At 45.5% G+C, this 144179-nt stretch overlaps 1 protein-coding gene, 1 long non-coding RNA gene and 1 pseudogene across 3 annotated transcripts; all 3 read right to left on the reverse strand.

Annotated features, from left to right (window-relative positions):
* Positions 1 to 51423: 51423 nt before the first annotated feature.
* LOC136508837 (uncharacterized protein ycf45-like) lies at positions 51424 to 58739 on the reverse strand. 2 transcript variants are annotated; one of them, XM_066503620.1, is made up of 10 exons: positions 58480 to 58739; positions 57995 to 58057; positions 57797 to 57874; positions 57219 to 57439; positions 56902 to 56974; positions 56520 to 56804; positions 56040 to 56183; positions 52372 to 52422; positions 51734 to 51978; positions 51424 to 51553 (listed from the first exon to the last, which is right to left on the reverse strand). In XM_066503620.1, the coding sequence occupies exons 1-9, from the start codon at positions 58663 to 58665 to the stop codon at positions 51907 to 51909; spliced, it is 1173 nt and encodes a 390-aa protein (XP_066359717.1). In that variant the 5' UTR covers positions 58666 to 58739; the 3' UTR covers positions 51424 to 51553; positions 51734 to 51906. The 2 variants fall into 2 exon arrangements, with proteins under 2 accessions (XP_066359717.1, XP_066359716.1); XM_066503619.1 differs by having other exon boundaries at positions 51424 to 51591.
* A 13450-nt stretch (positions 58740 to 72189) lies between these two features.
* LOC136506595 (uncharacterized) lies at positions 72190 to 73340 on the reverse strand. Its single transcript, XR_010771669.1, has 4 exons — positions 73080 to 73340; positions 72797 to 72868; positions 72519 to 72674; positions 72190 to 72374 (listed from the first exon to the last, which is right to left on the reverse strand). It is a non-coding gene; the product is annotated as an uncharacterized lncRNA (long non-coding RNA).
* A 13-nt stretch (positions 73341 to 73353) lies between these two features.
* LOC136507387 (putative F-box protein At2g02030) lies at positions 73354 to 115391 on the reverse strand (annotated as a pseudogene).
* Between the last annotated feature and the right edge of the window lie 28788 nt (positions 115392 to 144179).

Raw genomic sequence — 144179 nt, forward strand, 5'->3', positions numbered from 1 at the left:
TTATTAGGATTATTGCACATGGGCTTTGAGCATTGATGGGAAAACATGATATTTTCTTATTTTCAGAATTGATTAATTTTGTGGATAAAATAATTCTAGAAAAGTCCAGAATTGATATTTAAGCCACGAAAAATACTCCGAGACCTCCAAAAATTTGGGGGAAATTCTCAGAGACACTTTGGAACATGATGAACCCAAATAAAGTATTTGGAGCTCATAAAAAGATTGTTGGGAACTTGGAACATAAAGATTAAGGTGGAGGTAGGAATTAAATCCAGAAAGAAGCTGGAAAATTCCTAGAGATGGATATTCGTCAACTAAACCTAAAAAGCACACATTTTGCACATAGAAACACAAGATGCGACCGATATGAATGCAACAAACACGTTTCTACCTTATGATAAATTTTAAATTAATGAAAAATTTTATTTTCCTATGTTTTCGTGTGCACAAAAATTCACAAATAAATCATTTTAACTCTATTTTCAAAAGTGGTAAATTTTAGGGTGTTACAATTCTACCCCCCCCCTTAAGATGAATCTCGTCCCCGAGATTCGGAAGACGTCGACTAGGAGATAGGGGTACTCTATCTTTATACTCTTCTTTACTTTCTCGTGTAGTTCCATTGTCTTAAAATATCCACCTTCCAACAAAGCCTGCTGAACCACTTGGTCAGAAGGAAAATCTACCATCAATCTTCAAAACATTAATGTTTCTGGCTAGGTTGCTCGATCTGGGAATACAATTCTTAGTCCTTGGTGTCACCTGAACCTTCTTAGCACAATTCTCCATTGCTAAGGGCATCGGCTGCGACTTCTACTTCTCTAGGTGATAGCACTATTCTAAGTCATAACCAATTTCGTTCCAACGAGGATAACACAAGCTCAAGACCAACTTAGTGAAGATGTCCTATAGAGTCTTGTGACCCTTCGAGATGTCACCCTTACTTCAAAAAGATAGTACTTCCATGCTTCACAATGAATAACTCTAGATAACATGTAGGTAGTTCATCTCATGCTTCTTTAGTCAACTTAATGAACAAAGTACTACCTTTCCTTCTCACACATCTTTGGGTACCACCACGCTTTCGCTGCGCAAACTAGAACGTAGGACACTTCATCTTGTAAATTCCTCAACTTGGCTTCCCCCTTAAGAAGAGATAAACTAGGGGACACCAAAGTATAGCTTGCACATTCTTTTAGATGAGCTAACTAATATCAAGATGTTCTGACATCCCAACGATACTCTTGTGTATGAGCAAGAACAAGAAATCTGGAATGCCTCGTGAGCACAAAAACAGCAGCGTCGTAAAACGGCTGTAACTCTCATTCTGTTCATCCAATGAAGTTTTAGCTTATACCGTTGGAAATCTTATGAAATTCTCTACAACTTTCTTATAGAACACTTTTCCAAATTCTGCAGTTAACTTGATAAAAAACAGTGCACAACAGAAACTGTTCTAGGTTCCAAACAGTACAGATGCATCGCCTTGTGATTTTCGTATCTCCGTTACCAAAATAGCTATCAAGGTGATTCTTGCGCTCAGAGAAAGATATTGATGTCTACTATTGTCCATAATTCTCTCATGATTTTTGGGTTATCCAAAATTAGAGATATAAACCGAAGAGTACAGGCTGCTCTGGAAAGACAGGATAGAGAGAACACAAGAAAACCATACCCCCACTATTTGTTTCACTAATCCTTATACCTTAGGCCTATAAACTAAATGAAATTGTGGGAACACCCAACAAGATCATTGTAATCATTACAAAGATTCAAAACAATCATAAGCATTATGACAATTCAATAAGCAATAAAGGTGCACAACTCAATCATTGACTCAACTTACGATACTATCATCCTCATTATGCTAGGGGTAATAATCCTAAGACTTATCTTCAGATTACACAAGAAGGGGATGAGGAACAGTTCTAAAAGCATATCAAATCAAGGAGTGGAGTTGAGAACAAAGACTTTAAAATAAGCACCAAGGTAGAGATGAATAGCAAGGGTAGAGATATAGTAGAGAAGAAAATATCAAGGTTCATAGAGCAAGGGTTTTTGTAGCAACTTATAAACCTTAAAATGACCAGTTTCAACTAGGCTTGCGTACTACAGTCAATATTGCTCTGATACCACTTTGTAGCACCCGGTTTTAAGAACAAAACTAGATACACACCATATGTGAGGCCAGGAAGTCAAATCTCACATATAGCTACAAATAAGGGTAATATCAATAGACAATGCTCAATATATAATGTACTTAGTACAAAGAATATAACCTCAGAGTATAGACAGCGGAAAGACAACTTCGATCTTCAGTGAAAACTCCAAATCCACAGGGACAACTGACTGGTTGATCACAAGGCTAATTTCTCCAAACTCTAGCAATCTGGTACCTGTCGCAGAATCGACCAATTTATAAGAGTACAAGTACAATGGCAGCCCGCAAGCGGTCGCACTGTCATACTTGAACCCATATAAACCCGGTAGTCCGTCGAGTACCACGACGGGTCTCGATAAACGATTTACAACAACCAAGATCATATAGGAATCAACATACATGCCACATATTACATAAAGTTCACAGATACATTTCGTCATCAGAGTACGAATAAAAGTTATTACAAACCGAGTTTGATAAATAAAGCGGAAGCAATTAAGTTTGAAAATAAAGTTTCCAACATAGTTTAATACAGTGTCAAGTCAGATCATGGTCCACAAAAGCAAAGATAGGAATTAATAAAGAAGCCTGCCCAAGGCTTACTCCTCATCCACAGCGGGATAGAAGCAACTCTTGCAATAACCATGATACACAGTGCCATCTGCAACAATGGGAAAATAAACCCTGAGTACGAGAAAGTACTCAGCTAGACTTACCCGTCATGAACCAGAAATAAAATGACTCCAAGGATTATGCAAGGCTATATAAGTGGATGTAACTTAACAACATTTTTGCGTAAAAGCAATTGAATCATGGTACAGTTACAAATTCTTTACCAGGTTAATTATGACTATCCATTTCTAGATTAGCAACTATCCTGTGCCAAACATGTGGTATATCATTTAGAAGCATACAATAGTAACCATAGCAGGTATTGTAATTCCATATTCATCCGAACCATCATGTTTCATAACACAGTTGCTATGATGTCGGGACTAGCCAAGTTTCTCACTATCCGGGAGAGACGGCGATTCGAATCGATTTCAACCAGCTGGGAATTTATTCCTAACACAAACCTAGGTCTACCAGCCACGATAGCCTTAGGTCACCTTTGGTACAACTCAGGTACACATTTCGCGGGTCCATACTGCGCCACACAATCTGAAACACCAGATGCCAGGATGCTCAGGCCAAGCCTGCCCTTGGGCTTAGTCTGATCGTTCCCTGGAAGGAGCGCATAGCAGAACGGGTCCCGGCCTGAGTTGAATTACTCAGCTTCGCGGTTGGAACGAGTTATCCGGCCAGCTAAGTGAGAGGCATGCATTCAATCTTGTCAGAAGCGCCAACAATGGTACGGTCCTTAATCGACACAGATGGGGATAGATCCACACCCAAGACCTCCATGTCTTGTTGCTTCTCTATCGACTTCCCGTCTGGTCTCGATTTACTTTTACCCCATGGTTCTATTCCACGATAGCAAATATAGCCAACCATGCTCCGGTATCCACCTACATCTCGCAGGTGATAGGACATCACCCAACTTCTACCTGTCTAAGCATGGCTAAGCATATATTCGATCCTAGACCTATTCCGATTAAAGGTGTAATATCTGGACAAGGAATTTATATGCATCAAGTGGTTCCATTCAACTCTTATAACCTAATGCATCAATCATAAGTACTTAAGTAAACATTTGTAAATTACGGGGAGACTTATAATGCTCCGGGGCTTGCCTCGTAGAAAGGAAGTAGGGCGGTGGTCAGGATACTCCAGAAGCTCTTCAGGGATCTGTTCCATGCCTTCGGGAGCTGCGACTTGCGGATCCTCCTACTGATTCCCTTCCTCTGCTTCTTCGAAGTCCAGCAACATTATCTCTTCCACCGATCCTAGATGCATGAATATGGCATAAGTATTATGAATGCATAGATGTTAATAAGTGCATCATGTTTATTGAGTAGGTGCATATCTCTTCTCGATTATTTAATTATCTACTTCCATAATGCATCGATTATACCATAAAATAGCAGCTACTTGTTTCACTCATAACTGGAGTTCTACTAATCCAAATATAGTGATCCTAGACTTTCTGGAAAGCTTATCAAATTTTCTACAACTTTGTTATTAACCATTTTTATAGTACACATCATTTTCAACATGCAACTCATCAAACTCCAGAATCTGTTCAGAAACTATTCAATATGCGATACAAAGTAACAATACTTCTACTTCATGTAATCATTCAAAATTTGACAACATAAAATCTACCAACAGTTTAAGCATGCCAAATACATTTAAAATAATACAATGGTGAAGCTCAAACTATTTATTTAAATGCCTTTATTATTTTACTGAGATATTTAGGTTAAATAATAAACATATATCATAGGTACTTCATAAATTCTCAAAAATTTACAGTGCCTTACTAATGCTATCAAAGGATTACTATAAAAATTTCATGTCATTTTACCCAGTAGAACATCCTATACAAAAATGATAAGGCAGCAAGGCTTGAAATAGCATAAATGGAAAACCCTATTGAAAAGTGTCAAGCAATAGATTTCCTATTTTTCTTAGCATCCATATACTACTAGGATTACCTCCAAAAATTTTCATGAATTTTGGATTCATAAATAATTTATAAACATTTACACAATGATTAACTATTCATAAAAGAAATATCTATAACTATAAATCTACATATGCACTGGTCCTCAAATTTTTACCAGAGTTCATATATGCTAAGACTAGCTTACCACAAAAATTTCATAATTTTTGGAGCATAGGAACTCTAGATCTAAAATAAACAAATTTGAATGCATTCAAAAGCACATTTCAAATCCCTATTTAAATCTCCAAAATTTCTACTGTAAATGTCAAGAACATATTTTTCCTAAATACTACACTTCCTAAGGGACACTAACAAATTTATTTCATAATTTTTGAAGCTAACAAACTGAAGATACAAAAATTACAAAACATATGAAATCTGCATTCAAAATGAACTGGCTTTAAAACATGGAGTCGCTGACGCGCGGGACCCACTGGTCAGTTGACCCCACCAGTCAGCGAGACAAAATAGAGCCGGCGGCGCTACTCTACGGGCGCGGCTAGAACTCAATGGCGGTGAGTTCGCCGGCGGTGACATCTTCACCAGACGTTCTACTCGACGAGGCGCATCGTTTGCACTACATGCCCGGCCCTAACATCGACTCTAGTGACGACGGCACTGACCATGGCGGATCGGTGGCGCTGGACGACGACGCTACGCCGGTGATGACCTCGGCGGCTCGACCTAAAGCTCAGACGAGCACCAGTGTCCTACGGCAAACCTAGCGCATCTGCTATCGCGTGGAATGGTAGGCTATAACGGCGTGGCCACGACGACGGAACATGGCGGTGAAGCTCCGGCGAGAGCGTGTGCGCTGCTGTGGCTTACCAAGCACTCTCAACGAGCTAGTGCGGGCGCGGTGAGTCACTGAGATGAGGGTGGAGAGGTTGCAATGGTGGAGAAGCGATGAGGGCAGGCTGGTGTTGGCTATGGCGACGGCGGAGCTGCTCGGTGCTGCGGGAGCTCGGCGGCTGCGCGCGAGGATGAAGGAGCAGAGGAAATGCAAAAGGGAGTGCGTAAGGGGTCAGGCGGGTGCTGGCGGTGTTAAGGCCACGCTCTGGCACGTCACTGCCGCGCTGGGCAGAATGCCGGTGACGCGCAGCCATTTCCCGCACCACACGGTGGCCACGACCTAAACCGGTCGGCCACTAAAGATTTCGATTCAGTTGATCAGTCATCCACGAAGCCGAGCCTGACAGCAGGTTTTCGAGTCGATCAAACTCCTAATCCGTGGACTTCTAGCCAAAACTTCCTAAACCAAAGTTGAAGCCCAAAGTACTAGCTACAATTCTTGTTCAACGAACTTGTTCTAATTCGCAACAGAAATGGAGTAAAATCATGATCAAGGTCGGCTTGTCAGGCTGTCAGTGATCCAGGACTTAGCAAAATTTCCTAAGTCATGAGATGTTGATTTTACTGATTTTTGTGATCCAATTTCACACATGCTAGGAGCTGAATCAGTTAGTGACCCAAAAATAAAAGTTGTTCCTTAAGTCAAATACTACAACTTTGCTTTAGTGATCTCCTCCATGCAAGGTCTCTAACACCTAGTTCAAACTTGGTCAAACATGTCACATTTACATGATGATACATACTCAACTATGACTTAATGACCTAATTAGCCCTAGCCATGAATATCAAAGTTGTTCATAATGATACTCTAAACATGTTTAGACAATTTGCAAGGTTATCCAATCATTTCATGTAGTAGTCACTCATTGAGCTAGTTAGTGTAATCAGAAGAAAGCTTAAGTGTTGGTTCATGAAATGTAACCCTGAACAAGGTTCTATTTGCTACCCTAGGTGTGGCTACATGTTTGTGTGACTCACATCCACCAAGTACATGTATCCACTCATGATCATATGCATAGACACATGGAGACATGAAATAACGAGAAAAGTTGCATATGTTTAAGAAACATGCGATAATAAGCAAACGTTGCAGATGTTGCAATCCAATGTTTCAAGTGTCAAAGCTTATATATGAATGCTTTATGATCATGCTCATGCTATGCAAGTCAAGTTATGCAAGGCTAACACCCGAGGTGTTACAGCCCCTCCCCCTTATAAAAATCTCATCCCAAGATTTGCAAGACCTACCATTCTTGGAAAAAGGCGGGATAAACTTCTTGTAGATAATCTTCTCTTTCCCACGTAGCATCTTGCTCACTATGATTGTTCCACACCACCTTATAGAATTTAATAATCTTACTCCGTGTTACTCTCTCCATCTCCACTAATACTCGAATTGGCTTTTCTTCATAGGTCAAATCCAATTGAAGCTGCACGTTGGTGGGTGCAATAGCTTCTTTAGGTACTCGAAGACATTTCTTTAACTGAGAAACATGGAACACATCAAAGATTGCACTCATCTCTGGTGGAAGTTGTAACTTATACGCAACATTCCCTTTTTGTTCCAAAATTTTGTATGGCCCTACATATCTTGGTGAAAGCTTCTTTTTCATCCCAAATCTTTTTACACCTTTCATGGGTGATACTCTCAAGTATACATAGTCACCCACTTCAAAAGTTAGTGGTCTTCTTCTTTTGTCAGCATAACTCTTTTGTCTTAATTGAGCTGCCTTCATATGTTGTTGGATGATATGTACTTGCTCTTCGGCTTCATTGACAAAGTCAATACCAAAGTATCTCCTTTCACCGGGCTTAATCCAGTTCAAGGGAGTTCTACATTTTCTGCCATACAAGGCTTCAAATGGAGCCATTTTGATACTCGCTTGATAACTGTTGTTATAGGAGAATTCAGCTAAAGGTAACCATTTCTCCCATGAACCTTTTGAAGATATAACACAAGCTCTAATTAAATCTTCTAGGATTTGGTTCACTCGCTCTATCTGTCCTAAAGTTTGCAGATGATATGTCGAGCTTCTGATTAGCTTGGTTCCCAAAGCCTGGTGTAAGTGCTCCCAGAAATGAGCTATGAACTGTGGTCCTCGATCTGAGATTATAGTCCTAGGTACTCCATGTAGTCTCATGATTTGGGAAACATATATCTCAGCGTATTTTCCAACTATATACCGTGTGTTCATAGGTATAAAGTGTGCTGACTTAGTGAGACGATCAACAATTATCCATATTGAATCGTGGCCTTGTGGCATCATTGGAAGGCCCGTGATAAAGTCCATGCTGATTTCCTCCCATTTCCATCCTAGAATAGGCAATGGCTGAAGTAATCCAACAGTTTTCATATGGACAACTTTTACTCTACTGCAGTTATCACACCTAGCAACATAGGCTACGATCTCTTTCTTCATCTTAGTCCACCAAAAACGGGTTTTCAAATCTTGATACATCTTACTACTACCTGGATGGATAGACAATTTGGATGAGTGAGCTTCATCTAAAATTTGATTCCTTAGCTCATGGTCTTTTGGTACCACTAGCCGGTCCTCAAACCATAATACACCTCTTTCGTCCAATCTAAAATGTTTGGTTTCCTGCTCTTGCATTTTTCTCTTGATGTGACTTATTCCTACATCTGTCTGCTGTAGCTCTATGATTTTGCCCTCAAGTGAATAACTGATTGTGATATTGTGTAGTACAGCAGGATGTAACAAGTTGAATCCATCTTCCAACAATGCTTCCACAGTGTTGCAATGAGACTTTCGACTAAGTGCATTGGCTACTACATTAGCTTTACCCGGATGGTAATGCACTTCTAAATTGTAGTCCTTAATCAATTCTAACCATCTTCATTGTCTCATGTTCAACTCTGGCTGGGTAAAGATATACTTGAGACTTTTGTGGTCAGTATAGATATGACATACATTGCCCAACAAGTAATGTCTCCATATCTTTAATGCATGAACAACGGCTGCAAGTTCCAAATCATGTGTAGGGTAGTTAACTTCATGTTTTCTCAATTGCCGAGAAGCATATGCAATAACTCTCTCTTCTTGCATAAGCACACATCCCAAACCTATTCCCGATGCATCACAAAATACATCAAAAGGCTTTTTAATGTCTGGTTGTGCTAGCACAGGTGCTGTAGTCAACAAAGTTCTGAGGGTGTGAAAAGCTGTTTCACATTCTGGTGTCCATTTGTACTTCTCATCTTTCTAAAGTAGTCTGGTCATAGGCTTAGCTATCTTTGAGAAATCTGGAATGAAACGGCGATAATATCCCGCTAACCCTAGAAAACTCCGAACTTCATGAACCGAAGTTGGGGCTTTCCAATCCATTACCTCTTGTACTTTTGATGGGTCTACAGAGATTCCGTCTCTTGATAAGATGTGACCTAAGAAAGGTACTTTGCTCAACCAAAATTCACATTTGCTAAACTTGGCATATAGCTTATGCTCCCTCAATCTGGATAGGACAATCCTCAGATGCTCTTCATGATCTGACTCATTTTCTGAATAAATCAATATATCATCGATAAACACGACCACAAACTTGTCAAGTCCAGGCATGAATACCGAGTTCATCAGGTACATGAAGTAGGCGGGAGCATTTGTTAGTCCGAAAGACATAACCAAATACTCGTATAAGTCGTACCTAGTAGAGAAAGCAGTTTTAGGTATATCCTCCGGTCTGATCTTTATTTGATGGTAGCCTGATCTCAAGTCAATTTTGAAGAATACCTTTACCTTCGCTAGCTGATCGAACAAGATGTCAATGCGGGGCAACAGATATTTGTTCTTGATGGTCACAGCATTGAGTGGTCTGTAATCTACACACATTCTCAGTGACTTATCCTTCTTTTTCACAAACAAGGCTGGACATCCCCATGGAGATGAGCTAGGTTGGATAAGACCCTTGCCCAATAGATCTTGCAATTGAACCTTAAGTTTCGCTAACTCATTGGGTGGCATTCTATAGGGCCTTCTAGATATGGGTACCGTACCTGGCACTAATTCAATCTTAAATTCCACGTCCCTATCCGGTGGTAGACCGGGTAATTCTTCTGGAAATACATCCGGAAACTCACAAACCACGGGGATATCACATATTGTGGTGGTTTGGATAGCACAGGCTAAATGTTGGGGTTCGAAATCATGGGAGAGTGGTACTAGAAAAGCATTTCCTCCCGTGGGTTCTCTCAACATAATAGTACGGGTGCTAGTGTTAATAAGAACACCATGATCCTTCATCCAATTCATGCCTAAGATTACACTTATTGATAACCCCAGCAATATTATCAAATCTGTTGTGTACTCCCTCCCTTGTATAGAGATGAGTACATTTTTAACTATCTTTTTGGTAGTAACAGTTCCCCCTGCTGAACTTATGTTAAAACCCCCTTTGCTTACTTCAATTATTTCTTGATCATGTCTAGATGCAAATGCATGACTCATAAATGAATAAGAAGCTCCCGAATCAAATAAAACAACAGCGGGATGCTTGTTGACGAGAAACATACCAGCCATGACAACTTCTCCGGCGGGCACTTCCTCCATAGCGGTATAATGCACTTGTCCCTGACGTGCCCTGGCATTCGCCTGTCTCTGATTATTCTGATTCTGGTTGCTATTCTTCTTGGGGTGGGGGCATTCCTTGGACCAATGACCCAGTTGGTTGTAGTTGAAACATGGTTGATTACTTCTGAATCGGTGGAGCTGTCCTGACTGCCATTTCCTTTTGGTAAGGCAATAGTAAACGCCTTATGGAATGGTTTCTGTGGCCTATTATTCTGAGCTTTCGGTGGTGGAGGCCTAAACTTGGGTGCAGGTGGACGGAATTGTGGCCTAGCTGTGATAGGTGCTTTTGACTGGAAGGATCCGGATGCACCGGCCTCATATGCCCTCTTGCGACCCTTGGCAACTGCATGCATGTTGTTGTGGTTTTCTTGGGTCAAGGCATCACTAATAAACTCATTGTACGTGGCACACCTAGAATTGGCCATGGTCTTCATCAGTTTAGTACCCAAACCTCGCTTGAAACTCTCTATCTTTTTCTCTTCCATATCCACGAAACTTGGAGCATATCTTGACAAGTTGTTGAATGCGTGCATATATTCTGTGAGTGACTTTGTTCCTTGAGTAAGCCTCATAAATTCGACTGCTTTCATGCGCATCAGGCCCGGGGGAATATGGTGTCCCTTAAAAGCTAGCTTGAACTGTTCCCAGGTCACTCGTGCGTTAGCAGGCAAAGACAACAGGAAATGTGTCCACCAGATCTCTACTGGTCCTTGCAATTGATGAGACGCATACTTAGCTTTCAGATGTTCTGTGACCCTCAGCAGATGAAATTTCTGCTCAATGGTATTTAGCCACTTGTCAGTCTATAGTGGTTCCTCAGCCACCTTGAAGATTGGAGGCTTCGTATCTAGAAACTCCTTGAATGTACTGTGCTGATTTGGCTCAGCCCCTGGTTGATGTGGGTGGCCACGAGCGGTGTTTTGCGCGATGAGGCGCAAAGCTTCCTCCATTGTCCTTTGGCTCCCTAGGAACTGGGTAAAGAACTCCTGAGCAGACAGCGGCAGTGGGGGTGGCAAGTCATCATGGTTGCCATCCTGGCTGCCACCAGCTCCAGCACGGGTGCGCGTCATCTACGATGTTGCAACAATAAGTGATTATTGGTTGATGTCAAGAGATTGCAGATGAATTAGGTACTCATGCCAAACTGAAATTACTGGAGAAAATTCTCAAAATCACAATAAACACAGAGGCATAACAATTCATTCTTGCAACATGACATCCCCAATTCGACCACTCATCAAGCTCATAACGCATGCAAATTTAAATCGTGATCACCGACAAAGGACTGGAATTGCATTGATGTTCAACCAAACGTGCGATTAATCAACATTACATGATAGTCGGGTTACTAATGCCAAATTCGAACTACAGGTACATTACATGAATATAGGTGATACATTAGACCTTCCACTAAGTACTAAGCAATCTAATCCTCATCATGATCACTATCGAGGTCAGACGTAGGATCATCTCCTTCCTCAGGCTCCACTTCTTCTTTAGGCTCTACTTCTTCTTCTTCCTCGTCCCCTTCTAGATCCATCTCTACGGCTCCAGGTGGGACATAAGGGTGGAGCTGGTTGTTAAGTAGATGAACCTCTTCATGTAGGTGATCGTTGTATTCTTCTGCATTGGCCAGCTACTGCCCCAGCTCGAATTGTCGAGCTCTTAGAACATCTTCCCTAGACCAGGCCACATTCCTTTGGTGAGTTAACCGAGTCATCTCTTCAGTGAGCCTCTCAATCTTAGCGTCATGCTCCCTCTAAAGCTAACGTCGGTCCTCACGAGCATGACCAAGAGCACCAGACACTCGTCTGAGGCTACCTTCTACTCCATCTAACACTCTCATCACTGCGAACATGGCACTCATGGAAGGGTTATCGCTGTTCTACCCTTCTGCTGCACCAATCTCCAAAGATCTTCCTCTTGCCTGCTGCCATGAGTCAGTGGAGGGGTTACCCCTCGGAAAGACTCCAACCAAAGTGGCTGCCAGCTCCTGAGGAAAACGATCCATGATATACCTCAGGATCCCAAAGGCTACTCTGCCAGCTACCTCTTTGGCAGTCCTGCCAGTTGACTTATAACACCAGCCTGTCCACTCAGAATCATCACCTTAGGGACGAACAACGGCCTCCATAGTAACTAAGAGACCTTCTCCCAACTGCTCATTCACCCAGAAGTAGCGGGGTTCCATTCCGTCAGGATAGCCTACATAGCTGAGCACTCTCCATAAGAGTGTAGGCATCCCAAACTCTCCAAGAAACATATGACGTTGATGGGTACGTGGAGCAAGCTGACGGCTGGGAGCTCTGCCTCCGGTGGACTTGCGAGCAGTTTGCTTGGTGCGTGCCATCTGCACCATTAACATGTACCACTTAGTGAGACAATGCCATAATGGATAAGAGTTACATAACCAAGTAAGAATTTTATAAGGGGAGGAATAATGTAATTATGTGAATGGTAATTATCATGATGCATGCTCATTCTGTACGTCCTCACAAACTTAGAAAAAAATTTGTTTCTAACGGTAGACACGGTGGCATACATATGTTCTCTCATAAATAGCGTAACTAGTCGAGCTACACGTTTCGTTGTTAGTGTACCTGCATAAAATTTCATCTCAGCCCTAAACCCATAATGAAATATGCATAATGTAATTGTAAATACTTCCATATATGTATATCCATACATATACCTCCGTATCAATCTACCCAACAATAATTTAAACCCACAATTAAATACGTACCATATACGCATGCAGGCATGCATACATAGCCGTACCAAAGCTAACTCTCCCCGACCACATGCTCACATCTTGCGGTCATACACTCATCATCTTACCTTGGTGTAGAGGCATTTGATCCATACATTACCACTCAACTGAATGGTATCCATACAATAGCACGCTGTATGGACGACGAAGTAAAAACCCCCATATTAGTACTTAAATAGCCACCTAAAAGTCCTTAATTTGGGCATAAGGAAAGTGATCATTGGCACACTTTAGATTTCAAATACCTATTATATAACTATTAGTTGCTAGTGAAGGGTTTTTGGAAAACAAAAACTTTTGTTTTAAATACACTTATGACAATTAACGTTAAATCTTGCTCTGATACCAGCTGTCGCAGAACCGACCAATTTAAAAGAGTACAAGTACAATGGCAGCCCACAAGCCGTCGCACTATCATACTTGAACCCATATAAACCTGGTAGTCCGTCGAGTACCACGATGGGTCTCGATAAACGATTTACAACAACCAAGATCGTATAGGATTCAACATACATGCCACATATTACATAAAGTTCACAGATACATTTTGTCATTAGAGTACGAATAAAAGTTATTACAAACCGAGTTTGATAAATAAAGCAGAAGCAATTAAGTTTGAAAATAAAGTTTCCAACATAGTTTAATACAGTGTCAAGTCAGATCACAGTCCACAAAAGCAAAGATAGGAATTAATAAAGAAGCCTGCCCAAGGCTTACTCCTCATCTACAGCGGGATAGAAGCAACTCTTGCAATAACCATGATACACAGTGCCATCTGCAACAATGGAAAAATAAACCCTAAGTACGAGAAAGTACTCAGCTAGACTTACCCGTCATGAACTAGAAATAAAATGACTCCAAGGATTATGCAAGGCTGTATAAGTGGACATAACTTGATAACATTTTTGCGTAAAAGCAATTGAATCATGGTACAGTTACAAATTCTTTACCAGGTTAATTATGACTATCCATTTCTAGATTAGCAACTATCCTGTGCCAAACATGTGGTATATCATTTAGAAGCATATAATAGTAACCATAGCAGGTATTGTAATTCCATATTCATCCGAACCATCATGTTTCATAACACAGTTGCTACGATATTGGGACTAGCCAAGTTTCTTACTATCCAGGAGAGATGGTAATTCGAATCGATTTCAACTAGCTGGGAATTTATTCCTAACACAAACCCAGGTCTACCAGCCATGATAGCCTTAGGTCACCTTTGGTACAACTCAGGTACATATTTCGCGGGTCCGTACCGCGCCACACAATCTAGAACACCAGATGCTAGGATGCTCAGGCCAAGCCTACCCATGGGCTCAGTCTGATCATTCCCCAGAAGGAGCGCACAACAGAACGGGTCCCGACCTTAGTTGAATTACTCGGCTTCGCGGTCGGAACGAGTTATCCGGCCAGCTAAGTGAGAGGCATGCGTTCAATCTTGTTAGAAGCACCAACAACGGTACGGTCTTTAATCGACACAGATGGGGATAGATCTACACCCAAGACCTCCATGTCTTGTTGCTTCTCTATCGACTTCCCGTCCGGTCTCAATTTACTTTTACCCCATGGTTCTGTTCCACGATAGCAAATATAGCCAACCGTGCTCCGGTATCCACCTACATCTTGTAGGTGACAGGACATCACCTGACTTCTACCGGTCTAAGCATGGCTAAGCATATATTCGATCCTGGACCTGTACCGGTTAAAGGTGTAATATCTAGACAAGGAATTTATATGCATCAAGTGGTTCTATTCAACTTTTATAACCTAATGCATCAATCATAAGTACTTAAGTAAACATTTGAAAATTACGGGGACACTTATAATGCTCCGAGGCTTTCCTCGTAGAAAGGAAGTAGGGCGGTGGTTAGGACACTCCGGAAGCTCTTCAGGGTTCTGTTCTATGCCTTCGGGAGCTGCGGCTTGTGGATCCTCCTGCTGATTCCCTTCCTCTACTTCTTCGAAGTCCAGCAACGTTATCTCTTCCTCCGATCCTAGATGCATGAATGTGGCATAAGTATTACGAATGCATAGATGTTAATAAGTGCATCATGTTTATTGAGTAGGTGCATATCTCTTCTTGATTATTTAATTATCTACTTCCATAATGCATCGATTATACCACAAAATAGCAGCTACTTGTTTCACTCATAACTGGAGTTCTACTAATCCAAATATAGTGATCCTAGACTTTCTGGAAAGCTTATCAAATTTTCTACAACTTTGTTATTAACCATTTTTACAGTACACATCATTTTCAATATGCAACTCATCAAACTCCAGAATCTGTTCAGAAACTATTCAATATGCGATACAAAGTAACAATACTTCTACTTCATGTAATCATTCAAAATTTGACAACATAAAATCTACCAACAGTTTAAGCATACCAAATACATTTAAAATAATACAATGGTGAAGCTCAAACTATTTATTTAAATGCCTTTATTATTTTACTAAGATATTTAGGTTAAATAATAAACATATATCAGAGTTACTTCATAAATTCTCAAAAATTTACAGTGCCTTACTAATGATATCAAAGGATTACTATAAAAATTTCATATCATTTTACCCAGTAGAACATCCTATACAAAAATGATAAGGCAGCAAGGCTTGAAATAGCATAAATGGAAAACCCTATTGAAAAGTGTCAAGCAACAGATTTCCTATTTTTATTAGCATCCATATACTACTAGGATTACCTCCAAAAATTTTCATGAATTTTGGATTCATAAATAATTTATAAAAATTGACACAAAGATTAACTATTCATAAAAGAAAAATCTATAACTATAAATCTACACATGCTCTGGTCCTTAAATTTTTACCAGAGTTCATATATGCTAAGACTAGCTTACCACAAAAATTTCATAATTTTTGGAGCATAGGAACTCTAGATATAAAATAAACAAATTTGAATGCATTCAAAAGCACATTTCAAATCCCTATTTAAATCTCCAAAAATTTCTACTGTAAATGTCAAGAACATATTTTTCCTAAATACTACACTTCCTAAGGGACACGAACAAATTTATTTCATAATTTTTGAAGCTAACAAACTGAAGATACAAAAATTACAAAACATATGAAATTTGTATTCAAAATGAATTGGCTTTAAAACATGGAGTCGCTGACGCGCGGGACCCACTGGTCAGTTGACCCCACCAGTCAGCGAGACAAAACAGAGCCGGTGGCGCTACTCTATGGGCGCGGCTAGAACTCGACGGCGGCGAGTTCACCGGCGGTGACATCTTCACCAGACATTCTACTCGACGAGGCGCATCGTTTGCACTACATGCTTGGCCCTAACATCGACTCTAGTGACGACGGCGGCGACCATGGTGGATCAGTGGCACTGGACGATGGCGCTACGCCGGTGATGACCTCGGTGGCTCGACCTAAAGCTCGGACGAGCACCATGTCCTATGGCGAACCTAGCGTATCCGCTATCGCGTGGAATGGTAGACTATAACGGCATGGCCACGACAACAGAACACGACGGTGAAGCTCCGGCGAGAGCGTGTGCGCTGCTGTGGCTTACCAAGCGCTCTTAGCGAGCTAGTGTGGGCGCGGTGAGTCGCTGAGACGAGGGTGGAGAGGTTGCGGTGGTGGAGAAGCGATGAGGGCGGGCTGGTGTTGGCTATGGCGATGGCGGAGCTGCTCGATGCTACGAGAGCTCAGCGGCTGCGCACGAGGATGAAGGAGGAGCAGAGGAAATGCAAAAGGGAGCGCATAAGGGGTCGGGCGGGCGCTGGCGGTGCTAAGGCCACGCTCTGGCGCGTCACTGCCGCGCTAGGCAGAACGCCGGTGATGCGCGGCCATTTCCCGTGCCACGCGGCGGCCACGGCCTGAACTGGTCGGCCACTGAAGATTTCGATTCAGTTCGTCAGTCATCCACGAAGCCGAGCCTGACAATGGGTTTTCGAGTCGATCAAACTCCTAATCCATGGACTTCTAGCCAAAACTTCCTAAACCAAAGTTGAAGCCCAAAGTACTAGCTACAATTCTTGTTCAATGAACTTGTTCTAATTCGCAATAGAAATGGAGTAAAATCATGATCAAGGTCGGCTTGTCAGGCTGTCAGTGATCTAGGACTTAGCAAAATTTCCTAAGTCATGAGATGTTGATTTTACTGATTTTTGTGATCCAATTTCACACATGCTAGGAGCTGAATCAGTTAGTGACCCAAAAATAAAAGTTGTTCCTTATGTCAAATACTACAACTTTGCTTTAGTGATCTCCTCCATGCAAGGTCTCTAACACCTAGTTCAAACTTGGTCAAACATGTCACATTTACATGATGATACATACTCAACTATGACTTAATGACCTAATTAGCCCTAGCCATGAATATCAAAGTTGTTCATAATGATACTCTAAACATGTTTAGACAATTTGCAAGGTTATCCAATCATTTCATGTAGTAGTCACTCATTGAGCTAGTTAGTGTAATCACAAGAAAGCTTAAGTGTTGGTTCATGAAATGTAACCCTGAACAAGGTTCTATTTGCTACCCTAGGTGTGGCTACATGTTTGTGTGACTCACATCCACCAAGTACATGTATCCACTCATGATCATATGCATAGACACATGGAGACATGAAATAATGAGAAAAGTTGCATATGTTTAAGAAACATGCGATAATAAGCAAACGTTGTAGATGTTGCAATCCAATGTTTCAAGTGTCAAAGCTTATATATGAATGCTTTATGATCATGCTCATGCTATGCAAGTCAAGTTATGCAAGGCTAACACCCGAGGTGTTACAGTACCCATCCGGGATTTTTATCCAAATAATTGAAAATAAAGCAAGCATAAGTACATGTCGTACTCAATAAATATAATATGGGGTTCATGAGGCTCAAAAGGCTGATACTGGTTTAACTGCGATTAGCTTTTAATTGTCATAATTTTAGCAATTGAGTAGCAACAAGTTTATCCACGAGCCCATATAAACATATGATCAGGTAAATATGAATAATGAATAGCATAAACAGTAAACATTAGTGAGCATCTTTATCATCAGTATCGTCAGTGTTCATCACCTATTCCGTAAGAGTTCCAAGGCCGCTCGTGACCATGAACACGACTGATATATAACAGTTTTACACTCTGCAGAGGTTGTACACTTTCACTATGAGTCGTGATTTACCCTTTCGCCCGAGGTGATCAGCCTCTTGACCCACTACCAAGGAAGGTCGGCAGGGTTCACTATGAAGCCTTTCAAAGGTTCGTCTAACAAGTTACGGCCATTAAATTCACTTGGCAAATAAATGTAGAGCTCCCCTTCCCGATGATACAATGACACACAGCCTATACACAAGGGGATAGAGGCCGCACTATACCCGATTCGTCAAGCCATTCTTACGCCAATAAAGATAACCACTAACAAGCTAGAAAAGGTCCTCATACTGAGCTAAAGCCAGAGCCATACAGCCCTCACAGCTGTACTGTAAGTCCTGGATGATCACTTATAGATAAGTCCTTAGGGAGAGAAATCTAGAGCACCATAAAACAGCCCAATGCTCTAGCCCCCTTGTTCCATGTTGCTAAAAAGCATCTTTTAATGTTTATTGCATATTACATTAGTCAAGTTACAAGATCATGGTTATAGTTGAGCACTAGCAAAGCTACCCAATGCAATACCCCATAGGAATCAAGGTATAGGGTAACAAAATACTAGGAAATCCTTAGTGGTAGTCAAGGTAGACACATGCAATATGAATTATGTGATTAAAGATGAATAGGACAACAAAGATGATCCCATGCTATACTTGCCTTAAAAAACCGATCCTTCGGTAAGCTTTAATCTTTAACGTTCTTCTTTCTCTTCTTGATCATCACGTATATCTCACCGACTGGGCGAAATCATAAAGCACCACACAAGCATCCATACAATCATACATGAAGTAAATAATAGATCTAAATTAGAGCAGTACACCGAACATAAAATCAAGATGAAAACTTTGTAAAACGAATCTACGACTCGCTACGAACACATAGACGCGAAAAGCACTCTAATCGGAGCTACGGTTGAAAAGATACAACTATCGAGAAATCTACTCATGAAAGAAAAATATAAAACCATTAGCTTCATGTGTTTTAATTATATAAAAACATATATAAGATATTTTATAGATAACATAAATTAAGTCAAACTTAGATTTGAATTATAAAACTAAAGTGAAAGAAATCATATTTTATTTATAAAACCCAATTGCATAAGTATTATTCAAATTAGAGTTTAAACCATGAAATTTCAGAAATAGTGACATGGTAACCACTGTTACTAACACGTAGATCTCATCGCTATGAATCTAACGCAACTTGAATGGTGCAAAACAGATCTAAAACGTAGGAGATATGATTTAAACAAGTTTTCCTTTAATAAAATAATAGATTAAATCTAATCATGAATTTTAGAAGTTGAAAACACATCTAACAGTAGTATAAACATGTAGATTATGAAATTACGAACCTAATGCAATTTGAACGGATCAAATCGGAGTTAAAACGGAGAAGTTATGTCTAAAACAAAATTAGTGGCAAATTTGTAAATAACTAAAAACGTACTTTTGAAGTGAACTAACTAAAATAAGCTTTTAAAAGAAGAAGACGAAGTCTGGGAAAACATTTTGGATGGCGGTCATACCTAGGGGTACCTCGGCGGCGTAGGAGGGGCAAGATGGCAACGGCGACGGCGACGGCAAGAGAAGGATGAGAAAAATATGATTTACTACACGAGGGATTTCCCAAACTAGGGGCTCCCTTTATGGTAGTTTTGGTGTGCTTTGCCTAAGGGGTTGGTTGATATATATAGGAAGAAAAAATCCCCACATCCACGACAACTAGCGATATGATACTAATTGATGTTGCACCCTCCACATTTACTAATGGGCCTAAATAATCATTAAAGCCCATTAGTAAATAAATGCATGGGCCTTTAAGATTTATTAGGATTATTGCACATGGGCTTTGAGCGTTGATGGGAAAACATGATATTTTATTATTTTCGGAATTGATTAATTTTGTGGATAAAATAATTCTAGAAAAGTCCAGAATTGATATTTAAGCCATGAAAAATACTCCGAGACCTCCAAAAATTTGGGAGAAATTCTCAGAGACACTTTGGAACATGATGAACCCAAATAAAGTATTTGGAGCTCATAAAAAGATTGTTGGGAACTTGGAACATAAAGATTAAGGTGGAGGTAGGAATTAAATTCCAGAAAGAAGCTGGAAAATTCCTATTCGTCTACTAAACCTAAAAAGCACACATTTTGCACATAGAAACACGAGATGCGACCGACATGAATGCAACAAACACGTTTCTACCTTATGATAAATTTTAAATTAATGAAAAAATTTATTTTCCTATGTTTTCATGTGCACAAAAATTCACAAATAAATCATTTTAACTCTATTTTCAAAAGTGGCAAATTTTAGGGTGTTACATAATCAAGGGGTTTCTTCACGTCTATTTCCAACATATCCCGAGAGCGCAAAACCAAGAAGCTAACTATCTGGCTCAAAGTGCATCGGGGTATCGAATATTTCGGGAAATATTGAGTAGTGAAGCCTCAATTGATGATTGGAGAGTTGAAATAGCCAATTACCTTAGGAATCCGTCTCAGAAAGTTACTAGGAAGCTAAGGTATAAGTCGACTAAATATGTTTTGTTGGATGAGCAGTTATATTATAAAATAGTCGACGGAGTGTTGCTCAAATGCTTAGATCAAGAGGAAGCTATGGTATTGATGGGAGAAGTGCATGAAAGGATATGTGGATCTCATCAATCAGCTTATAAGATAAAATGGATTATCCGTAGAACTGGATATTTTTTGCCAACAATGCTGGAAGATTATTTTGAATATTACAAGGGGTGCCAGGATTGTCAACGCTTTGGCAATATCCAGAGATCGCCTGCATCGGCCATGAATCCAATAGTTAAGCCATGACTGTTTCAAGGTTGGGGAGTTGATCTGATCGGCCAGATTTTTCCACCTTCGAGCAAAGGGCATAAATTTATATTGGTAGCAATAGATTACTTCACTAAATGGGTCAAGGCAATTCCTTTGAAGACGGTGACCTCAAAGGACATGATCAATTTTGTCAGGGAACACATTGTATATCGTTTTGGGATCCCTCAAACTATAACTACCGATCAAGGGACAATGTTCACATCGGAAGAATTTGGGGACTTTACTGCTAGCATGGGTATCAAGCTACTAAATTCCTCTCCTTACTATGCTTAGGCTAATGGCTAGGCAGAGGCATCCAACCAGATTATGATCAAGTTGATCAAGAAGAAGATTGAGGAACAACTAAGGAAGTGGCATTTGACGCTAAGTGAGGCGTTGTGGGCATATAGGATGGCCTGCCATGGGTCAATTAAAGCATCACCCTATGAACTTGTGTATGGCCATAATGTAGTTCTTCCTTAGGAGGTTTGGACAAGATCAAGGCACGTCACACTACAGAATGATTTGTTGACAGAAGTATACAAGAATCTCATGATAGACAACTTGGAGGACTTGAGTTGCCTTCGGATGCACGCTCTCGAAAACATCAAAGCCAATAAGTTGAGGGTTGCAAAATATTACAATAAAAAAGTTAAGGTCAAGCAATTCTCTGAAGGAGACTTGGTCTGGAAAGTGAAATTGCTGATCAAGTCAAAGGATAACAAATTCGGCAAATGGTCGCCCAACTGGGAAGGACCTTATCGAATCAAATGTTGCGCGCTTGGTAATGCTTACATTTTGGAAACACTAAAAGGAAAAGAAGAATTTGGTCGAGCAATCAATGGGAAATATTTGAAGAAATATTATCCTAGCGTTTGGATTAATACTTAACGAGAGATTTGATTCGGTCGATGACTTTTAATAGCCAATATCGAAAAGGTATCGCCTCTAGCACAAAAATGGACCCAAGAGAAACAAAAGCTGGTACATTGCGTATCGCCTATAGGGGGAAAGCTAGCATGGATGAAGTAATATGCATAATACGAAGAGCGAAAACAAAGGAAAATCATTCATGACGAGGAGATTGTTTGCTAAAAGATCACTTATTACAAGCTACGGGTTGGAGAACAATTTGCTCACTACATCATCAGCCAAAGTATTGAAAGTTACAGAATTGGCGGCGCTAGAGAATTCCTTAGTCAACAAACCCCACTGCGTGATCTGCTGCTGATCGAAGGCTTTCCAACTGAGGAGTTGGATCTAAAAATTTAAAGGAAGGGATGATCAGAAAATCTCGAAAGAAAAAGTTGAGAAAAGCTAAGAAGATTGTGGTAGCCTTCTCACCTGTGATTCTGGCTTCAGCCTTGGCCAGCCGTTCCCTTAGGTCAGCCTCGGAGGACGATCGGATTTGAGTCATGGCCAGAGTCAATTCCACGAGGGAAAGGCAGTTGGATAGACTCTGATCAGTCCGATCGATGGAAGCGATTAGATCGACATTATCGATTTGCCTCCTCAGATAACTAGGGAGCTGGCAATGAATCGGTGTTGAGGATGATCCCGATGGCTGAGCCAGGTTGACCCAGTGCTCCGGAATGGTGGGGACGTCCTGAGTGGCACCTTCCCGATGATGAAGGCGCTGGCGTGATGATGCGGGCTCGTTAAGAGCCTCCTCAGCAGGTCTCTTGCTATTCTCCATGATCTCAAACCTACAGAAGAGCAGGAACTATACTAAGGGTACAGAAGTTTGAGATGAGACAGGTAGCATTCTGAGCCTCAGCCGTGGTCCATATATATAGCCCGGGGAGGCAAGGAGATGGATTTCGCCGAAGATGTGAAAGCTAAAAACAGATACGGAAATGGATCGGCATTCCAGGAATTCAGGGGATGGATAATGGAAGGGCAACAAGTTTGAACTTATCGTTTTCCTAAATTACGAAGCATCTTGAGACGGATACAAAGAATCTATATTTACTAGAGATCTACCCACCAAGACTTCTTTGGATTGAAGGGAGTCCAGATCCCCATAAGGCCAAAGGTCATCGTGAACCAAGTGACGTCGGCCCATTGATAAGATTGTGCAAGAGAAAGAGAAGAGCCACCTGCCTAACAGATACCCAGCTAATTCCTCGGTGACTGAGAGACCACTGGAAAGAAGCTTGCGGCTTTCCCCATAGGCATTTGATGGAACGAACAAGGGAACAGTGTCCACACATTCTAGCCCTTGCAAACACTAGAACAGCTCTGCGAGCCTGGTGAGAAGACGCAGGCGACATCACAAGACTTCTTCTAGCCGCAGCAACTGATTCTCTTGCTTGACAAGGTGCTAGAATGTGCGACACAATCACCCTACGCACAAGAATTCTTCTAACCGCTCAAGATCTGCATAGCAAAGGGATAAACCATGGAGGATCCAGCGGGATTAGGGACACCCGAGGGGACAGATAAAAGTGAAACATGGCTGAATTGTTGAGTTTGCTCTAACTAGGGTCGGATAGCCATTTTTATAGCTGGCTTGGAAGGATGAATCCAACCGCCCAAGAAACAATAATGCTCTGAAAAAATTTTGACGCATGGGCTCATGGGTTGATATGGACGGCGATAAATAGTAGGCCCTAGATCAAGATTCCTTACCCGTGACTACAGGCCTATCGGGAGCACAGACATGGTAATTTTGGAACAAAATTCCTTTTGTCCCAAAATTAGGGGGCATGTGTTTACACCAAAATTTGGAAGGAGAGTCATATGGACCCAGAAGCTCCTAGGATCGTATCATCAAGGGATCAGTTATGGGCGGATGTAAGGTCGAGATGGCAGACTAGAGGGGGGGTGAATAGTCATTTCTAAAATTAATCACGTCAGCTAACCAAAACAAGTGCGGAATTATAACTATCGGTCTAGCCAAGACTACACCCTTCTATCTATGTTCTCTAGCACCTTCCAAAGATACTAATTAAGCAACTAAGGTGCAGGGCTAGCTAGAGCTCTCCTAACCAATTCTAGGAGCAAGGTCACACAAACCTATGCCACTAGTACTTTAAGCAACAAGGGAGCTCCTACACATGCTAGTAAGCAAAAGCACAAAGCCACCTAAGCTCACTAGCAATGCTCAATAACAAGGCAACCAATGCCAAATTAGAGAGAGCAATTACTTAGCTACACAAACTAAGCAATGTGACTAACAAGGTTACACAAACCAAATTAGCCATGCAAGAGAGCTACTTCTATGCTACACAAGCAAGAAGGTAACTAGCAAGCTACATAAGCTAATTAATTACAAAAGCAACAACACAAGCTCAATGTATATGAAAGTAATTGCAAGCTTGTGTAATGGGGATGCAAACCAACAGGAAGAACAAGGTTGGCACGATGATTTTTCTCCCAAGGTTCACGTGTTTGCCAACACGCTAGTTCCCATTGTGTCGACCGCTCACTTGGTGGTTCATGGCTAATTGGCATCACCTGCGAAGCCCACATGTCGGGCGCCGCAAGAACCTACCCCGGAAGTGAGGGTAGCTCAATGACACGCTTTACTAAAGTTGCTCTTCGTGGCTCCCGCGGGGCGAGCACAATGCCCCTCACAAAGCACTTCTCTGGAGTGCCGCACAAGCTTCTTGCGGGCTTCGACGGAGACCACCACCAAGCCGTCTAGGAGGTGGCAACCTCTAAGAATAACAAGCACCACCGGCTTGCAACTTGATCACCTAGTGCCACTCGATGCAACCTCACGATGTAATCGCACTAGAATCGCTCTCTCACACAATCAAATGATCACTATCAAGTATATGTGAGATGGAGGGCTCCCAAGCACTACTACACAAGCCACCAAGGCTCTAGTGTGCTCAGCTACTGGCCCAAGGCCGACCATGGCTTTTATTTATAACCCCACGAACAAATAGAGCCGTTATCCCTTCACTGGGCAAAAGTTGGGACCACCGGACGCTCCGGTCCAATCGACCGAACGCTGGACCTCAGCGTCCGGTCATGCGATACACGCCACGTGTCCCCTGCTTCAAACACTGTTCATTCAATCTCAATGGTCATCTAATGACTGGACGCTCAAGCTTGAACTGACCGGATGCAGCAACCCCAGCGTCCGGTCGTTTCTAGTAAGGTACCAGACATGACCGAACGCGTCCGATCGGTCGCGATCGGACGCAGCACCAGCGTCCGGTCACTCTCTGGCCTTTCTGCTCTCTCTGCGTCACCACACGTCACCCTGACCAGACGCATACACCCAGCATCCGATCACTTCCAGCGCCAGCATCCGGTTAATGACCGATGCCTACCCGCTGACTGCCACTACTGACCGAACGCTGGAACCCAGCGTCCGGTCACTACATGACCAGTGTCCGGTCCACTCTGTGAGACCCTGTCTTTTCGGAACAGAGTGTCGATGGCACCGTCGGACTGTCCGCGCTCTACGGGCGGACACTCCGCCAGTGGAGTTTCGAACCCTTCTCACCTCCGTTCCATCGTCAAGTTGATCCACATTAACTCCAACTTCATCTCCTTTGGAAATGTGCCAACACCACCAAGCACACACCACTATGTGTATGTATGTTAGCATTTTCACAATCATTTTTCAAAGGATTAGCCACTCAACTTGCCACGCCACTCAATTCTAGCGACAATGAAAAGTTAGATCACTCGAGTGGCACTAGATGACCGATATGCAAACAAGTTTGCCCCTCTTGATAGTACGGCCATCTATCCTAAACTCGGTCACAAACTTCTCTACACACCTATGACCGGTGAAATGAAATGCCCTAGGTCATACCTTTGCCTTGCGCATTCCATTCCATCTCCTCCAATGTCGATGCAACACATGCACCAACACGATCAACAATGATATGATCCACGTCATATCATCAAGTGATCATATTGGTTCATCGATCTTGACTTCACTTGCTTTTCACCATTGCCTTTGTCCATCGGTGCCAAGTCTTGCTCAAGCTTCACCACCACGCCGTCCATTGCTCCAAAGCCTCCAACTTGCCCTTCACGCTTGCAACCGGTCCATTAAGCCAAGTCTTGTGTTGATCTTCTCTACCTTGATCACATGACTCAATGTCATGTCTCATGTGCAATGAGCTCCTTCATCATCACATGTGTGAGCTTTGCAACATCTCCAAGCCATTTTCACCTTCATGGCATTGTTGCTCACACATATGTACCTGTGGACTAATCACCGGTGTATCTCACATAAACACAATTAGTCCACCTAGGTTGTCACTCAATTACCAAAACCACACAAGGACCTTTCAATCTCCCCCTTTTTGGTAATTGATGACAACTCTACAAAGATATGGAAATTAAGCTCTTTTGGATTCATGTTGCTTGCCCAAGCAATTTTACCATGTGAAAATGATTTTGGACAAGTACCACAAACCCGAAATGGTAGTATTAGCTCCCCCTACATATGTGCTAGAGTGTTTGATTTGAAGGTCGCACATATGCATAGATTAAAATTGTGGGAGAGTAATTACTACAAAATGATGCTAAGGTGTATAGAATAAACCTTTGAAGCGTGTACCGATCGGAGTTGCACCTTTAAGTTCATCCTTAGCACCATGGTTAGCTAGATATCACTTGGAAATAAAAGCACTAGATACCTTGTGAGATCAACATTAAAAGCAAGGTACTAGCATTACTTGAAAAGCATACCAAGTGTCTAGCTATCATCCTATGCATGCTAGTTATCAAATCATCATTCAAGTTTTACAACTAGCATACACCACACAAGCATGCATATTGAATTTGAAAGCTTATGCAATGTAAGCAAGCACATGAATATGCACATATCAAATGCAATTAATCAAAGTTCATGAGCTTGCTCCCCCTACTTGTGTGCTTCTCTTGTCCAAGAATTTTGATCCATCTCTTTTCTTCAATGTTGCTCCCTCTTTGTCCATGTCCATGTCCAACCTCTACTTCTTTGAGCTTTTATATCTTATCTCTCCCCCTTGTACAATCTCAATCTCAAATCTTTCATATCTTTGTACAATCTCTCCCCCTTTGTCATCAATTTCCATAAAAGGTGAGCTTCTCATTGATGCAAAGGTATGGTTGAGGCTTGAATCTTGCATTTTTTATGGACCTCACTTAATTGTTGGAATGACACCACTTGTAGATACCACTTGTAACTCATACCACTTGTATCTTGTGTAAGGCTTCTTAAGATACCACACATAGGATCTTTGATCTTGATACCAATTTGTGTGACACCTCCCCCTATGTGATAGCATGGGTCATCCATTTGATACACTTGAGTTCTTGTAGGTGAGGGATGCATTCTTCATTTGATGATCACTTAAAGTTGAGGATCACTTATAGAACCATTTTCTTGCATGATTGATATTATGTGTAGATGTGATATCACTTGAAAGAATCTTCTAGTATGTAACCACTTGTTGGATTTTTTCAATAAAAATCATTTCTTGAACATTTGCTATCTTTACGAGTACCACTTATAGGATATCACTTGTGAGTTGATCTAGACATCATTTGTAGATTCTTGATAAAATACTTGAGTCTAGATACCATTTGAAATAAACAAACTAGATATCCATTTGCATTGTTGTCTTGTGTTTATACTCTTATCACTATCATGAGCTTCTATGATTTACTTGAGCTAAATTGATTTGCCTAAGCTTCCAAGTCCGGTTTGAACCAATGACAAGCTTCTTCACACCTCTTGCAAGGGTTATCTTGCCAATGTTGTACTTGTCACTTGTTAGCAATCCAAATTGAGTCAAGTACTTGGGTTCAATAGCTCATGAACAAATTCATGTACTAACAACTAGATCAAGTAATCATTCAAACAATAGTGGTAGGCTATGAATTTAAGCATTTTATTTGTTATGCATGATCCTATGAAGCATGTACTATATGCACTAACCGCATACTAGTAAGGGATGAAATGATCATGCATATTACAATGATACCTTTGCTATGTTGGAGTAGAGGATAGTCACATAGATTCCAATTCATTACTCCAATAGCAATGTGAAGTCCAATTATAAGCTTGGTGAAGACCAATAGATACCATTTTGAATTCCACTCTTCACCCATATGAAATGAATACCACTTATGATCAAGTGCACTTTCTTGTTGTGGTTGGCTTACTTCATCTTTTGATCAATGCTTGCATGAGAGCATCAACGTGAGAATACCACTTGAAATATCATGATTAGCTCTCTTTTGGGTGTTGCTTGCTTTTCTTGATCAACCCTTTTGATTTATTCAACTAAGAATCTCAAATGTTCCTCGGATCATCACTTCCATGTTAGCCTTCCAAGTACCACACTTGGTTCACCTACACATAGGCGGCAAGCCCCTAGACTAGGGAGAAGTGACCTCTATCCAAGAATCATTCTTGATACTCACTTGAAATGACTTGATTGATTGATCCAAGTGATGGGCTTAACTTGGTGAGTAACCTTGATTCCTTCTTTAAGTCCTTTTCTTTCTACCAAATGATTTTCAATAGTCACTAGAACTTAAACTTCAACTTCATCTTGAGTTTGATCTTGATCTTCCAATTTGAGTACCAAATATATGCAAAGTGCACTCCATAATCAAATGGCCTTGTACTCTTTGCGTGTCATGCTTTTAGATCATCTCAAAACCAAACTTATATGCATCAATTACTTATAAACATGTTTCCAATTTGAGGACCTTTCAATCAAAGTGACTCTAGATCAATCCAACATTTGTCACTTTTCTGGCAGATTTTGTACCCTTCAAAGAAATAAGCATATTTCCTAAAGTACAAATCCAAATACCACAAAATTTGGTGGAGGTGTGCATTACTAAGTTATCTAGCAGCTATAAAAATTTGAGCTTCATTTGACTTCTAGATTGCTACTAGATTTCAATAATTGAGCTATACATCATCAAATATGAATCAAATTTGAAACTAACTTGTTTGAATACTTCCATAAGACATATATCCATTCAAACCACTTACTAAAAGTCATCTCATGAATTTATCCAACACAAATCAATCCAACCTTGACTACTAATCAATTATCCATTCAATCATCTCATAGCAAGCAACATTGCATATTTATCCAATTCAATCAACTCATATGCACCCAAATGAAATGATCAACAAAAGATATACCTTGGTTAGCTCATGATCATCCAACTTGCAAGCTTCAACTCAATTATTTGTAAACCATCAAATATATCCAATAAATTACCAACAACTTGAATTTGACACTTGTATGTTGTAGCACATTTGGACTTCACTCAATTTGTCATGACATTGGGACAATGATCATCACTTAGCAATACTTGGCTCAACTACATAATCAACAAGATGAATATCATTTGAACCAAGCCTCCAATGCCGATGGTACCTACAAACAATCATCCACTTTTTGATGGTACCCAAATAACTTTGGGTCCTCTTAAGTTAGGAGCAACATACTTAGACAACGCCTTAGTATGAGTAGCGGGATGTTTTGCAATAGCAACCATAGAGATACCATTACCGTCCTTTCTAAGCACATTATTATCAACAATTGAAATAGGCTTAGAAATGTCACCTAGGGGACATGAATGTGCTATGTGTCCCCTTTCCCGGCATGAGTAGCACTTTCTCTTTGCTTGAGCCTTCTCTTCTTTGCTCGTGTAGTGCTTCTCATTATCTTGCCTCTCATGAATTGCTTGAGCCTTCTTCTCAAGCTTGGTAGGACACTTAGAGGCAAAGTGTCCCACACTTCCACACTTGAAGCACTTGATGTGAGCATGATCTTTCTTCTCATCTTCATTCTTGCTCACATCTTGGCATCTTGAGTTTGCATTGGATGCCTTGCCTTTCCACCCCTTGTTTTCTTCTTCTTTATCATCAAATCACCACCATCTTCATGGTTGATCTTGATTTGCTCTTGGGGTGTCTTCTCTTGCTTAACTTGTGGCTTTGGTTGAGGCTTCACTTGTTCCTTCACCAATTGCTTGGTTGGGCACATTGAGGTAAGATGACCCCAAGTGTGGCACTTGAAGCACTTGACATGCTTTAGCCTCTCTTCTTCTTTTATATTCTTGAGCTTCTCAATGTTAGGGCAACCATTTGCAAGGTGTCCCGCTTCATGACACCGGTAGCACATGGTATGAGAGAGCTTTCTTTGTTGTAGCTTTTTCATCTTTCTCTCTCTCTTTCTTTCGCCCTTTGTCATCTTCTTCTTGAAGCCGAGACCACACTTGTCACCATAGTTTCTTTGAGTCTTCAACATATGCTCAAAGGTGACTTTTGAGTTGTAGCACCTCTCTAACTTGTTGCTCAATTTCTTTACTTGTTCATTGAGATCATTGTTCTCCTTCAAAAGGTTAGTCTCACAAGACATAGAAGCAGAACAAGCATCTATATGTGAAGAGCATGGCATATCTAATAAATCATCACAAGAGGTGGATACATGCTTCTTGCCTACATCACAAGGGTTAGCAACAATTTGTGATTTATCATTTGATCCATGTGATGAGCTCTCATTATTCTTAAGTTTCTTTGTAAACATTTTAATGAGAGAAGCATGTTGTTCTAATAATTCATCATGAGATGCAAGTAGTGTCTCATAATTCAATTTTAGCTCATCATGTGAAGATTTATAAGCATTAAGTAATTTCTTATGTTCTTCACAAGAGTTCTTTAGAAATGAGTTTTTATTTTCTAATTTCAATGTTTTAGCTTTCTCATTTTCTAAAGACATGGTCATGCTAGCAAGTCTACAAACAAGCTCATCATATGAATCAACATAATCAACCACATTATCATTTGTTACCTTGGTGTCACCTTGTGACATGAAGCAATGTGGTGATGTAGTTGGAGAGCTTGTAGTAGCATCTTCATCAAGGCTTGAGCATGAACCATCATCACCATCAAGTGTGCATGGGGTAGCATCATCACTTGCAACACTTGTGGCATCATCATCAACCTTGTCAAGTGAACTTGTGGTAGATCGATCAACATCATCATCACTTGACCATGAGGTGGAGCAATCTTCCACAATCACCAAATTGTGGTTATGCTCAACACACTCATGTGCCTCTATCTTGGACTCATCATCACCATCGGAGACCATCCCATATTTCTCACTGAGATAACTCCAAATCTCATGGGTGGTCTTCATGTCAATGATCTCTCTAAATATACAATCATGCAAAGATCTATACATGATGTTAGTAGCTTGGATGTCGGGATCTAGGCATTTCTCTTGTGCTTGAGTTAGATTATCTTCATCCAACACATGAGCAAAGCCTACATCTACCATCTACCACATTTGAGGGCAAATAAACTTAAAATTGCTTATCATCCAATTTTTCCATCGTGTAAAGTGTGTGCCATCAAAAATGTGTGGACAATCAATATCTAGCCCATAAGCCGCCATCCTCTCGGGTTGGTGAAGACCACAAATGAGAGACCTAGCTCTGATACCACTTGTAAGGTCGAGATGGTGGACTAGAGGGGAGGGTGAATAGTCCTTTCTAAAATTAATCGCGTCGGCTAACCGAAACAAGTGCGGAATTATAACTATCGGTCTAGCCAAGACTACACCCTTCTATCTATGTTCTCTAACACCTTCCAAAGATACTAATTAAGCAACTAAGGTGCAGGGCTAGCTAGAGCTCTCCTAACTAATTCTAGGAGCAAGGTCACACAAACCTATGCCACTAGTACTTTAAGCAACAAGGGAGCTCCTACACATGCTAGTAAGCAAAAGCACAAAGCCACCTAAGCTCACTAGCAATGCTCAATAACAAGGCAACCAATGCCAAATTAGAGAGCGCAATTACTTAGCTATACAAACTAAGCAATGTGACTAACAAGGTTACACAAACCAAATTAGCCACGCAAGGGAGCTACTTCTATGCTACACAAGCAAGAAGGTAACTAGCAAGCTACACAAGCTAACTAATTACAAAAGCAACAACACAAGCTCAATGTATATGAAAGTAATTGCAAGCTTGTGTAATGGGGATGCAAACCAACGGGAAGAACAAGGTTGATACGATGATTTTTCTCCCGAGGTTCACGTGTTTGCCAACACGCTAGTTCCCGTTGTGTCGACCGCTCACTTGGTGGTTCGACGGCTAATTGGCATCACCCGCTAAGCCCGCATGTCGGGCGCCGTAAGAACCTACCCCGAAAGTGAGGGTAGCTCAATGACACGCTTTACTAAAGTTGCTCTTCGCGGCTCCCACGGGACGAGCACAATGCCCCTCACAAAGCACTTCTCTGGAGCGCTGCACAAGCTTCTTGCGGGCTTCGACGGAGACCACCACCAAGCCATCTAGGAGGTGGCAACCTCCAAGAGTAACAAGCACCACCGGCTTGCAACTCGACCACCTAGTGCCACTCGATGCAACCTCATGATGTAATCGCACTAGAATCGCTCTCTCACACAATCGAATGATCACTATCAAGTATATGTGAGATGGAGGGCTCCCAAGCACTACTACACAAGCCACCAAGGCTCTAGTGTGCTCAGCTGCTGGCCCAAGGCCGACCATGGCTTCTATTTATAACCCCACGAACAAATAGAGCCGTTATCCCTTCACTGGGCAAAAGTTGGGACCAACGGACGCTGGACCTCAGCGTCCGGTCGTGCGATGCATGCCACGTGTCCCCTGCTTCAAACGCTGTTCATCTGATCTCAACGGTCATCTGACGATCGGACACTTCAACTTGAACTGACCGAACATAGCAACCCCAGCATCCAATCGTTTCCAGTAAGGTACCAGACATGACCGGACGCGTCCGGTCGGTCGCAATCGAACGCAGCACCAGCGTCCGGTCACTCTTTGGCCTTTCTGCTCTCTCTGCGTCACCACATGTCACCCTGACCGGACGCATACACCCAGCGTCCGGTCACTTCCAGCGCCAGCGTCCGGTCAATGACCGATGCCTGCCCACTGACTGCCACTACTGATCGAACGCTGGAACCCAGCGTCCAGTCACTACATGACCAGTGTCCGGTCCACTCTGTGAGACCCTATCTTTTCGGAATAGGGTGTCGGTGGCACCGTCGAACTGTCCGCACTCTATGGGCGGACACTCCGTCGGTGGAGTTTCGAACCCTTCTCACCTCCGCTCCATCGTCGAGTTGATCCACATCAACTCCAACTTCATCTCCTTTGGAAATGTGCCAACACCACCAAGTGCACACCACTATGTGTATGTGTGTTAGCATTTTCACAATTATTTTTCAAAGAATTAGCCACTCAACTTGCCATGCCACTCAATCCTAGCGACGATGCAAAGTTAGATCCCTCGAGTGGCACTAGATGACCGATATGCAAACAAGTTTGCCCCTCTTGATAGTATGGCCATCTATCCTAAACCCGGTCATAAACTTCTCTACACACCTATGACTGGTGAAATGAAATGCCCTAGGTTATACCTTTGCCTTGCGCATTCCATTCCATCTCCTCTAATGTCGATGCAACACATGCACCAACACGATCAACAATGATATGATCCACTTCATATCATCATGTGATCATATTGGTTCATCGATCTTGACTTCACTTGCTTTTCACCGTTGCCTTTGTCCATCGGCGCTAAGTCTTGCTCAAGCTTCACTGCCATGCGGTCCATCGCTCTAAAGCCTTCGACTTGTTCTTCACGCTTGCAACCAGTCCATCAAGCCAAGTCTTGTCTTGATCTTCTCCACCTTGATCATATGACACAATGTCATGTCTCATGTGCAATGAGCTCCTTCATCATCACATGTGTGAGCTTTGCAATATCTCCAAGCCATTTTCACCTTCATGGTATTGTTGCTCACACATATGTACCTGTGGACTAATCACCGATGTATCTCACATAAACACAATTAGTCCACCTAGGTTGTCACTCAATTACCAAAACCACACAAGGACCTTTTAGTGGATCAGAAATAGCTAATTCAGATGCAAAATCTAAGAATCAGCTTTCTTCGGACAGCGCCAGCAGATAACGATGGAGGCTACGCTCGACGCCAGAACAAAAACGTGTTGGACTCTACAAAAAGAGAAAGATTAGAGTCCAAGTTATTTTAAATTAGGAATGTTTTCATTATGCCAAAGATTGTATTAAGTCATACTCGAGTAGGGTTCGTTTTAGGCTCCGGGTATAAATACCAAACCCCGGCTATTGTAGAAGGGACAACCAATCAATCAAATACAAGTCAATTACTTTTTTCGGCTCCGGCCACCCCTTAGGAGTAGGAGTAGAGTAGATCTCGGCGAGTTCTTCGGCAAGTACGGCTGCATCGATCCGGTCGACCTCCACTGCTTATTGTAAGTACCGTCATGGTTTATACCTTTGTTCGTATGGCTGCATCGATCCGGTTGTAAGTACCGTGGAGTGGGGATCGTTGGTTGATAGACCCGTTCCTGAGAAGACACGACCTTAACTGTGCGCTATGCCTGAATCAACTATTTAGCCAATATCGAATGCTTTCACATCACGAGATCGTTGAAGTAGGGATAAGTTGAAATATGTGTTAGCCCCATGATCTTGTTATTATATTACGGCCTGCATGATTCTGCCTCATGCCCCACTAATATTAGTAATGAGTTAGGGTCGTCGAGTCTATTGTTGTTTCTACGGCCTGCATAATTCTGCCTCATGCCCCACTGGTCATGGTAATAGATGAGATCTAACATGTTCATTAGATTTATCTTTATTAAACGATTAAGTGATGTTGAATTGTTTCTTTATAAGAAGGAGTTCGGTTACTCGTAATCATTGGCTCAGTATGGACCGATCATTGTTGATATCTTATTGCCATTGATTAATATTCGTTTAAATGATGTTTATCCTGAATGATAACCAATTCTCTTCACACGACCTCATGAGCTCTAACTGACTTATTCTCATGAATATACTGGAATCGGCTATTTAGCCGATTTCCTTTCATATCGGCTCTCACAGCCGTATATTCGAAAATGTCTGGCAACACCGGCAAGTTCCGTCCTTAATTACTGATGAACTTTTTCTCCTTGTCAATTGCAGGGTCAAATTGACTGGCACGTCTCGGGAGGATTGTGCAGGATCGACCACCCCTGCGCTGAAGCTAGGCGGATCTACTCCATCGAGCGGACCCTTCTGGCTTGCTGCGTGTGTCCTCGGCACGGGACGAAATTCTATGTCGACGCATTAACGTTTATATATCATTAACAACAATAATATAATGTTATTAGCCATATAGATAAGTTCTAAATAGTTTCAATGATGCGTAACATTTGTTATATTAAAATTGATATATTTACATTACTAATTAGTCATAGATATAAGTTTTAGATGGCTTTATAGGGTACTTTGTTGTTCGTGGATACGTTGTGTCGGATATTATTTCACATCTTTTTCCTAATCAAATATAGAAAAATCGTAAAAAAAATAAATACAGATATATCTAGGAGCGGATGTATATTCATTGTAGGGAGTGTGGCCACACCCACACACAAAAAAAACAGCTGACACCATATATGCACCCACATGTCAGAAATCTTTGCACTCACAAGATAAACGCAACTCCTGTAAATTTGTTCTAGCTTTGTTTGTAGATATATTCATTTAGTATTCATATTAAAGTCAAATATGAATACGAATGTTTATATTATATTAACATTAAAACAAACATCGGATCTTTTAACGTCCGGATTCATCCCTGGAACTGGAAGGGAGGTGGAGGGTGAGAGAGAGCCTAGAGCTGGCTGCTGCCGCTGCAACGGAAGCCAGGCGATCGAGGCAGGGCACTAGTTCAGGCACGTCGGGCACATGTGACATGTGTGCGGCCGGAGTGGTTGCTGCCACGGCAAGGCATCAGAATCAGATTCAGTCGGAGTACTTGCTTGCTCTTGCTCACACGTTGATTGATCCATGGCAGGAGAGGAGAAATGCTCCATTGCAGCAGCTTTTTTACTTTACTCTATACCACACTTTACGCGGTCCATTTTCTTCCTATCGTTAGAAATAAATAAAATAAACGAGAAAACTATACTCCCTCTTCCGTCAAAAAAAAAAAACTGAAACTAAACTAAATAAAAAAAACTAGTTTAACTATGTTTATGGAAAATACCGTATCAACATTTATATTTTTAAATAGTTTTAGCACGAACATGTATCTTATATTGTGTATAGATTTGGCTCAACTTAAGATTGTTTTGACTCGTCGAAAAATACGAACTATTCACACTCGTTTTGGGTCCGGTGTTGGACTAGATACTTAAGCCTTGTTTAGTTGGCGAAATGGTACTGTAGCACTTTCGTTGTTATTTGGCAATTAGTGTCCAATCATAGTCTAATTAGGCTTAAAAGATTCGTCTCGTAAATTTCGTCTAAACTGTGTAATTAGTTTTATTTTTTATTTATATTTAATGCTTCATGCATGCGTCCAAAGATTCGATGTGACGGAGAATCTTGAAAAATTTTGCAAAATTTTGGGAACTAAACAGGCACTTAGCCCTTGTTTAGTTCCACCCCAAAATCCAAAAAGTTGCTACAGTACCTGTCACATCGAATGTTTGCGGCCCGTGCATGGAGCATTAAATGTAGACGAAAAGAAAAACTAATTGCACAGTTTGGTGGGAAATTGCGAGACGAACGTTTTAAGCCTAATTAGTCAATGTTTGGATACTATTTACCAAATAAAAACGAAGATGCTACAGTAGCCCCAAAATCCAAATTTCGCGAACTAAACAAGGGCTTAGCAGTACGTAGATGGTGGATTAGTGTGGTGAACTTCTTTTTCTGATGGATGAACGTGCATGTGGTTAGTGCGGGCGCTACCAGGAGGCAGGGGTATGTATACTCCTTCGTTCATCCTCACTTGTCACAGGCGAGGCACTGAACGGAGAAAAGAACAGTGCAGCAAAGTGAGTGATGGAGCGCGTGGGTGCACGGACGGACACGACGGACGGACGGATCGGAGGCGGGGCCGGACCCCGGCCGGATGCCATGCATGCGTGCGGCCTGGCGCACCGCACGTGTGATCACATCAACTACTCGACTCTATGGTGGTACGAGTCCGTGCTCGATCTCTGCATGCAGAGACACAGCACAGCATGCACACGCCCACACTAGCCTACCTGCCCTTTTTCAGAGTGAAACTCGATCACAAGCTCTCGATCGCCACTTCACATTCATGCATGCCATGCAACTCACACGAAACAGGCTCAATCACTTTTAAGGAACACATGAAAACAAGATCAAAGCTAGTATATAGTTGAGGCTTGTGATCAAAGCTAGTATATATAGTTGAGGCTCTGCCACGCCAACCGTAGACATAAACAAGCCTTCTTCCTCCAGACATAATGCCATGTTCTGCAACACTACACTTCAGCAGTACTTTTCCACGAACGAACAGTGTTTTTCTCTCACAACATTTCAGCATAAGCCAAATTTCAGCGAGACGAATGCATTGCATGGTTCTAAGGAAGCATCATGTTACTATAATGGTAGTACTAAACAATCTGAGTCCTTTCCGTTTCCCGCTCGTGATATGATGATGTGTGCGCGCATGCATGTGCATCCACAGTTGACTGAGTCGCATGCATGCAGCATGCGCTCTCAACAATCTCCCTCCAGCTCCGGCTTATTAGGAGTGGACTACAAGGAAGGAACAAAACACCGAGCGAGAGCCCTTCTTCCACTAATCCCCTTTGTGTTGTTGTTGGTATGGAGAGGAGTACAGCTGAAGAATCATACCATGCATGCATCTGCAGCCATGCATGTGAGGCTCTGCCACGCCAAGGACAGATGCAGTTGCCACCCCATCACTACACTGCAGTAACCATCCGATCCGGCAAGGCAACACGCTTGGCTTGGCCATCCAGGAAAGCCTCTTTATCTCTTGCTGCAAAATGTATCAACGGCAGTTACTCCCTGATGTCAACCTCTCAGCTAACCACGCACCCCATGCATGCCCCCACACCCCACCCCAGCCCAGTCCCCCTTCTCTTCTCCCTGCAATAAAAACAGAAAGAAAATTTCAAAAGAAAAAATAAACAATGTCCGTCGATTATATACCCGTCCCCTTCATGTGAGCACCTTCCACACCACATGCTAATGCTGCAGAGTCAGGTGCTCATCAGAGCTGATGACATTCCACCCAGCACTGATGAAGTGCTGATGCACCAAGATCGGGTGTTCAGAGTTCACATTTGCACCTCACCTACCACTGGGATCACCACATTGCTTGCCTGCTGGCATTATGGTAAACAGGATGCAGGGTTCAACAAACGCATCGCAGAAAAAGGATGTCAGATGTCAGAAACATGGTAGTGCTACAACCAAAATGCTTCAGGTGATGCTTGTTGCTAGCTATTCCGTGACTGTCCAGAATTCAGAGGAGCAACCAACGATTGTAGCTAGCTTACGCCTTGTTTAGTTGCACCCTAAATTTCCAAAAAGTACTACAATACCTATTACATCGAATGTTTGCGGCCCATGCATGGAGCATTAAATGTAGACGAAAAAAAAAACTAATTGCACAGTTTGGTGGGAAATTGCGAGACGAACGTTTTGAGTCTAATTAGTCCATGATTGAACACTAATTGCCAAATAAAAACGAAAGTGCTACAGCAGCCCCAAACTCTAACTTTCTGAAACTAAACACGCGCTTACAACACCTGCAATGCCATTTGTTACTCTGAAAACCACCTCTTTTACACCTCTCTTTTTTACTTTCCAAAGTGCCCGAAAGCTCACAAGTCTTCCCTGTTCCTTTTTTGCTTGTGGATCCAGCCCTGAACTGAACCATAATCAGCTTATATTATGGGCCCAAAAGGGTCGTCCATGGATACATTTGGGATCATTTTCTAGGTAACAAAAAAAAATATAAACCAAAAAGATGTTGGGTTACACCATTGTCGGGTAACATAAAAAGGGGTCCCCTAAGCAAGAGCCGAAAAAATCGCTTAGACCTTGTAAAAATCGGAACTAAGAGACAACCACCGGCAAACCCCCACCTTATCCGAGGCTCGACTGGACCGCCCGGCCCACCTCGAACAATATCCGGGCTCACCCGAAGCGGACTCGGTCCAGAACGAAACCACGAGGCCTCGGACGAGGTAACGATTCTCCGCCTCGCCCGAGGCCCCGCGCCATAAGGCCTCGGACGAGGTACCGATTCTCCGACTCGCCCGAAGCCCCGCACGTAAGGCCTCGGACGAGGTACCGATTCTCCGACTCGCCCGAGGCCCCGCACGTAAGGCCTCGGACGAGGTACCGATTCTCCGACTCGCCCGAGGCCCCGCATGTAAGGCCTCGGACGAGGTACCGATTCTCCGACTCGCCCGAGGCCCCGCACGTAAGGCCTCGGACGAGGTACCGATTCTCCGACTCGCCCGAGGCCCCGCACGTAAGGCCTCGGACGAGGTATCAATTCTCCGACTCACCCAAGGCCCCGCCCGTAAGGCCTCGGACGAGGTGCCGATTCTCCAACTCGCCCGAAGCCCCGCACGTAAGGCCTCCGACGAGGTGCCGATTCTCCGACTCGCCCGAAGCCCCGCACGTAAGGCCTCGGACGAGGTACCGATTCTCCGACTCGCCCGAAGCCCCGCACGTAAGGCCTCGGACGAGGTACCGATTCTCCAACTCGCCCGAGGCCCCGCACGTAAGGCCTCGGACGAGGTACCGATTCTCCGCCTCGCTCGAGGCCCCAGACGAGGACATCACATCCAACCAACGCGTCCAACCACACCCGCGACGTCAACCGAACGACGGCTCGATACAGCGGAGTGGCCGATGAGATGGAAGTCACATCGACGCCATGTCGTCCGGGACAGGACGGGGCGGGGGTTACCAGCCGCTGTGCCTGGTGCTGTGCCCACGATTGACACCCGTGCTGCACTGTGCTGCCCAACCCCACCTGCTCCGAGGACAACGCGGCATGGAGAGTCAAGTCCGGGTCCCTGTAGCCTCGGAATCGACGTACAAGACCAACTGCCCCCTCCGAGCCTCGGCTATCCACTTCCAGGCTCCTGTAGCCTCGAGACTCGCGCCCGCCGAGCCCCCCCACAATGGTTTAGCCTCGGCACCGACTGGGCATCGGTTCTCTACGTTGTCATCACTCTGGGACCGGCATGTCGTCTGCAGTCCGCACCATACCCTGCGCCAAGCCGCAGGATCTCCCACGTCGCACAGGATCAGGCGTGACCGGCGCGTCGCTCTAGTGCATCGAGGACATGGCCGCACCACCGACCATGCCGCCACAGTGATGAGCTACAGGGCTCGATCATGCCGCCTCTGCTCACAAAATGCCACGTAGCAAATCCATGTACCGCCCCCGTGCCTCCCTTCGACTATAAAAGGGAGTGATCGGGGCCGCTTCTAGAGAGGGAGATACACACAGAGACAGACACACAGACAAGCAACACACAACGCTTTGTAACACACACTCTTCCTCACTGCAAGAGATCAACATCTCAAGCAACCCCCGCCGCTCCACGCGGAGACCTAGGGCTAGCTCCCTCTCTCGCTCAGCTTGTAAGCCCCTACTACAAGCACCTCGGTGCAAGGAATACAAGATCACTCTCTCAGACTGGACGTAGGGCACCTATTGCCTAAACCAGTATAAACCTTGTGTCTCTTTGCATCACCATCCAAGATTAGGGGCACGCAGTACACTTTCACTAGCCGGTTGAGGGCCCGCCGGTCCAAAACACCGACAGTTGGCGCGCCAGGTAGGGGCGCTACTACGTGTCAGCTTAGTCATCCCAACAAGTTCCGGATGGCAGACCCCGTGCGACCACTGCGTCACGGCACGGTGATCTGGTTCGGGAGCCTAGAGTTCATGTCTCTAGGATCTGAGTACGATACGGTACTCCTCCCACCCAAAAGCCCCATCGACCGATGACGACATCACGCATCAGCAGGCTAGGCGCAGGCGGTGCTCGGGCCACCGCTCTCGTCGTGCTCGCTAGGCACGACATGGGCGGGACCGCCCTGACACCGCGCGAGCTTAGGGCGATGCACCGCGCTCCGCCAGTATCCCTCACCCGGCTGTTGGTACAAAGTCCCTGGCTGGGGACCTGTCCAGCTTAAGCCTGGGCAGGGGAAAGACGCCGGTGGCGCGCAGCGACGCCCCGTCATCAAGCTCTACCCAGCCACCTCCTATGGAGTCGACTCCGGCGGAGCGGAGCCCGGCGACGACACCATCCCCATACCCCTTCGGGTTGGGCAATGCCGCCGCCGCCTACGCTTTCGCTTACGCTTTCGCTTACGCTTCCGCTCACGCAGAACCCCTAGGATGCCACCAACGTTTCGCCCTCGACCTTGTCGCCACAACCTCGACCCACACCCACGCTGACTCCTTAGAGGAGGACAAGGCGTAGGCCAGAGCAGACTTCTCTGGGCTTTGCGACCCTGAAGCCATGCGCCGTTTCATGGCCGCGAGCGACTACTGCTTCGGCTACTCCGACTCTGATGATGAAGACACTTACGATCCCACTCGTGAGTGCTTCAACGTCGAGCTCAGGATGCCGAGAACGAGCGATGAGGACGAAGGGGCAGGCAATCGCTCCCCGCCCCATGAGGGGGCAGGCGATGCCACACCACCATGCGTCGAGCCCCCGGCAGCGTGGAACGAGAACCTTGCCCACGGGGATCTTCGATGCCTTGACTTGGAGCAGCTCCGTGAGCTTCAGGCCAAGGTCGAACAAGACCGACTCCTTCTGTAGCAGCTCCGAGACACTCTCGAGCGAGAGCAGCAGGGTCACGGTGATGGTGGAGCAGCCCGGCGGAGGGCTCGCGATGTCAACCACCGCATCAACCACAACGAAGGGGGCGAGCAACCCCCTATCTTCAATCACGCTAGCCAGAACATCGCGGCAGCAGCGATGCTACTCCGGACAATGCCCGAGCCCTCTACCTCGGAGGGGCGATGGGTCCACGGTGAGCTCCGAGACCTCCTCGAGACCGCCACGATACAGCAGGCCGAAAGTTCCGCCTCTCGATGACGTGGGGGCGCCTCGAAACAACCCGCGGCATCGCCTCGGCAGGATAGAGAGGCCTCGGTTCATCCTGAGCCTGCCCGGGCACCGATAGCCAACAAGGCCTCCTCGGTGCACGACCGACTCGGCGACCGACGCGAGGCGCGAGGCGACCATGATGTGGTCAGTAGGCGATGGCGCCATGACAACGATGGGCCCGCCCGAGGCTACCACCTACACCGAGGCGGTCGCTACGATAGTGGGGAGGACCGTAGTCCTTCTCCTGGGCCACCTGGCCCTCGAGTCTTCAGCAAGGCCATCCGCGGCGCTCACTTCCTGACCTGGTTTCGGCAACCGGCCAACCTCTCAAAGTACAGTGGCGAGACCAACCCCGAGTTGTGGCTGGCCGATTACCGTCTGGCTTGTCAGCTAGGCGGCGCGGATGACGACCTGCTCATCATCCGCAACCTCCCCTTGTTCCTGTCAGACTCATCGCGAGCCTAGCTCGAACACCTCCCTCCCTTGTAGATCCACAACTGGCGCGACTTGGTAAAGGTCTTCATCGGGAATTTCCAGGGCACATACGTGCGCCCCGGGAACTTCTGGGACCTCAAGAGTTGTCGCCAGATGTCGGACGAGTCTCTCCAAGACTTCATCCGACGCTTCTCTAAGCAATGCACCGAGTTACCCCGCGTCGGCAACTTAGAAATTGTCCAGGCATTCCTAGCCGAGACCTGAAGGTGGGCAACCTGGTCCTAAGACTGAGGCAGAGCAATAAGGGCCACCACAAGCTGACCCCGCCATGGGAAGGGCCGTACATCGTCGCCCAAGTGCTAAAGCCTAGGACCTACAAGCTAGCCAACGAGAAGGGCGACATCCTCACCAACGCTTGGAACATAGAACAGCTACGTCGCTTCTACCCTTAAATTTCCAAGCATTGTATACCTTGTTTCCCGAAATACAATAAAGAAGCGTTCTTTAGTTGTTATAATTTTTCGAGAAACCACCCGAGCCCATCGATGGGGGATCGGTGTCACGATAACGCTATAAGGGAGACTCAGCTCTGTCTTTGTAGAGGTGCCCACCGCAGGGCTTGAACAACACTCGACTTTACCTCTGCAGAACCGAGCCTCCCTCGGGGGCTAGAAGGGGGGACCCCCCTAAGTCCCAGTCACCATTTTTAATCATTTTCAAGAAAATTTCTACGCCAAGCTCTCTCGCGTACTCCGACAAATTGATTGTAAAAAACCTAAGGACCGAAAGTCTGTCTCAGGGCCAAAAGGCCGGCTGAGCCGCGAGACGGCCTACGCCTCCGGGCTACGGCAACTCCCTCACCACCTTTCGCCCGAAGGGCAGCTTAGGCTTCGAGGAAGTTTTTTACAAGAGATATGTTTGAAGACAAGACAGAGGGCAGAGGCTCAGAAATACAATAAAAAACGATTAAAAAGCGTATATGCATAAGTACTTTAAAAGGCCTCGACGACCACAAGCGTTATGGTACGATAATATAAGTCCTAATCTATTTACATGGCCCCTTTGGCCTAGGTCAAAACTCAGGGTCGCCAGCGTAGGAGGAACCACCTCCTCTTCGAACAACCTGGCCAGTGACGTGCCAGGGCCTTGGCCGCCTCCACCAGCTTCATGACCTCCTCCTCGGCCTTCTCGTCGTCCTTAGCCATGACGTAACCGTCGCTGACGGCCTTGAGGTCGATGCCGGCGTAGTGCAAGGAGATGACGGCCAGGGCACGCTTGACGCCCGTATACAGCGCCCCTCGGAGCCGCTCGTGGACTTGGCCGCTCAACGCAATTAGGCGGCTCCCGAAGGAGCTGCCCGACTCGAGCCCCCCGACCTCCAAGGCCTTGTAGGCGGTACGGGCGGCGCCCTGCAGCGCATTGTGCTCCCGGATCTTGGCCTCGAGCACCACCTACACTACGATGGAGGCCTTGGCTGCCCAGGTGACCTCCTTCTCCAACCCTGCGCCAAGACAGGTGGGATGGGGTTAAGCACGAAACGAAACAAGCGGAACAGGGGCGCAAGCCTATGGGACTCACCCTCAGCTTTCTCCCTCCAGTTTTGGACCTCAACCCGAGAGGCCTCGGCCGCCCTGGAAGCCTCCCTCTCCAGCTCTGCGTCGCATCAGGGAGTCAGGGGTCGAATGCAAGAAAAACAAATAAAACAAGGGGCGTGGCTCAACGGGACTCACCCTCGGCCTTTTCCTTCCAGGCTAAGGCCTCGACCCGGGAGGCCTCGGCCACCTTGAGAGCCTCCGCCAGGGCACCTTTCGTCAGCAGGTGCGCGCCCTGCTCCGCCCCCAGCTGCCCGGCGACGGCCTTGGTAGAGGCCTCCACTTGTTTGGCCTGGGACCTGAAGGTGTCCCGCTCGCCGGCTACCTGGGTCAACTCCTCCTCCAGCTCCTTGATCCACGCCGCCAAAGGGGTGGCCTGCTCCCGAGCTATGGCCGCCTCGGTCTTCATATCAGCACAGCGAAGGTGGAGGTCCTCCACCTCCATGCTCCGCACCGATAAAAGCTCATTGGCATTGGTGAGCAAGTCCTTCTGCTGCCGAAGCTGGTCCTAGATGTCCCTCTCCCGCCGGAGGAACATCGACTTCTCGAGGGACCGAGCCTCGAGCTCCTGGATAGGCAGAACAAACGCCAAGCACTACGAGGAAAACTCAAGAAAAAAAATGACACAGCACGAGAAAGGAAAGCGCATACCTGGGCAACGCCGGGCAGGTTGTCAGCCACGACGGACAGCGCTGTCCACAGCGACCGCTCCGCCAGCTGGCGGAATTGCTCGAAGGAGCCCTAGTGCCTCCCCTCATCCATGTCCTCGAGGGCGAATAGAGGTTCCCCCTCTAGGTCATCCCGGCTCCGCCACATGACATGCGAGCTATCCCACCCGCGGGGCTCGGGTTGTACCCGAATGAGGGCCGAGCCCCCCTCACCAGAAGACACAGCTGGCTGCTCCACGGTGCTGGCCGCCTCGGCATCCGACACCTCCTTCCCCTAAGAAGTATCGTCGGAGGAGATTGAATGAACCTCCACCTCCCGGGCGCTCTCCTGCGACGGCGGCGGGTCTTGGACCAGGGGCGGTACTGAAGCTTGCCCCACCTCCGCCTCCGCATCCTGAGCCGCCGGCTCCGCCGCGCCCAAGCCAGCCTCCGCCACCTTGGCCTCGATGGTCCTGGGAGCTCCAGCCTCTGCCATCGTGGCCTCGGTGGTCCTCGGAGCCCCGGTGTCCGCCACCTCGGCTTCGGAAGCCCTAGGAGCCCCGGCCTCCGCCACCTTGGCCTCGGAGGTCCTAGGGGCCTCGACCTCGCCCTTGGTAGCCTCAGCGACTGAAGGCGCCTTGACTTCACCTGGCTCCAGGGCCTTGGCCTTGCGGGGCGTAGGCGCTTCCTCCCCTGCTTGCTTCGTGGCCGCCTCGGTAGCCTCTCCTTGGGCGACCGGCTCCTTCGGGTCAGCCCTGGCCGACGCCGCGCCACGCTATATGGCGGCCTGCGCCTCCACCACCCATCAGGCGGTGGAGCTGGTGCTCACCTTGAGCGCCTTACGTGGCGCAAGGGCAGGCGCTTCCGCCTGACACTTTCGGCTGAAGACAAAACACTTGGTCAGCATACGACCAAAGAATGAGTGGAAAATGCTGCAAACTCCACTGACAAAACACTTACCTTGAATGGGGACACAATAGCTTCCGCACTGCGTCCCTCGTCCTCTGCAATGGCGGTGGCGGAGGCTATTGGGTCACCCCCCCCCCCCGCCGCCCGTTCCGTCTTCGGCATCAAGCCCATCGGGCTGACGGCGCGCTTCCCCAACGCCCGTGCCTCGGGCGTGTCAGCCTCGGCCTCAGGGCGGGTGATCGCCAGCCCCGAGGCGTCCTCTCCTCCTCCTCCTCCTAGAAACGCTAGGCCGCTCACCGACGCCCTGGGCGCAGTCCCCCTGACGTTAGGGAGATGGTCCAGAGAGCCCCGCCTTGCCTCGCTGCCGTCGTCATCGCTCGAAGAATCTGTCGACGACGGTGACGGAGACGGCTCCACCGGGAGACCGTCGTGCCTCTGCTGCCGGCGACGTTTCTCCAGCTCATCACGCTCGAGGCTCTTCCTCTTGCGCCTTGCCTCCTCGGCATCCTTCCGCTCCTTGTACGCCTCGACATGCGCCCTGTTCGTCGCCCACCGCTCTACGTCCTCAGGAACGGGCAGCGGGGAGGCTCACACATCCCTCATCCCCTACAGGAATGGCAAACGCAAATAAGGGAACAGATTGAAAATGTAAGGAGCGAGGAGGCCTTAGGGACCGCAGCGGCGTGTGACTTACTAGAGAGATGTACCCCCGTGACGGGCGCATTGGGAATGGGGTCAGCTCACTGCTCCTCTGCCGCCCCTCCACTGTCTCTCTCACCTGACACAGAACCTCCTCGTCGGAAAGGGTGACGGCGGACAACCAGATGTCGTCGATCGGCTCATCCGGTGTCATCTCAAACAGGTGTTGCCGCCGAGCCATTAGCGGTAGCACCCTCTGGTGGTGGAACGCCGCCACGACCACAGCCGCCATGAGGCCACAGCTACGCAGCCTCTCCAACGCCTTCAGGAGCAGCTGCAGCTTGGGTTGATCAACCAATGGGACGCTGTACCTCCATGTCTTTGGCTGGCTCTCCACAACCCGCCTGGTATAGGGGGGAAGCCCACCATTGTCATTGCGGAGGTAGAACCAGCTGTTGTACCAGCGGCGGTTGGACGACGCAAGCTGGGCTAGATGTAGAAGGGCTGCCTATCTTGGTGGACTTGGAGGGTGCAGCCACCGGCCCTCAATGCCTTCTGCGTGCTCGTCGTGCCCACCGGCTTGGTGTTGAGCCCCGCCCAAAAGAAGTGGAGCCACAGCTCCCAGTGGGGGCGATACCTAGGTACCCCTCGTAGATGGCGACGAAGATGGTCGCCTGCGCGATGGAGTTGTGGAGCTTCACACCGTAGTAATGCGGGAGCGCCCGCATGAACCGGTCCGCCGGTAGGCCGAGACCGCGCTCGTGGAAGGCCATGAAGCTCATGATGTAGCCATCGCGTGGCCTCGGCTCTGGCTCGCCCCCCGAAGCAATCCACTCCGGTTGGTTGGGGTCAGTAATCGGGCGGAGGAGACCATCATCGACGAGCGACTGCAGCGTCACCGCAGACATGTCAGAGGGACCCCAAGGATCTGCCTGGACGACAACAGCGCCGCCGGCCATGGGTGCGGTGGAGAATGCGGCTACGGCGGTAAGGTGTTCTCTCTCTCTCTCTCTCTCTCTCTCTCTCCTTTCCTCCCCCTTCTCCTTTCTTCTCCCCGGCGCTCTCTTCCTCTGTTCTTAGCAACCGCTCGAGGGAAGAAAGGGCGAACGCAGGTAGGCAAGGTAAGGAGGGGCGGGGCGAGGCTCGTCACGTATTTATGAGGGAGGGAAGGGGGCGAAATGGACGGGCGACGAAACCGAGGAAGTTTCCCTCAGATCTAGTGCAGTTAATCCGAATCCGACTAAACCGCCCATGCGTCCACCTTTTCCTTATTAACCGTGCGCACATAGTAACGTCCCATCCGTAGACGTCACGTCGCAACCGACCACAGCGACGGCAGGCGCCGTTCCGTCTCCTCAAGGAACCGCCTCAAAAGGCGCACCCGCCATTGTCAGCCGATGGGAGGGGAATATCCCCCACCCGATTCCTTTCGGACTAAGGAACTGGGCATCGAGCCCGTTACAGTCCAGGGGTTCGAAGGTTGGGCCCCCAAGGGTCTCGACAGCCGCCCCAGGACAAACAAAGTCAGGGATGACTATGGGCGAGCCCATACATGGCCAAGGCCCAAGCAAGCAATTGCTTGGGATGCCCTAAGTCGTGTCCGAGACTAGCAAGGAGGTCTCTGAATGGGATCCCACCGTAGGGAGGCACCGAGCCCCTAGGGCCAATCAAACGGCCCTAGGACCCACTAGAGAAGCCCTCTGGTACTTTTGGAGTGTGTCTCTGGACTGCTAGCCGACCCCTATCGAATGGGGCATGGTCCTCCACTTGGACTTACCCGATAATAGCTCACCAGAGGTGTCACCGCTTGCGCCCACCGAGGGTAGCCTGGCATACTCCACCCCTCATTCCGAACAAAAAGGATGCACGAGGGCCGCACAAAAAAGACAGGGAAACTCCCAATCGCCCTCTTGCTCTGCGCAGAGGCTCGAGGGCTCTTCCTGCACACAAAGCCGAGGCCTAGCAACCCGAACTCGCACTCGGGGGCTCGGCAAACGTGATAAAAGGCACCGAGCCCGTTACGGTCCAGGGGTTCGAAGGCTGGGCCCCCGAGGGTCTCGACAGCCGCCTTAGGTCAAACAGAGTCAGGGATGACTATGGGCGAGCTCGTACATGGCCAAGGCCTAAGCAAGCAATTGCTTGGGATGCCCTAAGTCGTGTCCAAGACCGGCAGGGAAGTCTCTGAATGGGATCCCACCATAGGGAGGCACCGAGCCCCCGGGGCCAATCGAACGGCCCTGGGACCCACTAGAGAAGCCCTCTGGTGCTTTTGGAGTGCGTCTCTGGACCGCTAGCCGACCCCTATCGAATGGGGCACGGGCCTCCACTTGGACTTACCCGATAACAGCTCACCAGAGGTGTCACTGCTCGTGCCCACCGAGGGTAGCCTGGCACACTCCACCCCTCCTTTCGAACGAAAAGGATGCGCGAGGGCCACACAAAAAAGACAAGAAAACTCCTGATCGCCCTCTTGCTTCGAGCAAAGGCTCTGGGGCTCTTCCTGCAACCAAGCCGAGGCCCAGCGACCCGAACTCGCACTCGTGGGCTCAGCAAACATGATGAAACCCCTCACTCAACATGAGAAAAGCCCCTGGAGGAATAAATCCACTCCTCCAGGGCCTTGGGGGCTACACCCGGTGGGTGCGCTCGCGCGTACCCACCGAGGCCTCGAGTACGAAATACCATCTCGCCCGGAGCTGCCGCGAGCCAAGTCTCGTCAAAACCTCAGGAAGAGTGCTCACACTCTCCCCGAGGCTCGGGGGCTACTGTCGGGTACCATAAAAAGGGGTCCCCTAAGCAAGAGCTAAAAAACTTGCTTAGACCTTGTAAAAATCGGAACTAAGAGACAACCACCGGCAAACCCCCACCTTATCCGAGGCTCGGCTGGACCGCCCGGCCCACCTCGAACAATATCCGGGCTCACCCAAAATGGACATGGCCCAGAACGAAACCACGAGGCCTCGGATGAGGTAACGATTCTCCGCCTCGCCCGAGGCCCTGCGCCATAAGGCCTCGGACGAGGTACCGATTCTCCGACTCGCCTGAAGCTCCGCACGTAAGGCCTTGGACGAGGTACCGATTCTCTGACTCGCCCGAGGCCCCACACGTAAAGCCTCGGACGAGGTACCGATTCTCCGACTCGCCCGAAGCCCCGCACGTAAGGCCTCGGACGAGGTACCAATTCTCCGACTCGCCCGAGGCCCCGCACGTAAGGCCTCGGACGAGGTACCGATTCTCCGACTCGCTCGAGGCCCCGCCCGTAAGGCCTCGGACGAGGTGCCGATTCTCCGACTCGCCCGAAGCCCCGCACGTAAGGCCTCGGACGAGGTACCGATTCTCCGACTCGCCCAAAGCCCCGCATGTAAGGCCTCGGATGAGGTACTGATTCTCCGACTCGCCCGAAGCCCCGCACGTAAGGCCTCGGATGAGGTACCGATTCTTCGACTCGCCTAAGGCCCCGCACGTAAGGCCTCGGATGAGGTACCGATTCTCCACCTCACCCGAAGCCCCGCACGTAAGGCCTCAGACGAGGTACCGATTCTCTGACTCGCCCGAAGCTCCGCACGTAAGGCCTCGGATGAGGTACCGATTCTCCGACTCGCCTAAGGCCCCGCACGTATGGCCTCGGATGAGGTACCGATTCTCCACCTCGCCCGAGGCCCCGGACGAGGACATCACATCCAACCAACGCGTCCAACCACACCCGCGACGTCAGCCGAACGACGGCTCGATACAACGGAGTGGCTGACGAGATGGAAGTCACATCGACGCCATGCCGTCCGGGACAGGACGCGGCGGGGGTTACCAGCCGCTGTGCTCGACGCTGTGCCCACGACTGACACCCGTGCTGCACTGTGCTGCCTAACCCCACCTGCTCCGAGGACAGCGCGGCGTGGAGAGTCAAGTCCGGGTCCCTGTAGCCTCGGAATCGATGTACAAGACCAACTGCTCCCTCCGAGTCTCGGCTATCCACTTCCAGGCTCCTGTAGCCTCGGGACTCGCGCCCGCCGAGCCCCCCACAATGGTTTAGCCTCGGCACCGACTGGGCCTCGGTTGTCTATGTTGTCATCACTCTAGGACCAGCACGTCGTCTGTAGTATGCACCATACTCTGCGCCAAGCCGCAGGATCTCCCACGTTGCACAGGATCAGGCGTGATCGGCGCGTCGCTCCAGTGCACCGAGGACAAGGCCGCACCACTGACCATGCTGTCACAGTGACGAGCTACAGGGCTCGGACATGCCGCCTCTACTCACAAAACGTCATATAGCAAATCCATGTACCGCCCCTGTGCCTCCCTTCGACTATAAAAGGGAGTGACCGGGGCCGCTTCTAGAGAGAGAGATACACACAGAGACAGACACACAGACAAGCAACGCACAACGCTCTATAACACACACTCTTCCTCACTGCAAGAGATCAACATCTCAAGCAACCCCCGCCGCTCCACGCGGAGACCTAGGGCTAGCTCCCTCTCTCGCTCAGCTTGTAAGCCCCTACTACAAGCACCTCGGTGCAAGGAATACAAGATCGCTCTCCCAGACTGGACGTAGAGCACCTATTGCCTGAACCAGTATAAACCTTGTATCTCTTTGCATCACCATCTGAAATTAGGGGCACGCAGTACACTTTCACTAGCCGGTTGAGGGCCCGCCGGTCCAAAACACCGACAACCATGAAGACTTCGTTGTCAGGGTAAAGAAAGTACACGGCGCTTCGAAAGTCAATAAAACTAAAGGATAAATGTTTTCAGTAAAAAATTGGTAAAAGTCAGATAATGTAGGAACCCTTATAAAAAATAGTGTGATTAAGAATTAGAGTCAGACACTGCAAAAATTACAGGGTCAATGAGCTCAAGAAATTATTAAATCCAAAACCAAGACATCTCAACCATACATTTTTGAATGTGGGGGTGGATGGGGTTGGGGGTTGAGTAAGAACAAAAAACTTGGGATTCTGAGTAATGTATAAAAATCGTTTGCAAAACTGAGAATATTGCATGCAACATTGAACACCTAGAGAAAACATTGAATATTCACATCTATAGTAAAAAAGAGGACCTCAGTGCACCAATTTTAAAAAAAATAAAGTGAAATAAAAAAAAGGAAAAGGGGGAATGAATATATTAGGAACAATAAGGATATGTATATGTACACATCTCATACAATTTAGAAGCACTGACATACACTAGGTTCCTTCTCTTAGAAGAAAAACATATACATTTAAATTGATACATCAACTTTCGAGCGCTAAAAAGTACCTGATACAGAAATAAAGCAGGACCTTGTATCCAGTTAGTGTGAAGTTATCTGCATTATCTTAATATAACTAAATGTCAAAATTGCTTCATGGGCTGCCTTCAGTGAAAGAGCGGGCGCATAGCTTGGGATAGTTGTCAGTCAAATGTTCACCCATACAATCCACTGTAATAAGGTTCCATCCAAGTCAGAAACAGAATTTCCTAAAAAAAAGAGAGAAAAAAGCCATAAAGCTTCAAAAATTAGGTATAACCTATTTCGACCAAAAAAATGTCCAAATTCAGTTTTAAAAAATTGGCAATGCCATTGATATAAGATCTGTCATGGTGGGGATTGCATACTCACCAAAATGGGCAGCGTCAGTATTTCACCAGGATATAGCAGCATTGTAAACTTTTTGGATTCCGTACCAGCTCAGAACAAGAGGCTTGGTAGTATAAATGACACTTGTCCACAGAAACCTCAAGTACCGCAGTATGAGCTTTGATAGAAGCAATTATGACGAGTGGGTTTCGAGTTCAGAGTCCATCGCCATCATATGTTGCCCATCTTTCAATTACAACCTGAAACTCATTATCCCTTTTCCTGACCTGTGACCATTGGAAATTAAAGATTTGCTAAGCAAGCTGCACTGGACCACATAGAGTATAGATTCGACATTTGTATATCATACAGTTCGAATAAAGATAGTGGCTAGCGCAGTAGTTAAGCTTAAGATGTCAATATGTCATGCTTCAAAATGACATTTACAGGTAAAGCAAGCAAGAAATATAGGTACAGAAGGAACTGAAATGACCGGTCCTAATTAACTTTTAATGACATTTACAGGTAATGCGAGCAAGAAATATACGTACAGAAAGAACTGAAATGACCGGTCCTGATTAACTTTTCTATAGATCATATTATTATCTGTTCATACCACCAAAAGTATCCCTGAATATGTCACATCTCAAAACTTGATACATGGTTTGTAGAATGTTTACCTCAACCAGCGGCTTCTTGCCATGCAGTAGCATATCCACGCTCCTTTCTGTCTGCACAAAGAAAATCAGCATTGTGTGTCAGCATCTGCACAAATGGACAACAAGAAAAATAATACAAACCATTTTCTGAGAGATTCCATTTAGGTTTCATCCTAGGCTTTGAAGCTCATATTGGTTGGTGAAAGAAAAAACAGCAACAGTGGTGGAGAAGAAATCTTAAATTCAGCAACCATGATATCACAAGGCCAGTTAGTGTTAGAGTACGTCAGGGGCCTATTGGGCCTGGGTTGGCTGTATAGCCCATTAGTGTTAGAGTTAATTAGAGATAAGGGTCGCTTACTTAAGGGTCAAGTAAGCCTTGCTTGGGAGTCAAGTAAACCTCTCTATATAAGAAGATGAGATGTATCGATCTAATCAAGCAAGAATTAAGAAGGAAATCCCTTCCCTCTTGCTCGGCCGTGGGCAAGGCCCCCCGGCCGGCCTCCGGCCTCCCTCGCATCCCCAGCCGCCACAATTGGGGTCATGAACAGTACCCGCTTTACTGTAGCACCACGGGTACCTCTCCCTCGGCTCTCTCCCTCTCAATCCTAGCAGCCACATAACAATCTAGTATCAAAGATCTCTGGTTCGATCATGTCCAGCCCTCTACCGAGTTCTTCCCACCCGCCGCCGCCGCACACCCACCCGCCGCCACCAGCGTCTTCGTCGGTGCTGCTGCCCCACACAGCAGGCGCGGCGGCATTAGGCGCGCTGGCGTCCTCAGGGGCGATTGCGCCCTCTGCCCCGGAGCTGTCCGCCCTCGTCCTCACCCCGGAGCAGATGACGGCCGCAATCTTGGAATTAGGGCAGGCCATGGCGGGCATCAGAGCCTTCCTCGTCGGGCCCTATGCGCCCCAGCCGCAGCCCCAGCTGCCACCTCCTCCACTGCCACACCAACAGCAGCTACCCCCGCCGCCGATCCCATCTTATGCCCTGGCCCCGACGGTAGGGCCGGTGTATACGATGGCAACGTTTCCGGCGACCATGACATTGGCTTCCCCAGCCCCTACCACAGGCGCCCTGATCCACTATGGTGGGGCGGTACAGCAGCCCTACTACACCGAGGGGGTTTTCTATGGAGGCGTTGATGACCCTCTACTCTCCGGCGGCAACATGCAGCACCACCACGGCGCCTCGTCGTCCGCAGCCTTTGCTCCAGAACCAGCAGCTCCGGGTGTCATCCACGGCGCCCACCCTCCGCGCTTCTACAAGTTGGAGTTCCCGATGACGACAGCCGTCTCCATAACCGACGCCTAGCAGATTCCAGCCACGGGCGAGAAGTTGCAGCAGATCGAGCAGCCGATGAACTTCGCGATGACGTCGGTGGGGAAGATGCTTACCCGCCAGGTGTCGGCTGCGGTGCTGCTGCAGGCTGCTACGCGCGGCCTCCTAGCACGTCGGCGGGTGCGGGAGATGCGCGATCTGCAGCTGATTTTGCCCTGCACCCCTTCGTAGCTCCTCCAAGTTGCGCTTAGCTGCGCGGAGGACCTCGATCTCGTCCGCTGCGTCGGGGATCTCGGGCATGCGGTTTCCCCCACGGGCGGCGGTTGGGGAGGCGCATCCCTCCACCTCGTTCTCCATCGACAGCCCTCCGCTCTTCTCTGTGCGGTGCAGACCAACAGTCGTCTAGCGGGGAGAAGGCGTGGGGTCACCAGCGAGAGCGCACCGCGTAGCGCTGTCGCATTCCACCACTGGCCGCCGCGAGGGCGCCCCGGCTGGTCGCTGTTGCGACCACTTCCAGGTGGCCATACACATGCACCCCTTTCGTCTAGATGGTGTCCATGGGATCCAGGAGGCTATACACATGCAGGTTTGGCGTGTGGATGGTGTCCACCTTATGTTCAGTAGTCAAAAATAAAGAGTCCCACTCCATTTCATGTTGAGAATAATAAAATAAGCCAAGATGTAAAATGCTTGTTTTTAGGTGTTAGGAATCGAGTCAGCGTTATAAGTTCGTTAGGTTGCAGCTCGAGGACGAGCTGCATGTCCAGGTGGGGTGTAGTGTTAGAGTACGTCAGGGGCCTATTGGGCCTGGGTTGGCTGTATAGCACATTAGTGTTAGAGTTAATTAGAGATAAGGGTAGCTTACTTAAGGGTCAAGTAAGCCTTGCTTGGGAGTCAAGTAAACTTCTCTATATAAGGAGAGGAGATGTATCGATCTAATCAAGCAAGAATTAAGAAGGAAATCTCTTCCCTCTTGCTCGACTGTGGGCAAGGCCCCCCGGCCGGCCTCCAGCCTCCCTCGCAGCCCAGCCGCCACAATTGTGGTCATGAACAGTATCCGCTTTACTGTAGCACCACGGGTGCCTCTCCCTCAGCCTATGTTACACGGATACGTCCAGGAAGGCGCGTATCGCGTATCCGATACGTATCGGATACGGATACGTGTCCGATACGCCAAGGATACGTATCGTCGGAGTATCCGAATTTTAATAATTTTCATGAATATTGGATACGTGGGCTGATACGTATCGGCCTTATGGGATACGGCCCGGCCCAATAACAGAGTCACATACAAACAGCGATGCAACACCGACGCCCTAGCCAGACGTTGTCCTTCCCCCGCGGCGACGCCTTGCCGCCGCCGGCGGAGCACGAGACGAAAGCCCTATGGGGCGCGACGCTGCAACTCCTCCGCTCCTCCTCGTCCTCCTCCCGCTTCCCAACATCCGCCTCCCGCTCCCGCTCTTCCACGCCCGCCGCCGACTCCAACAACTCCTCCGCTCTCCTCGCCGACGAGGAGGACGAGGACGTGGCCGCCGCGCTCGACCTGCTGCTCACCGTCGCCACCACCGCCGCCGCCGCCACCGAGGGCGATTCTCTCGCCAACCCCGACGACGACCGCATCGATGAGCTCGACGTGTTGGACGAGGACGCCGCGGGCGCCGACGCGGCCGACTCCGCCTACGCCTCTACGGCGGGGGCCGCCACGCCCCTCGTCTGGGACCACGTCGCCGGCGTCGCTCGCCTGCCGTTCCGCCTCCCCGCCTCCGCCGAATCCCTGCCCGCGGGGCTGCCGCGCCTCGACTCCCCGCGCCGGATAGCCGCCGCGGCCTTCGGATATCTGCTGTTACAGTACTCCTTTGTCCTCTCCTCTCCTCATCTCCTGTCTACTTCAGAGTTCAAATTCTGGACTTGGATATCTGCAAGACTGCAATTGGCAAGGTGATGTACTGAACTACTACTGAGTAGTCAAGTTTTAGTAATAAATTGATTGATAGTTGGTTACTTGTTTTTTTCTGTGCAAATTCTGGACATGGAGTCTTGGAGAACTCGAGAATGGACAATTGAAGATTTGAAGAATGGAGATGCTTCCGGAGTTCCGGTCTTTGCTTTGGATGGTACTTGCTAATTTGCTATTGCAAGGTAATTTACTACTTTCACTCTTTCACAATTTTAATATGCGTTATTATCTATATTTATTAAAAAAACAGTAAAACGTATCCGCGTATCGGGTTTCTTAGGAAATTGCCGTATCCGCGTATCCGTATCCTTCCGATACCGATACGCGTATCCGTATCCGTGCAACTTAGCCCTCAGCTCTCTCCCTCTCAATCCTAGCAGCCACATAACAGTTAGACTCGTTACCGTACTTCGACTATTTAGCATATAATATAACATAGACATACCCGATGTGTTACCCAGTAATGTCGCTCCCTCATCTCGATAAGGAAAGGGAATGTTGGAGGAGCTTTCCTCTCTAGAATACTTTTCTGACTTCGTCGAGCACGAGCCTCATCGTCTCCAAGAGTAACAGTTTCTACACCTCCAATCTGTTTTCCAGAAGATAAGAAATTTCACTGAACTGGTGTAAATAATATTACTTTTAAGCTTAATCACTTGTTTCAGTAAAATATTTGACACATGGACTCTCTAATTAGGTATGGACGCAAGAAATTTTAGATGGGAGCTGTCATGCTGTTATATTGACAGCTACTCTTCTCAATAAGCAAAAGTAACAAAAGAACTTCTGATATCCTCGTAGAATGACAGCAATTTTTTCATCTCAATGATCCATTTTTTTTACCAATGTTTATACTATGCAGGTATAGTGGATTTTTCATTTTGTTTATTGGCAAAATTGTGATAATGTCATAATGATAGCATACCAAGTCAGATAAGGTTGGGTTCTTAATGATGTTTGCAAGTCGTTCTCCATGGGCAGTGCCAATAAGCATAACACCCCTTTCTGCAATTGATCGACAAGCTTGTGCTTCCGCTTCAGTTCCGATCTCATCTACAATAACCACCTCAGGCATATGGTTTTCAACTGCTTCAATCATCACCCTATGCTGCATTGATGGTTCAGGTACTTGCATTCTTCTTGCTCCACCAATCGCAGCATGAGGAACATCCCCATCCCCACCAATCTCATTACTTGTGTCCACAATTACCTGCCCTAAACACCAGTACCAAAAGAATATATAAGGTACAAGAAGTGCATTGAACTGGAAATGGAAAGATACAAGAAAGTAACATTGTTTAACATACCACTCTTTTCTGAAATTCATCTGCTAAAACACGTGCAATCTCACGCATAACAGTCGTCTTGCCTACCCCAGGCCTGATTGAAGAAAAGAACAAAATATTGAACAACAGCTAAACTTTTGAAATTTATTTGGAAAAAAAACAAAGCGAAAACAGAGTGTTCAACTCCTATTGCCTTATTATCACATACATATTCCTGAATAGAACATTTTTCATATGATCAATATTCATATAGCACTTAGCTATGAAAATACCATTTGAAAAAGATATATGAAAGATACAATCAAGATCGTAAACATTCAAGGAATAAGGGGAGGTACCTTCCCAAAAATAGAATACTTTCTTTGTAATTTAGGAGATCACGAACCATGTCAACATGCCCAGTAACAGCTCGACCCACTCGACAGGTCAAACCAACAACCATTCCTTTCCTGCTCCTTATGGCAGATATCCTATGTAAAGTACCCTCAATTCCTGCACGGTTGTCACCTCCAAACTCTCCTACAGCCCTCTGAGCATCCTCCAACTCTTTCTGTGAGATCTACGATATAAAAGATCCATAGAACAGGAAATTACAGTTGCAGTTTTGCATCTACTCACAATATTATGTTGTGCACTCATCAAGAAAAAAGGGGCTTACTATGGTTTTGAAGTGTATATAAACATTAGTAAAGATCCATGAGCAGAAAGAAATTAGCAGCCAACCAGCAGAACACTTGACACTAACATAATTTCTAACTTTACACAACAGACAAGACGACAAGACTAACCACACCACAATGGAATCATCTCTGATCTCTCTGTATTGCTACCTTTTCTTTACAAGGTATGGGTTGCACAATATTGACAAGGAAAGTATGTAATATTACATATTTCGGACAGGATGGCTGTCACATACCTCACTGTCCCGTAGATATTGGCCACCAGAGTCACCAAGGAAACGTGCTTCTGGCCGTCTCCCCAAATCCAGAATGACCTAATTGATGACTCATCAGTTGGGATCACATATGCATCCACAATATTTTCAGATGAATTCTGAGTAGAATGAGGCTTGTGATGGTTGAAGCCTTGAAGGAGTCAGGTACATCTATCTCACCTCCAGCAGTTGGTCCTTTCTAGGTTCATTTTGCAGATTATCTCGCAAATCCCTCGGGAGAATCTGCAGAAGGAAGATTAATACCCTTTGATCAATCGATCTATTTATTTGTATAAAAAACGTCAAAAACTACTAGCCCAAAGCACGAATCTGATAAATACTAGATTACTAGTTTAGTCATCAATACAAGTAGCAAATGATATTGGAACATAGACTGTCCACGGGACACAGGATTTTTCTCCTGTGTTGAATTTGTTCGTCACTTCATCTTAGAGATACTTGTATGGCCTTTGCTATTGTACAGTACAGTACAAATAGGGATTCATATAATATAATGCCCAAAGTTCTGTACTAATCTGGACAGTTTTTTCAGTGCTCCCAAACCTCCAGGCTCCAGCTACTAGCACCGCACGGCATAACATACAACGTCTGTGCAATTATAGGGGGGGAAAAAGGCAGTTCCCAAAGGGGTGACGGACGATGACCTGCAGGAGCTCAGAAAGGTCGTCCTCGACGATGCCTCCCCATCCGGTGCCAGCATCAGCGGCGCAGCGAGCGACGCCGGGCCAGGCCCTGCCCCTGCGCCGCCGCCAGAGCAGAGGATGCTCCGGAGGGAGCTTCGGGGTCGGGAGCGAGAAGAGGAGCAGGCGGCGTGCGGCACACGTGTCCATCGCGCGGCAAACTAATGCCGGCGCCGGCGGTGGCGCAGTCGCGCACAAGGGAGCGAGCGGCTGTGCCGTGTCCGGACGGGATGGATAACGTTTTGCTTTCCCTTTACCTTCGCGCGGTTTTTCTCCCCCCAAACTAAATGTGGGCCCAATTGCTTGAACAAAGTGAACATGGGCCCAACTTCTCTCGCAAACCCTCAGGGCCCGAAACACATCAGCCCGTTACAGGAAGAACCATAGGCAGCGCACTAGGGTTCGTCAAAAGGGCTCGCTAGTGTCCGGACGTCTGGACGGATGGGGCGTCGGGGCGCCTACGCTTGGAGTCTGTTTCTCGCGTTGTTTCGCGCACTCACGTGGGGCTCGTGTCATCCCGAACGTCGCCAGCATCAAGAAGACGGGGAGGGGCGGTAGATGCCCAGCCAGCGCCGGGTGGAGGAGGAGACAGAGAGGTGAGGCAGCAGAACACGAGGAGGTCGATGCAACACCTGCTCTGCTTTTGAAACATCCAGATGCAACACTTGCAACATACGTAAAGCAGATGAAATACTTGAAATATGCATCTAAAACACTTGAAAAAACAACTGAAAGACACTTGAAAACATTATAAAACATACGCAACATCTAGATAAAATATTTGCAACATATGTGTGAAAATATATGCAACATCTAAATAAACACACTTGCAACATACGTCTAGAAGATGTCACACCCAATTTTAAGGATAAAATTGAATGCATAAACCTCATGTGTGCCCAGGGATCAGTCACACACATAAATCGAAAAATTATAAAAAGTACCATCACGGTGTATCTTACATCACGATTAATAATATCACATAGTCTTACACAACAGAGCGGAAGATAAAAGGATAACTCTCTCGTGGAACTTCATCACAGGAAAGGTCAACTGGTTGACCACAAACCTAATAATCCTCAGGAAACTCCTCATACCCGTTGTCATCTGTTATCCATCTAGGATTTTTATCCAAATATAGAAAGTAAACAAGCATAAGTACTTCCCGTACTTAACAAGATAACATGGGGTTATGTAGCTCAAAAAGGATGACACTGGTTTACTGCAGTTAGCACTTTTAGTGAGTCAAGATTTTATTATCAAGTTTAATCAAGTTATGCTCAAACTCCCATTTAATCCCACATAAGCAGATATCAGAATCATTTGCATCATATTATCATTGTATACCATCATAAATGAACCACAATGAGTAACCATTTATTCTGTGAGTTTTTTGGACCGCTCGTGACCATGAGCACGGCTGTTATAATAGTTTATAACCCTCTACAGAGATGGTGCACACTCACCATGAGTCGTGATTCCCATATGCCCGGGTTAATTACTCCCATATCACTGCCAAGGTGAGCGGGCAGGGTACACTATGAAGCCATTTCATAGATTTCTCTAACAACTTAGGGCCGCTAGGTTTCCTCGGTAGGCAGATGTAGGAACCCCCTTTCCTATGGCACATATCCATCGCGGCTATACACATAGGAATAGAGGCAGCCCTATACCCAACGTGGCAAGCCCCTTTTACGCCATAAAGGTAACCTCTAACAAGCTAGAAAAGGTCCTATTATCGAGCTAAAGTCAGAGCCATATGACTCTCACGGTTGCACTATCAGTCCCAGCTTTTGCCAACAGATAAGTTCTTATGGAGGACCGAGAGCAACATGATCGAAAGTCATTTGCTCCTTCGCCCTATAGATCAGTTGTTATAAAGCATGTTTTACTTTTAGTTCCATAGAACCATTACCCACTGTATAGATCATGTTTAGTTAGAGCGTTAGCAATCTACCCATATGCAATTAACCCATAGGAGTCAAGGAAACATGTCATCCAATAACTAGGATGTCCTTAAGGTTATCAAATTTAGACACATGCACATGAGTGAATGATGAAAGTGAATAGGACATCAAGGTAAATCCCATGCTATACTTGCCTTGGTTCACAAACTCCTGCTAGTCCTACTGGTCGTCGAAGAACTCTTGATCTCCAACGTTCTCCTCACCGTCTGAATACGACCAACACGACAACACACAACATTCCAGGAACATTCATGCAAAGCAAATAATCCTACAGTTAGAACAGTACACCAATAATATAGAAAACAAGATAAAATGTTTATGAAAAGAATCTACGTCTCACTACGATCACGTCAACGCGAAGTTCACAAAAATCAGAGCTAAAACGCGAAAGTTATGAATTAAACAGGGTTTCCTATAGCACTTTATTTAATTAAACCTAACTATGAAATTTAAAAGTTGCAAACTTGATTAACAGTGGCACTAACATGTAGATTATGAAATTACGAAGCTAACGCAATTTGAATGAGTCAATACGGAGCTAAAACGAAGTTTTTATGAGCAAAACAAATCAAGTGGCATTTCTATAAATACTGAAAACGTATTCTGAACTAAACAATACATTTTACGTTTTCAAAAGGTGAAAGCGTACTCGGGAATTGTGCTATGGACTGTGGGTTCAATAAAACAAAACCTGGGGGTCTCTTTAGCAAATTTACACGCGAAGGGGTATCGGCTTCTGTGAGCCGTTGATCAAACGATGGAGGGCTCGGATTAGTGAGGGAAAGAGAGAGAAGGGAGCACCGCCTGGAACAGTGGCCCGGCGGCGGCGCTGCCATGGCCGACGGCAAGATCCTCGCCAGTGTGCTCAGTTTGGGGGCTACGGTCCACGGTTCGAAGAACCGAGAGCACCGGGGAGTAGCGGGGGTTCTCGCGAACTCATCCAGGCCGAGAAGGCGGCCGGAGGGGAGGACCGAGACGGTGGTCGCCATGGCCGGCGAGGCGGAGGTCGGCGGCGCACCCAAAAACAGACATATAAGGCATGAAAATTGAAAATAACAGCATGGGGAGGTAGAGGGAAGAAAGGGGGTTCTCACCGTGGGGAAAACGGGCGGAGACGGTGGCTCGGGGACGGCTGACCGTGCGGAGGGCGGACGGCGGATCCCGGCACTGCGGTGCGACAGTTACCTCGGCCACGGGCGACGCGAGAGGGAGCAAGGAGATAGCAGAGGGAGCGGGGAAGGGCTCGGCGCCATTTTATGGAGGCCGAGTGCGGGGAGGGGCGCTCCCACGATCGAAGACGTGGGCGCGGCGGCGGTTGCGCCTTGACTGGCGTGGGACGCGCGGTTGCGGGAGGAGGGGGACGACGCTGACACACGGGCCCGAGCCGTCAGTGTCAGTTGTGGAAGGCAGCACGGCTGCGGTTGCCGCCCGAGTGGGCCAGCCCAGGAAGGGAAGAGGGGGAGGGCGAGCGGGCCGCGGGAATGAAAAAGGCCAATTGGGCCGGAAGTGAGGAAGAGAAAGGGAGGGAAAATATTTCCTTTATCTTTTTTCCAAATAAATTTTCCAAATGATTTTCAAATTGAATTTGAATTCATTTGAACTTTGAATCAAGACCAATCATCACAGAAATAAATATGCAGCAGCATGTATGCATCAAGAAGTTTTTAACCTTATGTTTGATTTTAATTCCATAAAAATTATTATTCCCCTAGGTTCAATGCTCACAAAAATACTTAATAAATCATTTTATCTATTTTGGAAAAATGCAAAATTTTCAGGGTATTACAATTCTACCCCCCTTAAAAAGAATCTCGTCCTCGAGATTGGTTGATCGCTTACTCGAACAGTTGTGAATAAGATTTTCTCAGATCCTCTTCTCTTTCCCAAGTAGCCTCATCCTCTGAATATCGATTCCACTGCACCTTGCACATCTTTATAGTTCGGCTTCTTGTAACTCTTTCTACAGTTTCCAAGATCTTTATCGGATACTCTTCATATGTAAGATCTTCCTTAACAGCAAGTTCTTCTAAAGGAATTTGCTCTTCTGGTACTCGCAAACACTTCTTTAATTGTGAAACATGAAACACATCGTGCACACCTGATAAACTCTCAGGCAGTTCCAACTGATAGGCTACTTCCCCACGTCTCTCTAGGATATTGAAAGGTCCAATATACCTCGGTGCTAACTTTCTCTTCATATTGAATCTTTTCACACTTCTCATTGGTGACACCTTCGAGTACACATAATCTCCATCTTCGAAAGTCAGCTCTCTTCTGCGAGTATCAGCGTAACTTTTTTGTCGGGACTGAGCCACTCTCAAGTTGTCTCTAATCATTCTCACTTGTTCTTCTGCATCTCTAAGGACATTGGGTCCAAACACTTAAGTTTCACCAGTCTGATTCTAAAACAAGGGCGTTCTACATTTACGTCCATACAACGCCTCAAAAGGTGCCATCTTAAGACTCTTCTGGTAACTATTGTTGTACGAGAACTCTGCGTATGGTAGACTCTTATCCCAACTAGTACCATACTGCAGTGCACAAGCTCTCAACATATCTTCCAAAATCTGGTTGATCCTTTCAGTCTATCCATCAGTTTGCGAGTGGTAAGCAGAACTAAAATTCAACTTTGTCCCCAAAGATCTATATACTTTCTGCCAGAATTATGATGTAAACTGAGTGCCTCTATCCAACACAATTTTTTTGGGAACACCATGTTAGCACACTATTCTTTCCATGTACAACTCTGCTAGTCTTGCACCTGTATAGATAGTCTTGACTGGTAAAAAGTGAGCAACCTTGGTGAGTCGATCCACTATTACTCATATTGAATAATAACCTCTTTGAGTGTGGGGCAAAGCTACGATAAAATCCATACCAACTTCTTCCCATTTCCATTCAGGATTCTTCATTGGTTGTAGCAACCCTGCAGGTCTTTGATGCTCAGCTTTCACTCTTTGACAAGTGTCACACAAAGCCACATACTCTGCCACATCTCGCTTCAAACCATACCACCAATACTTCTCTTTGATATCCAAATACATCTTGGTACTTCCAGGATGTATGGAATAGGCAGACTCATGTGCCTCTTGCAGAATTACATCACGGATAGCCTTCACTTTAGGTACACATATCCTTTTTCCGAACCAAAGAGTACCATTCTCATCCATCCTGAATCCTGGTGCCTTTCCAAGCACTATATTCTTCGCTATCTCTTTTAGTTTTTCATCCTCCAATTGACCCTTACGTATCTCTTGCTCCAATGTAGGCTCTATCACTAATTCCATTGCATTAGTGACAAGACTCAAGTTGAGATACTCCTTTTCAGCACACAACTCTGCTAGACATAAATGTCATCCCAAGTCCATTAGCATAACTCTTCCTGCTAAGTGCATCAGCTACGACATTTGCTTTTCCCGGATGATAATGCACTTTCAAATCATAGTCTTTGATCAATTCTAACCAACGACGTTGTCTCAGATTCAGATATGATTGTGTAAAGATATACTTCAAACTCTTGTGGTCTGTATAGATATCACTCTTACGCCCAATTAGATAATGTCTCCAGATTTTCAAAGCATGAACCACAACTACCAATTCCAAGTCATGAGTAGGGTAGTTCAACTCATGCTTTCTCAATTGTCTAGATGCATATGCCACCACCCTTCCTTCTTGCATAAGAACACATCCAAGGCCCAAACGGGATGCATCACAATATATAGAGAAGCTCTTGTTTAAATCTGGCAAAATCAACATTGGAGCTGTAGTCAATCTCTTCTTTAGCTCATCAAAGTTTGCTTGGCATTTATCAGACCATACAAATTTGGCATTCTTTTCCAATAGAGCTGTCATAGGCTTAGCAAGCTTGGAAAATCCTTCAATGAACCTCCTGTAGTATCCAGCCAATCCCAAAAAGCTACGAATCTCACTTACATTGGTTGGTGGTTTCTAATCCAATACATCTTGCACTTTGCCCGGATCCACTGCTATTCCACCGTTGGAAACAACATGACCCAAAAAAGAGACCTCCTTCAACCAAAACTCACACTTGCTCCACTTAGCGTACAACTTATGTTCTCTAAGCTTTTGCAAGACCAACCTTATATGTTTAGCATATTCTTCTTCGGTCTTGGAGAATATCAGTATGTCATCAATGAATACCACCACGAATTTATCAAGAAACTCCATAAACACCTTATTCATCAGATACATAAAGTATGCAGGTGCATTTGTCAATCCAAAAGACATAACGGTACACTCATACAAGCCATACCGTGTAGTGAATGTTGTCTTGGGTATGTCTGAGTTTCGAATCTTAAGCTGATGGTATCCTGAGCGGAGATCAATCTTGGAGAACACATAGGCTCCTCTCAACTGATCAAATAGGTCATCAATTCTAGGCAAAGGGTATTTATTCTTGATAGTAACCTTATTAAGTGAACGGTAATCCACACACATCCGTTGGCTTCTATCCTTCTTATCCACAAAGATCACAGGTGCACCCCATGGGGAAGAACTGGGCGTATGAAATATTTTTCTTGCAACTCTTTTAGTTGTTTCTTAAGTTCCTCTAATTTATTAACCCCTATTCTATATGGACATTTAGCTATTGGTGCAGTTCTATGTAATAATTCAATAATGAATTCAATGTCACGGTCAGGTGGCATACCTAGCAAGTCACCGGGGAAGACATTCAGGAACTCCTCCATAACACGATCTTGTTCATTGGCATCACCATCCAACTAATTCACAGTGGCTGTTGGCTGAGCTTGCACTACCACTTCAACACAGATTCTATCTCCATTGGGTGATGTCACAACAACAGATTTCTCCTGACACTGAATCACTGCCCAGTATTGTTTCATCCAATCCATTCCTAGAATAAGATCAATTCCCGCTGTTCTCAACACAATAGGTTTCACTTTGAAGTCTACCCCTTAAAGAAATGCTAGTTGAGGGACTCCAATAAGAAGCGGGCATACTACCTCCCGGTGAATTTACTAGTATGGGGGTTTTCATAGCACACAAAGGTATGCTATGCATTCTAACAAAAGCTTGGGAAATAAATGAATGCAAAGCACCGAAATCAAAAGTACTGTAGCAGAGATAGAGTTGACGCTGAATGTACCCAACATGACCTCGGGCATCTCCTAAGCTGCATCAGATGACACATAGTTCACCTTCGCAGTGTGAGGTGGTCGGGCGTTGAACTTCTGATTGCCATTCTGGTTCTAAGGAGCTTGCTGGTTCTGCTTCTTTGGACACTGATGAGCATAGTGACCTACTTCTCCACAGCAGTAGCATGCATCGGGGTTATTGGGTGCACCACTCTTTATAGGAGCATTGTTAGGCATTCCCTGGCGTGTTGCCGGATTGTCGGTCTATTGCGGGGGACGCTGATTACCATACTGTTGCTGGTACTGAGGGCGTTGCTGGAACTGGTTATGCTGAGGATACTGACCATAGGTTCCTTGGTGGTTAGATGGTCCTTGATTCCTCTGCTGAAAACCCTATTGAGGATAGGTACGCGGGCAGGTGTTGCTTCCAGAAGCTTGCCCTTGAAGTCTCCTCTTCTTGGCTTCCATCTCTTTGCGCTTATCGTCAATCACAATAGCGTGGTTCACCAAGGACTAAAAGTTAGGGTAGGTGTTGGACATCAACTAGAGCTACAGGCCATCATAAAGTCCCTTGAGGAAACGGCGCTATTTCTCCTTATCCTCAGCTACATCATTTGGAGCATAATATGACAGTTGAGCAAACTTATCACGATACTCCGCCACAGTCATGGATCCTTGCTTAAGGGATCTGAATTCCTCTTGCTTCAATTCCACCAGTCCATCGGGGATATGATATGACCGGAAGTTGTCCTTGAATTCCTGCCAGGTGATAGCAGGAGCATTGTTGGAGCGTCCATATTGGAAAGAATCTCACCAATCCTGAGCCGCTCCCTGGAGTTGACCAGAAGCATACAACACCTTCTCAAGATCATTGCATTGTGCTTTGTTAAGTTGCTTCTCCACAGCACGCAACCAATTGTCTGCTTCCAAGGGGTCTGAGGCATGGGTGAACACCGAAGGACGACCCTTCATAAACTCTCCATGCTTATCTCTGACCTGAACAGGCGGTAGTCCTCTTGCAGGTTCATTATCCAAGCGCTGCATCATAGCTTGCATCAACTGCGCTTGCATTCCCATCAATTGTTTCATAGTCACTGGTGGAGGTGGTGGTGGATTTATGAGAGCATCACATCCACGACCATGGCCTCTGCCTCTTCCTCCTCTTGCAGCCATCTACTTTCCAATAAATGCGCAAAATTTCAGATATTTCCAATTTATAGAGAGCTTATAAAGATAAGGAACAATGCTGAAAATTTTCTGGACAAGATTCAAATACAGTAGTTCAGTAAATCTGTTATAACTCGAGTTTTAGAGATCCAACAGTGGTGTACCAAGAACAGTTGGAAATCTTAGGAGATCAGCTACAACTTTTATTTAGATCACTTTTACAGATTCTGACATACACATGGTCATAAATAGAGCTAAACCGAATCTGTTCTGGGTTCTAGTCTGCGCAGAAACCTCAACTTGTGACAGTTAGATCTCACAAACCTGAATAGCTATTGACGTGATTTCAGAGACATTTGAAAGATACAGAAGTCTAGTTATCTCCACAAAAATTTTAGAATTTTTGGCAGCTCAGATTTTGAGATACAAGATAAAGAACACAGGTCGCTCCAGAAAACAGCACAACAGAGATAAGCAAACCATCTGCATTAAGATTTCATCTAAACTTAAGGTTTCAATCTATGGAATTTGTGGACATGCCCGCAAACTTCCAGCAAACAACCAAACTCTAAATCAACCAAGTTCACAATTAAAAACATCTAATCATCAAAATTCATAAGGCCAGACAAGACTAAACATGAAACACGAACTAACAACGTCATAGCTTTAAAACAAGGAACCTAACATCTACGGGGCGATGTCAATCATGGTGAACGACTGACGCTTCTTCTTGTAGATCGGTGGCTACCCAAGTTGAGCACGTAGTTCATCAACTTGCTTTTGGAGATGTCTCTCGGCCCTCGGTGATGCACGCAGCTCTCCCTTGACCTCTTCATCTACCCCCTGCATGGCATGGACATGTTGCACTGTTGCTTCTAGAGTTGGGTCACTCTCTGGTGGAGCCAGGACCTGCTAGTTACCCTCATGATCATTTTGAGGAAGAAACCTAAAATGATCCTCCCTCATGGCCTCAAACCGATGGCCATGGTAGTAGATGTAGGCGTCCTGAGCTGCATCTTCCATGCCATCCAATGCATGGGCCCTTCTGGCAGTGGCACGGTGGACAGTCTCCATCTCATGTCCATTCTTTATGTCATTCCAAGCAGTGACAACCAGCTCTACCTTCCAAAAGGTTGCCTCCAAAGGATGCTGGTACTCTGCACAATGATAGCTGATGGAGGCATGCAGATCAGGATAGTAGTCATCTAGCACATGAGTAAGGAGAGTGTGGTAGTAGGCCATCTCTGGGGCTGGCTTGAAGTAGTACTTGCACTTTCAACCTATCTCCTCATCCACCACAGGGACAGCTGGGGATGGCACAGGTGTAGGTGAAGTAGCTGATGACTCCTCGGGTGTAGCTACAATAGGATAGATAGGTGCATCTGCTGGAGTAGGAGCAGGTGCAGGTGTCGGGGTAGCCATCTCCTCATCATCGGAGATGATCACAATCTTCTTCTCCGCCTGTGGAGCACGGGGGGTGAACATAGCACGGTAGTCTGCAGTGCTGAGGCAGGCAGTCTTTGGGTTACGAGACATCTATAGATTTAGAGTGAGATAGAATTAGAATCAACAATTTTATATAATAGATTAAGGTATGAAAAACATAAATGTTTTAATAAAATAACAAGAATAAGACAGTAAGCAAGAAACCAGAGGAGCAAAGATGCTAAAACAACTGTTTCTAACTAGGCTTGCGTCCTACAATCAACACGGCTCTGATACCAATTTGTCACACCCAATTTTAAGGATAAAATTGAATGCATAAACCTCATGTGTGCCCAGGGATCAGTCACACACATAAATCGAAAAATTATAAAAAGTACCATCACGGTGTATCTTACATCACGATTAATAATATCACATAGTCTTACACAACAGAGCGGAAGATAAAAGGATAACTCTCTCGTGGAACTCCATCACAGGAAAGGTCAACTGGTTGACCACAAACCTAATAATCCTCAGGAAACTCCTCATACCCGTTGTCATCTGTTATCCATCTAGGATTTTTATCCAAATATAGAAAGTAAACAAGCGTAAGTACTTCCCGTACTTAACAAGATAACATGGGTTATGTAGCTCAAAAAGGATGACACTGGTTTACTGCAGTTAACACTTTTAGTGAGTCAAGATTTTATTATCAAGTTTAATCAAGTTATGCTTAAGCTCCAATTTAATCCCACATAAGAAGATATCAGAATCATTTGCATCATATTATCATTGTATACCATCATAAATGAACCACAATGAGTAACCATTTATTCTGTGAGTTTTTCGGGCCGCCCGTGACCGTGAGCACGACTGTTATAACAGTTTGTAACCCTCTACAGAGGTGGTGCACATTCACCGCGAGTCGTGATTCCCATATGCCCGGGTTAATTACTCCCATATCACTGCCAAGGTGAGCGGGCAGGGTACACTATGAAGCCATTTCATAGGTTTCTCTAACAACTTAGGGCCGCTAAGTTTCCTCAGTAGGCAGATGTAGGAACCCCCTTTCATATGGCACATATCCATCATGGCTATACACATAGGAACAGAGGCAGCCCTATACCCAACGTGGCAAGCCCCTTTTGCGCCATAAAGGTAACCTCTAACAAGCTAGAAAAGGTTCTATTACTGAGCTATAGTCAGAGCTATATGACTCTCACGGTTGCACTGTCAGTCCCAGCTTTTGCCAACAGATAAGTCCTTATGGAGGGCCAAGAGCAACATGATCGAAAGTCATTTGCTCCTTCGCCCTATGGATCTGTTGTTATAAAGCATGTTTTACTTTTAGTTCCATAGAATCATTACCCATTGTATAGATCATGTTTAGTTAGAGCGTTAGCAATCTACCCATATGCAATTAACCCATAGGAGTCAAGGAAACATGTCATCCAATAACTAGGATGTCCTTAAGGTTATCAAATTTAGACACATGCACATGAGTGAATGATTAAAGTGAATAGGACATCAAGGTAAATCCCATGCTATACTTGCCTTGGTTCACAAACTCCTGCTGGTCCTGCTGGTCATCGAAGAACTCTTGATCTCCAACGTTCTCCTCACCGTCTGAACACGACCAACACGACAACACACAACATTCCAGGAACATTCATGCAAAGCAAACAATCCTACTATTAGAATAGTACACCAACAGTATAGAAAACAAGATAAATGTTTATGAAAAGAATCTACGTCTCGCTACGATCACGTCAACGCGAAGTTCATGAAAATCGGAGCTAAAACGCGAAAGTTATGAATTAAACAGGGTTTCCGATAGCACTTTATTTAATTAAACCTAACCATGAAATTTAAAAGTTGCAAACTTTATTAACAGTGGTACTAACACGTAGATTATGAAATTACGAAGCTAACGCAATTTGAACGGGTCAATTCGGAGCTAAAACGAAGTTTTTATGAGCAAAACAAATCAAGTGGCATTTCTGTAAATACTGAAAACGTATTTTGAACTAAACAATACATTTGATGTTTTCAAAAGGAGAAAGCGTACTCGGGAATTGTGCTATGGACTGTGGGTTCAATAAAACGAAACCTGGGGGTCTCTTTAGCAAATTTACACGCGAAGGGGTATTGGCTTCTGTGAGCCGTTGATCAAACGATGGAGGGCTCGGATTAGTGAGGGAAAGAGAGAGAAGGGAGCACCGGCCGGAACTGTGGCCCGGCGGCGGCGCTGCCATGGCCGACGGCAAGAACCTCGCCGGTGTGCTCGGTTCGGGGGCTACGGTCCATGGTTCGAAGAACTGAGAGCACCGGGGAGTAGCGGGGGTTCTCGCGAACTCGTCCAGGCCGAGAAGGCGGCCGGAGGGGAGGACCGAGACGGCGGTCGCCATGGCCGGCGAGGCGGAGGTCGTCGGCGCACCCAAAAATGGACATACAAGGCATGAAAATTGAAAATAACAGCATGGGGAGGTAGAGGGAAGAAAGGGTTCTCACCGCGTGGAAAACGGGCGGAGACGTGGCTCGGGGACGACTGACCGCGCGGAGGGCGGACGGTGGATCCCGGCGCTGCGGTGCGACGGTTACCTCGAGCACGGGCGACGCGAGAGGGAGCAAGGAGACAACAGAGGGAGCGGGGAAGGGCTCGGCGCTGTTTTATGGAGGCCGGGTGTGGGGAGGGGCGCTCCCACGATCGAAGACATGGGCGCGGCGGCGGTTGCGCCTTGACTGGCATGGGACGCGCGGTTGCGGGAGGAGGGGGACGACACTGACGCGCGGGCCCAAGCCGTCAGCGGCTGAGACGCGGCGTTAGTTGTGGAAGGCAGCGCGGCTGCGGTTGCCGCCCAAGTGGGCCGGCCCAGGAAGGGAAGAGGGGGAGGGCGAGTGGGCCGTGGGAATGAAAAAGGCCAATTGGGCTGGAAGTGAGGAAGAGAAAGGGAGGGAAAATATTTCCTTTATCTTTTTTCCAAATAAATTTTCCAAATGATTTTTAAATTGAATTTGAATTCATTTGAACTTTGAATCAAGACCAATCATCACATAAATAAATATGTAGCAGCATGTATGCATCAAGAAGTTTTTAACCTTATGTTTGATTTTAATTCCATAAAAAATATTATTCCCCTAGGTTCAATGCTTACAAAAATGCTTAATAAATCATTTTATCTATTTTGAAAAAATGCAAAATTTTTAGGGTATTACAGAAGAACAGATGAAACATTGGGAACAGAAGCTTGCAACATATGTGTGCAACTATTGCAACAAACGCAACATCCCGATCTACTTTTACAATATCCACGTGAAACACTTGCAACATACCTCTAAAACACTTGAAACATACACTTGCAACATGTGTTTTTCACCATTCTTCTTCTTCCCTACAATGCAGCGCACAACGGGGGATGGGTAGGCGGAGGGCAGCACCGTCGCAGCCCTTGCAGATGGCAAGCAGAGGGGGCGGTGGGGACAAGCTGCTGGCGAGCTTTGGTCGCACTGCGGGCTGCCGTTGTCGCATTCAGGCGGAGAGGGATGCGGGGACAGGCCAGCAACGGGTGCAGGCCGCCGACGAGCTCTGGCCGGGAGGAAGGGGCCGGCGCGCAGACGCAGGTGGCGAGCTCTGGCCCGGCGGGGGTGGGAAGAAGGGGCTGGCGGGGAGCTCTGTGCGTGCGCAGGATGGGAAGAAAGGGCCGGTGGCGGGCACTGGCCGGTTGAGGCGCCGCGGGGGACGGCGCGGGATGGAGGTGCCGCACCGTGGGATGGAGGTGCAGGGGAGTTTTTTTAGAGCACGTTTGGACGTGAGTCGCGGGACGAACACCCGAGGCGTATCATTATTGTTCATCAAAAGGGCTACGGATAAGAATCATTGAATCCACAGTTATACCAGAAATTATATAGGATTATTATTTGACCCTCCTTGTGCCGAAAACAGGAAACCGGAGGATAGCTACACATTCATTTACAAACCATACTTGTCATGATGCAAAGCATGCTATATCAGGATCCAATACAAAATGTGTCATGTTGGATATTAAAGCATAAAAGATTCCATTGTAGCTACACATTCGGGCTTTCCGGAGAAGGTGAAGGATCCACATTTCCACACCATTACTTTCAACTTATCGTCAAGTTGTAGACCGCCGTTTCGATATCTCGTTGCACACGGCAGCTCCTACACCAGTAATGAAAAGGAAAGGGTATCATGCGACTAAAATCACCCAGACAGCAAACCGGTTCAATGGCATATCTCCAAATACTGAACTGTGTTTTTATAATGGTATAGATCCAATTAACTTTCTATTTAAGCGTAACAAACCTTATTGATCTTCTTCCACCATTCTTCATCAGCAACAAAAGCTCGATCCCTTTGCAGTGTCCCAGGGCAAACCCTTCCGGCCTTGACGGTAGAGTATCGAGTTCGATTGCTCGGAGCCAGAGTCCCAGACCTTGTGTTATCAAAACTAACCTCCTTCTGAGGAATCATTGGATTGGGTCAAAATCCATCAAAGAAAAAATCATTCTTATATATTCAAAGCCAAAATATATATATATATTCATTCATTAAACAAATTAACATAGGCCACTCGAAGCTACCTCAGTTACTGAAAGTTTATTTTTCTGACTGAGTGACGAGCTACGGGCTTTGCTGTTCTTCTCACATGCCCCCTTTCAAGAAAGAGAATCCAACAAACGAACGAAACAATTAATAAACAAAGTAACATGTCCAAGACAATGAGTTCACATAGAAATATAATCTGAAACCTGCCACAGTCTATGCGCTATTACAAGTACAACCAAGACCATAGCAAGCACTTGTAACCTGTAACGTTCTAAAACAAATAGAGATAACATGGTCATGTGACTGCTGCTCACTTACAAAGTTGCAATCTTCGTCATACTCCTTCATAGAAAGTTAGAAACGCTGGACTGATTAGGGCCTGTTTGCTTCTTGCCCTCCGGCCCAGGCGTGCGCTCGCCCAGGCATCAATCGGAGCCCCGCCTGGGACAGCTTCTCGCGCCAGACATGTTTCTTGGGATGTAATCCAAACAGGCCCTAACTGAAGGTCCAGATAATTAATGCCTCCTCCGGCTCCGAGGCAAGCACTACATGACTAGGTCGACAAGCATACACACTATAAAGCCCGTCGTAAGCTTGCCTTAGGAGTAACTGGAACAAGGCTTTCAGTGTAAGAAGCAATGTCAAACCAGCGTACATTTTCCGGCCATTCATGCCCCAAGTCCCAAGATGTCTTCATTGGGTCCAAGGTACCTTATGCCATCCATATCAAATATTCCATCTTCACGTGAAACGTCATATTCCAAATCATAATCAATGACCTGATTACCTACTCGCATAAGAATCCTACCGCTGGCAGGCAAGCCCAATGGATAGAATTTGTTTGGCAGATGGATTCCATAACGACAACTCCAATCAGGATTCAGAACATCACTTGTCATGAATATCAGTACTTGTCGCAAACCCAATATAAAGAGAGTAGCGCATAGCTCCCCGCCAAGCTCATTAAGATAAACATCTTTACCTTCATCTTCAACCATATGATATATGTTGGGGAGCAATGAAGTGACACCAAATGTTTCGTCAACAAGGCTGAAGCGGAGTAACCCCTTCGGATCAGGGTATTGATGATTACTCTTCTTATTGATAAAATAGAATAGATACCCCTTGTAGTGTGTGGCAGTCTGTGGACACACGATAGGGTAGGGTGGATCAACCAAGGTTTCCCTCCATGGGTCCTCTTCACCATTAACGGTGAAAATCTCCATCCCCATTGCAACCATCTCAGAACTGCGGGAACGATAGAAGGAGCGCGCAACCTTATATTTTCCGGTGGAAGTGTCAAGGCCCAAGCCAACCGGGAGGCAGCCGCCATGTTTGTGCTGGCTTTGGGGCAGTGCAATGGCATCCCTTGTGGCCGGATTGAAGACATAGGCCTTGGTGTCGGTGGGCAGCAGCATTAGGCTATCACAGTGCGCCATTGTGGACACTTTCCTGAACTCGGTAGCAGGGAAATGCCTCCCGTAAACAAGTGTTGCAGTACCCCTCATGTTCATGTCTTCTTCTTGTAAAGACCATTGGTAGAAGCAGATGTTGGTGGAGAAAGCCCCGACGACAGGACCCCGTTCAACAAGAACCTGGGGTGTGACGACTGACGAGCAAGGATGACGACGGGTTTCGGTGCTGACTCTCATTGGAACACTGCAGATGTGCAAGCACAAAGGAAGGGTCGGAGATGTTGGCGAGCCACGCCTTGCTGACGGACTTGAACCTCGCCAGGGATTGCACAGGCAGGCGGATTAAAATCTCCCACACCATCTCGTCCGGCAACTCGAAAGTCTGCTGATGGGCCCTCTTCTTCTTCTTCTTCTTCCTCTTCCTCGTGTATATGCCGCCAAGAACATGCAGCAATGAACAATGACTTAATTGATGAGTGGTAGTAATAATATCTATATATGCAACGCACGGTATTGGCTTGTTTGGCTACGCTGAGTGCGGATGGTTCCTAGTCGAATTCGAACACTACCTATCTAGGTTGATTTCCTCTGTCCGGGGTCCTTCCGGGAGCAGGATCTTCGGTCTTAATGGGATTTTGTTCTTTTTGCTAAAAGAAAGAAAGAAAAAAATGAATCCGTTTTTTTACCGAGAACATGCTTAGCACGTGTTTCCTTAACAGAGAGTTTTTTACAGCTTTGTGTAACAGGCACGGCGAGCTGCCGGCTCCACACGGAAACAGAATAGGCTCAGCGCTACAAGCAGAATTCAGTAAAGCGATTAAAAAAAATTGTTTTTTAAAAAAAAATTGAATCCATCATAACTGAGAGGTCAAAGTGACTCAGATCCGTAAAATGAGTTTTCTAATAGGATAATATAAAGATATGGAAAATAAAAAGAAAAATCTGGTAGATGCATAACATATAAGGTCCCCCAATTCCATTACCGATATCGTTCGCGCGATTCAAACACGGTGCGTGGACTGGTTCATTTCCTTTTCCCGTATGACCTGTTTTTCTTTCCTTTTCCATCGCGCCACAGTGAACTACAGACCACGCCGTCTTAACACACACGTGCAACTGGATTTTTTTTGTGCGATATGTACGGACGTGTCTTTTTCTTTCGCCTTTACTTTCACGTGTACAACCTGTATAGACTTAGCATTTTCTTTGTTTTTTCTATTTCTCTTACTCTACGCTTGAGTGATTCATCCCTGGTCATGATCATGGACTTACGTCCATTCAATTTTTCTACTTTTTTTTTTCTTTTCTCTATCACATTTTATTTTCTGACTCCATCCTTTCTTTTCTTTATTCATTACTCTATCTATTTTTCTTTTATATACTAGGAATACCTTTTTATGTTGAGAAATTTGATCGGAACAAATTAAATAGAAAAATATGTTGGTTAAGTTGTGTGTAATTTTTGTAAAATATGTTGGACAACAATAACTTATGTGTATATAAGTTATATTATTCATATAATTATTATGTAAAGTCGTGCTATAAAAGTTATGTGGAGAAATTATTATGAATAAGTTTGCTCGCTGATAGTTATGAACAAAAGTTAGGTTTTAAACGTCGCGTAACAAAGTTATCATGATGAATTGTATATAAAATATTGTTAAAAACTTATATTGATAAAGTTATTTGCATAACTTTGCAACTTTCTAAAAACTTATAAAAGTTATGCATATAGCTTTGTCACATGGTAAGTTACGCATATAAGTTATGTGCATAACTTTGTCTAGTGGTGTTGAACCTTTTTGCCTCTTCTTGAGGACTAGAAGTTTTGTTTTGTCTCAGTTGCGTTGGGCCGTTGCCTATATCTTTGGGGACCAACATTTTTTCAAGATTGTTTGAATGGCTTTTAGAACATTTATTTCAACTGTTTTTGAGAGATTTTCTTTACCGAGTGGGGTTTAACCCTTGTGTGTCTTCTTAAGCCAAGTGACTTTGATCTTTGCCTTCTTTTGGTTTTTTATTCCTTGGATGAGATTTTAAATAATTGGTATTGCTTCCTGGCTTTTACGCTTCTTCTCATCCCAAGTGATGTTTATCTGGGCTTTTACATGGCTTTTTTATCACTTGGATGAGATATTCGACTTTGGTGTCCCAAACCATTTCTTTGTGCTTGAATGTTGTCAATATCTAATCTTCATAGAAATAAAAGGAGGAGAAGAAGAGCACATCATTCAATGCTTCATCAACCAAAAGCAAGAGGAACAGAGAAGAGCTAAGTGATGATGAGGAAGAGAGCTCAAGTTCAAGCATTGATGATTAAGAAATGGCCCTCTTTGCGAAAAGATTTGAGAAACTCATAAAGTAGAAGGGCTTTGGTAGTAGGAGAAGAAGATCTTTGTCAAGGAGGAAGGAATAAAGGAGACACTACGATTGTGGGGAATTTGGTCATCTCATAGCTGATTGCCCCAATAGGAACAAGTCCTCCAAGAAAGACTAGAGCAAGAACATGGAGAACAAGGAAGGCTAAAGCATGAGCTTCAAGAAGAATAAGACGCATGCATATTATGTTGAGTGGGACTCTAATTCCTCCACAAGTGAAGATGAGGAGAAGACACCATCCACGTCACTTGCGGGCATCGTCATCAACAATAATATCTCCATCTTGGACACACCATCATGCCTCATGTCCAAGGGACCGAAGGTACAATTCAATGAGAGAGCTATTAGTGAGAGTGAGGATGAGGAACCCTTCAAGGAGGAACTCATCGAATTTTACAAGAGGCCCTTGTCCTTATGAAGAGGGAGGAATCCAAATAATTGTGCAAGAGGCACAAGGCTCTTGAGCAATCCTTTGAGGAACATATGACAAAGAGGCTCTACTAAACACTCATGAGGAGCTCAAGAACGCTCACTCTTCTCTTCTTGCTCAAAGGAATGAGCCTATTGGAAAAGCAAGTGTAGGAGTCACTTGAGATTTAATTGATGATTCTATTTCTGCTCTTATTGTTGTTGCTACTAGCAAAGCGACTCCCTTGAGTGAATTATCTCTCATTATGGTGAATGATACACTAAAAAAGGAGATAGATGAGCTTACCCATGCACAAAGCAAAGCTTAGATCTTGTTTACGGCAAGGCTTAAGGAGACAATAGGCTCCTTATTCTCCGTTGCACTTCATTGGGAAGCACTGGATAAATCCGATGGTCTTCACATACCTCTGCAGAAATATGTTGCTTGTCCCCTAAGCTTTGATGATGGTTCCATTCAAGCACCAGAGTTATCCGGTGACTGCAGAAAACTCTTGCCATCTCTGGTGCTCTACAAAGAGCACCGCCGAAGAATTCTCATGGCTAACTACAACCATCGTTTGGCTAGTTTTCTTTGAGTCTTTTTATCTGGGTTTCTTTTACTTGATTTCTTGGACTTCTAGCATGTATTCTAAGTCTTCAATGGTTTTCCTTGGTCTTCCTTGAGGTGTTGATCACTTGATACTCATGTTGCCTTTGTCCAAGCCATCATTGCATCCAAATGAAGTAAATGCCTTATGTACTAGCAAATAACATTAGTTCATTTTGTCAATCAACCACCAAAATCACATATGGCCTATTCAAGGTGCCATTTTGCTTACACGCGTCATCGAAAATGCCTTCACCAATGTTTCATCAAGGGGCTTCACCATCAGCTTCGTCATCATCGACATCACCTTTGCCATCAATTTGGAGCGATGGTATCGCCATCAACATTGATATCCTTAACTTTGCCTTTGCCATCAATTTGGAGTAGGGGGGATAACATCAACATCTTTGACCCCTCCTTCATTAGCAATTTCGAACTGCACGAGGGCGATGAGGAGGGACATCAACGACATCTGTAACAGCAACCACGGTTACATCATATACTTCAAGTATGCGCAAGATTTTGCCAGACGCACCAACCAAGAATGGTTGGTGAGGAATGTATTGGACAAGCAAACTACCCAAAGCAAAGTGTTGCCTAGCTCCCATGAGCGAAAGTTTGAAGATGTGTCTATAGCTACATCCGCTACGTTGACTACTTCGCCTACACCAACTTGTTCGGTGAAGGCTCACTTATGAAGAGAAGCTATCAAGGACTCGAGACTAAGTAATGGAGTAAGCTACCAAAGGCCAAGATTTGAGGTTTGAGCGAAGTTTTGCCAAACACTAGATGAAGATAAAAACATTTCTATGTGAGCTTCATATAGATGATAGTCATGTGCATGCTCTTTTACTCCATACCCTTATTTCCCACAAGGTTTTTGGGATGGAGCTGTTACTAAAGCGCACACACATGGGTTGTGAAGGGCGGTCATTGTAGCCAAGTCTGAATTGTAATTGGGCCATATTTAGTTGTATTCAACTATTGGGTCTTTTACTTCTGATCAAAACTAAAAAGCTGAGGGGCTACTGTAGGGGTGTATTATATACGATGGACCACATTAAAGCAGCTCTAAGAGTTTTGTAAAACAACTCCCTATTTTTATATTTTAGTAAAAAAGGAAAAAGTGCCCTCCAACAGTTTAGTAAAAGAGCTCCTTAAAAATAAAAAGTTGCCAAATATTCTCTTCAACTCATAAGTTTTCACAGTCGAGAGGAACTCAGTATCCGCTTCTCGTCCGGTGTTTTTCTTGGGAGATCAGAATAAATTGGACACATAAATAAATTAAGAAAATAAAGGATTCCTGATGAGAAAATGGCAAGAGACAAATAAACTATTTAAAAAGGTTTGGTTGGTTAGAAATAGTTGAGGGTTCCCAATGTAAAATCGTTTAAGAAGCTATTATAGGAGATTGTTGGAGGACAAAATTTAAAGTTGTTATTTCTTTTGTTAACTTGCTAGATTTATTAGTTTAGCAAGTAAATTATACCAAACTCTTAGGGATGCTCTTAGGGTGTTGTTTGAGAATGTTTAAGGCCCATTTGTAGCCCTAGAGACTTTGTTTCATAAATATAAGCTCCATTAGGGGAAGAATGAAAACCTCCCCTCTCACCTCCCCTATAAAAGGAGGAGGGAGGTGAGGACCCTTGGCTCTTTATTCATTTGCCACTATCTCACTTGCTCTTTACTCCCACCTCTCACTATTTGGACCTAGACCAACACACATCTATAAATTGTTTGCCTAAACGGTTGTTTAGCCTATTTAAACATCGTGTAAAAGCTACATGGTGGTATGCCATTTTCATTTAATCATCCGTTTAGCCTATTTAATTGACCGTGTAACCCATTTAATGGACCATTTAGTCTGAGTAATGGCTAAATAGTTGGTGATTGGCTGTTTACCATTTAGCGTTTAGGAAGACATTGCATTCATAAGAAAGCTTACCTAGAGGGCTTTTAGATACTCCTCTTTATATCTTTAGATAAATTTGAGAACTTTGCAATCTCAATGGGTCTAATATAATTATTCTCAAACAAAACTTTCTCACCAAGTATATCCATATTTATGAAACCCATCAAAGAGAATATCCTATCGCAAGAAATATTAAGGAAGTAGTAACTAAAGAAGGGGAAGAAGTAGAACATGAAAATGAATGAGATAATCTACCATGAGACCTCTCATTATTGGTGTTCCACTTAATAAACTTTTTTATCATGCTTTAGTTCCTTCATTACTACTATTATGTTCATTATAGTTTGGAGTGTGTTTCTATTGGTGTTGGGGTTTTTAGATTAGTCTCTTGATCTCTCCCTCATAGCACACTTTTTACCTCTTCTTATCTAAATGAATTGTGGATACATCTGTTTCCTTAACATACTGAAACAACTTCCATTATTCATATCAAACCAATAGCAATTCATAAAAGCTAAATCTTGTAATCAATGGTGGTGAAATGACACAAAGTTCTTCTACGTCATTCAAGAAAAAATAAACATAACAAACATATTGAATATATAAAACACATCCTATTTTATAACATGAAAACCCTTCTCGCCAGCAGTGTTGTAGGCCTGAACCATCTTCTATAATCCACATCTCCGAAGCTCAATCATCCACAAATCCAATATACTCAATGGGGCTATAGTTTAAGCGCTCTCAATCACATTTGAATGGAAAAGACCCAACAATAAAGTACTAGTCTAAACAAAGACTAAAAACAAAAATAATATTAGTATTATATAGTAAATAAGCTATGATGTACAATAAAAAATCATGGATATGATTACCTAGAGTGTCTTTCCAAGACCCATTTTGTTTGGCATAAAACATCCTGGCATATCAGTGCAGTGCATTGACCAAGGCCACTGTATTCCTTTCTTTGAGGTTTTAGGATCTGGTGCAGGTTTCTCGGTAGTGTGAAGATCTGGTGGGGTGAGGACTCGTAAGACATGATGGATCTATGTGATCACCATATACATGGGAGTTGCCAGAACCCTAACCCGATGACATCGTGGGAGGAGGCACGTGAGTGAGGTTGCGGAGTGTGTTGGAGAAGGCAGAGACGAAGAGAGGAACTAAATAATATATGAGGAAGTATAGGACTGTAGAGAGTGGGGCAGGAAGAAGGTGATGGGATTGAAGGTGTATTAGTAGGAAAAGTAATATCTTTTAATTATATAGATTAATCCATCGGTTAGTGTGTTTTCTTGCGATCTGGTGGCTTAGCTTCTGAGATAATTTGTCATTTACTGTTGGGTTAATTGGATCCATGTTGTTACAATTTTCTATGAGATATGCTATTAGTATTTGTCTATTTTGAATTGTGTCATTACCATTCTTGGTCTACTTGAATAGTGTCATATTCTGCATCCCTAATGATGATGGTGACTATATTTAAGTATTTCCCAAAACACCCATTTCTTCTCCCTTGGCTTCTCATGCCTTCTAGTAGTAGCGGTCATCCTGTGACCTTGAAGGAGCTCATGACATTATCTTTCTAGTACTCCCGTTGCCAACACTCTTGACACGCGGCCGCCTCGGTTCATCGCTGCTCTGGTCGCCTGATGGCGGCACGTCCGACTAGGGAGTTGCCACATGGAAGAGCACAATTAAACGACTAATCATGTTGTTGAGTTGTAAAGCTGATTCTATAGTTAGACATGATGTTTGTGGTGCAAGGATGCCCCTCAATTTCATATTGATGACAAGTAACAGCAAAGAAAACTCAAAGTAGTTCAAATTGATTCTATATTTTCTTTTTTTGTAGGGTTGATTCTATCTTTTCAATTAAGTTACGAAAGCATTGTACTATCAAGAGAGACAGAAAACATTGTGGCTAGCGTTGCAAAGTGCTTACTAACATCTAACAAAACAGGAGCGACACTAGCACACACACAAGCACCAGGGATACAAAGAAAATCTAACTTGTGCTGCATTATCGGATGGTCCAGAACCACCAAGCTTCTTTGCAGTGCTGGAGATTGGTCCAACAATACTGTACTTAACTATACCATGGGCTTTGGAGTGAAGGGGTATAGATACTCCTTCCCTCTCCACCCCAATGGTAACTGCTCATTTCTAACATTCCATTTCTAAAGCCTTGCTATCTCTTGAGTTCCTAAGCCTTCCAACTGCTTTGCTTTGATTCTTGGTGATTGCTTGTGAGTTTGTGGAGATTTCTTGTTAGAAAGAGAAGCTTGTGAGTAGTCCTTGAGTTTGAGCGCACTTGTGCTATTGCCGATTGCATGTTAGAAGTCTTCTACTCTTGGAGCTTGGCTCCTAGACGGTTGAGGTGTAGCTCCGGGAAGTTTGTATTACCCACTGCGATTGATAGTAAGAACCATCAAGCTCAATCTATTGTGGTCACTTGAGAAGAGGATGTTGGGTGGAAAAGACCTAAGCCTTTGTGGCTCCTCAACAACAGGGACATAGGCAAACCCTTGTGGTTGTGTTAAACCTTAGGATAAGTTGCTTGTCTTGTCCCTTTGTTGAGTTCTCATGCTCATGCAAGTTTGATTTTCTTGTTAGCATTTCCACCTAATCTATGCTTGGGTAAGATTAGGTCTTGCTGTAGGTTAAGGTTCAAACACACCTAGGAAACTCCTAGGAAAGCTGATATTTAGATTGATTGAATTTCCACGTACTTATACTATGTTTGAGGGTTTCATCCCTCTGCCCGGCATTACTGGACATTTGTCTAGAACTACCACATAAGTCTAGCAGTTCTTGAGGAATATCTGGTAGTGCCAGCCATTACTGATTCGCTGCTAAGTGTGTGTATATTTTTAATTAGGCCTATTCACCTTCAAGTGTGTGCGCTCTAGGCCCTGCAAATCCTTTTCATCACATCACTGCTCTTGGCCTCGCCATGGTGACCTTAAACTAAAGAAAGAGAGAGAGACAAGTATGAGGAGAGAGATTATGCTCTCGTTGATCCAGTAGTAGATGCATGGCACCAGAGAACAAACTTGAGGCTCCAAAGCGAGCATAATTGAAGGGGAAAAGGGGAAATAATGGCCAGTGGAGGCGGTAACGAGGTAAGGACCTAGGATGGCTAGAGAGGGGTGAATAGCCTATTAAAAAACTTTTAAATCACAACACTTAGACAAAGTGGTTCGAATAAAAGACAATCCTAATAGCTACTACTTTGCCTAGCCTAAGCACTTCAAAGCAAGCCCCCTAATCAATCCTAGTAGCAATGATCATAATCAAATAGTTCACACCAAAGCTACCAAGGCAAACTAACAAGCTATTTGAGCTACACAAGTAAAGCAACTAAGTAGTGAAAGGCCCTAGTTTGGTTTTGGTAATTGAGTGACAACCTTAAGTGGACAATATGTGTTTATGTTGAGATACACAGATGATTAGTCCACAGGTACTCTAGTGTGAGCAACACTTGAAGCCATAGTGGAGAGGTGGCTTGATTATGTTGCAAGTGCTCAACTAGTGAGATGAAGGAGCTCATTTTATATATGAGCCATGACATGATGTCTTGTGGCTAGGTGGAGAAGATCAAGGGGTATGGCTTGGGTATGAAGGACCAGATTGTAAGCATGAAGGGCAAGCTAGAGGCTTGGCCGGTGTGATGGACCATCGAGGCGGTGAAACAAGAGTGGAGAGCTTGGTGCCAATGGAGTAAGACAATGATGAAGAGCAAGCGAAGCTGCAATCGATGAACCAATAAGGCCACATGATGACATGAAGTGGATCATATCATTCAAGATAGAGATCAAGACAAGTGTTCATTTGTGTTGATGATCAAGTGGCTTAATGAATAGTGATGGACGAACTTCATGATATGAGCAATGATCAAAGGTAGCATGGTTGGCTACATTGATTGTCAGGATCAATGCCCTCTTAAGTGAGTACCCAAAATGATAATCCATAAGGGATTATTAAGTTCAACACATCTCTTAATAGGTCATCCTGGTACATCCCCCATGAGATGTACTCGGGCCGGCCTCATCCAGGATCAGCTCGAGAGAGAATACATCACAACCATGCTTAGGTTACATCACAAGTTCAAGCATTAAAGTTTACAAGTCTTGGTTCACACACTTAGTTCATAACACGAGCACACATCATAGTCTACATCAAAGTCTAGCAGAAGTCTTTCAACATAACATAGTTCATGATAACTGATACACGAGTGTGCCACATCCATGTATCTATGGGACACGGAATCATTCACCACTCCTGATCTGGTGAGGGGTCTAGAGCATAGAAGAATCCATGGATAGGAGCTATGGTACCTACAAAACTTAGGATCACACAGGGTGAGTATTCGAATGTACTCTGTAGGACTTACCTAGTATAGTAAACAAGGATTATGCATTTGGGATAGTAGCAAGGAATGCGTATCATTTGCATAAAAGCATTTATACCAGAAGTAAAGGTGATCTATGACATAGCAGTAGCAAGTGTAGCATAGGTAATCAAGTGTAAGCGCTTAGCCAATTGGAGCTTAATCTTCCACGATTCCTAGTTTCCAAACCCAACTCTAGTCCGCATCTAGAAGTTAGAACTTATTGCTTTCAAAAGTAAACTCTGTAGAGGGGTACAAGTTAACCCCACTCAAAACAAGGGATATCACCCATAAGACCCGTCAGTACATAAGGCATACCTCAATGCTTCAACCTTTCCCTAACCCAGCCAAGATGTTCGATGAAAGGTTTGACTGGTCCCCAGTCAATGTCTCAGACTTGGACATTCATGACCAACGCAACCCCCTTGCCAGTTTCACGAACAAAATGGTCGCAATCAGTTACTTGGCTTGTCACCCCCATTGGCGACAAGTTATGTTCTTACTCACTATCATGGATGCACTGTCCTTAATCGGTAAGCAAGCTATGTCATTCAAGAACCTATCATCGCGTGAGTAATGAGAAACCCATCATTAGCTTGACTCTATGATCTAAGCATACTAAGTAGGGTGATTAATAAAGACACATGTGGTTGACTGGTGTGGCGATGAGTGGGCACGGCTTGTAATAGGTGAATCCTTCCCGGTTCACTAGTCATATAGTAATGTAATGATGCAATAAATAACCATAGTTCATTATGAATTTAAAAAGCATAGGAATGCATAGGGGCCTGCCTTAGACGTCATTGCTAGGCTCGGTAGCTTCTTCCTCCTAAGGCTCCTCCTCAAGCATGGGATGTTTGGGAATCACGTCACCTATATATGCATGATGTGTGATGAGTGAATTACACAAAGTACAATGCTCATGACATGAGATGTCATGCAATGATATTTAGTTGGTTAAGCTTTAGTGTTACATGAGTGAGTGTGCAGGTATACACTAAAGGTCTACTGCCTGGTGACTATTGGATAGTCTGGCGTGGATGTCGGATGCTCCAATGGTTCTAGGATTCAGTGGGAAAATGACACTCTCAGATCATCGGACTCTCTGATATAGGATCGAACACTCCGGTATTGGGTTAGTGGTCTCAGGAATCTCTCTATGTTCAGGTTTATAATCCATTGGATCATTCTGTCATGGTGACGGACCATCCGTCTGATTAGGTCTGTAGGTTTCTGCTGGCTGCTAAGTGCTTAGGCTCTATCGGATACTCTATATGTGTGACGGATCATCCGGTGTGAACTGGGTACTCTCAGGTTAAGTCTTTATAATTCAACGGACACTCCTAAATATCGATGGACGCTCCGCTGTACCAAAATCTATGGACTGGGTTCTCTGGAACTCCTCTGTCTCTGATATATAACTCGACTGACACTCCAGTGCAGTGGCAGAGACTCTGGTGAATTATAGTGCATTCTGTGTAAGTGAACAGAGGCCTATTCAGTATTGACGGACACTCCACCGATGATGTCGGACCCTCTGTCATTACTAATAGTGAATACTTCTTAGCAACTCAAAATCCAAATCTTCATCTATGGTACTTCTCCTAAAAGTGAAATCCTATGTTTAGCTTGGTTAGATCCATACTAAGGGCTACAATGAGAAGATACAAACCTCTCCAAGATGATGGAACAACTGGATCTCCCCTTTGGCAACTTGAAATCTTCTTCTTCTTGCTCCCTTCTCCTCCTAGCTCCTTATGGTAAGGGTGAAAGGGCTCCTCCCCCTTCCAACCCCTACCTCTTGTGGATTCGGGCTCCTAGGTGATCTCCAGGGCCATCTCTTGCTACATCTAAGCTTCAATCCCCTCTCCTTTCTTCTCCTTTCCTTCTCCTCTTCTTGCTTGAGTGTGAGAGAGTGTAGACAGAGAGATGAACTAAAGAGAGTGTGAAAGGTCCTTGTTTGGTTTTGGTAATTGAGTGACAACCTTAGGTGGACTAATATGTGTTTGAGTGAGATACACAGGTGATTAGTCCACAAGTACATCATGTGTGAGCAACCTATGCTATGGAGGTGAAATGGCTTGGATATGTTGCAAGGCTCACACATGTGATGAAGGAGCTCATTATTGCATATGAGACATAACATGGAGTCATGTGACTAAGGTGGAGAAGATCAAGATAAGACTTGGCTTGATGGACCGGTTGCAAGCGTGAAGGGCAAGTTAGAGGCTTTGGAACGATGGACCGCGTGGCGGTGAAGCTTGAGCAAGACTTGGTGCCGATGGATGAAGGCCATGGTGAAAAGCAAGTGAGGTCAAGATCGATGAACCAACAAGGCCACATGATGATATGAAGTGAATCATATCATTTGTGATATGGTTGGTGCATGTGTTGCATCAACAATGGAGGAGATGGAATGGAATGCACAAGGCAAAGGTATAACCTATAGGGCATTTCATTTCACTGGTCATAGGTGTGTAGAGAAGTTTATGACTAGGTTTAGGATAGATGGCCGTACTATTAAGAGGGGCAAACTTGTTTGCATATCGGTCATCAAGTGCCACTCGAGTGATCTAACTTTGCATCATTGCTAGGATCGAGTGGCATGGTGAATTGAGTGACTAATCCTTTGGAAAACATTTGTGAAAAGCTAACACACATACACAAGATGGTGAACACTTGGTGGTGTTGGCATATTTGCAAAGGAGAAGTTGTTGCTGTTGAAACAGATCAAGTTGGAGAGGAAAAGAAGAAGAAAAGGGTTAGTTATGGTTGTCCGGGGGTCGGAAGTTGCAACCTAACTCGTAGCCAATTCACAACCATTATAGAGGGTGGCACTGCCCTTTCCAGTGGCCAAAAAGTGGGCACCGCCACCCCTAGGGCGGTGCACCGCCACCCTAGGGCGGTACCCAAAAACAGCAACAACACCCTTTCGTATTTTGGGCATAACTCCTAGCTTCGAACTCCGATTTTGATGATCTAGGATTTTTTGGAAAGCTAATGAAATGCTCTACAAGCCTGAAGCTAATGAAATGCTCTACAAGCCAAGTGAGCGGTCGACACAATGGGGACTAGCTTGGTGGCAACCAAGTGAACCTCAGGATAAAAATCACCATGTCATCATCTTCCCATTGGTTTGTGATCCCCATACACAAGCTTGTATTTACTTTCATTTATATTGTGCTTGTGTAGTTGCTCTTGTAATTAGTTAGTTTGTGTAGCTTGCTAGTTACCTTCTTGGTTGTGTAACATAGAAGTAGCTCCCATACGTGACTAATATGGTTTGTGTAACCTTGTTAGGCACATTGCTTAGTTTGTGTAGCTAAGTGATTTGTGCTCACTAATTTAGCTTGTGTAGCCTTGTTATTGAGCATTGCTTATGAGCTTAGGAGCTTTGTGATTTTGCATCACTAGCATGTGTAGGAGCTCCCCGGTTGCCAAAGTACTAGTGCATAGGTTTATGTGACCTTGCTCTAGAATTGATTAGGTGAGCTCTAGCTAGCCCAGCACCTTTGTTGTCTAATTAGGATTTTTATAAGGTGCTTATGAACTTAGATAGAGAGGTGTAGTCTTGACCAGACTGATAATTTTAATTCCGCATTTGTTTTGGTTAGCCGGCATGATTTATTTTAGAAAGGACTATTCATCCCCCTCTAGTCCGCCATCTCGACCCTATAGAGTGGGAGTTCAAGAATGAGTGAGTGAGCTAGTGGGTGCTTTGCCTTGGCCTCCTGACAAGCTGGATAGGTGTGCTGTTGGGTGGGGCTAGGTGATCTCTCAAAGTGACACTTCACATTTCTACATGGGATGACTCTATCAGATGCTCTGTCATGACGATGGACTGTCCGGTGGTGTCGGTTTACTGACTAACAGGGAATGAATTCTGTCAGGTCATGTAGATGAATTAACGAATGGTCTGGTGGTGCTGGCTGACTGTCCATCAAGTCAACAGTGAGTAGTCTAAATGCAGAATGTAGCGCAGTTCAGTTTCTAGTTTTAGATTTTAGATGCAAAGATGCTCATGATGCTGATGCTCACAAGGGTGTCAAGACTGGGTCATGACATTGATGGATGATTATTGTTCATTATTTGATGAATATGAAGGTTGGATGCTTGTGTAGCATCACCAACATGGAAATAAAATGGAATGCGCAAGGCAAACATATATTTATAGGGCATTTCATTTCACTGGGCTAAGGTTAAGTAGAGAAGAGCTTGACTAGGTTTAGGATATTTGGACATATTATCAAGAGGGGCATACTTGTATGCATATCAGTCTTCTAGTGCCACTTGAGTGATCTAAGTTTGCATGCATTGCTAGAATCGAGTGGCAGTTGAAAAGAGTTTGAAAACCTTTGTAAAAATAATTTTGAAAATGCTAATAACATGGACTTAAGGTGGTGGTTGTCTTGTGTGACAACACCTGAGGTTAGCATGTTTGAAAAGGTTTGCAAAACGTCTTGAAAATGATGTCAAAGATGGTGGGGAGAAAGGAGGCAAAGTGCTCTGTAGTGTTGTTTTCTGGTGAATGGAGGATTGTCCGGCCATGGGCTGCAGACTATCAGCTGGCTAATAACCTTGGGAGCTAACTTGCTGGACAAATTTTATCTAGGTAACCGAGGTTGAATGGTGGACTGTCTTGGCCTGGGGGCTGACTGTCTGGGGTAATCGTTTGAACCCAATGACTAGTTTTTGTGTGAACAGCGGATTGTTCAGGCCCTAGGTGTCCGGGGTGACCATTTTAGCACATAATGGCTGGTTTTAGGTGAATGGCGGACTGTCCGGGCTCATAAGGGTGGACTATCTGGATTGATAGATTCAGCACGCCCAAATGGCTAGTTGGAGACTGTTGATGGTCGTTAGTGTCATCTTTAAACCATCAATATGACTTATATTTACTCTTAAAATCAATCACCAACATAGGTATTCCACACATGCACATCTTGATTTGATTGTATGGCATTTTCCTCTTTGGATCCAGAGTTTGACTTTACAATACATGCATCCCTACCTATGAGCTCCACAAAAGCCATAGTTGTAGGAAGAAAAGGCAACAACAAGTTATGCCTTGGTGAGGATTCAAAAATACCACATATATAGAGAGACTTGAGAGTGTCATACAAAGGAATCTCTAAGTTTTGTTTGAAAACTTATAAAACCTCCGAAATATGGTTGAACAAAAGAACTTGAGACATAGTGCTTGACTTGATCATTCCGTCTTTCAACTACTCAAGACCGAAGTGACGGCTAAGAAGCCCGATGAAGTTGAAGGTAATATGGGTGAGTTTGAAAATTGAATCAATTTATTTTAAATCAGAGGAGAATTTTTGATTGAACGCTTGTGTACTTTTGACTGAAAGCATAGTAGCAACTCCTAATCCAATGTTTAAATTTAAGCTTTGCTCAAGGACTAGCAAAGGTTAAGCTTGGGGGATCTTATTAACGGTCATTAATGTCAACTTTAAACCATCAATATGACTTATATTTACTCTTAAAATCAATCACCAACATAGGTATAGTGGTTTAAACTAAGTATTTCTACAAGTTTTGGTGATTCTGTGAATGCAAGAGGGTTTATCCAGAAAATGAGATCAAGTGGGCCATGTTGCATCAACCAATCAAGATCATTCACCATGAAACCGACTCCATTTGACTCTATGACATGCGGGACACCAATTAGAAGATTCACGTCGAAAGGAGCTTGGGGTGGAGTCGACCGAATCCACATGTAGGTCATCCAACCCACCTGGGTCCACCTGTCGGCACCAGCTTTGTTCCACCGCCTCTAAGGATGAATCTCCACCATCTATCAAGGTTGGTTTGAATGAAGAGTCAAGATTAAGTGTTGCCACGGGTCCAAGGGCCCACAGGGTACCAGGTGCCCCCTATAAAAGGACCCTCAGACCCCCTCCTTGAAGGCACTCTGATTCATTCGAGTCAGACTAAACTCAGAAGAGAAGAACTCCCAGATAATTAGAGTTATAGCTTAGTTAGTTAAGATAGATCAAGTAGAGTCGGGCTTCTGCTCAGATTCCAGATCAAGTCACTAGAGGCTTGGTATAGCCCTTGTATTCATTACATTTATCTTCTCAATGACTTTAATCTTCATTTATATTATGTTCTTAGTTATCATGTTTATAGTTTACTTTGAGTATATGCTTAGTATAGTCAAAGTTATCAATGTGTTTAATGCCTAAGATCATAGAGCGCTCTTCCCAATGTTCGAACATGTTGAGTAGTCGAACCTTGTGTAAGCATGGTGATTATACACTGTTTTGCCTATGGTTGCACCCTCCAGTCTGAGAAGTGTGGTAGATCACAAGAAGTGACAACCTTGTGATTCTCTATAGTCCACCCTCGATTGTAGGTTTAGTAGGACAAAAGTCACGATAGAGGAAGTATATTTTTGCTATGCTCTTCTTTAGAGACTCCCCTTATGCATGAATATAGAGATAATCTTTGGCTATTACTAAGTATATATAATGATGGTATGCTATAACTTGTAATTAAGAATGACTTAGGAATTTATCTCACTTGTAATTAATCTACTTAGATTAACTATTTCTATCTTATGGAGTCTCTCTAGTATTATGCTTATCATATATATAACTTTATATATTGATTTACCCCTGTTTAGAGTATGTGCTTAGTCCCATGATGCATTAATAGTATAAGTTTATCAATCTCTTTAGCCACCGCTCCTCCCTATGCTAAAATATAGATAACGATACCTGGAATACTCCCGGGTGAAGTGCTACAATGATATTTTGTCCGCTTGCAGAACTCTTAACTTTTTACTTGGATTAACAAATACCAATAGAGACCTTCCTCTATAAATAGAGCGGGTGGCTGACCATTTGGGGTTCTTGGCACCTTGGGGACTTAGTGTCCACCATAGAAGAGTGTGTTGGAGCCCCCTCACAAATAGTGGTATACCATTTGATTATGAGAGTGATTCTAGTGTGATGCATGAGAGATTGCAAGTGTTGGCACTAGGTGATCATGTTGCAAGCTAGTGTGTTGTTACTCTTGATGGTAGCCACCTCCTACATGACTTGGAGGCTTGTGGACTATTGACATCTGTGGTGGCACACAGAGACAAAATCTATAAGCGCACGGGTATCAAAGTAGTTTTCACTCGGAGTATTATCGAGTATCGTATCCATAGGGAAATGTGTGTGTGTTGTCAAACAACTAGTTTGTCTAGAGATAGCAATCAAGGTTTAAGGTATCAGTAGAGAGGATTCCTATGGTTATGACCCTATGCAAAGCAAGGCTTATAATTCTAGTGTTCACTTTGGGATGCCGTTTACACAGTAAAGCACCGCTAATAGATAACTCTACCGACGGGACTACGGTCCTACTAATTTAAGAACCTACTCAATTTGGTGTGGACTACAAAGGATAGGCGGGGCTGTCACCTCACGCTGCAACCACACAACTAGGAAGCAGAGAGAAAACATAGGTAGCCGATAGCCTAAGCACCAGGATTATGCTAACGATTACTACTCTAATCAAGAGATCTAGCAAGGACTAGAGCACTCAAAAGAACTGTGAACCCATAAACAAAAGAGCACAAAACTTACTTTAAACAGAAATTAGTTACCAAAGGTATCTCAGATGTAGACTTGGAGAAGCCTAGATCCACCAAAGTATAAGCCATAGAGGTAGCACCAACAGGCCGGTACTTCCCCCAAACTCCTCCCTCACTCTCTAACTCACTATTTTCTTGGTACAAGACTAGATCCTATAGAGGACTAATCTTCTCTTGAGAGCTGACTCTGATCCTGATGAGGAGGATATGAATTAGGGTTTTAGGATGACTCTAGAGAGGGGGTAGGGGATGCCTTATATAGGAGAGATGGAGTAGGGGGCAAGGCATTACCACATCATCGATCCACGTCAACTCCCTCGATCACCGTTGGATGAACTGACTTAAAAGGACGGCGTAGATGCATTTTAGGAGGCGGTGGAGAACCAACATTCAAAGGGGAGGTTGATCAGGGAGGCCCATAGGATGGCCGGCTAGCTCCACCAAGCAACTCCTTGGCCTCCACTTTGGTGGTTTGCCTCCTGGAGTCTTCTAGAACCTTCTGGAGTTGTTTTCGTCGTGGATAATTGCGATTAAATCTGACATTTAGGTCCACCTTGACAGTTTTCTAGATAAACCCTTTTACAAACATAGATTCACCAAAACTTATGGAATTTATTAGTTTAAACCCCTAGACCTATGTTTGGTGATGAAATCAAGTATATATGCAGGTTATATTGACGGTTTATAATTGATGTTAATGACCGTAAATAAGCTCCCCCAAGCTTAACTTTTGCTAGTCCTTGAGCATAGCTAAACTCAGCAATGGATTAGGAGTTGCTATAATGCTTTCATGCCTCAAAAGTACACATGCGTTCAATCAAGAATTCTCCTCCGGATTAGAATAAATCGATTAGACTTTCAGACTTACCCATATTACCTTCAACCATGGGGCTTCTTAGCCTTCACTTGGGTCTTAAGCAATTGAAAGACAGAAAGATCAAGTTAAGCACTATGTCTCAAGTTCTTTGTTCCTCCATTGTTTTGGAGTTTTTATAAGTTTTCAAAATAAAACTTAGAGATTCCATTGTATGACACTCTCAAGTCGCTCAATATATGCGGTATTTGTGGATCCTCACCAAGGCAATAATGATGTTATGCCTTTCTCTTCCTACCACTAAAGCTTATGTGGAGTTCATAGGTAGGGAGAAAGCTAGGGCATACTTGTAATGCATATATTGTAAAGTCAAACCTCAGATCCAAAGAGAATTGAGTCATATAATCAAATCAAGATGTGCATGTGTGTTGATGTATATGAGGTGAATATATATGGTGGTTAACCTAATTCTACTTTGCTCCTTGAGAACGTATCTCTCTCTTGAAACTTGGAAATGTTTTTTGCGAGAGAATAGGGGCTATCTTATTTATTTCTTTTTTTTCTTTTCAGGCAGACATCTAAGTGCCTATTGTTTTGAATATCTCGAACACTTTTGTGTTCATATTTTTCAACTTTTCTTCTTCTTTTCTATGAATAACTTTTGCATAGTCCCATGCCTCTTCTCTACAATAGAATTTTGAGAGAGATCAACAAGAACTTGGAGCATTTATTTGGTGGATGGAAAACCTAACAAGCATGTTTTTGTGTTCACTCTCAGTGTAGGAGTAAAACATTTTTGAGTGAATCTAGATGAAGACATGTTTTTTCATCTATTCCTAGTGTAGGAGTAGTACATATGTGGGTGGTGTGTATGTGATCTTAATTTTAAGAGCATGACAAATATCTCATAAGGGTCAACAAAGCTTGACAAAACTTAACACAATTACAAGCAACATATATGTGGAAGTTTTCCTAGCCTAAATAATATGTATGGCTTTGGTGGGAATTCGAGCTTTGTCATATAGGAACTCATCATGTAGCACTTTTATGTTTTTCAAAAGAAATCTCCAGAACTTTAGTGTTACTTGGAACAAGATAACAAGTAGCTCAGACCTTCTCATATCATATCCGTCAATTACCTAGACTTAGATAAAGCATATGCTACCCACGAGTTTCAAGTTCAGAGTAAATCCTTATATCAAATCAGTTTTATCCAAAACTCAGGAGAATTCAAGGCTGAAAACTAGGTACTTGAAAGGAATTACAATAGAGCAATTATTCATCATTTCCATTACAAGAGATTATCTTTAGAGTCCATTTTATTTATTTATCTCTTAAAAGAAATTAAAGCAAACTAGATGCACCTTTTATTTTGTTTTCAGTTATTCATTTTTTAACATATATAAAAAGTAAACTTAAAAAACAATAAAACAAATAGGGAAGAGATACTTACCTGGAAACACAGGGGTGCCTCTCCCCCAAGCTAGTTAATGGTAAACTGGCCAAGGACAAAGTGCAAGGCTAGTAGACCAAGACATGTCAGCCTACCTTTCTTGTGGTTCTTTCGTCGTTTGTCGATGCCGTGCTTTTCTTGGAAGGTTTGTCTCCCCCACATTTGAATTCTGTTACCTTGCATAAACAATATGTGGAGACAAACACCAACAAAAGACTAGAAAAATCCTAGCAATATACTTTAGCAGGTAAACGTGGTTTTTTTCTTTCACAGAGTAAAGAAGAAGAGCTGAATTGAAAATGTTATTTAAATTCTACGAAGTTAATTATATCCAATTCTTCTTCTAGCAATTGAGTGTCATGGAAAACTTTTAAACATTGACCATTTACCTTTAAAAGCATACCTTCATCATTTTGAAGTGTGACTGCTCCATGAGACGATGTGCAAATTACCATGTAAGGTCCTTCCCATTTGCTTCGTAGTTTCCCATGTCCAAACAACTTCACTCTAGAGTTGAAAAGCAACACCTTGTCACATGGTTTGAATTCCTTCTTTTTCAATCTTTTGTCATGCCATCTTTTTGTCCTCTCCTTGTAGAGTTTTGCATTATGATATGCCTTTTTCTTGCCATTCCTCTAGCTTAGAGAGTTGCATTTTTCTTTTCTTTCCGGCTGCTTCAAAGTTGATTTTCCACCTTTTTATGGCCCAATGAGCTTTGAATTCCAACTCGACTGGTAGGTGACATGTCTTCTCGTAGACAAGTTGGTATAGTTACATTCTAAAAGGTGTTTTATAGGCTATTCTATAAGCCCATAGTGTTCCATGTAACTTATCCTTCCATGCTGTCCCCATCGCATTAACAGTTTTCTGCAGAATGTTCTTGATTTGCTTGTTTGACAGTTCTGCTTGTCTCCTAGTTTGAGGATGATATGGTGTCACAATGTTATGATGGACCCCATGATTGGAAAAGAAGCGTTGGAACTTCCTATCAATGAAGTGAGGATCTCCATCACTAATTACCATGCATGGAACTCCGAAGCATGGAAAGATGGTCTCTGAAAACATCCTCTTGGCGTTATATGAATCTATAGCTCAACATGGTAAAGCTTCAACCCATTTGGAGACATAGTCGACTGCCACCAGGATGTATTCGCACTGCTAAGATTTTGGAAATGGTCCCATGTAGTCAATTCACCATACATCAAAGAGTTCTAACTGAAGGTTGGTGGTGAGTGGCATGGCGTCTCTTGCATTGATACTCCCATGTTTCTAACATGGGATGCACATCCGTATGAAGTCTTTGGTGTCATAATACATGGTTGGCTAGAAGAATCCACTTTGCTAGATTTTAACATTAGTGCAGAATGCCCCATAATGTCCTCCATATGGTGATGAGTGGCATCTTTCGATGATCTTGATTGCTTCCTCAGCCAGAACACACCTTCTGAGCAGTCCATCAGCGCAAACTCGAAAGAGGTATGGTTCAACCCATAGGTGGAGGCGACTTTCATGGATGTGCTTCCGCTTATTCTCTCCTAGTGGTACATAACCTGCAACCATAAAATTAACAATATTGCATACCAGAGGTTGGATCCTATGACCTTCAAGAGCATGTCATCCCATAGAAAATCATTGATGGGCAACTCCTATGGATTCTTTAACTGCATTCTTGACAAGTGATCGGCTACAAATTTTTTTATTCCTTTCTCATCTTTAATTTCTAAATCAAATTCTTGAAGCAAAAGGATCCATATTATAAGTCGAGGTTTAGCACCTTTCTTAGTAAGGAGATATTTAAGAGCAGCATGATCAGTGTAAACAATAACCTTGGCTCCTACTAAGTAAGATCTAAACTTGTAAAAAACAATTGCTATGAGCTCTTTTTCAGTTATTGCATAATTAAGTTGAGATCCTAACAGAGTTTTACTAGCATAAAAAACTGCATGATACTTTCTATCTTTTGTTTGACCCAAAACTACCCCCACAACATAATCACTAGCATCACATATGATTTCAAAAGGCAGCGACCAATTAGGGGGTTGAATGATTGGTGTAGAGATGAGTGCTTTCTTAAGGATTTGAAAAGCATTTAAACACTCATCATCAAACTCAAAGGGAGCATCCTTGGCTAACAAACTTTTAAGGGGTCTAGTAATATGAGAAAAATCTTTAATAAAATGGTGATAGAACCCTGCATGACCAAGGAAACTTCGTATCCCTTTGACATTTGTGGGAGGAGGTAGCTCAGTCTACCTCTATCCCATGTTCGAAGACCAAGTGTCCAAGCACTATGCCTTCTCTAACCATGAAATGACATTTTCCCCAATTTAAGACCAAGTGCTTTTCCTCACATCTTTGCAAAACTTTGTCTAAATTTTCTAAGTAGTCATTGAAAGTTTTTCCATAAATAGAAAAATCATCCATAAAAACTTTCATGATTTCTTCTATCATATCAGAAAAATAGACATCATGCACCTTTGGAACAAAGCTGGAGCGTTGCACAATCTGAAAGACACCCTGCGATAAGCATATGTTCCATAGGAACAAGTAAAAGTAGTTTTGCTTTGGTCATCAGGATGGATCGGGATTTGCTTATAACCTGAATACTCATCAAGGAAACAGAAGAAAGAATGCTTTGCAAGCCATTCCAACATCTCATCAATGAAGGGTAATGGGAAGTGATCTTTCATTGTTGCCTTGTTCAGTTTTCGGTAATCAATGCACATCTGCCATCCAGTGACTCTTCATTGTGGGATTAATTCATCTTTTTCATTTTTTACCACAGTCATGCCCCCTATCTTCGGTACAACTTGTACTGGGCTTACCCACTCACTATATGGCATGGGATAAATTATCCCTACATGCAAAAGTTTCAAAACCTCTTTCTTAATAACTTCTCCCATCGCATTGTTAAGCCTACGTTGGGGCTCGCTAGAAGGTGCATATGCTGGATCTATGGGAATGTGATGGGTGCAAAGGGCAAGACTAATCCCCTTGAGGTCTTCGAGTGAGTAGCTGAAAGCAGAGCGATGCTTTTCTAAAATGGTAAGGAGCCGGAGGGTCTTGTCCTCATAAAGTTTATTGCTAATAATCATAGGAGAATCCCTATTGTTGTTTAGAAAAGCATATTTCAAACCCGAAGGAAGGGGTTTGAGCACAATGGGGGGTTTTCAACTCTTGAGTTTCATCCAAAGGGAAAGGATCTCATGGTTCTTCTTCGTCTTGGATGAAATCCTAAGCGTCTTCTTTAAGATATTTGTTAGAAGCTTCTAGGAGAGAAGCTGCCATAATCTCCTCCATTGGATCTTGCTCAAGAATCAACTCAGTCTTAACATGTAATGAGCGAGTGATGGGGATAGAAAGGTTTAGGCTTTTCCCGAGACTTACATTTATACTTCATTTTCTTCCTTCATGTAGGAGTCTCTCTATTGGATGCCCTATCAAAAGGTCAAACTCCTAGATATTGAATACATAAAAACTAAGATACACCTTGGTTTCGTCTACTTTGATAGGGATGAGGTGAAAAATTCCTTCACTAGGAAGAATTTGCCCAAAGAGACTTTTTAAGAGTTTGGTTGTTGGAGTTAATTGCATATTTCTAGGAAGGGTATGTGCAAAACATTTAGACATAAGATTTACTCCTACAACCGTATTATAAAAAGCATTGAAGGAGGTTTTATGAATCTGACAATGAATGTAGGTAGAAGGAGAATCTAAACGAATAACTTCATGAGAAAGCTTGGATTCTCCCAACCACTCATTGCTTATGATTGTTGTCAACTCCTTCAGAGTCTGTTTAAGGAACTTCTCTTTGGTTGGGTCAGGAAGATGCTGGTTAGGTGCTAATGGTGTCAAAGATTTCCTTATGGCATAATAATTCGAGGTGTTTCCAAAATCGGAGAAAAGATCTTCCTCGAATTCAAACATATTTTACAAAGGCGGAATTTCTTCCTCCTTTGGTGGTTCAGGAACTTGGAGGATAGTTAAGGCTTCATGTGGCAAAGTAGTTAAAGGTTTGGGCTCAACTATCAAAGGTTCTTCCTTAGGAGTTTGCTCAACTATGTCTTCGGGGCCATCATCATGCACGCTGGTGTAGGGAGTGTTATCTAGGATTTTTCTAAGGATGTTTCTCCCTTCACTAGCAGAGCAATGTAAGAAGACACCTCCAGAAGCTGTATCAAGAAGCTGTGCGGTCTCCCCACTAAGACCTATATAAAAGTGTTGTAAAAGCATAGGGTCTTGAATAGCAAGGTTAGGGCCAGAGTTGACTAGGTCATTAAAACATGCCCATGCCGCACCAGGAGATTCTTTTTCTTTCTATTTAAAAGATAGAACCTCTATTCGAAGGCTAACCACTCCAGAGATGGAAAAGAAAGATTAGCAAAAGCTAGATCATAGAGCTTCCCAATATCCTTGTACACTCCCTATGATTCGGGTATACCAGTGTTTAGCTCTTCCCGTCAAAGAGAACAAAAATAGCTCCCACTTTAAAGTTTCATATGACATGCCAATGATATGTAAGCATGCGTAGGTATGCTCAAACTCTCATAGGTGGGTATATGGGTTTTCATCACCTTCTCCTGAGAATGATTGTTTCTGGACAAAATTTATTAAAGACGGACGCAACTCATAGCCAGATGTAAGGATAGGTTTTGAAGATTCCAGTGGCTCTAGTTGTGCGCCCGTGGGAGCAGTAAATTGATTGATTGGTGTGATATTATCCATGCTTTAAGATAAATAAAAGATACAAGGACAAACCTAGTTTGACAAAATCACAGCAACCGCTTCCCTGGCAATGGTGCTAGAAAACTTGTTGACACCTGTGGTGGCACACAAAGACAAAATCCACAAGCGCATGGGTATCGAAGTAGTTTTCACCCGGAGTATTATCGAGTATCGTATCCAAGGGGAAACATGAGTGTGTTTTCTAACAACTAGTTTGTCTAGGGATAGCAATCAAGGTTTAAGGTATGAGTAGAGAGGATTCCTATGGTTATGACCCTATGCAAAGCAAGACTTATGATTCTAGTGTTCACTTCGGGACATCGCTTAGACGATAAAGCATCGCTAATAGATAACTCTACCGACGCGACTACATTTCTACTAATTTAAGAACCTGCTCAATTCAGTGTGGACTACAAAGAATAGATGGGGTGTCACCTCCCACTACTTCCACACAACCAGGAAGCAAGGAGCAAACATAGGTAGCCGATAGCCTAAGCACCACACTTATGCTAACGATTACTACTCTAATCTAGAGATCTAGCAAGGACTAGAGCACTCAAAAGAACTATGAACCCATAAACAAAAGAGCACAATGCTTACTATAAATAGAAATCAATTACCAGAGGTATCTCAGATGTAGACTTGGAGAAGCCTAGATCCGCCAAAGTACAAGCCATAGAGGTAGCACCGATAGGCTGGTACTTCCCTCAAACTCCTCCCTCAGTCTCGGACTCACTATTTTCTAGGTACATGACTAGATCCTATAGTGGACTGTCGATGTTTCACCACCGATAGCCTGCCACGAGGGTACCTAGGGCAGTATGTTCGGGCTTTAGCGTATGCGGAACTCGATGGTTAACGCAAGAGACAGTCAATTTATCCTAGTTCGGGCCCTTGATTGTGATCGAGTAATAGCCCTACGTCCAGTTGGCCTTAGCCTTTGCTTTGGATTGATTATCAAGTGTCGTACAATATTTTTTCTCTGAACCCCCAATCCAAGGAGCCCTACCCTCCTTTATATAGTCAGGAGGCCAGAGTTCTAGTCGGTTTACAATGTAGAGTCCTAGTAGGATTACAGGGTAGTATTACTACTAGGATTACATGGGAAGAATCCTAGTTAGACTAGATCTTCTCTCTTCCTTGCGGGGTATCTTGTGGGTCCCGCATCGACATGGACTAATCTTCTCTTAAGAGCTGGCTCTAATCCTAACGAGGAGGATATGAATTATGGTTTTATGATGGCTTTAGGGAGGGTGTAGGGGGCGCCTTATATAGGGGAGATGAAGTAGGAGGCAAGGCATTGCCACGTCATCAATCCACGTCAACTCCCTCAATCACTGTTGGATGAACCGACTTAAAAGGATGGCGTAGATGCAATCTAGGAGGTGATGGAGAACCGACATTCAAAGGGGAGGCTGACTAGGGGGGCCATAGGCTGGCTGGCTTGGCAGCCCCTTTTCCTCTACTTCGGTGGTTTGCCTCCTGGAGTCTTCTGGAACCTTCTGGAGTTGTTTTCGTCGTGGATAATTACGATTAAATCTGACATTTAGGTCCACCTTGATGGTTTTCTGGATAAACCCTCCTGTAAACACAGATTCATCAAAACTCGTGGAATTTATTAGTTTAAACCCCTAGACCTATGTTTGGTGATGAAATTAAGTATATATGCAGGTTATATTGATGGTTTATAATTGATGTTAATGACCATCAACAAGGACTCTGTGTGCCATGCCCAAAGTTGGTGTAGTGCTCCAGAGGAGATCGCTTTGTTGAGGGGGATTGTGCTCATCCAAAAGGAAATCAAAAAGTGCAACTCTATTAGAAGTGAGGTGCAAAGAGCGCCAAGTGGTTTGTCTAGATCGAGTGCTAGAGCTCTTGTGAGAGTACACCTCAAGGAGTGAGAGCAAGCTTGTGGACTTGCCGCTAGCAAGAGGATCGGCGACGACAACCTTGGGCTTGCCTCAATGGGGATTAAATGGTTGGCAAACCACCTAACCTCAGGATCAAAATCATTGTGTCCACTTCCGTTGGTTTGCAATTCCCTTCACTAGCTTGTATTTATTTGTTCATATACTTGTGCTAGTGAGTAGTTGTTGCTCTTGTGTAACTAGTATACTTGGGTAGTAAATTAGTTGCTCTCGATCTTGTGCTTGTTAGCTTGTGTAGCTAAGTAGCTTACCTTAGCTTATGTAACTAAGTAGTTGTAGCTCTCTAGCTGTGCTTATGTAGTGTAACTAGTGAGTAGTCCTAGTGTAGTGCTAATAGTGCTCTTGTGCTTTGTGCACTTTGTTTACTAGTATGTGTAGGAGCTCCCGGTGTGCTTAGTTGACTAGTTGCATAGGTTTGTGTGACCTTGCTAACTAGAATTATTTAGGTGAGCTTCCACTAGCTTGACACCTTTGTGATAACCTATTTAGGATCTTTTTATAAGGTGCTTGCAACATAGATAGAGGGGTGTAGTCTTGGCTATGCCATTTAGATTTTAATTCCACATTTATATTGGCTAGCTGATGCAATAATTAGTTTTAGAAAAGAGTATTCACCCCCTCTAGTCTGTCATCTCAAACCTACAACCGGGCTCAGATACTTGACTACTAGAGCTACAACTAACAAGCAACTAGCATAGCTACAAAAGCTTAAGTACAAGAAGATAAAGCACAAGTGTATATAGGAAACCAATGGGGCAAGTGGGAGCAACAATTTATCCTCAAGGTTCGGTTGCTTGCCGACAACCTACATCCTCATTTAGGCAGGTCTCTTAATGATTGCTTTGCATGCTAAGAAAACTTTTCAAGCTTGACCCTCAATGTAGGTGCCACAAGAAGCCAATCAATCAATACCACTCTAGCTACTCTCGAGACATCCACTAGAGTAGCCCTTCGCGATCTTCCACGGGGTGAGCTCAGAACCCCTCATAAGAACTCCACCATGAAGGGATCGTGACGCCTAAGAGGGGGTGAATTAGGCAACTTAAACACTATTTCTAACTATGGCGTCTAATTTCAACCTAAGAAAACCTATGCAATAAGTAAACTAACTAAAAGTGCAACTGAGGTTTTTCTATGTGTTTCTATATCTACCGCAAAAGAGTTATGCAACCTAGGTTCCAATCCTATCAACTAGCTTATCAACTAAGCTAGGAAGGTAAAGCACACAACCTAAGTACACAATATAAATGTAGAAGCTTAATTGATATAGGGATGCAAACTCCCATTGATGACTCTAGTATTTTTACTAAGGTATCGAGAAGCATGCAAGCTTCCCCCTAGTCCTTGCTGGAGCCCTTAGCAAGGATGCCCTCGCAAGGGCCAAGCTCCCGATTAGGTAACTCTATGGATAACCCTAGGGCTTCCCCACGTACAAGTGGGTCTCTAGAATAGCCTCTCCAAGATCGCTCCCCGTTGTCTTCACCATCGAGCTTTTGGCCAAACCACCGTGGGCCTCGTTCCCTCCGGTACATGGTGGCGGCCACACCACAAACACGGTTGGTGTTGTCTTCCAAGACTACAAGCCTCTCTAGTGCATCAAAATGGTGCATGTAAGCATCAAGTGGTGAGAGGTATGCAAACCTCACCAAACACTAGTCCTAAACCTAGAGCAAGCGCTAAAGCAGTGGTCTAACTAACCTAAGCATTTCACAAAGCACATACGCTAATCACCAAGTATTTCACTAAGCACTTTGGTGGCTAGAGCAAATAGAGATGAGCCTCAACTTATACAAGTCTTCCTTGAGCTCTACACACCATCAAATGGTCGGCCAAGGGTGTATATATAGCCCCCAACTCCAAATGTAGTCGTTGGGTTGCACAATAGCTTTCTATGTAGGCATCGGACATATCTAGTGCACACAATGGACACGTTCGGTGCATCCACATCAGCTAGCCATTGGCCTTCTAGCTATTGCTGACTGCTGGAGATTGGATGTTCGGTGTGATGCCCGATACACCATTGGACACGTCTGGTGCCTTCTGTCCTTCTCCAACTCGATCTCTGGAACCCCTATCTAGTGAGGAGTCCGGTGTGACACCAAACCCATCTGGTGGGATGCTATAGCCACTGCCCGGTGCACACATGTGTGTTTGGTGCTCCTCCCTTAGTACACCAGACACATCTGGTGCTGACACCAACACCTAACTTGTTTCGTTTCTTCGTGTGTCTTCGTTTGGGCTTCTTCCATCTTGTGTCTTAGACTATTGCTTGTACTTATAGGTCTTCAACATATCTTCTTATGTCTTGCTTGAGGTGTTGATCATCTGGATCTCCACTTTACCTAAGTCCAAGTCCACTATGCATCCTTTGAACTATATCCAAAATAGTAGTAAACAATATTAGTCCAAATGGTCAAGTTGATCATCAAACACCAAAATCCAAACTAAATGGCCCATGGGGACCATTTTCCTTACAATCTCCCCTGGCCCTTTTTGTGCTTGATGACAACATGACCAATGCAAGCAAATAATATATACCATATGAAAAACACTATCTACTCGCTAGGATGTAATGCAAAGGTAAGATCATATGATGCTAAAAGATACCACCTGAAGGAAATAAGTGATACTCATCTTGCCCTTGCCATTTGTCCCCTCATGTGGTATTATGGACTTAAGCCTCCCCCAAACTCCATAATCCACTTTCAACCTTTCCTGGACCAACTCCCAAAATAGGATTCCCTCTAGTTTCTTTACAATCTCCCATAACCAAAACCACTTGTATGCTTGAAATTTTTTGAATTTGTGATTTTGGTATTTATTATGGGCCGGTCTTGCTTTTGGTCCTTTAAATTCTCCCCCTTTGGAATCTAACACTAAAAGGAAGACTTTACTAGCAAAGGGATGGTCAAATTTTGTGACATTGTATGTGGAATGGAATTGGTCAAAAAACTTGACCCTCACATTACATAGACTAAGCTCCCCCTAAGTGTATGCTTACATATGGTGGATGGCAAAGAATATGCATAATTGGCAAATAATACATAAAGAAGTTTAATCTATATAATGTATGGAGAATGCATAAAGGTACCAAATTGAAAAACAACATAATGACATCGGTTTAGGGATATCATATGTAGAAATGCAATTGGATTGATATCATTTGAAGCCATGATGCTAATCTCCGGGGACTCCATTTTTCTTGTAATGATACTACTACACACATGATAATCTTAAAGCGAGTGTTAGTATCAAAGCTTTGAACTTGTAGAGTAACCACCCCCTAAAAGTGTTAATACAAGCATATAATACGTGTAGGAGATATGCACATTGATTTTTAAGGTCAAAATCCTAGTTGAAAGATGACACCACTTGAAGGTGGAGATCATTTTTATGGGTGATATTAGGAGTAAGTCATCTACAATTTTGGACTTTGGCACATATAAGTTAAACCAATTGAAAACTAGAGCTATGTGCCATACTCCTAAGCAATGTAAACCATGAAGGTTTGCTCCAAGGGTTAGATTAAAATCTAGCAACCCTACCATATGATTTACCTAGTGTATGCACAACATGAATTTAAATGTGTATAGGCAAACCTAGGCACAAAGGAACTAGATGCTAATTGAAATTGCAAGAATTTAAATCTAGTTACCTAACATAGGAAGAGGAATTTGGGTCCATAGTTTTCACCAACCCACTTGGCAATGACATGATCCAATGTGATGCACCCCATGAAATGCATCCAACCTTTGTCAAGACTCCAAATTCCCCAAAGTCCATCGGACTTCTTACTTCCCCTTCGGGATCCAAACTTTCTTGGTGCTCTTCATGGTTGAAATCATTTCCTTTGGCTCACATTCTTGTTTGCCCTCTTGTGTTGGCTTGCTTGTTCACCTTGCTGGCCACCACCTTGTCATTTTCTTCTTCAATAGTAAGTATGGTGTAGTGGACTTCTTGTCAACCTTGTTAGTGTAGGTGTTAGAGAGGTTGTTTGTTTGCTTTTTTGTTTTTCTCTTTCTTCTTTTCTTCCCCATTCTTCACCTTGCACTCATAGGACTTGGGGTACACATAGGAAATCACAATTGCTCCCTCATCAAGCTTCTTCACTCCTTGATGGTGTTATCTTGATGAGGTTGGGCTTGCTGCGTCTTGTTTTTTACTTGAATCAAGTCCTTAGTGAGGCGAGCCACTTATTGCTTAAGTTGCTCATTTTCCATTGCGATATCATGTGTACATATTTCTACAACAACATTCTTAAAACAAACTTGATTGCACAGAGGTGAGTCCAATTTAAATAAATCATTGCAACAAGTAGAGGTATCCGTTTTAGTTGTTTCAAAAACTATTTTTTCATTTTTAATGTGCCATGGGGGTACTACCGATAAGTTTAGCAACATTTTTAGTTACCTGAGTGTTCATTTTAGTAAGCAAACTTTCATAAGCTTCTTTTGAGCTAGTTAACTTTGCTTTTAAATAATTTATTATTTTGACTAGTTGCATATCATTAGCGTTGTCACAATCATTTGTCTTTGATTTTAATTAAGTTTGCATGCTTAGTTTTAAGTTGACTTAGTTGAGATTTTTGCTTAGTGCAAACTTCATTAAAGAATTGGATGGATTGAGCAAGTTTTTCATAAGAGGGTTTTTCATCATCACTATCACTATCACTCTCACTAGAGCTTGAGTTTTTAATGTTATCTCATGCCATAAGGCACATGAGAGGAGCTTGATGATCAGTGCTTGTGGCCATGCCTCTTGTGTTGGCCTTCATCTTCACTTGATGAATCATCCCAAGTCTTGATTATTGTAAGGGCTTTGGCCTTGCACCTCTTTTTCTTGTCCTTGGGTGTGGGCTTGTTTGTTGGACAATCTTCCACAAAGTGCCCATTTTTGCCACAACCATAGCAACCTTTGTTTCTTTGCTCTCTTCTTTGGTTGGTAAATAGGAAATCTTCAATTTAAATGGGCACACCCCAGACATTCGACTTGCTAATGTTCTTCACCACCTTCTCTATTAATTTATTTATCTCTTCATCAATATCGAAGGAGGAGGTGGAGGCTTTGCGATCACCTTTTTCATCATAATCATAATCATCATCTTCATCTTGACTTGAGGAGCTTGAGCTTGAGCTTGATTCAACTTGCTTCTCACCCTTCATCTTTTTGTGCTCATCACATGTGAGAGCTATGCTTTTACTTGATGAAGTGGCTTCTTCTTGACCCATCTTCCTTGACATTTCAAATGCCACTAACTTGCCAATGACAAGTGATGGGATCATGTTTCTCAAGTCCTCGATGTTGTGAAGGATGATGATGATGCTTTCATATTTGCTATGTGGTAGCACCAAGATGATCTTCCTCACAATGTCCGCATCATCTAGCTTGTCAATCCTATAGAATTGAGCTCATTGATAATTAGATTCAAACATGAATACATATCTCTAACAAGTTCATTTTCATTCATTTTGAAGGAATCATAATTTTATTTAGCTAGGCAATGTTTTTGCTCATAGATATTACTTGTACCATCATGGATCCATGTAATTTTAACCAAATTTCACTTGCTTTAGTTAGTCTAAACAGTTGGTCAAAGATTTCCATGCTCAAATATTCAAACAAGCAATTTTTAGCTCTTTCGTTTAAGTGAATTTCCTTTTCATCACTAGCCGTGGGTTTTTTAGGATTCTTCAAGGGTTTCATCCTATCACGAGTGACTCTCCAAACACCTAGATCAGCCGCTTCTAGGTAGCAAGCCATTCTAGCACTCCAAAAGAGGAAATTAGTGTCATCAAAGTGTGGGCGCCTAGAGGTATCCATCCTTCCCACACTAAATAGCGCCAGCTCAACGGCGGTGAAACCAAAGGTCCAAATTGAGCCAACTAGATCTGATACCAACTGAAGGGACCAGACGTGTTGGTGTTTCGAATAAGCACCGACAAGTAAATTTATAGTTATGCGTGTTAGGCCCGGATGGTGCGCTAATGGACACAAGATTTATACTAGTTCAGGCTAAATGTCCCTACGTCCAGTCTATTGCTGCTCGTGTTATTAGCACTGAAAATGGTTCATAGTAGGGGGTACAAACGGTCGAGAGAGGGACTGGTCCCAAGTCTCTGATGGAAGGGTCGAAAGGATGTTAGGAGCCTGATAGCAGCTTGACTATGTGTGATGTGTGTTGTTCATCAAGAGTCGATGCCTTCGTTGAAGGAAGCACATCCCCTTTTATAGATGAAGGGGATGGCTTTACAAGTGAGAGGGCTCGGATGCGTACGCTACCTAGCCTTGTTGTTCACGTCTACCAAGCCTTGTTGTCCATTCCGGTGGGTGCGAAAGGATGATAAGCGCCTACAATATTGTCGATGCCACTGTAGAATGTCAGGATGGCTACAGAGTACTGCCCCATGCTAGGTATGGACTCTAGAATAGTGGTTTTGACTTATGAGCCATGCCTTGCCTTTCTCCGCATGTCTTCTAGTTCCCTTCGAACGGGGAGCCCCTGGTCGGATGGCTCCAGTCGGCCCTTAGTGCGTTGGTCAAAGAATAGCGGTGAGCAGGCTTCCTATGAGCCCTGGTCATGGGGTCGGAGTCATGGGGTCAGAGCAAGTAGCAGTGTTGTGGGTAAAGCCTTTTGATCGGAGGGGGCGTCCGGAGGCTAAAGCAAATACTCCGATCTAGTGGACCCGAGGGGCCATGAAGCGGGTGCCACTCCCTTAGGACCATATCGTGGTGATAGCATATCCGTCATTTGTGGAGGACGCGAGTCTTTTTCTAGACCATATCAGTTGTCGTATGTCTACGTTGGGTTTCGTGCCCAAGGGCTGAAGGCGTTGCCTACAACTCTGTAGGGCGAAGAGCATGTGCCCACAACACTGTTCGGGCTCTGCTATGCCTAGAAGGGTCTAAAGCAACCATCCCGTCGTTCCCTGGCAGTACTTTTCCTATCGGGGCATAGGGTATGGACTCTGGTTCAGTGGTTTTGACTTATGAGCCATGCCTTGCCTTTCTCCGCATGTCTTCTGGTTCCCTCCAAATGGGGAGCCCCTGGTCGGATGGCTCCAGTCGGCCCTCAGTGCGCTGGTCGGAGAAGGGCGGTGAGCAGGCTTCCCGTGTGCCCCGGTCGTGGGGTCGGAGTAGTGGGGTTAGAGCAGGAAGCAGTGTTGTGGGCATCCCTTGGGCAAGACCAAGCCCGTCCCTTGGGGGTTAGGTGAGGCGGAGTCAATCCCTAAGCTCTTGGGCGAGGCGGAGCTGGCCCAAAGGCGTCGGGCGAGGTGGAACCAAACTCCTGTAATTCGGGCAAGAAACATAGTGGCGCCCTTGTCTATCTAGAAGTTTTTAATGTTCGATGGTTATTGGTTCCACCTCCTAGGGTACCCTGGTGTTAGATCCCTGACAGTAGCCCCCGAGCCCACGGGTGATTCAGACAGAATCGTTCGAGGGGGGTTTCAATTTCGTTGGAGTTAATTTGCCAGAGGGTGCGCGCGAGCGCACCCAATGGGTGTAGCCCTCAAGCCCTCGGGTGATTCGAGTAGAGTCACCTAGGGGGTAGTATCGGACCCTCTACGGGTAAGGCTGTAAGACTTGGTTTTTTGTCAACTGGATATTCTTAAGGGAAATGTGGTATTCCGTTCGCGAGAATTTTATTTAGGGCTGGCGAGCTCCTGGTGGAGCTGCAGATGGAGCGGGACCTCAAGCTGAAGGCTAAGGAGAGGTCGGCGATGTTGCAGAAGAAGGCGAACTAGGATGCTGTGGTGGTCGATCGGGCCATCCGAGAGCACGACAAAGCGCGTCGGGAGGCCAAGGCACGCCGGGCGGATCTTGGAATCGAAGTGGCCCGACGGCTAGATGTTGAGGAAGTTTCTACTGGTCTATGCGCTGATCTCGTCGAGGCATAGGGGCTTCTTCAAGTCAAAGGTGATGAGTATGATCGCTTGTCTTCCACTATCCTGGTGGTCTATGATGACCTACGGGTGACACAAGAGGAGGGGGCTAGTTCCCTCACGGTCCATGCTGCTGGTATCATGGCGCGCGTGGGCTAGCTTGAGGAGAGCGCCTTTTGCCTTAGGATCACCTAGTCCTTCATTGTCGCCCATTCCCATTATGCTCAGGAGATCAACCTGGGGGTGATGAGCCAAGGCTTCATGCCTGTCTATGAAGACACTAAGCTAGATGAGATGGAGAAGGCGGTGGCTCCCCTTGCGCGAAACCTAGTGGACAAGCTGAAAGAAGAGGTTCTCCCTTCGTGGAAGTAGTTAGTGGAATTGGTTTGATAAACACTTATTTGTAACATGTGAACAAGTGTTAGTGCTTTTGTTACTAGAGACCAGAGTGAGGGAGGCGAACTTACATTTGTATTTACTCGTACCCCTTACCTTAGGACTTTGATGATTGCTGCGTGACCGTGCATTATGAGCTTGCTAACAGGGATGTTCAGACAGAATCTGATCCCATTTGCTTCGCGACAGGGTCAGCGAAGCCCTTGGGTGGCGTTCCGCTACTCCTTGGCCCACCTTCCAACAGATTCCCCCTCAATGGGGTTTCTATGGGCTCGGCTAGAGGCTAGATTTGAACAAGAAGGTTGAGATGACCCTATTCACCTTAATGCGGGTCAGACAAAGGCCGTTGAGGCTCATCCTAGCTCTTGTTCGACGCGAGGTGGCCCTAGACCCTTCGCTAGTTAGCCATCGAACCTTGGTCTCTTGATCTTGGATCGAGTGGCTCGAGCCCCCGAGCCCTTGAGGGTCTGCTAGGGGTCGGCCATGTTTTTGCGTGCTACCCCATCCTCGGTTTTCGTGGTCGGAGGGGCTGAGTTGACGACACTTGCCTCGATGGCTCAAGTGTCGCGCTCAATGAGCTCGCTAACGGGTATGTTTGTGTGGAATCCGGATCCATCATTCGCTGACAGGGTCGGTAGAGCCCTCATGTGGCATTACACTACTTCTGAACCCGCCTCTCGGCAGATGCCCGAGCCATTTGTTGGGCTCAGGCGGTCCATTGGCCTCTCCTCGATGGTGATTCTATGGGTCTGGCTCAAGGTTTGAATCAAACGAGAAAGGTCGAGATGTCCCTGTCCGCTTCTGAACGGGGTCGGGCAAGGCCGCTGGGGTTCATTTCGGTTTTTCTCCCCTGGCTCTGTTTGACACGAGGTGGCCTCGAGCCCTTCATGGGCTGGCCTTCGAACCCTGGTCAGGTGTCGCTCATATTGAATGAGGCAGCTACCGCTTCATGACGCGACACGAACCGTTGAGATGCAAGGGTTTACATATGCAATGTTTGAATGCATGAATTTAACATATAGTTTAATCGAGACGAAAGCAGGGGTCGGTAATGTTACCTTGGTGGTATGAGCCGTTGGAAGCTCCTACCAGACATGTCCATGCTAGGTTTGGGTCTGACGTTTGCGATGAGGCCAGCGTAACCTGCATAAGTATCATGATTTTTTGTTTTTGTCTCTCGGTGGCAATCTGAGACGTATGATTGACTTTTAAGCGGTCTATCAGCTTCCCCCTGAAGGGGGCTCTGTAGGTGGACCCCTCCAAACTCCTTTTGGGAAGGCAGGAGCTAAGGCTAGTAGTGTGAGGAATTGTGAACGCGATTAACACCGTAGCCGTTGGGGCGTACGGTCTGGTGGTTCGTCCAGTTGTACTCATCGTTGTATTCCCACACGCCGTGCTTTTGGTTTCCCAAACGTAAGGAGGGGTCAGGCTAAGAGGATGTTTAAACAAACATGCACCCTCGGCAGCCCTCGAGCGATGTCCGTGCCCCTGCCGTTGCTGGGGTCAGAGGCCCAGTAAAGAATTTAATACTCAAAGTAAGTAAACAGGGGTACTTATCTTTTAATTGGTCGTTCGTTTGTTGTTTTGCCTAGGCCGCCCGATCGACCTAGGAGGCCCGTTGGCCTCCCCCAAGAGGGAGGTTCCATTCTTGGGTTGTTCCATGGGCCTGCCTGTGGAAGCAGAGAGTTGCCTACAGGTGAGCGTGCCCTGGTTCTTGCGCCCAGGGCGCATTAGTGGCGAGCCATGCCTGGGTGACGTTCTTTTGCCTTTCCTCCACTACTGTGCCCCTTCTTTAAATAGGGAGGGGGAGAGGAGTTCTCACCCCATTTCTTGCCAGCCTCTGAGCCACCTCCACTTCTCCTTCCTTTCCACCGAATGCGGCGGTTCCTAAGTAAGAGAGGGTGATGCGAGGGAGAGAACAACTCACAGGTCTGCTTGTGAATCCAGAGCACGATGTTGAGCTGGAGGTCGTCCCATGTAGATGAGACGGTGTGAGCCACCCTTGCTATGGGTGCACCACCGCCACCGATGGAGGTGGGGCACTAGAGGGCGCCGAGCATCATCGACCTTGCCATCGTTCGTTGCGGCCTTCCTTCAGCGGGAAGCGCCTCCTATCCCAACGCCGTTATCAGGGTTGGAGCTGATGATGATGGTGTAGTCCCTGAACGCCCCAGCAGAGGGGCACTGCATTCGCCGGCGCGGTGCTCGACATTGCAGATGATGGTGCCTTCGAAGATCCCACGGCGCGGTGGGATGTTGCCGATGGAGAGCGTGGTGCAGCGGCCGCAGTAGACGAACTGGCCCATGTACATGCCCGGATGTTGCCGATGGAGAAGTTGGCGTGGCGGGCGTAGTAGTACATGTAGTAAAACTGCAAATACTTCTTGATGCCGTATGGGAGTTTCTAGCGGCCCCTTGCCTTTCTCCGCACGTCTTCTGGTTCCTTCTAAATAGGGAGCCCCCGGTCGGATGGCTTGAGTCGGCCCTTAGTGCGTTGGTCAGAGAAGAGCAGTGAGCAGGCTTCCCGCGTGCCCTGGTCGCAGGGTCCAAGTCACGGGGTCGGAGCAGGAAGCAGCGTTTTGGGCCAAGCCTTCTGATTGGAGAGACTGCTTGGAGACGGCTGGTGCCTGAAGCGAGTGCTCTGGTCGGAGAGGTGGGCCGAAGAAGCTGATGAGCGGGTGCCTGTTCTTATGGGTAGACCTTTTGGTCAACGACTGGACTACCCTTCCGGCCTATGGTGTTTTAGTTTTTTGGGCCGTCCCATGGAATATATGTTGTTTTCCTGGGCCGAGCCCAGACATGGAAGCCGGTCCTCGAGAGACCCCGGGTTTATGAACCCGACAGGAGCCCTTGGGTGGTTTGGGCGGAACCGGCTGGGCGGTTCTTTGTGTGATGAAATCATTTTGTAAGTGGTTAATTTGTGCAAAAATGAACAAATTTTTATCTTTTGTTACGGCAAACAGCTTTTCAGCTTCCTCTTCTTGGAGAAGAGGTTTTGGTGCCCTCCGACCCTTCCCGTGGCCCAAGTTGTAAGAAACTAGGAGTGCGAGTGAATTAATTCTGATCACGCTGGTGAGCAAAGAGGTTGTAGCCGCTGGGGCATGGGTCTCCCGTAGTCCTACCAGTTGTACTCAGAATTTGTTCCTGAAATTTTAGTCCTTAGGACTTGTTTATGAGAAGAACGGAAAAGTTAGATAAAGTTTTCAAAGATAATACATGAAGTGTTTGCAAGATAAATGTACTTGTACTTGTATCAGCCCCCAAGTGAGGTCTGGCCCCTCACAATTTGCAGGGGTCGGATGTCACTAAAGATCGGGTTTTTGTAAAGACAAAAACTGATAAAAAGAAATAAGCATTTATTTAAGGGTAAAAATGACATAGCTGCTCAATGTTCTAGGCATTGGTGAAGACCTCGCCGTTGATGGTTCTCAACTTGTAGGCGCCTAGGTGGAGTACTTCTGTGATGACGTACGGCCCCTCCTAGGGCGGGGAGAGCTTGTGGAGGTCCTTGTTGCTCTAGACGAGGCAGAGGACAAGGTCCCCAATGTTGAAGGCTTGGTCCCGCACCCGTCGGCTATGGTACCATCACAATGCCTGCTAGTACTTGGCCAAATGGAGGAGGGCGATGTCACGGGCTTCATCTAGCTGGTCCATGGCATCTTGGTGGGATGCCTCGGCCCCCTGTTTGTTGTATGCTCTGATTATTGGCACTCCATAGTCAAGGTCCATTGGGAGAATGGCCTCGTAACCGTAAACCATGAAGAAAGGTGTGTAGCTGGTGGCCTGGCTGGGAGTTGTCCTTAGGCTCTAGAGCACCGCTGGGAGCTTAGTGACCTAGCATGCACCAAACTTGTTCAATTGGTTGAAGATCCTGGGCTTGAGGCCCTATAGGAGCATGTCGTTCGCACGCTCAACTTGCCCGTTCGTCCGGGGGTATGCGACGGCCGCCCAATCAATCCGAATGTGCTGTTTATCACAGAATTGAATGAATTTCCTACCAATGAACTATGTGTCATTGTCTATGATGATGGAGTTCAGTACTCTGAAGTGGTGGATGTTGTCAAGGAAGAATAGCACAAACTGTTCAGATTTGATCATGGAGATCAGTCGAGCTTTGATCCATTTTGTAAACTTGTCTATGGTGACAAGCAGGTGGGTGAAGCCCCTGGGTGCCTTTTTGAGTGGCCCAACCAGATCGAGCCCCTAGACCGCGAAGGGCCATGTGATGGGGATCATCTGGAGCGCCTAGGCTGGGAGGTGAGTCTGTCGAGCGTAGTACTGACACCCTTCGTAGGTGCATACAATTTGCTCGGTGTCGGCTACTGCGGTGGGCCAGTAGAAGCCCTACCGGAATGCATTTCCAACCAATGTCCTTGGCACGGCATGGTGACCGTAGACCCCATCGTGGATATCGCTTAGCAGATGTTTTCCCTATTCGCTAGGGATACAGAGCTATAGGATCCTGGTGTGACTCCATTTGTAGAGTTCACCTTCTACAAGAACAAAGGACTTGGTGTGACGTGCGAGCCATCGGGCTTCCGTCTTGTCTACCGGTAGTGTGTCATGGAGGAGGTAGTCGAGGTAGAGAATTCTCTAGTCGTTGGGAGGGTCGGACTCTACTGTAAGGTCCCCTTCAAGCTCCATGACCTCAGGGTCAGGCAGAGCAGTCGGCGGGTTGGCCCCCGGGGCCAAATCAGACGGGCCATCATTGGCTCATTCCGACCCCTCGTAGCGCACCGAGGGCTTGTGTTGATTGCTGGCGAAGACACCTGTGGGCACTGGTTCTTGGCTAGATGCTACTTTCATGAGCGCATCGGCTGCTTCGTTGAGGCACCTTGGGATGTGATTGAGTTCGAGGTCGTCGAATCTATCCTCCAGCCATCGAACTTCTTAGCAATATGCCTCCATCTTGGCGTCATGGCAGCTTGACTCCTTCATGACCTGGTTGATGAACAGCTGGGAGTCACCCCTAATGTTGAGGCGTTGGATGCCCAGCTCGATGGCGATTCATAGGCCATTGATGAGCGCTTCGTATTTGATGATATTGTTTGATGAGGGAAAATGGAGCCGAACCATGTACCTCATGCGGACCTCGAGGGGTGATACAAAGACTAGTCCCACATCGGTGCCCCTTTTCATCTGTGATCTGTTGAAGTACATTGTCTAGTACTCTTGATCAATGACTGCTGGTGGCATCTGGACCTCAGTCCACTCCACGATGAAGTCAGTCAGCACCTAGGATTTGATCGCTATTCGGGGGGCATAAGTAATGCCCTAATCCATCAGCTCGAGTGCCCACTTCACGGTTCTTCCTGTGGTGTCCTGGCTATGAATGACCTCACCAAGGGGGAACGACATCATGACTGTCATAGGGTGTGACTCGAAGTAGTGGCGTAGCTTCCTCTTGGTGATGAGGACGGTGTAGAGGAGTTTCTGGATTTGGGAGTAATAGGTTTTGGAGTCGGATAGCATCTCGCTGATGAAATATACAGGGTGTTGTACCTTGAAGGCATGCCCCTCTTCTTCCTGCTCTACTACCAAGGCGACACTAACCACTTGCGTGGTGGTCGCAATGTACAGAAGGAGGGATTCTCCATTGCTTGGAGGGACCAGGACCGGTGGTTTAGTTAGAAATTGCTTAACCATGTCAAGCGCCTCCTAGGCCTTGGCTATCCACATGAAGTGGTTGGACTTCTTTAGGAGTCAATAAAGGGGGAGTCCTCGTTTGTCGAGGCATGAAATGAATCGGCTGAGGGTGGCAAGGCACCCCATGATCCGCTGAACCCCCTTTATGTTTTGGATCGGGCCCATCCATGGGATGGCTAAGATTTTCTCTAGGTTGGCTTCGATGTCGTGCTCGGAGACAATGAAGCCGAGCAGCATGCCCCTCGGGACCCCAAAAACACATTTTTCGGGATTGAGTTTGATGTTATTTGCTCGTAGTTTCGCAAAGGTTCGTTCGAGGTCAGCGACAAGATGGTCAGCCCATTTGGACTTAACTACGATGTCATCAACGTAGGCCTCAACGGTTCGCCCGATGAGGTCCCCGAAGCAGTTGAGCATACAGCGCTGGTAAGTTGCCCCAGCATTCTTCAGATCGAACAGCATTGAAATGTAGCAGAACGATCCGAAGGGGGTGATAAAAGACATCGCGAGGTGGTCGGACTCTTTTATCGCGATCTAGTGGTAGCTGGAGTATGCGTTAAGGAAGCAGAGGGTTTCACACCCTGAGGTGGAATCAACTATTTGGTCTATGCGTGGCAAAGGAAATGGGTCCTTTGGGCACACCTTGTTGAGGCCCGTGTAGTCGACACACATCCTCCATTTCCCGCTCTTCTTTCGCACAAGAATGGGATTTGCTAGCCATTCTGGGTGGTGTACTTCCCTAATGAACCCAGGTGCCAACAGTTTGGCTATCTCTTCACCGATGGCCTTGCGCTTTTCCTCATCGAAGTGGCGTAGGCGTTGCTTCACCGGCTTGGAGCCTGGGTGGATTTTCAAGGTGTGCTTGGCAACCTCCCTCGGGATGCCTGGCATATCCGAGGGTTTCCACGCAAAGATGTATTTGTTATCGTGGATGAAGTCGATGAGCATGCTTTCCTATTCGGAGGAGAGCATGGTACCAATGTGTACCTTTTTAGCCTCAGAGCTGTTGGGGTCCATGAGGACCTCCTTGTAGCCCTCTGCCGATTTGAACGACCCAGTCGATTTCTTGGCGTCGGGCATTTTTCGGCAACCTCCTCCCTGAGGGTGGCGAGTTCCTTGGAGGCGACGACTGCGGACGCATGACCGCAGCATTCGACTTTGCACTCGTAAGCACGTTGGAAGGAGGTGCCAATGGTGATGACCTCGTAGGGCCCAACATCTTTAGCTTAAGGTACGTATAGTTGGGGACGGCCATAAACTTCGCGTAACACGGTCATCCCAGGATGGCGTGGAAAGTTCCCGGGAACCCCACTATGTCGAAGGTGAGGGCCTCAGTCCTGTAATTGGACCGATCCCCAAAAGTGATGGGCAGATCAATCTGCCCCAGTGGCACGGCCTGCCTACCAGGCACGATGCCATGGAAAGGTGCTCGGATGGGGCAGAGGTTCGTTCGGTCAACGCCCATCTCGTTGAGCGTCTTGGCGTACCTGATGTTGAGGCCACTGCCTCCATCCATCAGTACTTTTGTGAACCGCTTTGGGTCGACGATTGGGTCGATGACAAGCGGGTACCTTCTTGGGTGTGGGATGGCATCCGGATGGTCGGTTCAGTCGAAGGTTATGGCAGATTCTGACCACCGGAGGAAGGCAGGCGTGGCTGGTTTAGCCGTATAGACCTCGCGGTGCGTGACCTTCTGGCGGTGTTTGGAGTCGTAGGCCACTGATCCTCCGAAGATCATGAGGGCACCATTCGTAGTTGGGAAGGCGTCGTCCTTCTCCTCGGTGTCATCTATGCTGGGGGTAGGTTCCTTCCCCTGCCCCCCTTTGTTGAGGCCCTCGGACAAGTATTTGCGCATGAGGCCACATTCCTTGTATAGATGCTTGGCCAGGAAAGCGTGGTTTGGGCATGGCCCCTCGAGCATTTTTCAAAGTGGTTTGGAGTGCCCTCCGTGGGCTTTCGGCCACCTTTGTGGTCGGTAGCGGCCACGAGCGAGTTGTCGTGCCGTTGCTTCTTATTCTTTCTTTTGGTAGGATGGTTGGAGGTGCCTTCGTCGGTGTCCTCGTCTTGCCTCACCTTGCCATCAGGGCAGTCGAAGATGGCTCCGACCGCCTCCTCTCCTGAGGCGTGGATGGTGGTGATGTCCTGGAGTTCCTTGGTGGTCTGCGGGCCCCTGTGCCCTAGCTTGTGGACCAGGGATTCACAGGTTGTCCCAGATAGGAAGGCTCCTATCATGTCGGTGTCGGCGATGTTAGGGAGCTCGTTGCACTACTAGGAGAAGCGCCAGATGTACCCACGGAGGGTTTCATCGGCCTTCTAGCGACAGTTCTTGAGGTCCCATGGGTTTCCAGGGCATTTGTACGTGCCCTGGAAGTTCCCCACAAAGATCTCCATGAGATCCGCCTGACTTTGAATGGCGTTGGACGGTAGGTGCTCCAACCACACTCGTGCCGAATCGGCCAAGAATAGCAGGAGATTGCGAATAATGAAATCGTCATCACTCGCACCACCGGCTTGATAGGCAAGCCGATAGTCTTCGAGCCAAAGCCTGGGGTTTGTTTCTCCAGAATATTTTGGGATATTGGTGGGCGGTCGGTACCTTAGTGGGAAAGCAGCGTTGAGGATGTGTTGGCTGAAGGCCTGAGGGCCTGGCATGCTGGGGCTTGGGCTCCGATCCTCGCCACTGTCATAGCGTCCGCCGTGTCGAGGATGATAGTCATGATGGGCTCCTTCCCTTCTATCACCATGGGTGTGCCTACGGGCGTCGATGGTGCTGCGCACGTCATGGTTGTGGCCGAGACATTGATGTACCGAGACAGCGGAGCGCTGCCCGCCGCCTAGCGGTGTCTAGTGAACAGACATGTCCTTGGTGGGGCATACCAAGGGCATGCACTGGCTAGCATTGGGCTCATGTCACTGAGACAATGAGCTTTCCGCCTGCTGCGCTGCCGCACGCTCGAGCAACATGCGAATCTCTCGGTGGGCCCGGCGATCCTCGGACGTTGCGGCCTCTGGGAGGCCATGAAGCAAGGCCGTCGCGGCGGTGATGTTTTGGCTTACTTGAGTGAAGTGAGGGAGAGTCCCATCGTCGGTGAGGATCCTTTGGTGCACATCACGGGCCACGGCGCGTGCGTGCCCACCGTCTCTACGATGCTTGATTTCCTCATCGATCTTCCGGTACTCCTAGACAAGCTGTTGTCCGGCATCATTGATCTCTAGCTTTCACGCTTTTAGCTACTCCATCCTTACGTGAGATGGAGCCACCGCCTCCCCCTCGGTGCTGGCATTAGGGTTGCCTATTGGGGTTGCCTCCTCTCCAAAGACGCTTTGGACATGCCCCTTGGGGGTTTGCGTCATGAAGCATTCCTGGGAAGGGTGATGACTCCCGCTACTGGAGTCAGAGCTAGAGGATGACTCTGGTTCCTCTGTGAGGAGCCCATGGAGTGTCTCTAGATCATGTTCAATTGCCCCCATGAACTCGCTGTCCGTAGGTGGCTGAACCATGCGTAGTGCCAAATGGTGGCTAGTGGTTGCCATAGCGTTACGGAGGCCGAACAGCAACACCGTCGAGGTGCGCCGTGTGGAGCATTCCGGAGAGAGGGTGATGTGGTGTGGGACCTCCCTAGATGACTAGGGCCCAAGGGAGACGCCGGGCTGGCCCTCAAGCTGCCGATAGCTAAAGTTGATGGGAGGGAGAGACTGGACGGCCGCGTGGGTCAGTGTCAGCTCTCCACCTAGTGTGACGATGAAATCCAAGTCACCGAAACACATGTGTGCGCCTGGGACCCAGCTGATTGTGTGGTTAGCCATCCGAGGCCTGATTTGGAACACGCAAAGTCCCCTACCTAGCGCGCCAACTGTCAGTGTTTCGAATAAGCACCAGCAAGTAAATTTATAGTTATGCGCGTTAGGCCCGGATGGTGCGCTAATGGACACAAGATTTATACTGGTTCGGGCTGAATGTCCCTACGTCCAGTCTATTGCTGCTCATTTTATTAGCACCAAAAATGGTTCATAGTAGGGGGTACAAACGGTCGAGAGAGGGACTGGTCCCAAGTCTCTGATGGAAGGCTCGAAAGGATGTCAAAAGCCTGATAGCAGCTTGATTGTGTGTGATGTGTGTTGTTTGTCAAGAGTCGGTCCCTTCGTTGAAGGAAGCACATCCCCTTTTATAGATGAAGGGGATGGCTTTACAAGTGAGAGGGCTCGGATGCGTACGCTACCTAGCCTTGTTGTTCACGTCTACCAAGCCTTGTTGTCGATTTCGATGGGTGCAAAAGGATGATAAGTGCCTACAATACTGTTGATGCCACTGTAGAATGTCAGGATGGCAACAGAGTACTGCCCTGCGTAGGGTATGGACTCTGGTACAGTGGTTTTGACTTATGAGCCATGCCTTGCCTTTCTCCGCATGTCTTCTGGTTCCCTCCGAACGGGGAGCCCCTGGTCAGATGGCTCCAGTCGGCCCTCAGTGCGCCGGTCGGAGAAGAGTGGTGAGCAAGCTTCCCGTGAGCCCCGGTCATGGGGTCAGAGTCGCAGGGTCAGAGTAGGTAGCAGTGATGTGGGCAAAGCCTTTTGATTAGAGGGGGCATCCAGAGGCTAAAGCGAATACTCTGATTTGGTGGACCCGAGGGGCCATGAAGCGGGTGCCGCTCCCTTGGGACCATATCGTGGTGATAGCATATCCATCATTTGTGGAGGACGTGAGTCTTTTTCTGGACCGTAGCGGTTGTCGTATGTCTATGTCGGGTTTCATGCCTAAGGGCTGAAGGCGGCGCCTACAACTCTGTAGGGCGAAGTGCACATGCCCACAACACTGTTCAGGCTCTGCTACGCCTGGAAGGGTCTAAAGCACCCATCCCGTCGTTCCCTGGCAGTACTTTTCCTATCGGGGCATAGGGTATGGACTCTGGTTCAGTGGTTTTGACTTATGAGCCATGCCTTACCTTTCTTCGCACGTCTTCTAGTTCCCTCTGAACAGGGAGCCCCTGGTCAGATGGCTCCAGTCGGCCCTTAGTGCACCGGTCAGAAAAGGGCGGTGAGCAGGCTTCCCGCATGCCCCGGTCGTGGGGTTAGAGTTGCAGGGTCGGAGTAGGAAGCAGTGCTGTGGGCTTCCCTCAGGCAAGACTGAGCCCGTCCCTGAGGGGTCAGGTGAGGCAGAGTCAATCCCTAAGCTCTCAGGTGAGGCGGAGCTGGCCCAAAGGAGTTGGGTGAGACGGAACCAAACTCCCATCATTCGGGCAAGAAACATAGCGGCGCCCTTGTCCGTCCAGAAGTTTTTAACATTCGATGGTTATTGGTTCCACCTCCTGGGGTACCCCGGTGTTAGGTCCCTGATAAGATGCCTAAGAGGAGGGTGAAGTAGGCAACTTCAAACCTATTTCTAACTATGGTCACTAATTTCAACCTAGGCCAAACCTATGCAATAAGTAAACTAACTATAAATGTGCAAGTAAGACTTTGTTAGGTGTCTTGCTATCTCTATCGCAAAAGAGTGATACAACCTAGGATCCAATCCTATCAATTAGCCTATCAACTAAGCTAGAAAGGTAAAGCACACAACCTAAGTACACAATGTAAATATGGAAGCTTAATTGATAGAGATGCAAACTCCCATCGATGACTCTGGTATTTTTACCAACGTATTAAGAAGTGCACAAGTTTCCCCCTAGTCCTCCTTGGATCCCCTCGCAAGGGCCATGCTCTCGATCGAGTAACTCCATGGATAGCCTCAGGCCTTTCCCACATGCAAGTGGATCTCTGAAATAGCCTCTCACAGATCGCTCCTCACTATCTTCACTATCAAGCTTCTAGCCCAACCTCCATGGACCTTGTTCCCTCTGGTACACAGTGGCGGCCACACCACAAATGCAGTCAGTGTGGTCTCGCAAGACTACATTCCCTTCGGTGTACAACAATGGTATGCGCAAGCACTCAGTGCCGAGAGGTATGCAAACCTCACTAAACACTAGGCCTAAACCTAGAGCAAGCACTCAAGCAGTGGTCTAACTAACCTAAGCACTTTGCAAAGCCCCTACGCTAATCACCAAGTATTTAACTAAACACTTTGGTGGCTAGAGACACTAGAGACGATCCTCAACTCACACAAGTCTTCCTTGAGGTCTACACACCCTCAAATGGCTAGCCAAGGGGGTATATATAGCCTCCAACTCCAAATGTAGCTGTTGGGCTACACATCAGCTTTTTGCGTAGGCATCGGACATGTCCGGTGCACCAACCGGACACGTTTGGTGCATCCACATCAGCTAGCCATTGGCTTTCTAGCTATTGCCAACTACTGGAGATTGGGCATCCTATGTGATGTCCAGTGCGCCACTAGACATGTTTGGTGGCTTCAAGCCTTCTCCAACTCGATCTACATCCTCATCTCTAGAACCCATATTGGGTGAGGAGTCCGATGTGACAACGGATGCATCTGGTGGGATGTTGAAGCCATTGCCAGTGCACATGTGTGCATCCGGTGCTCCACCATGAGCATAATGGGCACATTTGGTGCTACCCTAGCACCTGACTTGTCTCGTTTCTTTGCGTGTCTTCGTCTAGGCTTCTTCCATCTTGTGTCTTGGACTCTTGCTTGTACTTATTGGTCTTCAACATGTCTTCTAAGGTCTTTCTTGAGGTGTTGATCATCTGGATCTCCACTTTGCCTAAGTCCAAGTCCACTTTGCTTCCTTTGAACTATATCCAAAAAGACTAGCAAACAATATTAGTACAAATGGTCATGTTGATCATCAAACACTAAAGTCCAAACAAAATGGCCCATGGGTTCCATTTGCATACCCACCAGAACCCCTGCACAATTACCATGCGGTGCTCAATGGTGCCTCGCTGCTCCAATCCATCTAGGTGCTAGCAACCACCAAGAGTAATAAGAAATTCATAGCTCTAATGATGAACTAGTGCTACTAGATGCAAACTCTCTAAGCAAGTTGTTTACACCAAAATTTGGGAAGAAAGAATATGGGAACTTGAAGCTTCCAAGATTGTGTCATCAAGGAATCGATTAAATAAGGGTCGATATTAGCTGATTTAGATGCGGCACTGGAATCGACTCTCTTCAGATGACGTCAGCAGATAACGACAATAAGCTACGGTTGGCGTCGGGAAAGACATGTCAGACTCTACAAAAAGGGAAATATTAGGGTCCAAGTTATCTTAAATTAGGAATGTTTTCTCTTATACCAAAGATTATAATGAGTCGTACTTGAGTAGGATTCATGCTTAGGCTCCGGGTATAAATATTGGACCCTGTCTATTATTAAAAAAGACATCCAATCAATCAGTATAAATTACTTTTTTTCAGCTTTACGCCAACCCTTAGGAGTAGGAGTAGTGTAGATCTCGGCGAGTTCTTCAACAAGCGGGGCTACATTGGTCCGATCGACCTCCGGCTTGTCTGTAAGTACAGTCATGGCTTATACTTCCGTTTGTAAGGCTGCATCGGTTAAGTTTGACCTCCACTGCGAGCTCTAGTATAAACTAGTTATCGATCCTTATATAGTTCAAGTACGGCTGCATCAGTTAAGTTCGACCTCCACTGCTCAAATTAGATTAAGGTCAAGTTATCGGCTCTGCCTAATTGTGGCATCCTTCGGATAGATTCATTAAGTTACCAATCTTGCTGATGTTCTTACTATCATTAGTTTTTAGCAATATCAACCTGCCTGATCAAGATCGGACTCACATCCTTTTAACCCATCGTTTATCTTATTACATTGCAAGGGTTCTTACTTTAAACAATGGATTAAGTTTCATCGGCTATTCTACTTTGATCTTGATCATGCATAGTACATGGTTAAGGCATGTCTGATCTTGAGGAGATTTACTGGCTATTTAAATCTAGTCTATAGTTCGCTATTATGGTTGTAACGATCCAGTCGATCCCCACTAATGGCCCTTTAGATCAAAGGATGCTAGTTGGTAGCTTTGTTTTTGATCAGGCATGACCTTGACTGTTTGCTATGCCTGCATCGGCTAAATAGCCGATCACCCGCAATTTAACGTTCATAGCATGTTTTCATGGCCCTATTAAATGTGAATAGATCCATTTTCTTTAAAGGTTTAATATGTTATCTTTATTATGACTGCCATCGATCCGGTCGAACCCCACTATTAAAGATAATAGGTTAGATTTGAGGAGTTTATAGGTCTGCTCGTATTGAATAGTCGATTGTTCATATGCTATGACCCTTTTTCTACTTGAATCGGCTATTTCAGCCGATTCGCCTATGCTTTCACAAATATAGCATGCCTTATAGAAAACCTATCAATGTATAGAAGGTTTTATGGATTCTTCGGTTTAGTTTGTTACTACCATCATAGCTGCCTTCGATCCAATTGAACCTCACTATTGGTGGTAACAGATTAGATTCAGAGCGTTTATAGACCCATTTGCACTAGATAGTCGATTTGTTCATATGTTATATCCTTTCTCGTTAGGTTCATTGGCTCAATGCTTTACATCGTTAATTTCCACCTAGCTAATGATTTTACTTATGTCTGCATGCATTGTACTTGTCATCATAAAATCAATCGCAACTCATGAGCTGTACAGTTCGTAAATAGTCGATTTCTTTACGTATCGGCTATTTAGTCAATTTTCCTATCTGGCTGCTCCTGTAGTGGCACACTTGGAACTGTCTGGGCAAAACTGGCATGTTCCATCTTAAATTACTAATAAAATTTCTCTCATTGTTAATTGCAGGTCAAATTGACCGGTATGCCTTTGGGAGGAATTCGCAAGATCGGCTAGCCCTGCGTTGAAGCCAAGCGGATCTCTAGCCTTGCTCCATCAAGCAGATCCTTCTAGCTTGCTGTGTGCTAGGTGCATTGACACGTTTTTGTGCCAACACACGTTCTGGCACGCCCGGTGGGACCCCACAATCATCATGGCGACTTACAACAACAGTAACATTCTTATGGTGCCCTATGAAGACCTACCTGATGAAGATAAAGATGTCATCAGCAAAGCTATAGAGGAATTTCAGAACAAGTGTTTGTCGTCCTACACCAAGACACGTGATAATAAAGTTGTTCAAAAATATCCACTACCAAGAGTTCTATTGCATGAGCAGTGTCGACAGAATATCATCGGCAGTCCTCCGAGGGGTATCCCACGGAGGTAGATTGATCGGCAGAGGAGTGTGAGATCAAGAACAAGAAGGCAACAGAGACACACGAGTTAGATAGGTTCAGGCTGTCAGTATGATGTAATACCCTATTCTTATGGTCTGTTGGTTTGTATTAGCTATCGTATGATGTGCCGTGATTTTAGAAGGGGTCCCTGTCCATCTTATATAGTCCGGAAGGCAGGGTTACAAGTCGGTTAGATCTGAGAGATAATCGGAAAGTAATAACTGATTACAGGAATCTTGGGATCACACATATCCTAACAGATCTCGTAGTATCTTCAGGATATCTTCCTGATGTCTTGTAGGAGGCGCCGAGCAGAGTCATGCCCCGCAAGGCTTCTTCTTGTGGGCTGGGCCACCCCTAGGGGCGTAGCCCATGTGGCCTGCCATGGGTATCCTGGGTCGTACACCCCACAGCTAGTCCCTGAGCGCCTTCTACTCGTTGTGCAACACCATCTTGAGCTCGTCCGAGCAGGTGCGAATAACGCCGAGCAGTCAAGCTCATGGTCCAACCACCATGCTGAACTACCAAGCAGCGTGACCTATCGCCGAGCAGCATGACCTATCACCGAGTAGCGTGAACCATCGCCGAGCAGCATGAACCGTCACCGAGTAGCATGAACTGCCATCGAACAATGTTACCCAAGTACGGCTTGCCATAAGGGTATAAGGAGCTCAAGTTCAGAACTAAAAATTTCTCTGTAGTGGACCAAGTATGCCCACTTAGAGTCCAAACAAAGTTGAAGGAGTCAATCTTCCTCTATAGGCATGTAGTCTTCGAGAAAAAATCCCGCACACTCACCGTGAGGTGAAGTGTGCCCACTTAGTCCTCGAGCCTGACAGCAGATGATGTAGTCATGTGGTGCCAGGGTTAGAAACTAGAAGAATAGTAGAAAACCAGCCGAGCAGACAGCCAATCCCCGTGTGTGGCCCAAAAAAGAGACAAAGCACATTCACCGCAAGGTGAAGTGTGCCCACTGAGTCCCCGAGCCTGACAGTAGGTGACACATGTAACACCCCAGGTGTTTGCCACCAGTTAAGCAATGGGTTTGAACTCAAACATGACATGTTAAGTGGTGATGAAAGTTTCAAGATCAAATCTACAAAATGAGCGACCACTTAAACATTGGACCATGCACCATTGCTTACATGTTGCCCTTTCCAAAAAAGTATGCTTGAGTAATGTTGGATCTACTTCTTTCATGTGCCCCACATCAATTTCCACCCACATGGATGATTGGAAAAGTTTCGTGAAGTTTGGAATCAAAAAGTTACATGAAATGATAAGTTATAATCTTTCTTGGATTGCTTTATTAAGTGAATGGAATTATAGATCGTCAATCAAACCTTGCTACCTTGCCAAACGACTCAAATTGAAATCTACAACAAAAGTCATGAAGGGTTCGTGTTGAGCGGAGGACAAGAAAATACCTCCATCGGTCTAAAACTTGGATTTAAGCTTTACCGTGATGCTACTTTGACTTGGTTTGAATTGTACTTTAGAAACTTTGCATGGAAGTGCACCCTTAAGCAAAGTTGTAGTACTTGACTAAATAAACAACTTTTATAATTGGGTAAAAGTCTAATTCGGTGCATAGCCTACTCAAAAAAAAAAAATAGTCCACAAATAACAAAAGTATTACTGTTTTTGAGAGTGAAAATTTTTCTAAGTCTGAGAGCGCGTTACAGTTTCAAGTGCTGCACTTTGGGTTGATATTACTCTCGAACCATTAAGATTTAGACCAAAACCCCTAAATAAAAGTTGGAGCTGGTATGTAGATCTACAACTTTTATTAATAGAGTTTTTGCTAGATCGTCTTTGTTTAGGAGTTACGGATGGACGAACTTAGGCTTTCAAACGTATTTTTGAGGTAGAATTGAAATTTTGAATTTGGTGAACAGTGCCAACACCGTGCTTGAGCTGCAGGCCGCGTGTTGCATTGCTCGCGCCGCGTGGCCTCCGCTGAGCTGCGCCCGTTCGCCAGCTTGCGTGCATAAGTGCAGACCGAGCTCCCCTGCCCTCTCTCTGGCACTCTCTCTCACTCTCTGCCCTCTCCCTCTCGCTCTCCAGCGCACGTGCATGAGCACGGTCACGCCATGGCTGCAGCAAGCACGGCCAGCTGCGCCCTCCTCTTGCCGCTACCACCAGCCAAGCTAGGGCCAGGCACAGTGCATGGCTTGCAGTGGCCCTCCCTCTCACCGCCGGCGCCGCCTGTGCCCGGCCGAACCCACCGTCCGCTGCCATGGATGCCGCCGAGCTGGAGCTCGTGCATGAGCCGCTGGAGCTACATCCGCCGCCGGCTCCCGTACGGGCCGCCTCCCGCACAACCACGGCCACTAGCGGGTGCGCACGGACGCCGGGATGCTTCCCCGCCGCTTTCCCGCCGCCGACGCGCCTCCTCCGGCGAGCTCCTGTGCATACCCCTCTGTAAATCGCGACCGAGGACCTCAGGTAACAATTGAAACAAGTCAAGGGGGTTTTCTGCAGAACCGTAGACTCAAGTGAATAGTGCTTCCGAGGACTTATTTGTTGTAAATCGGGTAAAACTTTGAAACTTCATAGTAAATCATAGGAAATTCGTAAATTAGCAAATGAGGACTTTTTGGAATCCTTGTGAAATTCGCTATGCACTAGATCTATAATATGTCAGGTTTTAGTTTAAAGTTGTAGCTGTAAAAATGGATTTGTGCAGTTAGGGTTTGAATGCTAGTCTTATTTGTTTTTTTTTATAACTGCAGTTGTTGTGCTCAAAAAATTGTGAAATTTTTATGGAGTGCTACTAAGATGATTGTTGTTGTCTGGTAAAAATTTCATGAGTTTAGGATTTATATTTTAAGAGTTATAAAAATAACAAATGCCCTATAATGCTTTGCTTCTATTCTGGACAGTTCTGCATGTATGCATTGTTTGGCTCAGTTAAGTTATGAATCATGCCTTGTTGCTAATAAATGAGTTGTAGTAATTTTCATAAGCTTTTCAAAAAGCTAAAGAGCACAATTTTTGGTTAAGTATGTGTTTAGCTATAGTTGTTTAAAGTACTGTGGTAGTTTCTGCCCAAACCCAGACAGGGTTGCTTTGTGTGCCATGTGTGACCTTGTTAGTAGCAGAATTAGTTCTAGATGTTTATAGCAAAGTTGTTCACAATTTATTAAGCTTTCCAAAAATTCCAGAACCATATTTATTGGACATGTGGAACTCAACTTATAGCTGTTTAAAGTAGCATATCAGTTCTGTTCATGTTTTGGATAGAGACGTCTTCCTTGGTTTAATTGACCTTGTTAGCTATGAAATCATCTTAAGATGATAATAAGAAAGTTGTAGGTAACTTTATAAGCTTTCCATAAAGTTAAGAATCATGTTTGTCAGAGGTCTAGAACTCCATTTATGCTTCTCTAAAGTTCCTATAAGTTTTCTGTCCATAGCTGTGCCTCTGCTGTTTAGGCTGCTGGTGCAAGTGTTACTTGTGCAACTAGTTTCATGGTGTAAATGATGTTTACTGTAGTTTTGGTAAATACAAAAGTTGTAGATGATTATCTTATCTTGCTTGTGTTAAATTTTCATGATCCTAGGTCTGATAGTTTAGGAGTTGCATGCTTAATAAGTCTACTGTCAGATTTTGATTACATTCTGCGCAGACTTAAAAGATTAGCATGTTTGGTCATGATAACGTGGGAATCATGCTGAGATGATTGAAGATGAAATGTAGATAATTTCCTAAGCTTTTCAGAATGTCTTGTTTCATATCATTGGATTTATAAAACTCCAGATATGATTGATTTATGAAGCTGCTGCTTGCAAGTCCAGAAATTGGCATATTCCGGTTATAGTTGTTGCTTCACCTTGACTTGCTTTGCATGTTGCTAGGTGTGGTTCACGTCCTTGGTAATTAAGTTAGATACACCTGAGATCTTGTGAGACTTATGTGCCATGTATAATATTCTTTGTTAGCTTAGCATGATAGATTGTGTGATGTTAAGTTAAGCATTGCAAAGTACTTAAGTGTGTTTAGTGTAAACGATGCTTGTCTTGCTTGCTATTTGTGATGCGTCTCCTGGTACTATTCTTCATATTCATGCACTTGCATCTTGCATCTCATCTAGGTACGCTAGATGCACCACGTGAAGGACGAGATGTTGGAGCCAAACCCGAAGATGGTGTTGGTGGATCCATCCCGAGGATGGAAGGACCCTGGAGTGCATGCCTAGAGTGGAGACGTCGTCAAGACGGAGCAAGCTAACTTGACTGATTTGTGTCGGATCCCAGGCAAGCCCCGGAGCATTTTAAGTCTCCTAGTATTTTACAAATGATTACTTAAGTACTTATGATTGATGCATTAGGTTATAAGAGTTGAATGGAACCACTTGATGCATATAAATTCCTTGTCCAGATATTACACCTTTAACCGGTATAGGTCCAGGATCGAATATATGCTTAGCCATGCTTAGACCAGTAGAAGTCGGGTGATATCCTGTCACCTACGAGATATAGGTGGATACCGAAGCACGGTTGGCTATATTTGCTATCGTGGAAAAGAACCATGGGGTAAAAGTAAATCGAGGCCGGGCGGAGTCTATGTGTAGGTTGACTCATGTGATTCCGTCTGTGCCGATCAAGGACCGTACCGTTGTTGGAACTTCTGACAAGATTGAACGCATGCCTATCACTTAGCTGGCCGGATAACTCGTTCCGACCGCGAAGCCGAGTAATTCAACTCAGGCCGGGAACCGTTTTGTTGTGCGCTCCTTCCGGGGAACGATCAGACTGAGCCCAAGGGCAGGCTTGGCCTGAGCATCCTGGCATCTGGTGTTCCAGATTGTGCGGCGCAGTACGGACCCGCGAAATGTGTACCTGAGTTGTACCAAAGGTGACCTAAGGTGACCGTTGATCTGGTCTGCCTGGGTTTGTGTTAGGAATAAATTCCCAGCTGGTTGAAATCGATTCGAATCGCCGTCTCTCCCGGATAGTGAGAAACTTGGCTAGCTCCAACATCGTAGTAACTATGTATGGAACATGATGGTTCGGATAAATATGGAATTACTACACCTGCTATGGTTACTATTGTATGCTCTAAAAAGATATACCACATGTTTGGCACAGGATAGTTGCTAATCTAGAGATGGATAGTTCTAATTAACTTGATGACAGAATCATAATTGTATAATTGAGTTAATCGCTGTTTATGCAAAATGTTGTCAAGCTACCTCCACTTATAAAGCCTTGCATACTCCTTGGAGTCAATTTTATTTCTGGTTATGACGGGTAAGTCTAGCTGAGTACATTCGAGTACTCAGGGTTTATCCCACCATGTTGCAGGTGAGGTTTCGGCCTGTTGAAGATGGTGGCTAACCGCCGGTGGGCTCGGTGACTCTATATTTATTCTCATCTATATGCTTTTATCTGAGGATGTCACTTATGCTAGCAATGTATTTGGAACTCATATTAATGAAATCCATCGAAAGCAATGTTGTTTTCACTAATCGATTTTGAAATCCAAACTTGTTTTATTATTTATAAACCTATTTGTAATATTCTTTCCGCTGCAACTCTGCGTATGTGATGTGTATTTGCTTAATCACGCGATCTTGGTTGTGATGTTGATTTACCGAGGTCCTACGTGACACTCGGCGGACTACCGGGTTTATATAAGTGAGAGTATGCGCGTGTCAACGTGTTAAGCGGGGACAACCGTACTTGATCTTATATAAATTGGGCGGTTCTGTCACAACACAGTCACGTGGTGCCAGGGTTAGAAATAGAAAAACAATCAAAGACCAACGGAGTAGGCCGCCAGTCCCCAAGCTACAGGCAGAGTCATCGGAGAAATCGAACCATGGAGAAAAAACCAGAGTAACAGTTGTATAGTGTCAGTTACTGAGCCTCAATAAATGGCGGAGAAGTCAGCAATATTTTAGCGAGGAGCAACTGATGGCAGTGATAAATGAGCGACATGGGCTGCGGTTGCACAGAAGCCTAGGTAACGGCCCATATGCCGCATCGGAGGAATCGGAGCAGCGTAGATCATGGGAATAGTTCCCAAAAACCCTTGAATGCAGAACGGTAGGGAAAATCCTATATAATAGTGCCACCACAGCCCCCGCTCCCACCTTTGCCACTTCATCTTCCTCCTCATCTCTCGCTCCGCCGAATCCACAACCACATTTGCCTCCGCCGCCAAACCCTAACCAGATCTGAGAGATGGCACCGAAGAGAGGAGTTGCAAAATCGAAGAAGATGAGTCCCAAGAAGGCAGACGCCGTGGTCCAACACGACGAGGAGTGGGTGCCATCACGAACAGGAGAAGCTGAGCTAAACCAATTGGTGGAAGCTGGCGTTCTCCCCGACCATGCTACTGTCGGATGGCGGCCAGCCCTCAGTGAGCCCTTCCCCATGCCTCATACTGATGAAGCAGTGGTATTCGAAGACTATTTCTGTCATGGGTTAGGGTTTCCTGTTCACCCATTTCTGAGAGATCTGTTGGAGCTCTGGGGGGTTACTCTGTGCAATCTCCACCCCAATACCATTTTGCACATCTCAATCTTCATCCACTTTTGTGAGGCATACCTCAGAATCCTACCCCACTTCAATCTTTTCTGTCACCTATTCTGGCTGAAGAAGAGAGACGGCGCTGGTTCTAAGGTGGTCGGTGGGGTGTATCTCCTACTTTGGGATGGAATGGCGAGTGAATACCTTACCATACTGCTAAACACGTCGCTGAAGGGGTGGAACACCAGATGGTTCTACATGAAACAAAGCCACCCAGTGGTTCGTTGTAACGCCGACCACATCCCAGAAAGCAAGAGGAGTTGGTCAAAGCTGTTGAGCAACGATGACATGGAGCAAGTGAATGAACTCCTCGGCTTGATAAAGGGCATGAAGACCAATGGCGGATTGGTGGCGGCAAGTTTCATAGTGTGTCGCATACAACCCTATAAAGAGAGGGTGCACCCAGGATTTGAATTCAAAGGGGAGACCGACGGTACTTGAGAGAGGCCAGAAATACTATCCAGGAACATTGTCGAAGAGCGGACTATCGAGCTGTTCGTTCTGCTAGCCTCCTTCAGGTTGTTAGGGTACACAAAGCCCTTCAATTGCAAGAATCTGCCTCCTCAGGTGAATATCCTGACTATGTGTTTTCGAGAAGTTTTTTTTATATGTTGTCATTTGCCGAGCAATAAACTAATCCTACTCATGTGAAGATTCATTCACAGGACAGGGCAGTGTATTTCTTGGGTGTATCGAGAAACGATTGGCCGCCATCAGTAGATGCACGACGACCAGTTCAACCTAAAGAAAGCTCCGTTGTTGTCTCCTTGGAGTCTGGAGGTATGGATACTGGTCGGACGGAGAGTCCTCCCCCATTGTCGGTGAAAATTTGGGGGAAGAGGCCGGCGGTAGATGAGCTAGCCCAAAAGAAGAGGAAAACAGCGGCTACTGCTCCCTGCAAACTAGGAGGCATCTCACTTGACGATGATCAGACCAATCGAACACGAAGGACCACAGTGTTCGATTGGTCTGACGATGATGACATTATCGCAAACCCTCCCCCGAGCACGAAAAATCCTCCATGCAGCCCACGCGTAGAGGAACAACCCGGGGTAGGCGAAGAAGTCTGTGAAGCTTCGACAAGGAGAGTCCCTGAGCAATGAGGAGAGGGAATTTCTATGCAGTAGGCGATGGAAGTCCCTGTAGTGCGGGCAACGGAAGTCCCTGAGCAACAAACAAAAGCAGACCCAGAGCAGCAGGCGAAAACAAGGCCGACCAAGGAAGAGCCAAGAATTCCGCCACCGAGCATGGGAGTCGACCCCGTGGCTACGCCTGGAGGCTTAGGCCGGCACTGCTGGTTCAAGAAATTGATCCGTCAGACCAAACCATAAGTGTCCTTATGCTGACATTACTTTGCTGTATTTTCCTTACTTCTGTTGTGACTGAATAACTAATTTGATACAGTTCAAGGCGAACAACAGATCCAGCCCTGCCCGCTCAGACTGAGCAGCAACCAGAAACTGGCCCTAGAGCGGTGGATATGCCAGTAGACCACATCCTGGAGTCCTCGAGTGCTCGTGAGCACACAGGAGAGCCAATTGCTACTCTTGGTGGGCTTGATGGCAGCGAGAGACTATCTACAACGGCGAACGAGTTGGCGATAGCACCTTTGGCAACAGTGGAATCAGGAGCGGAAAAGCTTTCGGTGCCGAAGGAGCAGACGATCGTCCCTGATGCTTCAGAGGGCATGGTCAGACCTGCTATCCGACCACCGAGCCCTCAAGTGGTGCCCCTAGCTGCAACGGAGGAAGACGAGGTGGAGAAGATTGTGCGTGATGAACCTCGACCCCAAGCAGTCCGGATCCTTCGAAAGCGCGGTGATGAAATAGTGATTATCAAAGAGGAGGACACCACCAAGGAGTTCAGGAGGCTGGAGACTACCCTTACCGGTGTGATGATACAGATCAAGGTGAATACTTCATTTGGAAAGGTCCTAGTTGTTTATTGGAATTGGTTAACAATACTGTCATCGTGCATTTTGCAGGAATTATCTCAAGTTGCCGAGCAGCGCTGCTAGCTGATAAAGCGAATGGAGCCCCTTGCTGAGGAGAATGAAAAACTCAAAGAGGCTAGGAACCTCTCGGAGAAGAATATCCAGAGGGCCCAACGCGAATGAGACCTTGTGGAGTCAAACGCGTGGGACCTAGAATACCAGAAGGGGGTCCTGACCAAAAAGCTGGCGGTTGTGTCCGGACAAGTGCAGAGCCAGTCCGAGCAGCTGGCAGCTATCTCCGACCAACTAAAAATTGCTTCCGAGCAGCTAGAGAGGAAAACCGAATAGCTCAACAGTGTATCCAAATAGAAAGCAGGTACGGTACATCAATGAATGTACTTTTGTATTGATGAACAGTTGCATTTTCATTGTTAACTGTTGTGCTTATAGAGCAAGACACTGAGCTCGGACAGATGTGCCAGGCCATCGATCAACTTCACTAGGAGAAGGCAAAGGAAGCAGAGTGGGTGGACAAACTTGCCCAGGAGCTGAAAGGTGAATTCCTCCATGTCAGAATTACTATTGAAGTAGCTTCCTTGTATAATGGATCATTGTAACGCTTGCAGGCTATCGTCATAAAGCCAAAGCACAGTTCAACGTGCTGGTGCAGGAGGCCAAGGTCCAAAAGGAGAACTTCGACGCTGTAATCGCCGCAATTAAGCCGGTGCTTCACTGCGTCGACCTGGAATCGGCCGCTCAGCACGATGGCAGGCAGCAACATCCCAACACCATAATCGAGAGGTGCAAGGCAGCATGGGAGAACTTCAAGACCTTCAACCACGACGCCATTACGACCGTCGCTACCCATGTCCTCATGGTTGTTTGGTCCCATTACCCAACCATCGACCTTCAGTTGATAGGGGTGGGTTCACCGAAGGACTGGACGACGTAGGGACCCAGTAGCTGGAGGACGAAGTGGAAGATGCAGCGAAGATGCTGGCCAGTGATATAGATCTGTTCAGTGAGATGGATGGTAACGGCAGAGCTCAGTAATATGCTCATAGATTACCATCTATAAAAGCTTGATAGTGTAATTAGAACACGCGAAAGTGCAAGAAACAATTATTTATCGAATAAATGTTATAAGGTGCATATATATGTAATATATGCAGTTTGCTTGTATTTCGGTGAAAAAATCTTCGTAGTCTCAATCCTGATGCGATTATGCATAGTTCAAATAATGCCCGAACAGTTGGTCTGCTACTGATCCCTAAGGCCTTGGCCAGCCCATAGTCCATAACATCGAGCACGGAGCCCATGCACGTGTAGGAGTAACAGGCATGACCCAGGAACCGCAGCCGACCACCCATGACGTAGAGCGCAAAGCCCGTGGCACGTGTAGGGAGAGATCGGTGATTGGGTCTTCTCCATAAAAAACTACGTGGAACGTGTGCTGCTCGGCAGTTGTTGTATGAACTTGGAGATAAAAGCAGTATAAGCGGCGTCCAAGCAATATATTCTATGTTGAACTCTCGGCCTTGGCTGACCCATAGTCCATAACGTCGAGCTCGGAGCCCGTAGACATGTAGGACAAACGGGTGTGACCAAGGAACCACAGCCGATCACCCATAACGCAGAGTGCGGAGCCCGTAGCACGTGTAGGGAGAGATCGGAGACTGGGTCATCTCCAAAGAGAACAAAAAAGAAAAGATGTTGCTCTCCGATCGAGAAAGGTGTTCGGCGATTTGGAGACAGCATGTTTGGCGATAACGTTTGGAGAAAACATGTTCGGCGATTTGGAGAAATCGTGTTCGGCGATTTTGGAGAGAACATGTTCGGCAATTTTGGAGAGAACATGTTCGGCGATTTTGGAGAAACATGTTTGGCGATTTGGAGAAAACGTGTTCGGCGATTTTGGAGAAACGTGGTTGGTGCAGTTATGGCGATTACATATTGGAGCTCATTATGAAGTAGCATGGAGCTCGGTGACCGCAAGTGGATGTTAAACCACAATAGAGACAAAACAAAGACAAGTTATGGAGACCAAACCTTTACTGAATATAAAATTGGAGAGTACATATCTGGAGTGTTTCAAGGATAGAAACGTATAAGATGTTCGATGTGCCATGAGTTGGGAACAACGACTCCTTCTAAGTCACTTAGGCAATAGGAACCTGGTCGAGTAACCTCTTTGACAACATAGGGCCCTTCCCAAGGGGAAGAGAGCTTGTGCATCCCGTCAGTTTTTTGTTTTCTACGGAGAACGAGATCACCGACAGCAAATGAACGACCTTTGACGTTTTGGTTGTAATACCTCCACAAGCCTTCTAGATATTTAGCTATACGGACGTACGTGATTAGGCGTTCTTCCTCGGCCCTATCGACGTCCTCAGACTGAACAGCCTCGGCCTGCTCTTCATCATAGTTTTCCACTCTAGGTGCTCGGAAAGTAACGTCCGCTATTAGTATGGCTTCTAAGCCATAGACCAAAAAGTATGGAGTCACGCTGGTGCTGCGACTAGCTTGAGTATGCAGTCCCCAGACTATAGCTGGAAGCTCCTTGAGCCATCTGCCCGGGTGCTTTTCTTCTTTCTGATACAGTCGCTTTTTGAGGGCATCAAGGATCATGCCGTTCGCCCATTCGACCTGGCCGTTGGCTCTTGGATGGGCAACAGAAACATACTTGACGGAGATGCAATAGTCTTTGTAGAACTCCTAGAAGTGATGGCCAATAAACATAGTTCCGAGATCGGTGATGATGCTATTTGGTAGACCAAATCTATGGATGATATCTTCGAAGAGCTCAACTGCCTTCTTTGCAGTAGCCGAGACGAGCGGTTTATATTCAATCCACTTGGAGAACTTGTCGATGGTGACATATACATACTAGAAACCACTTGGTGCTAGTTTGAAAGGGCCAATCATGTCCAGTCCCCAGCATGCGAAGGGCCAGGAAGCTGGGATGGTTTGCAGCTCATGCGCCGGCACGTGTATTTTTCTTAGCGAAGAATTGGCATCCTTCACAACGTCGAACGAGGTCTTCTACATTAGTGATGGCTGTGGGCCAATAAAACCTAGCTCGAAAAGCCTTGCTGACTAGTGTTCTCAAGGCCACGTGGTTGCTGCAGGAACCAGAGTGAATTTCGAGAAGTAGCTTTACTCCCTCCTCTTGGGTAATGCATTTCTACAGTATCCCTTCCTTGGCACTTTTCCTCATCAAAGCTACCGTCCACCAGCACGTAAAGCTTGCTTCAATGAACTAGGCGTTTAGTTTTAGTCTTGTCGGTGGGTACCTCGGTGCTGGTGAGGTACTTGATGAATTGCTCCCTCCAATCGGCGACCGGCGAAGGTACCGCAAGTACCAACTGCTCAACAGGGGGAACCTCTTCGACTTCCTTATCTTCTTTGATGGTTGGCGCTAGGAGATCTTGAACAAAGACCCCCGGCAGTATCATGGCACGAGAAGAGCCCAGCTTGGATAAGTGATCGGCGAGTTGATTTTGGTCATGTACCACATGGTGATACTCGATGCCGTAGAATTTTCCTTTGAGTTTCATGTTTTCGGCGCAATATGCATCAATCTTCTTACTGGAACAGGACCAGCCCTTGTTGAGCTAGTTGATAACTAGTGTAGAGTCCCTGTACACCATGAGGCATTTAATGCTGAGCTCGACGGCTATACGGAGACCATGGAGACACGCTTCGTATTCCGCGGCGTTGTTGGAGGCCGGAAAGTGTATATGGAGAACGTAGTGTAGCTTATCCTTGGTCAGCATAATGAACAGAATGCTCGCACCAGCACCATTGATGTTAAGGGCGCTGTCGAAGTACATCACCCAGTGTTTAGGGCAAGTAGCGGCAATGGGCTCTTGGATCTCAGTCCATTCAGCGATGAAATCAGCGAGCGCCAGTGACTTAATGGTAGGTTTGCTTCTAAATTTGATGGAATATGTGTCGAGCTCAATGGCCCACTTAATGATGCAGCCATTGGCCTCTTTGTTGTGGAGAATGTCTCCCAGAGGGAACTCAGTGACCATGGCGATCTTGTAGTATTCGAAGTAGTGGCGGAGTTTGCGCGACGTAATAAGAATGGCGTATAATAGCTTTTGTACCTAAGGATAATGAGTTTTGGGCTCATTGAGTACCTCGCTGATGAAGTAAACCAGACATTGTACTTTATAGGCATGCCTGGCCTCCTCGCGTTCGACAACAATAGTTATGCTCACGACGCGAGAAGTGGCGGCAATGTATATTAGCAGAGTCTCATCTAGTCTTCGTGCTGTTATGATCGGTGGCTTTGTTAAGAACACCTTGAGCTGTTCAAAAGCTGAGTCTGCTTCTTCCAACTAGGAGAACCACTTGGAGGCCTTGAGGGGTTTGAAGAATGGTAGCCCTTTTTCGCCAAGGCGTGATATGAAACGACTTAAAGCAACCATGCAGCCTATAAGCTTCTATATATCCTTGACGCATGTTGGCCATTTATATTGGTGATGGCAGAGACCTTTTTAGGGTTAGGTTCGATACCTCAAGCACTGACAATGTAGCCTAGCAGTATACCAGATGGAACTCCAAAGATGCACTTTGAAGGGTTCAGCTTCCATCGATACTTGTTCAGGTTGGCAAAGGTTTCTTCGAGGTCGGCGATAAGGTTGTTGGTTGTCTTGGTCTTGAAGACCATGTCATCGATGTAGGCTTCGATGTTGTGGCTGATCTGTTGGTCAAGGCACATCTAGATGGCCCTTTGATAGGTAGCCCCGGCGTTCTTGAGTCTGAAGGACATAGTTTTGTAGCAGTATGCACCGAAAGGCGTAATGAACAACGTCTTGATATGGTCTTCTTCCTTAAGGGAGATCTGATGATAGCCAGAGTAACAGTCAAGGAAGGAGAGTAGTTCACAGCCAGCGGTAGAGTCTACAACCTCGTCTATCCGAGGCAAGCCGAAGGGGTCTTCAGGGCAATGTTTGTTAAGATCAGTATAATCAACACACATTCTCCATTCTTTATTCTTTTTTCAAATGAGAATAGGGTTTGCTAACCAATCTGGATGATACACTTCTTTTATAAACCCAGTAGCTAAGAGCCATTTTATTCTACCCTAATAGCCTACATGTCTGGCGTGAATCAGCGGAGTTTCTGCTTGATCGGTTTGGCGATCGGCGAGACATTCAAGGAGTGCTCAATCTTCTCCCGTGATACCCCCAGCATGTCTATAGGTTTCCAAGCAAACACATCGGTGTTGGCACGTAGGAAGGAGATGAGTGCGCTTTCCTATTTGGGGTCAAGGTGAGCCCCAATCTTCATAGTCTTGGAGACATCGTCAAGGCCGAGGCCGACCTCCTTGATTTCTTTGGACTTTGCGGAGGCGCATGGAAGCTCTAGTTCGGGGATCTCCATGTCATCAGTAGGCGCTGTCTTGGCTTCGGCAACCACGCTAGCCATCTGGATGGAGAGGTCGATGGCTTCGGCGAGAGCGAGACTCTCTACCTCGCAAGCGTAGGCAATGGAGAGGTTGGCCCGCAGAGCCAGGACTCTTGCAGGCGAAGGCATCTTCATCACCAGATATGCATAGTGTGGTACAGCCATGAATTTAGCTAGAGCTAGCCAGCCAAGTATGGCGTGGTAGGCGGTGTCGAAGTTAGCGACGTAGAAGTTGATATGCTCGACGCGGTAGTTGCTTGCCGTGCCGAACTGTACTAGTAGGGTGATCTCTCCAAGTGGTCTGGATGCCCTTCTAGGTACCACACCCCAGAAGGAGGAGTCTAAGGGTGTGACATCTGTTATCACAAGGCCCAACTCCCTTAGGGCCCCAGCGAAGAGTAGTTTCAAAGCACTACCACCGTCAACGAGGACTTTTCTAAAGAGCACCTTCTGGATGGTTGCGTCGAGGACGAGGGGGAAATGCCCTGTGTAGGGTATATCTGCCCACTGGTAGGCCCTGCTAAAGGTGATGGGGACCTCAGACCATGGGCGATAGCTGGGGTCTATGGTGGTTTCCTCTAAAGTGACGGCGAGCACTCGTCGGGCGGTGAGCTTCCATTCTCTTCTACTCTCAGTGGAGGCGAGGCCCCTAAAGATGGTGGTGACCACCTTATCATGGTCCTGAAAGGCATCGTTGTTGCCCCCAGGTGGTCGGTGACCTCTGGCTCCATCGTTGGCGTCGTTATCGAGCCTCTTGTCCTAGAACTCCTTAGCTAGGCCAATGCAGTCCTTCATCTTGTGTTTGGCGTTCTTGTGAAGAGGACATGGGCCATATAGTTGTCGGTGAAGAATTTTTTTAGCTCTTCCCATGATCCGATGGAGTCTGGCGCAAGGCTAGTGAACCAGCTCATGGCGGGTGGCATGAGCATGATGGGGAGATAATTCGCCATGATGCTAGTGTCTCCTCCGGTGGCGTGGACAACAGTGGCATAGGCCTGCAGCCACTGAGTCGGGTTCATTCTTCCTTCGTAGGGCTCGACCCCGATGATCTTAAAACCATAGGGCCACCAAAGCATTCGGAGTGCCCTTATGAAAGCTGGAGGTCCCTCAGGGTTGTCGACACCGTCGTCTGTGGCGTTGTGGTCAGGGATAGGCTCAAGGGCTGAGTCTGGGTTGCAGTACTCCTCGTACTCCTGGCGGCGACGCACTTCGTCTTCATGGCAACCGAAGCGATGTTGCTCGATATGCCGTCGCGCATCCTAAAGGTTGCTGGGATGCACTCGAGCATCCTATTTGACCTCTTGGTCATGTTGGTAATGGTGTTTGGCATGATGCCCCCTAGGTCCCCCCTAGAGAGGTAGCGACTGGTCAGCGAAACGGCTTTGGCTAGGGCGGCGATTGGATCTCGGCGCAGCTGATCCGTGAATCGTACTCATAGAGCACAAAGGTCTCTGATCTTCGTGAATCTCATTGACCTAACAGTGAGCCGCTTTAAGCATGGCGGCGATCTTGGCGAGCTCGGGTGTTTGAGGGAAACGAGTGAGCTCGTTGGTGGCTACTGCCAAATTAGCGCTTGGAGTCTTGAAGACGTCGTGGCCATCAACACAGAGCAATTCTTCGTCGAGGTCACAGTGGAGCAAGAGCGGTCTTCCTTGAGAATCGAGCTGATTATTCCGAGTAGCCTCAGCCCTCGCGATGGCTGCCTTGCTTTCTCGCCGCTGCGCGTGGTTGACATTCTGGTTCTCTCGAGCAACATGCTCCTCCTCGGTTTTGCCATTCCGAGGAGGGCTATCGATGCTGACGTTGAAGATCGCGCCCCCCAGAAGTGTGGAAGGAGAAATTGCTCAGAGAAGGTTTCGGCAAGGGTCTCCATAGGGCCCTAAGACTTGGAGCCCGGAGTTTCTTCTAGGATGGTCTAGAGGGGCACCTCGGGGCTTCGGCCTAAGTGTAGCGTGTTGATGGCTGGCAGAAGCTAGATGGCAACTTGGTCAGTGAGTAGACGGGCGCAGCCCACCTGGTCGGTGGGTTTGCCCCTTAGGGCGTGTTAGTAAGCGGCGGCGGCATTGGTGAATCTAAAGGGTAGGGCCGTAACCCTTGTAGTTTCCCGAGCAGCCTCTGATAGATCTAGATCAGAGGGTGGTCGGCGCTGAACCAGAGTGTCTAGAGCCGATTCGATGATGGAGAGACAGTCGGTGAGCTTTAGTCCAACCTGATCGATGGACTCGATCAGATCATCATTGTTGATCTGCCTCCTCTGGTAGCGAGGAAGCGGGCGGCGAGTCATTGCTGAAAGAGACCTCAGAATTGGCTTTGAGATCAGATCTATAGTTGTAGGTGCGGGGGTGGTCGGCACAGAACCAATCTGCCCTGGCTTGAGGAGCTCTCCAACTTCATCAGCGTTGATGACCCACGAGATGGATCTGACCATGAAGATCTGGCCGGGCTGCGGAAGGGACGAAGAGCCTGCGGAAAAAGCCATCTTGTTCAACAAGGAAACATCACGCACACCTCTACCTGGCGCGCCAACTGTCGACAGAATATCATCGGCAGTCCTCCGAGGGTTATCCCACGAAGGTAGATTGATCGGCAAAGGAGCATGAGATCCAGAACAAGAAGGCAACAGAGACACACGAGTTAGATAGGTTTAGGTCGTCAGTATGACGTAATACACTACTCCTATGGTCTATTGGTTTGTATTAGCTATCGTATGATATGCCGTGATTTTAGAGGGGGTCCATGCCTGCCTTATATAGTCCAAAAGGCAGGGTTACAAGTCGGTTAGATCTGAGAGATAACTGGAAAGTAATAACTGATTACAGGAATCTTGCGATCATACATATCCTAACAGATCTCATAGTATCTTCAGGATATCTTCCCGATGTCTTGCGGGAGGCACCGAGCAGAGTCGTGCCCCGCAAGGCTTCTTCTTGTGGGCTGGGCCACCCCTAGGGGCATAGCCCATGTGGCCTGCCATGGGTATCTGGGGTCATACACCCCATAGGCAGTCAGATATAGATGAAGCTAAAGATAGGCATTTCTTCGTAGAGGCCGTAAACAAATCTATTCATGATGCCATACTGAACCATAATACAGTTTTCTTGAACACATTCCACAACACTATGAAAGAGGTGTTTCATGGATATCCAATTGATTAGGTTGGACCGGTTTATTACAATATTCCACATCCATCAACTCAAGGGACTAATCAAGCAGGTACTAGCCATCAAGAAGCAGCACCAGCTGGTATTGATGATGTCCAGGCTGTTCAGAGCTCATCTTAGCAAGTTCAGGGTGCTACTACTAATCAGATGCAGTATAATCCTATATCATCAGTGCAGCATGTGCAACAGCCGGCGGGGCAAGTTCAGAATCAAATGGTTAATTTTGGCATAGCGGGCCAGATACTGCCGTCGGCTCAAAAAATAGCGCCATTAGTTCAAATGATTCGTAGAGATACATATCCCAACATTTACAACTAGAGACTTCAAGTAGCAAACTAGCAAATGACCCAACAGATAGAGATTCCACAGGAATATCATTATGGCATAGATTACAATACCCCTCATATGATTCCAAATCCAGGGTATCAAGGTACCCAAAATTTTAATCCACAAATGGGTCAACAATTGCAGAGAAATCTAGATTCAAGTGCTGATGCGTTGTTGCTCAGAGTGACCGAGATGATGAAGAATCAGTTCGGTTTGAAGCCAAAAGGGTAGACCTTCTCGTACAAATACCCATATCCAGAGTGGTATGATTTGGTCGCACTTCCTACAAATTAAAGGTCCCAAAGTTTGCTCAGTTCACTAACTAGGATAACACAAGTACAATAGAACATGTCAGTCGGTATCTTACACAGTTGGGCGAAGCATCCATTGAAGATGCCCATCGAATTTGTTTCTTCTCCTTGTCCCTGTCGGGACCAGCCTTCACTTGGTTTTCATCGTTGCCAGTTAATTCCATTGCCAATTGGGCTAACCTAGAGAAGAAGTTTCATACATATTTTTACACTAGGACAGGGGAAAAGAAAATTACTTATTTGACGACCATAAGGCAGAGAACTAATGAATCGAGCACCGAGTTTCTTCAGATATTCTGATATACTAGAAATTTGTGCTTCTCATTGAATCTAACTAATGATCAGCTAGCTGCTTTAGGGCGTTCAAGGAATGTTGCCAACATGGAGAGAGAAGCTGCTTGGGCAAGAGTTTGACAATCTAGGTCAGTTGGCTCAACGAGTGGCAGTGCTCAATAGCCAATTCCAGAATATGCGTAGAGATACCCGATTCTAGAAGAGTGCCACAATTACCGAGACCTATTATCCATATTCAATTGATGATGGCTACGAGGATGATGAAGAAGAAGATGTTGCCATGGCTAAAGGGAATTAGGGTAAGAAGACAGTAATAGTGCCAAATCCTTGGGGAAGAGGAGTTAAAGAGAGCTATGATTTCGATGTCACAAAATCGGATAAGCTCTTTGATTTCTTGCTTGAGAAGGGACAGATCAAGTTACCCGCCAATCATGTTATGTTGTCTCCTGATCAGTTGAAGAATAAGAAGTTATGCAAGTTTCATAACGCTACTTATTATTCTACTAATGAGTGCAGAATTTTCTAGCAACAAATACAAAAGGCTATTCAGCAAGGGAAGCTCAAATTTGATACACCTCGGAAGATGAAGGTCGATGATAATCCTTTCCCAAGAGATTAGAACATGGTTGATGCTAAGTTACTCAAAGGAAATACTAAGGTCCTGACATCAACCAGAGCAAGAGAAACTGGAACAGTCGATCTAGAGATGCAAATATCGGCTGATAAATATAAAGAGATTAGAAGGTGTCGTGACCAACAAAAGAGCCGATACGAATAGGGAGAGACATCAAGGGATGGGGCAATAAGGCTACGTGTCACATCTTGAATTTTGTTGAACAAATGGCAACCGCAGAAGGAGAAGGATTATCAACGTTGGCTAGAAGAGAAAGAATACCAGCATCAACAGGAGAAACAGAGGTATGAAAGAAAACAAGCTGAATCACATTAGAATTGTCCTTTCTTTGGACATTGTTGGAATGAAGGTTTGAAGTTGCCTACTAGAAATAATAGCCCTGAGTGTAGTGAGCAATATTGGGAGTTTAGGCAATTTCAAGCCAACCGCTGGTCTATCTATGCTCTAGATGAGTATCATCATAATAATATGGATCGACGCTTAAAAATAGAAGGGTTCATGATCGGCTTGGGAAGCGAGTTCTTGATCAAAATTAGACAGATGATAAAGAAGAATATGATCGGTAGGAAGGGCAATGGTCTCCAGGAGGTTTGACAAGAAGTCAGAAAAAGAAGGGTGCAACGCCTAAGGAACAGAGAGCTAGAATAGGCTCAGGCATCTATTAGACCTCAGTGTGGCATGCTAAACAAACAGCCGATAGGGGTCAACCATCAGCTAATATTTAAATGGCTTTTCTATTGCCGTCAGAATTCAGGGCTCCACCAGATCAAGGAGTCTATTTAGATTTTGATGAATTGGAGTATGAGGAGAAAGTTGCCAAGTTGACAGTGATACAATAGGCTATATTTGATAAGCCAGTCAAGCATCAGCACTTAAAGGCTTTATGTGTAAAAGGTTTTGTTGATGGGAAGCCGATGAGCAAGATGTTGGTGGATGAAGGTGCTTCTATCAATCTTATGCCTTATACCACTTTTCGTAAACTTGACAAGAGACCAGGAGATTTGATTGAGACTGATATGATGCTTAAGGATTTTGGGGGTGATGCATCTAAGACCAGGGGGCAATGAACGCCGAATTAACAATCAGAAGTAAAACCTTGCTCACCACATTCTTTGTCATTGATGGAAAAGGGTCATACAGTTTACTCCTTGGTCGTGATTGGATTCATGCAAACTATTGTGTACCATCAACCATGCATCAATGCTTGATTTAGTGGCATGGAGACAACATTGAGCTGGTTCATGCTGATGATTCTGTGAGTATTGCAACAGCTGATCCAGTGTATTGGGAACTGGAAGACTTTGAGTGTTTTTCTAGCAAACTATGGGAAGGAGGCTTCATTAAGATCAATGATGAAAGCCAACAGTCGATCCAAGCAATCAGCTCTGAGAGTTTGTTTTAATGGATAATCCTATAGATGGTACAGGTAGTAAGCTAGGGCATGGCTTCACGTCGGCTGGTGAATTAAAGGAGATAGACATTGGTCCTAGAGATAGCCCTAGTCCTATGTATGTGAGCGCTAAGTCAAATCCTGAGTACAGGCCAGAGTTGATAGATTTATTAAGGGAAATTTAAAGATTGTTTTGCTTAATGAGATGCCTAGCATAGATCGGTCAATTATTTAATCTTTGGTCTAAAAAGTTCTGGTGCAACCCATCAAGAAGAGATCGATGGAAAATGTTTGAAGGAATATTATCCTAGCATTTGGATCAATATTTGATAGCCGATTTGTTCAGTCATCGGCTCTAATAGCCAGTACCAGAAGGATATCGCCTTTAGCTCAAAATTAACCCAAAAGGGAGAAAAGCCGATACGATATGTATCTCCTATAGAGCAAAAACAGACACAGAAACAATCATGATATATGCAAAGACATTGCAGAAGTACATTGAGATATGATCATAGAAAAATATAAGATTTCATTCATTGGTTAGTTTACCCTAAATACAAACTAATCAAAGACATTGTTTATCACATCCTGAGCGGATGTGATGTCCACAATGGCCTCCGCTACATCGACGAATTCCTCGATCAACTCCTCATGCTCCTCGGCGTCATCGCCCATCAGGAAACTGGTCTCCATGGCATGGAGCTCAT

Source organism: Miscanthus floridulus, chromosome 15 (assembly GCF_019320115.1).
Source record: "Miscanthus floridulus cultivar M001 chromosome 15, ASM1932011v1, whole genome shotgun sequence".
In the NCBI taxonomy this organism is placed as follows: Eukaryota; Viridiplantae; Streptophyta; class Magnoliopsida; order Poales; family Poaceae; genus Miscanthus; species Miscanthus floridulus.

What these genes read in the sequence shown, in the direction of transcription:
- LOC136508837 (XM_066503620.1), bottom strand. Translation starts at nt 58,665, where the DNA reads ATGGACACGTGTGCCGCACGCCGCCTGCTCCTCTTCTCGCTCCCGACC. An exon ending in AATATCTACGGGACAGTGAG is followed by an intron (nt 57,440 to 57,796) that starts GTATGTGACAGC and finishes TTTATATCGTAG; the next exon opens with ATCTCACAGAAAGAGTTGGA. An exon ending in ACCCAACCTTATCTGACTTG is followed by an intron (nt 56,184 to 56,519) that starts GTATGCTATCAT and finishes TCTGGAAAACAG; the next exon opens with ATTGGAGGTGTAGAAACTGT.